This window comes from Bos indicus, chromosome 8 (assembly GCF_029378745.1).
Source record: "Bos indicus isolate NIAB-ARS_2022 breed Sahiwal x Tharparkar chromosome 8, NIAB-ARS_B.indTharparkar_mat_pri_1.0, whole genome shotgun sequence".
Classification (NCBI taxonomy): Eukaryota; Metazoa; Chordata; class Mammalia; order Artiodactyla; family Bovidae; genus Bos; species Bos indicus.
This window is the reverse complement of record NC_091767.1, coordinates 60,670,302-60,814,480: the sequence shown is the minus strand read 5'-3', so window position 1 is coordinate 60,814,480 and position 144,179 is coordinate 60,670,302. Positions and strand designations below refer to the sequence as shown.

The 144,179-nt window shown below is 41.0% G+C and overlaps 1 protein-coding gene across 4 annotated transcripts; it reads right to left on the bottom strand.

Annotated features, from left to right (window-relative positions):
• Positions 1 to 53,856: 53,856 nt before the first annotated feature.
• MELK (maternal embryonic leucine zipper kinase) lies at positions 53,857 to 138,743 on the bottom strand. Of its 4 annotated transcripts, XM_070794761.1 has the most exons (19): positions 138,582 to 138,742; positions 138,008 to 138,475; positions 122,246 to 122,341; positions 120,597 to 120,682; positions 118,619 to 118,735; positions 117,623 to 117,766; positions 116,644 to 116,712; positions 114,705 to 114,797; positions 109,254 to 109,352; positions 90,522 to 90,590; positions 88,881 to 88,979; positions 83,173 to 83,259; positions 75,498 to 75,626; positions 71,236 to 71,358; positions 64,680 to 64,911; positions 61,681 to 61,777; positions 60,353 to 60,521; positions 57,108 to 57,211; positions 53,857 to 54,385 (listed from the first exon to the last, which is right to left on the bottom strand). In XM_070794761.1, exons 3-19 carry the CDS (start codon positions 122,301 to 122,303, stop codon positions 54,208 to 54,210), a joined length of 1,953 nt encoding a protein of 650 aa, XP_070650862.1. In that variant the 5' UTR covers positions 122,304 to 122,341; positions 138,008 to 138,475; positions 138,582 to 138,742; the 3' UTR covers positions 53,857 to 54,207. The 4 variants fall into 4 exon arrangements, with proteins under 4 accessions (XP_070650862.1, XP_070650865.1, XP_019821771.2 ...); XM_070794764.1 differs by lacking the exon at positions 120,597 to 120,682 and having other exon boundaries at positions 138,582 to 138,743; XM_019966212.2 differs by lacking the exons at positions 138,008 to 138,475; positions 138,582 to 138,742 and adding an exon at positions 126,850 to 126,999.
• Between the last annotated feature and the right edge of the window lie 5,436 nt (positions 138,744 to 144,179).

Here is a 144,179-nt window from a genome sequence, read left to right as displayed (position 1 = left end):
CTACCTTGAAATGTGTAAATTTCTTCCCACAGAACACATGCACACTCCCATCAGGCTAGAAGACCTGGCCTGAAATGCAAAATGCTATTAACAACACCCGGGGTGGTGGAGTGCCCAATTGTCTTGATGTTCTTCAGTGATTTTTTCTGAATTGCTGAGACCCCCTCAGTAGCTTCCCTGGAAATCTACAGGGTGTGATGTCAGGAGAGACTGGCCTGGTTGTCCAATCCCAGGCCCCAGGAGCAGGTGTGGTCACCCCCAAGGTCAACTCCCAGGAATGAGTTTTCCAGAAACGTTGTCTAGGCTTAACCTCTCTCTGAGCAATACCATCTCTCCTAGCACCCACCTGCCACCCCAATAATTCACATCTTATAGTAAGCGATGGGAGATATTAGCAGGGGAAGCTGGAGGAGTAAACCTACAAATGTGACCTTCATCCCTGATTCAGAGATGTTGGCTTCCAGGATCTTGGCTGGTGACCTTATGTGATCACATATCACCTCATTCCATCATGGTCAGAGGGCTTCATCAGGATCATTCTCAAAGCCCAACCTTAGGAGAGAAGTCAAATACCAGCACTGTGTAAAATATGCATGTGTGAAAGGTGAGGAATCCCAGCTCTGATCATTTTTATTCTCCCTCTGTCTCAAAAGTAGGCCACAGTGGTTCCTAAGATGAAGAGAATGCACAATAAGAGTAAAGCTCTTATGCTGAGAACTTGGACTCAGCTCTGTGCCAACAACCCATGAATAGCTACCCCTCTTACCACGAAGTGCCTGTACATCAAGTGCCTGTCCTGGTATTCCAGGACAGCCCTGGTTTACACCTGTGTCCCAGTCCAGATGACCTCAACAGTCTCCCTAATTATTATCTCCCGTTTTACAGATGAAGGTAGAGAGGCTCAGAGAAGTGAGCTAACTTCTCTCAGGTCACACAGCTAGAACACAGTGGGGCTGAGAGTTGGGCCCTGTCTATCTGACTCTGGAGGGTGCAAGTTGTTAGTGAGCTAGAGAAGAACATGGTCGGGAGAAACAGGCAGAGAAAGGACGACCAGACAGATGGGAAAGACAGGTGAAATTGCCCCCCTTTCTGCTTTATTTTTCCAACACTTCAAAATAGATATATATCCCTTTTACAAACCTCCCCATAAAAACCAAAGCCTACACCATTTCTGATGAGGATATTCCTGCAGAAAAGAAGAGTGCTCGTTAGAAGGACACTGCCTCCCTCTGCCCTGCTCGGGGAGGGTCTGGGCAGGAGCCCTGGAGGCCTGTGCATCTGGGCAGCCCCTTCTGCACCTGCTGTTTGAGGTGGGGTGGACAGAGATGTAGGAGAAGGCCCCACAGGTCAGCTTCTGGTCCCCTCCATTATCCCTTTCTGAGCCACATTTCTCATCTGTAAAATGGGTATGATAATCCAGGTCCTATCTTCCCAGAGTTCTGCCAAGTGAATCTGAGGGGACAAGCTGGGGCCCTGGGCACAGAGGCCAGACAGGCTGTCAGCATCCATCCACCCAGTGAACATTGCCCAACTCCTGTGATGTGGTCATGGGGCTCCAGGCCGAGAGCAGGCTCAGCCCACAGCTGAGGGGTCCTGTTTGGATGGAAATTCCCCGCCCCATCCTGTACTTTTCATCCCCTCATAGGACTTTCAAGTAAACTGAGCTGTAGTCCTCACCTTGGAAGAGAAGAAAACTGCAGCACTCAGCCCAGGGTGTACTGACCAGGGACCCCAGACTGAGCATGGAAAGTGGAAATGGAGCTGAAAGGAAGCCACTGACAAGGAACCCCATGGTGTAGAGATGGGGGTCAGGGTGATCCCACTTGCAGACCCTCCACAGAGCCTGGCCAAGGGTTGGGGCAGTACACACACAAGCAGACAAATCTTCTCCAGGCAACAGAACCTTTCACAGCGGGTGCCTTCCCCGCTTCTTTTTGCCCCCAAAGAAGAAGCCTGACAACTCCTGAGGAACCCTTGCACTGAAATGGTGGCGGGACAAAGAGGGGGCTCAGGGTCTCTGCTGGGGGAGGACCACATGGGACTGCTTGTCCCACAATTTCTGTAAACAGCAGGCAAGGCTGGGTAATGGACAGAGCATTGGGTTATCCAAAGACCCAACACTAGAACCCAGAAGTTGCATAACCTCTGAGCCTCAGTTTCCTCATCCAAGAAATGGAACTGTTAAAGCATGCTTTCTATCCCGGAATGTGGAGGGTTCGATGACCCACTAAGAGGTAGGGAAACTAAGGCCCATAGGAAGGGATTGACTGATTCATCTACTCACTGGCCCAGCACCTTCTCCTATATCTCTCCTCTTTCCATGCTTTTAAAAGAGATATTCTGTTACTTTATCCCCAGAACACTATTCCAGTCATATCTGACTCTAGATATTCAAATTAATTCACACAGAAAGTCTTGGGAGCCATTTTTTGTTCCCAAAGACGGATGCTTAGTTCCTGTCCTCTCTACTCACAGATCCCTCACAGCCATTCAAGCACCAGTCTACCCTGGATCTCTCTTTCTCATCTGAGTGACCTGAGGTCAGACTTCGCAGATTCCAGAGCCACTGCAAGGGAGTGGCTCAGAAGCATCCTGGGGCTCTTCCCCACCTAGCTTCTCAAAGGTGCATCTTTCTCCCCGCAAAGAAGCCAGGAGAACAAGGGGACGCCTCCAAGGGGACGCCATTTACAGACAACCCTGAACAGCGACAAGAGCAGGGCAATGACCTTCATAGGAATCCCTCGTAGTAACATTTCAGCCCTGGCCTGCGACAGGCTCCACTGACTCCTGGACATAAATTACTTGTTCATTATCAGGCCCCGACATGGGGAAGGATGTCGGCAGCTTGATTGTGTTTGCGTCCTGTGGCAGGCGGTTGCAATCTGGGCTGCCACTGTTCATGGTGCTGTTTTACATGGGCTGGTGCTGCTGCCTTCATTTCCAGGCAGGCTCAGGCCTCAGGCTACCCACCAGCTTTGTGCTTCAGGGAGGGAACCCTAGATTCCGGGCTGGGTGGCAGAGAGAGTGCACAAGTCCTCATGACAAGACGGCCAGGTGTAAATGTAGATGGAAATTCCGCACCGAGGTCAAGCTGCACAGAGCCTAACTGAATTCTGAGAGCTACCACTTACCGAGCCCTTGCTATAAGCCAGGTGCTGCACTACATATATTAATAAGAATTAGAATCCTTTGGTTGCAAGTGGCAGAAACCCAGTTCCAAACAGCTTAACCCAAAAGGGAAATATGGGCATTCACTCAAAAAGTGAGACCAAAATAAAGACGCCCGACTAAGAGATTGTTGGAGCCAAGGATTCAAGTGCAATCAGGGCTCTCTCTCTCCAAGTAGGCTTTTTCTGATGAGTCAGCTGTTCCCCCAAGGCCAGAACCACAACTGCAGGGAACTTCTAGCTTACATATTATGTCTTTACAACAGAAAGGAAAGAGGTCTTCTTTCAACTAGAGTATAAAATCCCAAGGACAGACTCTGATTAGCTCCACTAGTCTGAGCTGAGCTGCCCATGCTGGGTGTTTGCTCCCAGATCTAGGAAGGTGACCCTCTAAAGTGAAGAGCCCCCACATCCTGGCTTCAGAGCAGATCTGATGCACAGAAGCCCACAGATGCCTGGGAGGCACAGAGGCTGGGACACTAAAGCCATGGCTGTGCCCGTCATCATTCTGCAAGGTGAACGCCTCCACCCAGCAACCACCAGGGGCAGTGAGGCTAGAGGACTGCCTGATCCAATCTTGGATAAATCTGTGAGCTCCTCATCTTGAGGACCACACCTAATTCCTGGGGCCAAGCCCAGCACCTGGCACACAGGAAGAGCTCCATCACATTTGCAGAATGAATAAAGAAATACACCAAAGGACAACAGAATCAGTGAGGGAGAAAAGCAACATCAGTTGAACAGCTTGGACAAGCTGATGCTCCTTGTAGATTACCTCACTTAACCCCCAGCCAGCCAAGCCCCAAACAAGATGATCCAACAGACAAAGTTCGAGTGAAGCTTCATAGCCAGTGACAGGTGGGGCTGTCTGGTCCCAGGCCTCCCCTCACCCAGAGTCTCCATGGAGAGTGCTGTGAGGAAGGTCTGACTCTCTAGTCTGGCTCGAGGGAGATGCCCAGCTGGCTCGTGGGGTGTCCCCTGGTGCTGTAGCCACCTTAGTGTCCCCTGGTCAGCAGCTGGGGGAGACTGAAGCAGGCAAGGCCCAGGTGGAGACCAGGCCAGGACGCCTCAGAGGCTGAGCCCCTCCCCACTCCCCGCATTGGCCCTCCTAGGAGAGATGCCCACCCCGCGTTGCTAGCAGAAGGCTTCAGCAGACAGAGTCCCTGGGCCAAGCAAACCCCGAGGTCCCCAAACTTTCCACTTCCATAAAGTGCTCTGATCTTGTCAAATTGCTACCAGAGGAGTCATAGCTGAGTGAGCACTTGCGAGGTTCCCGCAGCTCTCCCGAGAGCTGTCACTGTCCTCATCCATCATAATTGAAGCAGTCCACCTGCTCCGGGCCCATCTTTCAACTGCAATGATGGCTGAGATGCGATAGATGTGTCTTGTCATCACCTTGACTCTTTTTTTGGAGAACGCAAAGGTCAGAAAGGGTCCTGGGGCGGGTGAAGCCTTGATCTCAAGGTAGAGAGCTGACCGCCTCTCCCACGGAAAGCCAGTCCTCACCATGGCCATCTGCTACAGCCTTCCGGCTGCCTCCCCACATCAGGTCGAGAGGAGAGCTGGAGATTCTCTTCACCCCAAGACCCCCATTTGCTGCATCTGCCTGCCATCTCTAGTTCTGCAAAGAGACAGACTCCAGCAGGCCCACAGAGTTTGGCACTGCCTTCCATGATCCCTAGACCCAAGATGACCCTAAGATTCCAACTTTTGCCTGTGCCTCCACTCAGTCCATATCCATGACCACTGGCCTTGGACCTGTTTGTCTGGTAAGAGAAATGGTTATCACTGGTTATCTGCCCTCAAGTCTGCTAATGAGCGCAGTGGGTATGAGTAGGTGCAGAGAGACTGACAGCACATTGCCCTGCCTCGGCCCCAGCCCAGCCAGAGTCTTCTTTCTGAAGCAAAGTTCTGCATTCACCGTCCTCTTGACTTGGAGGCCTCCAGGGATTCCTCTGCCTGGGGAATAAAAACCACACCCCTAGGCCTGGCACTCAAGGTACCAAAGAAGCAGACAGTTTGAGGATCAGTAGGGGCCCCTAAAAGAATCAGTACCCACTTATTTTAAGATTTCATTAAAAAGGAATTCATTTTTTTCAGTCAGAGATATTCTAAGACACAAAGCAATGTCAAGGGAAGAATGAGCTCTCTGTCTCTAGAAGCATTCTAGTCCAGCCAAGTGGTCAGAAGTAGGTCCCGCAGCTCCCAGGTCCTTAGGCCTCACCACCTCTCATCTGGACATGGCAGTAACTTGCTGCCCACCTCCTGCCTCCCCTCCAGCCCTTGCTCCACACACAGCCTGCCCTCTTCCCAAAGTTCCAGACTGCCCCTGATCTTGTCATTTCCCTACTGAGAACCCTTGCACATGGGCTGCACTCATTGACCACAGGGCCAGGCATATCTGGCTCCCACCAGCTTTCCCACATCATCTGCACCCCTCTCTACCACACGACCACCTTCCTGTCCCTAGGCTGTTACCTTGCTATCCCCTGTGTCACCCTTCCCCAGCTATTCCAGTCCCCTGCCTCCTGAAGCCCAGCTGGTCCCCAAGGCTGGGGTGGGGGCTGCTTCGTTCCTTTCTCCTAGCACGTTAGTCACACCTTTGTCCAGCACTGACTTCCTCTGGCCTGGGGCCTTAGCCAGTGTCACCACATCTGTGCCCCCCACAGCCCCCCGCAAGCCTGTGAACCCAGCCTGAGGCTTAGCCACCTCTACTTCCCCAGCACCTAGCATTGAGGGCAATCAATATTTTAGGAAAAATCTCATGGTAGTAATTCCACCTTAATCTTGTATAGTACTGTACTTGTAAAAGTATGTTCTATCAATTACTTCATTTTACCCTTAAATTTCTCCTCCGGTGATGGAAGACTAAATAATATTCCCATTTGATGGATGAGGAAACTGAAGTTCAGCGAGGTTAAATATTCCCCCTGAGGTCACATGACTAATCAGTATCAGGGCCTGACTCAGCCACAGGTGCTCTGAACCCCATTCTGCTGATATGTTCTGCCTTGCCAGCATTTTCTAGGCATGGTTAGAAATCCCTGAAAAACACCAAGGCATAGGAATGTTGCCTGATGACTGTGGCTTGGAAAACGTTATTCTGGTTTTTTGAAAGAGAAATAAGGAAGATGGCCCAAATCAGAAACCAGTGACCTTGACATTGACCTAGGCAAGATTGGTGGGTTGTGAGCAGCCAGAAAGCACAGGCATCAGTAGCGGGTGAGGGGTTGGGTGAGACCTCAGCATCCACATTTACCAAAGTGAAGTGCTCAAAGTCAATTACAATCAACCACAAAAATCTACAATTCTACTAGGAAGCAGAATTTGATATATTTCCTGGCCAACAACCTTTTGTCTGTACAAGTTCCCTGAGTTCTTTTCCCAACTGCTTGCTGAATGTTCAGTGCTTGTCTTAGCTGATTTCTTTTAGTCACATCTGTGTGTGTGTGTGTGTGTGTGTGTGTGTGTGTGTGTGTAAAATCCTCTAAATTACCTAGTACCAGCAGCCCCATCCAGGGACTCAGGTCCTGTTTCTTAATGATGATTGATGGCTTTGAAGATGCAGTGGATCAATAGGGTCTGAATTCCTAAACTCTTGACAAGTGCTGGAGAGAACACACATCTCAATGCCTACCACACAAAGCAGAAGGGGGCCCTGTCCTTCACCCTCTTCCTCCTTCCATGGTCAGATCAACAAGAAATGGAGCCTCATGGGGTCACTCAGAGAGATGGCACATCATACTATGTCCACACTGTGGCAGCAGTTCCTTCCTTCACTCAAGTACTTAACCATCTTATCTGTAAAAGATTGTACTGAGCTCTGCTCTGTGCCAGGCATCACTCCCAGCTCTTGAATGTATCCTCTCATTTTTGTCCTCGTGGCAACCCAATGAGGAACTTACAGTTATCATCTTGTTTTATAGAAGGGGGAAGCCAGGTAAGGTCTCTTGCCCAAAGTCCAAGCTAGGAAGTGTTGGAGGCATGATCCCAGGCTAGAGTCCACATCCTGGCACAGACAAAGTTTCACAGGAGGGAGAGATGACCTGGCCGTGGAAGAAGGGATGTAATGAGGGAAGATGAGGTTTGTGAGCCAGAACTCCAAGGACAAATTGGATTAAAAAAAAAAAAAAGAGCATTCTAGCCAGACCCCAAACTGGAGCAAGGGCAGGGACAGCAGGCAGGAGTGCATTCCAGGAATTGAGGCAAGTAGCTGGGTTTGCAAAGAGCAGAGACTCCAAGGAGAGGGACCAAAGCAGGATGGTGCTAGGAAGGTGGATCAGGGTCAAATGAGGCAAGACTCAGGAGCGGTATTTTCCTGAGTACGGAATAGGGAGCCACAGAAGGCAAGTTTTCCACGCAGGAGAGGGTCACCATCAGGACTGTGAATCCTGAAAAGCAACCTGGAGGTGAACGCCACACCAAGACAGACTCAGAGAGCGGACCGGGCGGGCCAAGGAGAAGAAGGAGAGACTGGCACGCCTGTCGCCTGAGCCCAGGCCCGGGCATGGGCAGCGCGCGGTAGGGGTCCCTGCCCCGGGGCCGGCCGCAGCACCCAGCTCTGGAGCAGGCAGGTAGCAGGGATCCCGCGGGCAGCGGGGGAGGCCGGTGCGGGGCGGCGGGCGGGAGGCTCCCCTTCGACAGGTAAGTGATTGGATTAAGAGGCCGGTCTGACAGGATGTCCGTTCAGCCGCGGAGGCTAATCAACTTCCCCATCCTGTCTGCTAATAAATCCTGCTCCGGGGACCACTCTGCCTGATGATCTCTCCTCGGGGACCGCCGCAGACTTCTCCCGGAGAACGCTCGCGCAGTCTATTAAAGGGCCGCCTCGCGCCTGTCAGGCCCGCCGTCCCGGGGAGTCTCGGGAGGTGCCCATCACCCAGGTGCGCCCGCTCCGAGACGGCCGCCGGGACCGCGCGGCCCGCGGCCATACGAGCCATTGTTCCGCCGCCGCGGGGCTGACAGCCCGTCCGGGGCCGTGGGGGCCTCCGCTCCTTCCCGAGGGCGGCGGCCGGGACCCGCGCTCTGCCTCTGCGAGCCGCGCGTGCTTCTGGAGGGGTCCGCGTGCATAAATTAGGAGGCGGCAATTGTCGGATCTGTAATATCTATAGAGAAGACGTATAAATAAATTAAAGCTTTAATTATTTTCTTGGATTCGCCGCAGCTCAAGAGGGCTAACAGAAAGCTGTCGGGGAAGGCCTGGCTCTTTCCAGAAGCTGCTCTAGTTTTGCTTAGCTGCAGTCATTTCTTTTTTCCTTTCTTTCCCCTACCCGCCAGAAGGTACCAGGGGGGCTCAGAAACAATTTCCTTTGTTACTCAAGATAAAAAATCCAAGCCTTTGGACTTGTAGACCCAGCTGCTTCCAAAATAGGATGGGTCCCCATCCCCAACACACACACACACACACACACACCCTACCACTAGCTTTTTTTTTCTGTGAATAGTGTCAATGGGCAGAGTTCAATTCCACATTTTCATCAGATCTGGAAGAACCTCTAAGGGCGTTATTAGATATGTGAAATACGCCAGAAATATTCACGCAATCCCCATCTGGCCCTGGGAGGAAAGAAGGGACTGGGAAAGTAATAAAGTGTGTTTATTTTTTAATATAGATGACATATTTTACATCATTAAAAAGGACAATTATTTTAAAAATTCAGCCTGCGTGCTTCAATGGTTCAGGAGGCCTGCCACCATGAAATCCATCAGAACCTCCCTCCACAACCAGGCCTGGGTCCATCCTCCAGGCCAAGTCCCATTCTTAAACACTCAAAACCACAGAGGCAACTGAGAGTCATGTAAAAAGCCCTCATCTCTGAGGCACCTTTCCAGGGGACGGGGGTCTCTGATCTCACATTTCAGAGGATCCTAAGCTCAGGCAAAGGAATTTCAAGGATGACAGAGGACAGACAGGGTTCAGAATGCCCAAACCACCATTATCTTTGCAACAAAGCAGCAGTTGCCCCATTAAGGAAGCCCTGCTGCAGGCCTTCCAGATTACATCTGACCTCTGCTGTTACTGGTCCAGGGTCACATCCTAGTGAGGGATGCAGCTGGGACTTCTACCCTCTCATCTGGGGCCAAGCCCAGGCTTCTCTCCAGGACACCCAACAGCCAGCTCCAGAAATTCTCCCTCAGCCCTTTCCCTTGGGTTCTTGTTCTACATCAAACATAGGCCAGAGGTCAGTATATTAAAGTGCATTAGTCACTCAGTTGTGTTCGACTCTGTGACACCACAGACTGTAGCCCACCAGGCTCCTCCGTTCATGGGATTTCCCAGTCAAGAATACTGGAGTGACTTCCCATTTCCTTCTCCAGGAGATCTTCTTGACCTAGGGATTGAATTTGAGTCTCTTGCATTGCAGGCAGATTCTTTACCGAATGAGGCACCAGGGAATCCCTTAAAAGCATGCATCTCTTTTGACTCAGCAAATGGATTATTCTAAGAATGTCTAGAAACACAAGCAAGTCGCCAAAAAAATTATGTGAAGATCAGTCTTAACGACGCTCATCATGGTGTTATTTATGTTTGGTTAAACCCTATGAAACTGCCATCTCTTAGGTCAAGAATAGCCAAATGTCAGAAATTTCATATTGTTTACTTTAATAATGTAACAAAATTAGAAACACTTAAATGCCCATTAATAGAGATGGTTGGCTGCATTTCAAGGCCCACTGGAAAACTACTTAGCTGTCTGAAATGGTATCACAGAACTATACTTGGTAGAACAGAAAGATTTCAGAATTATTTTTGATAAAAAATAGTTCCCTATTGTCTGATTCCTCTTCCATAAAAATGAAAAAAATAATAATGCAGAGATAAGGATAGACTGCAAGATGTTAAGGAGGGTTATCCCTTGATATTGGGATTGTACATGATTTTTATTTTCTTCTTTTTGCTTATCCATATTTTCTGATTTTTATAACAAATGTGCATTGCTTATATAATAATAATAATAATAAAGAGAAACAAACGGTTTAACACACTCACACATACACACAATAATAAAATAAATTGTGTGTCTCAGATTTGAATCTGAGATGCTGACCAAAGCTGAAGCCAAAGACCCAGGTCTGGCTATGGAGGGAGGTTCTGCCCTGCCACAAATGGGACCTGAGGGTGGGCCTCTGCTCTTGTTGCAGGCTGGAGGCAGGCAGAGGAGGCCGAACAGGGTGTTGGAGAAGGGGCAGTGGATAGGGGTGGTGCCTATTGCGCTCTTAGGTCAAATGATCTGGACAGCTGCCAGCACCATGGGCACTCCCTGGCTGTCTCGGGCCTGGCCTTAGGGCAGAAGAGGAGTAGGAAACAAATGTTCAAGGATGTGTTCTACTTGAACAAAAACTGAATTTCTAGTATCTGAGCTTGGCTCCAAGAAAGGCAGAGTGGACAAAGCCAGGTGCATCCTAGATTCACCAAGTGCTCTGTCTCAATGAGGCCAGATAACATTCTGGCCATTTGCTGGGGTGTTTGCTTCCATATTTCCTAGTAACATTTGTTTTTGCCTTGCTCACATTACAGAAGAGGCAGAGGTGATTTCAGTAGAAGCAGAGAGCAATTAAACAGAACAAGGTGAGAATAAGGTGGGGACTTCCCTGGTGGTCCAGTGGCTAAGACTCCATGCTCCCAATGCAGAGGGCCTGGGTTCAATCGCTAGTCAGAGAACTAGATCCCACATGCTGCAACTAAAGATCCTGCCATGCTGCAATGCTCCCACTAAGATCTGATGCAGCCAAATAAATAAATATTGGGCGGGAGGGGGGAGGAGCAAGGGGGAAATGTTTAAAACAAAAGGACTGGGACTGATGTCTTATTTGTCAGTCATTTTTTTCTACTCCAAAAGACATTAAAAACTCCCTGGACTGAAAGAGAAGAAGATCAAAGATTAGATACTGGAGGGGTCCTTGAGAAGGGCCCAGAAGTCTGCCTCTCCCCTGGCTGAGCCCATGGTTACAGAGATAACAGAAATCTCAGGTGAGTTTGGAGAGATCTGAAAGTTGGGGAGACCTGGGCCTCTTCCCCGGAGAAGGCCAGACAGGCACAAACCTGGGCGAGAACCCATGTTCATGTGTGGGCAGGAGGGACAGAGAGAGAAAGCTGTGGGTGGTGTGCCTGAGCAGAGAGGGTCTTAGGGAGTGTCGAGGAGCTCCCTATCATGGGAGAGAACAGCGGGATTTTCCCATGTCCCTTAGCAGCCTCTCATGTAGCTGAGATTGCAATACTCCTGGAAAGGTCTGAATTGGGAGGGAGGGATGGTGGAATCAAAGGCTGAGGGCATCAGCCACAAGGGCTGGCAGCACTGATTGTCTCAAGGGTTGACAGCTACAGTGGGTGTCTCCCAGAGCACAGACAGCCCCAGGATCATTTTGCAAAGACCCTAAGTGAACTCCCACCCAAAATTTAGACAGTTCAGCAGCTAAAGAGTAGGGAGAGAAACCCCAAACTAATGAGATCACTTGGAATTCACTGAGACTACCTTCTTGCTTTGCAGCTGAATGACAGCTCAAAAGGGAAAGCATGCCCTGTGAAGAAAGACAAAGTCTCCTTTCTTGAAAACCCAAGCCTGTGGCCTGAGACTGGTGAGAGGATAATAAGGTCCCACTGAGCATCATGTCCTATGGATCTGCACTTTCTCGGGTGTTCAGGTGGCCAGCAGAAAAGGCCAGGGTGGACAGGAGTGGAGAGATGGAGAGAGTAGGCTAACCAAGACTCAGAAAGGCCGTTGGCTGGAGAGGGACAAAGTGAAGCAAGGGGCTTCTGAAGGCACCAAATAAGCTCATGGCAGAGCCAGGTTTGGGACTCAGCTCTTTCTAACCCCAGGCTTTGCAAGTGGCCACAAGACGAACAGAGCAGAACAGGGTGGATAGATGGGAACTGTAGAGCCATCCTGGGGGACATGGCTGGGTGGGCAGACAGTCTCCCAGTCCAGGCAACTCTCAGAAGACAGCCTGTGACTGGGGTTTCTAGGACCTCAGGTGCATGCTGAGCCAGCTGTCTCCAGCCATGGTGTCCTGTTAATAACTGTGCTAACTGTTCTCACACACGTCAGTGCTAATATCCCACATAGCCTTCCAGGACCTGATTTATCAGGATGGAGGGCACGCTCTTAAAGGGTCATAGCCCACTGCGGATCTCCACTCCTTTAGCGGTAAGTGGTGGAACATATTTTCTCTGCTAACACGACTGTGTTAGAGGATAGATTATTTTAAGAATCAAGACTAAATTGAAAAAAGGCAGGCCTGATTTTCTTCCCCCAGAACCATAGGAGAGGGTCATCTATCAGCGTGACATAGTGGGCACAGTACTAAAGAGTGACTGCTAAGCTCAGGGTGGAGGACTCCGTTCCAGCACTGATTTGCCAAAGTGACCTTGGGCAAGTCACTTACCCTCACTGAACCTCAGCTTCCTCATCATCAAAGTGAGGAACCCTATTGATGATGGGGAACCATTTTATCCTGGTGCATAAAATGGTCTTACAAATATATCAGGGAAACACAAACTGGACATTTTACCAGGAAGTACATGTACACATATACATGGCTGGTAAACACTGAAGAAATGTCCAAAATTTCTAATCAACTTAGAAATATAGATTAAATCAGCTAGAGGACATTTTTGATTATCATATTTACAAATATTAAAATGTGATAAGAGCCAGCATCAGTGACCGTGGAGAGATACAGGCACTTTCAAACACTGTTGCTGAGAATATAAATCAGAACAACCTTTGTGGAGGGCAAACTTGGCTGTTAAAATGAGCTTACCCTCTGACACTGTAACTTCAAACCCAGGCATTTCTCTGGAGGAAATAATAACTATGTGAACAAAGATGTAAGAACTTTAGGAATTTTATCCCTATAATTTTATCCCAATTATAGGAATCTGCTTATAATAGTGGGGGTTGGGGACAAATTATCTAAATATCTGATCTTTAGGGATTGGGTAAAGGATGTTCCAACCATCTGATGGAACATTATGTATCCAATTTAGCTGTCAAAACAATTAGTGACATAAAATTATTCCTTGTTAAGGTATTTTTTTTTTTTAAGCAGGCTATAAGACAGAATCTAGAGTAAAATCTATGGAAGAAAAAATACTAGAAGAAAATACACCAAAATATGGACAATGGCGAGTCACTGGCAATGGGCTTCTAAGAGATTTTTATTTTCTTCCCTTTGTTTATTTGCATTGCCTACATATTCTTCAGTGGCCTTTACACTCTTAATTTTACAGCAATAAAAGTTATTTAGTAACTATCCTTACTGTGTCTCCCAAGGGATGGAATGAGGATCAAGCTGGCGATACTAAGGAACTAGGACCACATAGAGGCTCAGGATTCCACTGCCCTTCATGAAACCCCTGCACTGGGTCAGAGTTGGTCATGCTCTTCTCGGGCCTCCACTCACTTATTTGTGTTCTTCTCTTGGTACTGACCACATGCTGTCTTCTCTTAGATTATGTACACACCCATTTCTCCTTGTGATCTGAGAGGTCACTGGTGCAGAAGCCACCGTGTTTTGAGTTTGTCACCTGGTCAGGGCTTGTCCTAGAATTACTACCCAGTGAATGTCTGTTGAGATAAATAAAATGGCCATCAGCGAGAGCTAGGTCACCTTGGACGCACATCCTGCTTGCTGCCTTCCAGAGGGGCCAGTTGCCCTTGCCTGTGCCAGCCCCAGGAAAGCCGTATGCAGCACCTTCCATCTCACCAACCTTCTTCCTGGAAGACTGTTTACAGCTTGCTGATCCAGTGAAACCTTACCTATAGCACCTCCTCTGTGGGCAGCAGGGGTACCAGGCCATCCCAGACACGATTTCCTTGGGACCTCATAACAACTCAGGAGGGAGATCAAGGGCTCTCAATCCCAAGCACAGGCTCTGAGAATTAGAATGAGTTGCTCATAGAACTATTTAGAAGAGGAGCCTATGCTTCCAGACTCGAATCCAGTGCTGCAGGCCTGTGCTCAGGGTAACAGAAACCCAGACCCCAGTGGGTATTCCTAAAGTCTTCACATAGTAACAGATTCAGATCCAACACTACCCTTCACTATCTGTGTAGCTTTAGGCAGGGCCCTTTGCCTCTCAGAGCCTGTTTTCTCATTTGTAAAGTGGTGCTAATAATCTCTGTCTCAGAGGGTTATTGGGGGGTTTACATCAGAGAGGGAAGCGCCTCACACAGGATCTAGCTCAGTGTATACAAGTTGCCTCCCTGGTCAGGTGAGCCTTTGACAGAGGGCTGCCTTCAGACATGGCTGCCCAGGTGGGCTTTCTTTTGTGCTTCTCCATGGTAATGACTTTGTTCTTCATGTGCCCTGAGATCAGAAGGCACTGCCCAGGAAACTGATGGCAATGTCTCCTCCTCTACCTCTCACCCAAAAAAGGGCTCCAAATTCCTTCTACAGCTTCTTTACTGGGCATAGGTAGGGGGTGGCAATAATTAGAAAAAGAGAGTGGGAGACTGAAAGAATACATTTCTGCCACTGACTCATTGTGAACATATCACTTCTGGAGTAGAATGAGTCATATCCCTCCTAAAATATCAGATCCTAATGCCAGGTAAATCTTACCTTACATGGCAAAGTAGACTTCGTAGACATGATTGAATTACAGACCTTGAGATGGACAGATTACCCTCAATAATCTGAGTGGGTCCTAAATGCAGTCACAGAGATCCTTATATGAGAGAGGCAGAGGAAATTTAACACAGATGATAAGGCAATGTGAACACGGAGGCAGAGATTGGAGTCATGTGACCACGAGCCGAGGAGTGCAAGCAGCCACCAGGAGCTGGAAGAGGCAAATGATGGATTCTCCCTTTAGAGTAGGGAGTGTGGCCTTGTGGACACCTTGATTTTGGCCCCGTGAAACTGATTTTGGACTTCTAGTTTCAAGAACTGTGAGAGAATACATTTTTGTTTGAGGCCATCAAGTTTGTGGTTAATTTGTTACAACAGACATGAAAAAACAAATGCACTTACTTGAAAAGTTCTGTGATGACAGTATAAATAAACTCCCAGGGTTTATTAGGTCAGGTCAAACAAAGCTTTCAGTTAAATAATGAAGAAAGTGACTCATTTCTGGGTGGTGGTCTGCAATAATCTGATGTCAAATGTCACCCTTTTCAATGCCAGAGGCCAGTGCAGGACTGAGTACAACCTGACACTCTAGAGTGGGTCAGGAGTTCTCAGAAGCGCTCCACGCAGCCCCAAGATCCTGCAACTGGCCAAGTTATAAACTGTGTACTCTTCTATGTAAAGGGCATTATGGTTACTTTTGTTTGAGAGAAAAAGTTCTGTTTCTCAAAGAAAGAAAAAAGAAAAGAAAAAAATCTTGGCATAGTCTCTAAGAATGTAGTTTTAGGAAGTGAAACAGCAGAAGAATGAATTATTAAAACCACCAGTCTAGTCCAATCCTTCCTATACAGACCAAGAAACCCAATGCCCAGAGAGGAGACAGGGTCTCACCCAGGGTCATGCCAGCAAGCTAGGAGAGGTGGAGAAGTGGCTGTTGTTTCATTTCTAGAATTACATTATTTAGTCTGTGCCTCTAGCACAGTCGGCAGCTGGACTAGGGGTACAGCTCACTCCTTCCGGCTTCCCACACTTACACACACTCATAACACTCACACACTACTAGATTCCTAGCACTCCATGGTGTGCCAACTTCCGTCCTCAGGAAGTCACCATTGCACTAGTTTCCTGGGCTTGCTATAACACATCACCAAAAACTGGGAGGCCTAACACAACAGAATGCATTCTTTCTTGGTTCCGGAGGCCAAAAGCCCAGAACCAAGGTGCCGGCAGGGTCATGCTCTCTCTGAAGGCTCTAGGCTTTCAGCTTCTTCTGACAATCCCTGGCACTCCTCGACTTGTGGCTGCATCACTCCATCTCTGCCTTTATCATCACAGGGCCCTCTCCCCTCTACATCTCTGTGTCTGTTTCCTTTTCTTGTGAGGACATCAGTCATTGGATTAGGGTCCACCTGTGTGATGCCATTTTGACCTGACTACATCCCCAAGGGCCCTCTACCCCATGACAGGTCTAGGCAGACATGAATCTTAGAGGGACACTATTCAACCCAGCACAGCCATTTGGGCTCTTTATCCAAACAAATGAATAGCAGAGGGTTGAGAGCCTAGCCTTAGCCAAATTCTTAAACATCTGAAGGATTTTCTGTATACCTCTCTTTCTGCTCTGTATGGGAGTAAAAGGAGGCCCATTCTACTCTTTCTAGATTGTGCATTCAAGGGTGAAAAACGAGTTCCCAGTCCCCTCACAGAGCCCTGGCACAAAGGAGGAAGCTGGGAACATTTGTTGCGCAAATGAACAAGAAATCGAGGACACAGCCTGAAGAGTGCCATTCCTGGAGATGGAGCACTAGCCACTTCTTCTTGCTTGCTGGTGTCACAGCAGGCAGCTGAGTTGCTGAGAGTCCCCAAGATTCAGGGTTTCTGCCTGAAAGAGGCAAGAACAAGACTGGCATCTTGCAACCAGCCAGCAGGGGTCAGAGTGGTCTTATGGCTGCAGCTTCTGAGGATTGAGTTTGGCTCCACTCATCCAGCAGACTCTCAGAATCAGAACATTTCTGATTGCAAGGGCTGAGGAAATATCTAGTCCAACTCTTCTTTGTGTAGATGGAGCAACTAACACCCAGATAGGAAGGGCCTTGCCCAAGCTCACACACAGTTGGGATCCAGGTCTCCAGACTCCACTCTTTGGGTCAGTCTAGTGCTGCCTGCCTTATTGGTCTGCCTGGAATCAATCCTTAACAAGTTAATTCAACAATGAACTTTTAAAGGGATCCCTTCTTCATTGAATTTGATGTTCACAATGTATATCCTCTTTGACCTAATGATAGCTCTTCCAGAAATGGACCTCAGATATGCATAAGGATGTTCACTGTGGTGTTGTTTATAAGAGGGAAAAATACATTTCAACAGTATAGGTCTCAGAGGAGCCTGGTGGGCTACAGTCCAAAGGGTTGCAAAGAATCAGACATGACTGAGTGACTAAGCACACTCAGTTTAATCACTGATGGCATATTTGGTTTTTGAATATTCTGAAATCATTAATGGAGAAGGCAATGACACCCCACTCCAGTACTCTTGCCTGGAAAATCCCATGGATGGAGGAGCCTGGTAGGCTGTGGTCCATGAGGTCACTAAGAGTCGGACATGACTGAGTGACTTCACTTTGACTTTTCACTTTCATGCACTGGAGAAGTAAACGGCAACCCACTCCAGTATTCTTGCCTGGAGAATCCCAGGGACGGGGGAGCCTGGTGGGCTGCCGTCTGTGGGGTCGCACAGAGTCGGACACAACTGAAGCGACTTAGCAGCAGCAGCAGCAGCAATCATTGAAAATAAATTTTAAGAAGACACAAAGAGAATGTTTATGATATATAAAACTGGGGAAATAATACCTATAGTTTGTTCCTGCTGCTGCTGCTGCTGCTGCTAAGTCGCTTCAGTCATGTCCGACTCTGTGTGACCCCATAGACGGCAGCCCACCAGGCTCCCCCATACATGGGATTTTCCAGGCAAGAGTACTGGAGTGGGGTGCCATTGCCTTCTCCGAGTTTGTTCCTAATATTCCAAAATTATCCTGATACCTAACCAAAAATGGTCCTTGTTTAGGGTCACAATTTAGGGCATTCTACACTCTACATTTCATAAACACACTCACACGTGAATAGATATTCCAGAAGACACGGGCATTTCTGTTGCCTGGGATCTGGTGCTTGGTGCTACAAAGCGTAACCTTAAACACCGACTTGCAATTAACATCATTTAAGCCCTAGGAACTACGTCTCCATCTCCCGCCCTCCATTTTTAAAACAAAAAGGGACTGAATCCCAGTGCCACAATACTGCATGGGGTGAGTTGCTGCTGGCATCAGAGACAGACACTGCCTCAAAGTGGAGGCAAGATTTGAGCAGTGGATGTGCTTAAAGAAAAGACAAATTAATTTGTCAAATACTTCCTCTCAGATAGCATGAAATGCAATCTTTTCTTGCATAACAAAGTATCATCTCCCAGTAGTGCCAAGTGTCCATTTCCTTGCTCTTCTTCTTGTAATTCGTGGTTCCAGGAGTACTCACTAATTAACACATTTGCAACAGCTGCACATAACAGCTGAGGAATGTTCTACAATAGCAAATAATTCATTTTACTCTTAAATTTGTATGCATGTAGGTCTAGATATAATATGCATGAAGCATGATGCCAATTCTTTATATTGACAACTAGATGGACCTTGGCCATTAAAAATAGCATCAAGTTTTACTATTTTGAATATTTAATTTACTCAAACATCTGAAAATTAATTAAAGTTTTCTGCTTTATTGGAATAATTTTATCTAAATTTTCAATATTTACTAATTATAATTTGAAGTTCGCCTTCTCATCTTAATAATTTTGAATATTTTAGAAGAAAACTCCTTTAGGAACATGGTTTAAACATGTGGTATATGGGACTCCAATAGTATGCTTGCCCTTGTCCCTCAAGTGTACAGATTAGGCCTGTGTTTAGAAAAAGACCTTGAGGAAAAATATTCCAGAATTTTAAAGGAGGTTGAATATAGATTGCAAGACTGCCATGATTTTTATTTTGTTCTTTTATCTTTTATTTGTATTTTCCCAAATTTTCCACAATGAAAAAATTTTACTTGTCAAGTCAGAAAAGGGGCTTCCCTGGTGGCTCAGCAGTAAAGAATCCACCTGCCAATGCAGGAGATGTGGGTTCGATCCCTGGGTTGGGAAGATCCCCTGGAAAACAAAATGGCAACCTATTCCAGTATTCTTGCCTGTGAAATCCCATGGACAGAGGAGCTTGGCATGCTACAATTCATGGGGGTCACAAAAGTGTTGAACATGACTTAGCAACTAAACAACAACAAAGTTGGAAAAAACACAGTATATTTTCAAGTGATGCGTATTTACCAGACCAGCTCTCCAACTCCACCTCAACATGGAATTTCCACCCTCAACCAGGATCCTGGGAAAGGTTTCTAATTGTACCCCTCTACTCCCATGACCACCCCGGACTTCCAGCAGGAGGGACCCCAGGGTAGCTCTACTTCAGACCACTCAGCGTTTTCCCCCTCAGCCAACATTGGAGTCAGATAATGAGACACATAAAGGAGCTCCTGAATGCCCCGTGGACCACACTCCTGGCACAGCATTCTCAGCCCAAGGTTTCTCCAGAGCAGTTAACGCAGTGCGACTTCTGGGCCCTGAGTAGAAACCAGCACCCTCCCCAGAGTTTGCAGTGACCACACCTCCCCCCTAACAGGGCTAAAACCCCCACACCTGACCTTACAGAATTCTCCTCTGACCTTACAAGATTATCCCTGGAAGATGATCAAATGATCAAGCATACAAGGGGTGAGGGGAGATGCTATGATGGTCCTATTCTCAATTCCCCAACAGATGGAATTTCCCCATATAGGAAATTAACAATAACAGGGGAAACACGTTTCTTCAGAGAAAACAGCAATGGGATGCTCTCCCTGGTTCCCATCCAATCCCACTCTCTGGCACCTGCAATTTCCCTTGCCCACTCCCGGGCACCCTCACCACCACCCCACCACACCCCACCCCCACTCCCAGTGAACTTAAGTGAGGCTATGTTCCCTTGTCAGGCCACCTAACTTTGAGGAAATGCTTCCCAGAATTGGAAGAGGAAGCATTTACACCTTAGGGTCCAAAGGGCAAAGCTTAGAGGACCTCAGAGCTGAATCAACCCCTCTTTGCATACATGAGGCTCAAATTTCCACCAAACACTGGCCCTAAGTCGCAAAGCAATCAAGTCCCAAGGGGAACCCACGAAGTTTCTCTTCTGGCACACTGGACAGCCTAAAACTTGCCTTCACATTGTGATGTTTGAACCCTGGAGACTTCCCTGGCCACCCAGTGGTTAAGACTCTGTGAGTTCAATCCCTGATTGGGGAATTAAGACCTCGCACGCCACACAGCATGGCCAAGTAAATAAATAAATAGAATACCTGCCACATTCTTCAAGAAGATGTGTTTACATTTCAGGGTGTTTGAGAAAATTATCTCAGGATGCTTGCCCTGAGCTACAAATTGAGCAAAGGCAGAGACTACAGTGCCTAATTCACCACAGTGGCCTCAGGGGTTTCCAGCATGCTACCTGGTTCGCTGAATCTAGATGGACCTTTCCTCATATTTTCACATCTCTGAAAGGGGGTTACAACTTGCAATCAACCAACCACAGGTCAAAAGTTTAATTGGCAGCATTTTTTTTTTCCTTAATAGATCCATCATTGTGCACCAGACAACTGATGCATCTTCGATTCAAACAAATATGGTAAATATGACAATTGTGGCCAAAACATATTTGTCAAATGAATAAATGTACCAAGCACTATGCTAAGGGTCTACACATATTTCATTCACTTTTGCTCAAAAATCCTCCTATGAAGGAAGCAATATTATTCTCAGTTGACAGGTCAGAAAACTAAAACCTAGCACAGTTAAGACACTTGCCCAAGATCACACAGTAATGGTGGGCCTGCAATCACCCCAGAAGAATGCAATTCCCTTGTCGACAAGTGGGGTGACCAAGCAGCTGGGTTGGCCCTGGTCTGAGGGGTTGCTTGGAACATGAGGATTTCAGAGCTAAAAACTAGCAAAGTCTTTGACAAACCAGGATGCTTGATCACCTTGCCACCAAGTCCAAGAGTCCTCCACCCCTCTTCCTCCATCTCCTCCAGGGCCTGACCCTAAATAGGTCCCTAGAGCCAGCAGGATTCCCACAGCTGAGTCCCCTCTGAATCAGTGGCCCCTCCATTCTTTGGTACTAGGGAAGCCACCTATGTCTCCCCTTCCCTTAGTGTCTGCTGTCAACAGGCAGAAGATCCAGATGTTCACTGGACTGCCTGGGCCGTTCCCACAGCTGATGACGGCACATCTGACTCGGTTCTTGAAGCTTCACTGAAATCAATTACCAGGCTCAGTTCAGTTCAGTTCAGTTCAGTCACTCAGTCATGTCCAACTCTTTGCGACCCCATGAATCACAGCACGCCAGGCCTCCCTGTCCATCACCAACTCCTGGAGTTCACCCAGACTCACGTCCATCGAGTCAGTGATGCCATCCAGCCATCTCATCCTCTGTCATCCCCTTCTCCTCCTGCCCCCAATCCCTCCCAGCATCAGAGTCTTTTCCAATAAGTCAACTCTTCGCATGAGGTGGCCAAAGTACTGGAGTTTCAGCTTCAGCATCAATCCTTCCAATGAATATCCAGGACTGATTTCCTTTAGGATGAACTGGTTGGATCTCCTTGCTGTCCAAGGGACTCTCAAGAGTCTTCTCCAACACCACAGTTCAAAAGCATCAATTCTTCGGTGCTCAGCCTATTGTCTCCTTAATTCCCACTTCATGCTGCTATATGAATTTTGACAAGAAGCTCAGTGTTTTCAGGTTCTGAGAAGGTGATAATATTAGCACATTCAGACCCAAGAAAAAGGATCCATTCCTTTGAAAAGCCTCCTAGCCTTGCTGACCAAGGTTGCTGGAATCCATGTAAGGCCCAAGTTTGTTTAGAAGGTCAAGTTGCCCATGGGCAGAACTTCTCATTGGTGGGGGGACCCCAACCTGAGGCACTTATTATTGGATTGGCCAAAGAGTTTGTTCGGGGTTTTCCATACACTCTTAGAAAAAAACCAAAATGAACTTTTGGGCCAACCCAATACAATGCAGACTCCAGGCCTTGGCCCAGACTTGATAAATCAGCCTCCAGGGATGGAGGCCAGATATCTACATCTGAAATAAACTCCCCTGGTGGTTCTGATATATGCCAAAGTTTATGAACCACACTAGAAGATAGTATCGGAAAATCTTGTGACCTCATGTCACCTTACTCAGATTCTCATGAAGTTGGGCCCCCATTCAGGTGGGTCCAGACACTGGTGCCCCAACCACAGGGACCCTTGACCCGACCCTTGACCCTAGATCCTTCCTTCTAGGTCTGTCACTGCTGTCCCCACAGCTGGACTGGAGGTATTAAACAGCTCTGTTCCCCCTCAGGGGGTGACGGCTACAGGACCTGGGAAGACTGCAGTCACAGATCAAGTACTCATGGGCACAGCTGCCCAGAGCCGAGTGCTTCTTTGGCATCTTTGGTGCCTTCTCCCAACCAGCTTCACAGGGAACCGGACTCCCCCTCCTCTCTGCCCCAGCCACCCCTGCCTCTGCTCACCACTGTTTCCCCCTCTCCTGACCTGCTGACTCCCAGGGCTCCCCAGTGCACTTCAGGGACTCTGTTGTGGTACTGGTGGATTTTACATGAGAAATGAATATATCAATCTAGATCATCCCACCCTGACCACAACTCCAGCCATGGAGCCACTGGGTCTGGGCTTTGCCCTCAGCTATATCCTTGGGGCTCAGCCTGGCACATTGTAGGAACCAGTAAATAACTGAATAAATGGACTATGAATAAATCCCCACATGGCCCTGTGAAGCAAGAACTATTTTTATCCCCACTTTCACAACTAAGGAACTGAGGCAGAGGTGAAGAGATGTACTGCCCAATGACTTTCTGGCAGAACAGAGCCAAAACCCATTCTTTGGGTCCCAGATCCCCAAGTTCTACCTCCACTTCTGAGAGGGTTCAGGAGTAGACAGACCTGGGCTAGTTTGGCAACGGGTTTGCTGTCTGTCCTGAAACCTGGCAATGTCATTTAAAAATCTCCCCTCTTCTTTCTCCTAGATTTCAGTTTCTGCTTCTCTTTCTCCCCTCTCTCCCTTCTCAGACCTCACCTGCCCACTGTGTTCTCAGCCTAATAGAGTCACAAAGACCCAGTGATCTCTTAATGAGGGACTTCTCTTTTTTTCACATTTCTTTATTTATTTGGCTACTCTGGGTCTTAGTTGTGACATTTGGGATCTTTTTTAGTTGTGGCACATGGGACCCCCGACCAGGGATTGAACCCAGGCCCCCTGCATTGGGAGCGCAAAGTCTTACCCGCTGGACCACCAGGGAAATCCCTCTTAATGGGGAACTTCTCAAAATGAAGTCAGAGTCATGCTGAATACTGAGAAAGCCCATAATCAGGCTCAGGTGATTCACTAGCCACAGTGAGTTGGAGAAACAGAGGTAAATAAATGTTGAAAAGAACTAGTGCTTTTAAGTCTGTCCTCAATATGAAAGAAAAATAAATTTTAAAGAAACAGCTCCTGAAGATGACGAAAAAGAGTATTTGGAAAACTTAGAGAAACAGATATAATAATGATAATTGGAAACTGGCTTCCACTCTTTAAAACAAATCCTGATGAGATGCATCCTGAAGTGTAAACAGATTTGAACAATAAACTTATTGAACCATATACAATTATTTCTGGAGAGAAATGGATGAGCGGTTGGTTAGACAAATGGAAGAGGTGTGAATGATTCTTAACACTCTGATCTGGCAAAATGGTCCTTGGAAATTAATGGAACAAAAAATTATACCGGGGAAGAGAAGCATCATCAGGAGAAGGCACTAAACATAGGAACCATGAAATGAAAACGCGTTCTTATGAATAAGAGAATTAATGAAATGAATTTAAGAAAAGGTCAAGTCAGGGAGAATATCGGATGGGCTGCAGTTCCACAAAGCCCCTAAATTTACTGTGGCATTTGAAGCACAGGACTTTGGAAGTTCAAAGTCCCAGAGAAAATCATCCATTCCATGCTTTTTCTTTATACGAGGACCTCAGGTCCAGAGAGGTTAATGACTTGTCCAAAGCCACACAGCAATGAGGGTACCAGTCCTTTATGCTACACTGATGCTACATGTGGATCAAGGAAAGTCATGCTTCCATTTACTCTACACTGCAATTTAGCAACTGAAACTACACTTCAGAAGGTGCTGACAGGCATGAGACAGGCCTAGATGAGCCGGCTCAACAGTCTCCATGCAGAGAACACGCTCTCTAGAGTCAGAGAAACCTGGGTTCAAATCCTGACTTTACTACCCAACAGTTATGACCTTGCAAGTCACTCTACCTTTCCAAACCTCACTCTTCCCGTCAGTAAAATGGGGCCAACACTGCCTACTTTGCAGAATGAAATGAAATATCCCAGGAAAAGCACCTAGTACTTGGTAGGAACTCAAGAAACAGTGCTGATGTTATAGACATGACCAGAATTCATTGTCTTGAGATTCAAAAGTTCACCAAAAAGGTTGGGGGGGAACCTTTTAATGGCAATAGAAGGAAAGTAAAGCATCATGACAGATTGTCTGATTTCCGCACCCCCCCCAAAAAATGAGAAATGGACTGTGTCTCAAAAGCTTGCTAACTTTCCTCAGAGAAACCAAATGGCCAAGGATTGCAGAAAAAAATACACTCAGTCAGTGTGCACCACCTGGGGAAATGCTAGCATCTCTTTATAGTTTGGTTCTTGAGATACTCTTGAGGATTTGGACTGCCCTACCCCAGCTCATACCCTGAGGGTCCCTCTGCAGAACAATGCCCCTATGACTAGTGGTGCCCACTCTGCAGGAGAGTAGGGTCATTTGTCAGGCCCTCCACCCCCATCACTGGGTGCGGCTCAGGGAAAAAGGCCAAGATGGGCCCTGAGAAGAGACTCCACTTACTATCACAGGAGAACACCAGGGAGGCACTATCCTCCCAGAGCTGTCTCAGGAGCAGTCAGGAAGGGGCTATCTGTCTAGGCCACAGGATTTTGCAGAAGTCAACTTTGAAAAATACCCACAGAGCTCCTGAGGTCTGCAGAGTCTATAGGGGACTCCACTCAGCAGCCCTATTTGCAAGGGAAATATGTGCCTGGCTAAGAACTAACTCCTGATCTATTCCTATGAGAAACCAAGGTGTATTTAGCTAGAATTATTTTCACAAAATGCTACTATAATGAGTTTAACAGCTTATTGCCCAGTCAACTATCATGCTTTAGCTCTGTACAGATGTGAACTAAGAACTTGCAATCCGCAGGACAGACAGACTCAGGCACTCCAAGCTAAGACCATATGGCCATAGTTCTCTAGATCCTTCAGAATAAGCTGCCTGTTGTGACTGAATTAACTCAACAGCAATGACATCCAGTTCAAATTCCACCATATTCATAAAGCTTCCTAGATCCCCCATCAGAATCAGTTTCTTCCTCTAGATCCCGGGGCTCTGTGTTGACCACTGTCTTTCTGGAATTTAAGAAGACATGTCAAATGACAGCAACTGAAGTCAGGAACCATCTTTTCCTTCATCCCCAATGCCTTTAGCAGCATCTAGGTGGGTACCTGGCACATGGTCAGGCCTAAGAAGCATTCTAAGAATTAAATGAAATGAAATAATTGTGGAAAATGTAAGGCTGGGCCAAAAGGACTCAGAAGCCAAATTTTCCAATGGTGAATTAATTGTTTTTATTTCCCTTATTCTTGGTAGGGAAATTCAAGGTAGTTTATACCAAGGGACTTATAGTAAAAGGTAATGGACTCTATGTTCAGTTATGGCTGGAGAGTTGACATCCTAGCTCAGTAAGCTGCCTAAGGGAGGGCAGATAAGACTGTTCTTTGACCCAGGGTCAAACTCTGACTCTACTGCTTACTAGCTTGGGCTTCATTTTCCTTATCTGTAACTAAAAGATAACAGTGTTTGCCTTGTATGATGTAGTGAGACTTAAATGTGATAATGTGAAAAGCTCTTAGCTCACAGGAGGCCATAAGCACTATAGTCCCCTTCTCTGTTCGTGTTTTAAAGACACATGGTGGGATAGAAAAGGGTGCAGTCTTCAGAGCTTCACTGCCCTGGACTAGGTTTGAAACTTCCGTTCCCCACATGTACTTGTGTGATTTTTGAGCAAGTTATTTACCTTATGCAAGCCTCTGTTTTCTCATATGAGAAACACAGTATGTATTTTATGGGTTTGAGGGAAGGTTAAATGAGATTACTTAAATGCTGAGACTAATGCCTGGAACTTATTCAGGCCTAAACAAGTGGGTGCTGTTATGTTCTTAGGCTGCTTCAATGCATTTATCAGGCCCACAGTCAGAGCTGGACTTTGTGGTGGGCTCTGTGGATTTGATGGTCCTGGCTGAAAGGGCCCGCCGAAAGGCAAAGGAGCTAGCGAGTGGCAGAAAACCTCCAATCCGGTCAGGACCACGGACAGCTCCACAGGCGCTGCAGGCTGGACAGTGGCAGTACCCCAGAGCTTCACAGTTCCTGACGGTATGTCTTTCCAGGGGATAACTTTAAGGGAATCTATTTCCTGGTCCTCAGCTTCCATAGGAAACATTTCCTAAAACTGATCTGCCTGTGGTGGAAGCATCATGCCAGTTTTCATTTTCCATCTTCCTTTTTCTATAAAACCCCTTCTACTGTACAGACTCATGCATCTTTTCACCCTGAATCTTATTATGATGCACTGTCCATTGAGTCCCAGCTTCTGAGACATCAAATACAGGGATAAGCCAACAAATGGTGTTCTCAATGTCACCTTTAATCAAGGCTCTACAAATATCCCTCACCAGGCCCACCATACATAGTTGTGCAGGTTGTCCACTGCATAATTTCTGGAGTTGCCATCTACATCATAGTCTATGTAAATGGAGACACAGATTGAGTGGCTGTATGAGGTGGTCTTCCCCGATCCATCTCATTAAAAGAAACATTTTCAGTAAAATTTAACTGTTTAATAATTATCAAAATTTGCAGTATATTCATGTTATTTTTATTGTTTGTATTACTAATACTTGAAGTAATAGTTCAGAAGAATTTTTTAATTCTTAGAAGCTTATGGTCACAAAAAATAAAAGAATTCAATTTATATACATCTTTTTGCTGCAGAGAAGTATGATAGGAAAATCAATAAAAGACTTTCAAGCATAAAAGTACATTACATTAGAATAAAATTCTGTGGAGGAAGTGGATTGGAAATATAATTTCCTACTGTTAAATAAGAGCTCATTCGTGTATTTTTTAAAAGGATGGTCATGGGTCTCAAATTGCTATGATATTTGTATTTTATTGGATACATTCAAAATTGCAATGTGAGAGTTTTATCTTACAATGTCTATATTTAAAGTATATCACACATTACATCTTTTGTAATTATTTTTAATTGTTTATTTTAAAGTATTTAAAATTGCTTCAGATATTCTAGATGTCAACTTTTAAATGCTCAAGAAAGGATATAGATTTTAAAAATTATTTTAGGGAGTATTGAGGAAAAAGTTGCTAATTCCATTGATGTTAACCCTACTTTAGACACTGGCCTGTCCCAGCAAGTGGATGCCTCCTCTGCACAGAGAACAGGTATCCCACATTGGAAGCACTAGCTCTTTGCTTTTCTTTAGGCCAAGCTCTGGTTCAGGGCCTGGGACATTACTATGTGAAAAGGATGGTCTTTGGCTACCAGACCAGGTTTACCTGGGTATCTGCTATCATTTCTTTCCTCACCACAGAACTTGGGTTTTCTTCTGTGATTCTGGGCAAGTGTTCACCTTCCTTTGGGTTCCAGCAATCTGGCTGTCAGGAAGGGGTTGATCAGACTCTCAGATTCATTGGTTTGGGACTCTGGGTTCTCTTCCACCAACGCTCCCTCACTGAGTGCCTGATACCATACCTGGTACATGGTAGGCTTACAGTTAATATGTCTACCCATGTGACAGCCTCAAATATGGAGAGATCTGCCTTTTCCCAGTAGAAAATTCCAAAACAAAGCTTTTATTAAAAATTAAAAAAAAAACAACTTCCTATTTCGTACTGGGGTATAGCCAATTAACAATGTTGTGATAGTTTCAGGTGGACAGCAGAGGGACTTCAGCCATATTTATACATATGTATTAATCCATTCACCCCCAAACTGCCCTCCCATTCAAGGCTGCCCCATAACATTGAGCAGAGTTCCACGTGCTATACAGTAGGTCCTTGTGGGTATCCATTTTAAATATAACAGTGTGTACATGGCCATCCCAAACTCCCTTACTATCCCTTCCCTGCATCCATCCCCCTACCCCAACCCACACCAACACCCCCACCACAACCATAAGTTCATTCTCTAAGTCTGTAAGTCTGTGAGTCTCTTTCTGCCAAAACAAAGCTTTTGACCTATTTGTATGTATAAACTTTTAGGAATATAGATGAGCTAGAATGTTACTTATTTAATAAATTTTAAAACAATTTCACATACATGTAAAGTAACTTACACAAGACATATTACTATACCAATATATTAACCATAAATTAATATGTTAATTTAAAATTAGCACATTAATATAAAGCCTTAGAAGTTACAAATATATTTAGAAATATTGTTTTTCCATGTTTACATTTAATTCATGAAACAATTATATTCATTTTCTTCACATACATCTTTGACATTGGTATCTTTGTCACCACTAGAACCACTTCCCAAGTCATCTGACACAGCTTTCCAGAGAACATCATCTTCACTTCCATTCAAGTCATTTCGGATTCAGGCCAGTTTGCATCTTAGGATGATGCTTCACTGGAAAGTATACTCCTAAGCCCAAGTACCCATTCTCTATTCATGAGCTCTGCAAAGTAACCACTTAGAGTATATTGTCTTTTAAAGCAATCTTTAAAGGGCTTGTTTACAACATTCAACACTTACAATTATAAGGAAAAAGGACTAAATCTACACTTAGTGTTTTTGTCTCCATTTCTGCCCGAGTGACCTTCCTAAGCATTTGGAGCACAGCACTGGTTGAAGTTATCAGGAGCTAATATGTCATCCCCAAATAGTGCTTTGTGGGTTAAAATTAAGTGTTTGAGAGAGAGCCCTGTAACAAAAGAGACTTAGTAAGGACTTGAATAGAAGGTAAATCTCTCTTTTCTGAGAGGTAATGGGTGAGTGACTGAGTGGTGGATGAATAACTGGGTGTTGGAGTCTTTGGCTAAATTCAGTACCCTCTCTCCCAGGTTTGGGCTTCATAGGGGCTGCCCCCCCCCCCCAGGTCCCTAGAGTTCTTAATTGGACTCTTGCCCAAGACTGACCCACCAGTACAATGGGTTCCAGTTTAGGCAGAGAGGCTGACAACAGCCTCATTTTAATCCAGACCCAAGCCCAAGAAAGGAAGCTATGTTTATCACATGATTCTTTGGTATAAACTGCACCTTGGAGCCTTCTCCTCTGCTACCCTGTTCAGTCTCCCAGCCAGGCTGAGAGGTGGCTGTTTAGCCATGAGGACACTGAAGCTCTAGCCTTTTTAAACTACATGTATAAAGACATGAAAACTTGGCCAATAATTAATCTCCCAAGTGGTTACAAACTTAGCCCAGTGGCTCAGAGTTAGACATCCCAGATTTAAATCCTGTTCTTCCACTCCAGAGACATATGACCAGTAATGAAATACTTAATCCTTCAAGGCTTTGCTTTTCTTACCTATAAAATGGGGATAATAATATCTACCTCAAAGGGCTGTCATAAGAATTAAAATAATGGTACCTAGCCCAGAACCTTGTACATCTGTAAGAACCTCAAGCTTCAAGATGCAAGCTCTGAGGGCAGATAACATAATATAAAAAGAACCAGATGCTCCTTGGGACAACACAAGTTTTCCCTGGGCAACAAGTGGCCACACTGCTTACCTTTGCATGTATGAAATGCAAAAAAGAAGATAGCAAACTGGCCACCCACCCAGACACACAGCGATTCTAGCAGGGGACTTGGTGTGTGACAACTATGTTAAAAATCATGTTTGCAACTTGGTTTTCTTATTACAAAAATGATACAGTTCATTATATAATTATACAGAGGAACAAAAAGAAAATTACAGTCACCTCTAATTTCCAGAGATAACATTAGTTACTATTTTGGTATCCTTCCAATTCTTTTTTGTTTGTTGGTGGTTTTTTGTTTGCTTGCTTGCTTTTCCTCTCTGAATTGCAAACAGTACATCATACCCTCCATATTATTTTGTAACTTACTTTTCTCACTTAACACCCGGTGAACAGCTTCCTATAGGTGGCGCTAGTGGTAACGAACCTGTCTGTCAATGCAGGGGACGCTAGAGACACAGGGTGGATCTCTGGTTTGGGAAGATCCCCTAAAGGAGGGCATGATATCCCACTTCAGTATTATTGTTTGGAGAATCCCATGGACAGAAGAGCCTGGCAGACTATACTCCATAGGGTCGCACAGAGTCGGATGCAACAACAGGCATGCACATCATTTTAATGATACATAACCTACTAACTGACATGCTCTAAAAAAGAACAAAAAATTTTTTGGAGACTTTTGAGTTGTTTGTAATTTTTCCCATCACTAAGAAGTCCTCTTAGAATTTTACAATGCATAAAGCACTTACTCCCATCACTTTAAATCTTCTCATTAACTCGAAAAGAAAACAATGTGATCATAATTCTCTCCACTTGACAGGTGAGAAAACTGAAACTCACAACGAAAAAAAAATGGCTTGCCCAAGGTCACTCAATAACTGATAAAGCAGCGGCCAGCCTGGGTCTTCTGGATCTCCAGCCTGGCCAAACTCCTGACCCTCCTCCCCACCACTCCTCCCAGCGCAGAGTAATGAATCCTCCAAAAGATATGCATCTTCTGCCTCCTCCTTTCCAGGAGCAGTGGGTTTAGGGGCACCGCTTCACCCAGACCAGAAACCTTGACCCCCTAATCCAAAGGAGCTCCTCAAATACTCTCCAGCCTCTCACCCAGCTTTTTTTTTTTTTTTTTTTTTTCATTTGTCTGTCCTGAGTCTTAGTTGCAGCATGTGGATCTACTTCCCTGACCACAGATCAAACCCAGGTTCCCTGCACTGGGAGCATGGCGTCTTAGGCACTGGACCACCAGGGAAGTGCTTTACCCAGTTTTATTTTGATCGTTGTATTTATCACTAGTCATTATTTTCTTGTTTATTTACTTGTCTTTTATGTAGTTCAGCGATTTTCAATAGGGCAGAGCTAACCCTCAGTGTGTGTGAAACAAGGCATGGGTTGTCTCACACCGTTATAGCATCTGAACTTCAACCAGACATCCGAGTGAGTCAAAAACCACTCAGAATTATCTAAATCTAGACTCAGGCTCCCTCTTACACCCAAAGGCTCGTATGCTTGGTTTAACTGATGCTGACTTTTCCCATGGAAAGCAAGAGATTACTTGCCTTTCTTCAACTTGGAGTCTCCTCAGTTCAGAAAATCATGTCATCAGTGGCATTCATGGTATTTGAGTCACTGTTACTATACATGTATCAGTTTGTATTTGTAGCTGTCATATTCAAAGCAATTCTAAGTATATTTACCAGTATCTTTTTTTAGTCCTTATTTCAAATTGTCAAAGAGAAAATGTCAACACTCAGTTAGACATTATCCCTTTTTTTATTCTTAAATTCAAACATTCATTATAAGTAAGTGAGCTTCATGGTGCTTTCTGGTATATCCTTATGATCAAACATTTAAATATTGAAATACATATTAGTTTGCTTCCCTAGTGGCTCAGATGGTAAAGAATCTGCCTGCACTTCAGGAGACCTAGTTTTGATCCCTGCATTGGGAAGATCCCCTGGAGAAGATTAGAAATGGCAATCCACTCCAGTATTCTTGCCTAGAGAATCCCATGGACAGAGGAGCCTGGCGGGCTACAGTCCATGGGGTCACAAAGAGTTGGACACGACTGAGCGACTAACACTTTCACTTTCACGTTAGTTTGATTAAAATTCCTTTCCTTTTATTTCTCTATTACATTATAGTGAAGTGCTATATTGATTTTTTAAATTATGTGAATAAGTAGAATGTGTTATCTGTGAATTTAATTTCAGAAGGATAAAGGAGTCATTCAAGAGATTTGAGTTCCAAAGAAGTCTTTAGGTCTGATTGTGTTGAGAACCACTGGTGTGGTCTGTCTCCCCTACTAGAAAATCAGCTGCATGAAGGCAGGACCTGGTCTGACTGAATCCCCACACTGACTCCCGGCATCCAGAAGAGAAGAGTACTCAATAAAGACCAGCTGAATGAACAATGGAAACATTCCAGGCATTATAAAAATTTGGGGTGGGGAAGATATTTATGGGCACAGGTCAGCCTGTGACAAGTTGATTTGGTAACATTTCTGAAATTCTTTTTCCCCAAGAACCAATCAGGGTAGGAACCCTAATCTGCCTGGATGTTGAGAAGATTCAAAGAGATCATGGATTTGCAGCCTCCTGGCACAGGGAAGGACTGAGTAATTGATTGCTGGTGTTGTTTTTGTTGTTAGATTTCCCAAACAGTAAACCGTAATTCTCTATTCTCAGCTACCTGGCATCCTTCTCTGTTCAAAATCTGGTAGTTGTTATTAATATATTTTCCTAAGAACCTCCTCTTCCTATTCATTCCCTCCCACCTCCCCCACTGCAGGCCTGCACTACCTTCAATAATTTCGCTCTAATTGGAAATTGGGGCTGTCAGGATGCCCTTCCTCTCCCCTCCCCAGTTCCCACCTTGCTCACAGATGCAAAGGTCCCCGTGGCTCCAAGCAAAAGCCATAGACCAGGAGGACGAGGAGAGAGCCAGACTCCCCGTGGGCGCCATGGCGGGACAGACCCGGCGCCCCAGACTTCAGCTGCCATGCCGGGCCTGGACCTGCTCCCTCTGCCGACTCTCGGTGATGAAATGCCGCCGCCCCCCCGGGAGCCGTCTCCAGCCTTCCACAGTGGCTCGGCGGCAGGTTTATCACACTCGCTGAGAGAAGACATAATCAATTCCCCAGCTGGCACTTTGCGCTGAATACCCACTTTTTCAGCTTGATAGCAGGACTAAATTAGTTATTTAGCAACTAGGCCCTAATTTAGAGCGAGCGAGAGCCTTGACAAGGATCATTGTTCAAGGCCATCCCCCCTTTCCCTTCAGATAGGAGGCCCACAAATCCCCAGAAGGTGATAAATAGACAATTAGAAAATAGATATATTTGGTTAGATCTACAAGGCTCCCCGGTGCTGTCAGGCTCACAATGAAGGGGGCCGGGGTAAATTGGTGGCCAATGAACGCCAGCTGCACGGCCATCCGTCCTGCAGACACTCAGCCATATGTGGCCATTTACAGGCCGTCCTGAAGAATAGATCGGACCAATAAGACCAGAGGGAACTAAAAATACTTGACAAAGTTGGCTGCTCTTCATTTAACAAGAATAAAATATCTAATGGGGTGTAATGGAGGCCATCAATCACCTACTGCCAGACCCTGCTGTAATACCACACTTTTAACTATTAATGCTACTTTTTTTTTTTTCCTCTAATAAGTGGGACAGGCACAACCACTTTGTATACAGGGTGGATGTTTGGGGAGTGGAGATGAATGGAAGATGCTGGAGAGCTGTGGCAGAGGATGAATTTCGGCTGAAAAACAGAAAGAATGGTGGGACTGGAAAGTGGTGCAGCCATTGTTGAAAACAGTAGGATCGTTCCTCGGAAACTTAAACGTAGAATTACCACATGATCCAGCAATTCCACTCCTAGGTTTATACCCAAAAGAAGTGAAAGCAGGGACTCTAACATCTACTTGCACACCAATGCTCACAGCACCATATTTACAATAGCCCAAAGGTGAAAGCAACCAAGGGTCCAACGAGGGATGGATGGATAAATAAAATGTAGTGTATACACACAATGGAATATTATTCAGCCTTAAAAAGGACGGAAATCCTAACACCTGCTCCAACTTGGATAAACCTTGAAGACATTATGATAAATGAAGAAAACAAGACATGAAAGGGCAAATACTGTATGATTTCTTTTATATCAAGTACCTAGAATAAGCAAATTTGCAGAGATAGAAGGCAAACTGGTGGCTGCCAGGGGCCAGAGAGAGCAGGGAATGGGTAGTTGTTGATTAATGTACAGAGCTTCAGTGAGCTAGGACCAAAAAGCTTATGAACTGGATAGAGGTGATCATTGTATTAATACAACATTGAATGTACTTAATGTCATGAATTTTACACCAAAATGGTTAAAATAATAAATTTTATGTGATATATATTTTACCACAATTTTTTCTAATTTCAAATAGGAAAGGCAGAGCAGGAGAAACATTCTAATTTGCTTTAAGAACAGAAAAATCTTGTGAATTCAATTAACCTAGGAGTATCTTTTAAAGTCACCCTAAAAGATTGGTCTTCTCTTGGCAAATCGTGTTTTCTTGTTGGGCGGGGGGTCTCAGTATCCTTGTCAACAGATAATAGATAACAACCCTTGACCCCTCTACTTCCCAGAGCTATGGTGACATCCAAATGAGATAAATGAGACATGAGCATTCTTTGTAAACTGTTAAGTGCTGTTGTCTAATTTGTCACCAGTACAGCTAAGAAACACTTCAGGAAACCTACTAAGGGTACTTCATCCACATGGACTGATCCATCAGTCTGAAAAATCCCATGGATGAGAAAGTCAGATCCCCACAGATGGAGACCAAACCCTGTCCTCAACCCACCATCCACTTGGGGAGGCTCCCCCTTGCCCACTGCTGGTTTCATGCATTATTCAGTCACCAGAGTCACCCTACGGTGGCCCTGATGGTGTCCTTCACAAAGTCTGAGAGTGTCTCCAGGCAGGGCAGACAAGTAACAAAAAGCAGAATGACTTTGAACACACCTGCAGAGAGCAGACGAGCCAGGTGCTGTGGCAGCGTGGGGCTGAGTGCTCTTTGCAGGGAAGCAGGAGAGGTCTGGGCATTAGAGGGGATGGTGACGGCTGCAGAACGACGGCCATCAGGTATCATGGAGACGCTTGTGGTTTGGGGTTTCCGTTCTCTTTTTGCCACCTTCTATCACCAGAATGCATATTTTGGTTTTATTGAAAAGATTCCTTCTATGTCACTTTTAAAGCACCTTTATACCTTTTAACTCATCTGATCCTTGAAACCACTGTGTGCATAAATAGATTGAATATTTCTTTCTCCTGAATCTGAGCATGCTCTGCTTGTGTCCTAGTTCACCAAGTCTGAATTCAACTCAATCCCTCTGCTCACTGTTTTATATACACTCATGAACCCAGAAGCCCTATATCCCCTTTCTTTTTACATCTGACCCATGTTCAATAATTATTAATAATTCATTTAGCAAATTATACTATTAATGTTTAGGATTCACAAGAAGCAGAAAATCAACTCAAATGAACTTAAACAAGGAAGAGGAAGTTAGTGTAAGGATTAAAGAGATTCTCATGAAGCCTAGGAATAGGAATGTGCCTAGGATCCAGGAAAAAAACCCAGAAGTTCAGTCTTGGTCATCATACTTTTCATCTCCCTTCTCTGGTTGGTTATCTATGATTTTCTCTCTCTCTCAATTTCCATAGCAGTTTTCTATAATTCTCAGGTTCAAAGAGAAGGAAATATGGTTACCAACAGTTCCTGACCTTCACCTTTTCTGTGTTTAACCACTAGAAGGAAGAAATCTGGCCCTTCTTCCATCCCAAAGTGTAAAAGCCCCAGGAGGAGGCTTACTGGCTTAGGCACCCGCTCCTTGACCAACTGTCAGCAGGAACTACTATATGAATAGCATAAGGGGCAGGGAGCAATCCTAGAAGAAAAGGCTGGGGGATTAGTGCTAGGAAACAAAACACAAGGTTTCCATTACCAAAGACTTCTATAGTCCACCATGTGGGAAGCATTCATTCATCCAAAAATAAGTACTAAGTGTCTGATATGTGCTAGCCACTGTGGTAGGCACTGGAGACAGAGCACTGAACAAGAAACTACCCCTGTTCTCAGGGAGCTTACAGGCTATTTGGTAAGGTTGATCATACATAATCATACCTGATAATTTATTGCAACTAGGGGGTATAAAGGAAGAGGACAGGATATATTCATATAGGACATATACCAAAGTAGATTAGGAAATATAGATAGATAAAATTTTATATATGTATATATCTATACGTGTGTGTGTATGTATGTATATATATATATATATATATATATATATATATATATATATCTTCCAACCTAGTTTGATGGATGAGACATCTTCCCTGAGGAAGTGAGACTGAAGCTATGAAGGATGAATGGCAGTTGTCTGGACAGACTACTAAGTACTCTGGGAAATTTAAAGATGAAGATCCTATCTTCAAGAAACTTCAGTCTAGCAGGGGAATGTTTCCTGAAAAGCCCCACAGAATACTGGTTGCATATTAACAACTGTCTGATTTAAAAGAAAAGGTTCTATGGTCAAATATATTTTGGAAATGCTGGGTTGGACAGTTAAACTGTTGTCTTTAGTGCAGAACTTGTTAGAGATTTTTATATGCCAAGATACCCTGAGAATCTCCAAAGAGATTCTCTTTCCCAATTAAGACAAACCTTTATGAGTAACATCTTCAAATTCAAGCAAAAGTGCTCTTTCAGAAAACTCTGTCAATTTACGGAGGGTAAGAGACCTGCCCAAGGACACACAGCTCATTAATGGTAGAATTGGATTCTACTGACCTTCCCACTGGGCCTTCCTCTCCCCTATCTTCCTTGCATGATAGAGGCTGCAAATGCAAGATAACCACTTCCTCAGCCTTCTTTTTAGCTGTGGATGGCCACATAACCCATTTAAGCTAATAAGATGATAGAAGAATTCTGCTTGAAGGCTTGTGAGAAAGATTTTGCTCCTGATGTAAGAGAAACTTAACAGGATGAGTCCTCTCACGGGCTTCCCTTCCTAATCTTGTATTCTGTTGGTAGAAGACATGGACCTCTGAGCTGCTGCAGCCCTCTTGTGATGTTGAGGGGAGCTATCACCAATGCCATGAGAGCAGAAAAGTGTAAAGCAGGTGGGAATAGCCATGGCCCTTGATCACAATAAGTTGCTATGACCATCCACCACTCCACTTCTTGCCATGAATACCTACTTTAATGGGGGAGAATGTTATGTTACTTGCTGCCAAAAAAAAAAAAATTCTTATCAATTTAATTCTCATCCCTGCTCATCCAACTTGGACTTTTAAAATATACAATGTCTCGTTGTCTAACATTATTCTGGTAGAACGCCTCTTCAAATAAAAATACCCAAATTTCATAAAACATTCATATCTTTCAATATATTTCAGTCAGTATTCATAAAGGAAAAAATTTAATTAAAAATTAATCACAAAAATTCATCATGACATTATTAACAAAAGGATAAATGAGAAGTCTCCAGTTGTTTTTTTTTTTTAATATAATTGGTAGATCATCAGAATGCCATACAAAATTTTAAAAAGAAGATCAGGAGACAACAAAAAGGAGGTGTGTCTCAGATGGAGTGGCCCTAATAGACGCCTTGTCACTCTGCACAACCATATCATATAATGTTGTAAGCATTTTTACATCCTAATATAATCATTTGTAACTTAAATTTAAACAGGCAGTTGACTCTGTTTTACTTATGTTTTAGTAAAATTTGGTTGAGAGGTTTGGGTTGCATATGACACACTGAATTTTTTTCCCACTGAAAATGATGGAAAATTAAATCCCAGTTGGTGTTTGTGTGTAAAATGTCTGATTTTCGGGAATGAATTCCTGAAAGCACAGATGTGGTAAGAAAACTGAATTTGAATTGCTTTATAAATGATTTCACTGAATTACAAATCAATACCCCTCTTGTATTAAAAATCAATATGATAATTGGTTGTATTAAGTGTTTCTGCATCTTCTGCCGAACAGTGATTACTCATTTGTTCTCCTTAAGTTTCTGCACCAGAGAGCCCCAGGCCTAGCTGTGCCTTAGACACACCTGGGGATCTTCTAAAAAATATAGGTGCACGTGTCCCACCCCAGTTGGATTAAACAGAATCTCTAGAGGCAGGGTTCATGCATCAGTATTTTTTTTTAACATCCCGGATCATTATTAAGTATACTCAGTTTGAGAACCACTGCTCTAAATAACAAATTCTTCCAAGAACTTAGGAATAGGAAAACACTGATATAACAAGACTTATAAAACCTACTAGGGTCCTTTTTGTCTTGGCTACCAGGAAGCTCAAACAAATAGTAACTCTCTTGTCCCTGTTCTTACTTCAGTTAATTCTCTCCTTCCTTCAGATGTTCAGAGGCTGATTCTTTTAAGTCACTTGTATTACAATAAAATCCAAAATCTTCTGTGCTGTATCATCAGAACCCACCCACTGTAACCAATCATTCTAGCATATGACCACACAGGAACACACACACATAGCAGGGCTTAGCCTACTCCAGGAAGCCACACCTCTTGCTTTTGACTTAATCTTTTTTCCCTCTTTAGAAGTTAGATTGCCTTAAACATGTTCTACAGTGGTTAAAACCTTGACTAATCCAATTTTCTATGAATCAGTTATCAAATATTAATATCAACCTACTTTCTGTGGCTTAAAAAATATTTTACTTTGGGAACAAAATATATGGCCTCATTTATGCCTGAGTTCATCAACCAGTTAAAATTTTTTGTGTTGTTCTTTTCATCAGCTCTGACAAAATGATATGGAATTAGACACCCTGTGAACTGTTTCTTTGCTCTAATGTGTGAGCTGCGCTTCACTAGAGGGAATAAAATAATCCACTGTCATTTCTGTTTTTATCATATTCATTTTTTTGGCATAGAATTTATTCACTCTTCACTATATAGTTATTTATGTGCTACAATCTCGCATTTTTGCATTCCCCAGAGAATGCACCATTAAAACTCTTAATGTGACACCTCATATTTTTAGTAGACTAGAAAATAGTTACAATTTTAATTTAAATTGAAATGACTATGTAATAGCTGGACAAATCAGTTTGAGATCCCCAGAGCTCTTAATTGTAATTCTCCATTGTTTTCTATGCATAAATTTCTTTTCCAAAGTGTTCATTTTGAAATACTCACTCATTTTTTTTCAGCTGTTCCATGCTCATTCCAAACTCACTTATTTAATAATTTTCTATGGTTAACAACTTCACGATTAAACTTTAATGTTAAATATAAATGGTTGAAATAATAAGCTTATTAGAGTGTTTAGAAAAGAGAGAGGATTGGACATTTAAGGATTGATGAATTGAAGTACAAAGTGTAAGAATAGGAGAGAAATTCAGTCTGGCCAAGAACAAAGCAGAGACAGATTTTTTGCGGGGGGGTGTATGTATACATATATACATCATACCAAATATATATGCTGCTGCTGCTAAATCACTTCAGTCGTGTCTGACTCTTAGCGACCCCATGGACTGCAGCCCATCAGGGTCCTCCATCCATGGGATTTTCCAGGCAAGAGTACTGGAGTGGGGTGCCATTGCCTTCTCCGACAAATATATATACATCTCATATATATATATGACTCTTGAGACCCAATGGACTATAGCCTGCAGGCTCCTCCGTCCATGGGATTCTCCAGGCAAGAATACTGGAGTGGGTTGCCATTCCCTTCTCTAGAGGATCTTCTTGACCCAGGGATTGAACCTGGGTCTCTTGCATTGCAGGCAGATTCTTTACCATCCTAGCCACTAGGGAAGGGTATATATATATATATATATATATATATATATATATATATATATATGATATGAATGTCCAAGTCTGCTCCAAGGATTGGACAGAGGAGTCTTCTCTGATGGAATTCAGAGCTAGAAGCAGCTATGAGAGTATATAGCCTAACCTACTCATTTTGCATAAGAGGAACACAAAGTTGCGAAAAGAGAATGATTTTTTTTTTTCAAAATCAAATGATGTCTTAGCAAGACCAGGGTAAGAGAAGAATCAGAAGTGAACTAAAAAAGAGGGTAAGAATTCTACTAAAGGCAGTCAGATAACCTCTTTTCTAGAATCCCCACATCCACCAACACAAAAGTCAGAGCAGTAAAGGATATCACAGCCTCCCACTTGCTGTGCTGAGGATATTTCACAGCATCTGATTCTCAGTTTAAAAACACGAACAAAAGACACCACCTGTGCTCCTGTCAGATCAGATTTTATTTTCACTTGGTCTGGCAATGTTAAGAAGGTAAAAATGTCTCCAACAGAAAACCGGTGTAATGCCTCTCAAATAAGCCTTGAAAGGTCTGCTCAGCTGTTCTGAACATTATTGGAAGTAAGAACATCTATACTTGTCCCTCCATGCGTGCATCTGTGCTTAGCTGTTTCAGTCGTGTCCGACTCTTTGCAACCCCATGGGCTGTACGTTGCCCACCAGGCTCCTCTGTCCACAGGATTCTCCAGGCAAGAATACTAGAGTGGGTTACCATGCCCTCCTCCAGGAGATCTTCCCCACTCAGGAATCAAAGCTGTGTTTCCTGCATCTCCTATATTGCAGGCAGATTTTTTGCCACTGAGCCACCAGAGAAGCCCTTGCCCCTCCATGCCACACCCCAAAGCCCTAGAATACACACAGAGGACCTAATGAAGGTTGATTGCTAAGTTGTCCCTCTATTTAGTGAAGAAAATTTAAACAACCTAGACAAGAGCCTTAGATAAATTCTGACAGATATGGAATCTAACACTGACCCTGCTACTAATTGGCCATGTGACTTTGGTCAAGTTTATTGACCACACTGGGCCTCAATTTACTTATATAAAATGAGAAGACAAGTCTAAAGGCCTATCCGTTCAACTCTGATATTCTATGGTTCCAATTCTATCCCTTAATTTCATCTTCATGGTCTTTCTGTGTTTAGTCACTCAGTCATGTCTAACTCTCTGTGACTCCGTGGCCTGTAACCCGTCAGGCTCCTATGTCCCTGGAATTTTCCAGGAAAGAATACTGGAGAAGGTTGCCATTTCCTACCTACTCCAGGGGATCTTTCCAACCCAGGGGTCAAACCCAAGTCTCCTGCATCTCCTGCATTGGCAGGCACATTCTTTACCAGTAGCACAACCTGGGAAGCCCTCATGGTCTTCACTTGACATTTATTGAGTGTGTTCTATAGGCTAGACTCTCATTTGACACTGGGAATATCAAAGTGAAAAAGACACCATCTCCATTCTCCAGAGTCTCAGTCTACTGGAATGAGATGAACAATAATGTGTAAATTAATATTATCTAATAATTAATGTTATTAAATATTATTAATATGCTGGGGCAACAGATTTAAACTGAGACTATCCCAGGCAACTTGGGATGTATGGTCACTCTAAAGACGGGGGTTATAGGAGAAAATAGAGTTTGTGGAGATAATAAGTTTAGGTCTAGAAATGTTTCCTTTTAAGTGCCTATGGGACATCCAAATGGAGGACAATGGAAAGTTGGACACAGAGGCTGGGAGCTGAGGAAAGAGGACTGGGCCAGAGATTTAGATGTGGGAAGCATCATGAGCCACAGGACAGATGAGAACATCTAGAAACGTGTGAAAAGCAGAAAGAGAAATGGCCAAGCCAGAAGCCTAGAACTAACATCTAACATCTAAGGGACAGACAGAGGAAGAGGCTGGAAAGAAGATTGAGGAGTGGTAGGAAAACCAGAAGAGAATATAATCAAAAGCAGGAGGGGGTTCCAGATGGAGGAAGTGGTCAACAGCGTCAGGGAGCAGGAATAAGGTAGTCATTGAATTCAGCAGTGGTGTTCAGTGGTGGTGTGCTTGGGGACTCTACCTCTGGGCAGTTTCCTCCATAGCCACACTCTAATATCCCCTTCTGACCATAGCATTTCTCTTTAAACTCATCCCATCTGCTTGGAGTCTATTTGTGGGTATGAAAAAATGGAGATGATATCCGAAGACTGTAGAATACTATTACTTAAAAGATAGAATTGCATCAAGAATTGCTATTTGTAAAGCACTTTGCAAACCAGAAATATCATACTGAAATTCTCTTTTTCTCCTACCCAACATCCTTTCTGCCTCCAAGATTCACTACTTGTCCTCATCTTCATCCTCCTTCCCTTGTGCCTTCAATCTTCATCTTCATAGGTCTTACCTGTCTAGGCTCCATCCAATTGTTGCCATCAAATCCATGAGCATGTGGTCTGGATTTCTTGCCTCTACTTCTCATCAGTGTTCCTGTGGCCCTGAGGTCAAGCTTCTGCCCCACCACACTCTTGAAGCTGCCCCTGGTTCCTCCTTGACAAATCTAACGCCCTCTTTTCATTCCTTAGCATCCTTGTCCTCTCTGTAGCATCAGGCACCACTGTTTATCCCTCTTTCAAAGGTCTTCTCTCTTGACTTGAATGGCTTATTGTTTCTTCTCCCATAGAGAAGTAGTGACAGTGGCTAGATCCAGCTGCAGTTTGCCTGGGGTGAGACAGTATCACCCTGAGGCCTGGGGATATGCTGGGCCATTGAAAGAGCCATTTCTTCCTTCCTAAAGCCAGATCCTAGACTTGAACTCTCTACCAAGAAAGCCCTGGGGCTCCCATTCTGCAACATAAAAATCAGATCCTAGATTCTCCTGTCAAGAACCACATAGAATTATTGCTTCTCAGGGTTACAAGGGATTCTCAAATGATTTAGTTCAAAAGTCACCAAATGTTTATGAGCCTTCCTCCACAGTCCCAGCTGAGGGCTCAGTGGGTAAAGAAGCTGCCTGCAATGCAGGAGATGCTGGAGAGATATGGGTTCGATTCCTGGGTTGGGAAGATCCCCTGGAGGAGGGCACAACCCACTCCAGTATTCTTGCCTGCAAAGAGTCAGACACGACTGAAGCAACTGAGCACAGCACATCGTTCCAGCTGAGGGACTGTCTTGTTTCTCCTGGAGCACTCCAGGGATAGGGAACTGGCCATTTCTAGGCAAGCATCTTTCCTTCCCAAATAGTGAAGGAGAAAGGCCTCCCTCATAGCAAACCTATAAGGATTCCCCTGTAGTTCAGTTGGTAAGGAATCTGCCTGCAATGCAGAAGACCCAGGTTCGATTCCTGGATCAGGAAGATACCCCTGGAGAAGGAAATGGCAACACTCTAGTATTCTTGCCTGGGAAATCCCATGGATGGAGAAGCCTGTTGGTCTACAGTCCATGGGGTTGCAAAGAGTCGGACATGCCTGAGCAACTAAGCACAAACCTGTGCATTTGGTAGTATTCTTCTTTATACCCAATGGGTCCATCCATAAAAGTTCAAATCTCTCTTCCATAAACCTTCAGATTTCTGAAGATACCTGTTACATCTCATTCCTGTCTCCATGAAGCCTGGCCATTCCTTCCCCCATTCCTCACATCACATAGCTTCAATTCCCCTCATGACCCTGACCCACTTATCTGAAAGTAACCATTTCCAATAGTAAAGTGTGCATGTGTGTGTGTGTGTGTAAGTGAATAAAAGGAATTTTTTTTAGTTTTCCTTTAAGTAGTTCATTTTTGCAAACATCAGGGAACAATTTCCGAGAGGCAGCATGACATATGATGACATAGGAACAAGGTTACCCAGAGCCCAGCACATCAGACAGTCTGGAAAACCCTTAAGTGAAGAACGCTTGTCTCCATGAAACCTTGATAATTTAAAAGGGACAATGACTATCTGAAGCAGTCAAGGTCTCCATTAAATTCTGCAAAGCTAGACGACTGGAAGGGGGGGCTTCTCACGCAAGGGGACCCTTTGGTCTTTAGCGACATCATTATCTGTGGGTTATTACCATTACTACAAATACTAATACACTTTTATTAAGCACTGGCAATGACCCAGGGCAAGTGAGTTTAAGTTCATATTATATCCATTTTCATTATCGAGAGAAAAGAGGAGAATGAACAAAGGACTGTAATGTGAAATTCTAAAGTAGGAAAAATGAAAAAAGGTTAATTAAAAAAAAAACCCACAGAGTAAAGAGAAAGGCGCCAACTGTTCGTGGTCAGGAGTCATGATGGATGGTGGATCTTGTCACCCTGGACTTGTCCCCTATGATTTCTTTCCATCTCTCTCTCTAAAGAGAGCCTCCTCTCAGCTAAGGGCATGGCAGGGACAGGGCAAGGGTGGGGAGAAGGCAGTAGACTTACCTCAAGGGTCCCTGAAATTCTACAAATCAGTGTTTCCTGATTCTAATGTCTAGCCCAAAACAGAATCAAATTTAACATTTAAAATACAGTAAAACATAAAAATAAAATGAAAAGATTAAATCCTGAGGGACACTCCCTTGCCTTTTTTTTTGCACCCTTGACTCAAAGAATTCCACTCTCAGCTCTGAATATTCCACTCTCACCCTGGCCTTCTAAATGATTTACATTTCTTAGGAAACATATCAGGAATTTCCCACTGGACTTCCCTGGAAGTCCAGTGATTAAGACTCCAGGCTTCCACTGCAGGGGGTTCCCTGGTCAGGGAACTAAGATCCCAAATGCTGTGTGACACAGCCCAAAAAAAAGGAAATTTCCCATTAACCACCAAACTTTTCTCAGTCTCCTATGGAATTACACCTTTCTGCTCTATAACTCTGTGTTTGGTAATTCAAAATATTTTTCTGTGGAAGATATTTCTCTCCATCAAGCAAATGCCTGAGGCTTTTTAGAGTGTATAAGCCAGAATGGGAATTCAGAAAAATAAGCAGATCAGCAGAATGGACATCTAAATACAGAGTCAGCATGTTGTCTGGGTCGGAGCATCCTTATGTTTACGTCACATGTTGAGGTTTTTGTAGCCACTCTGTCAGAGCTACTTTTCTTGGCTAAATTTTAATCCATCATTCCAAATTACACATCAAACCTTGGTGTCAGCTAAGAGGGACTCTGAAAGAGGTCTGTACATCTTTGTAGTCTGTATTTCCATGTACATGTCATGTTTATAGAACCAAACCTGGAGACAGCCAGTGACTTACCCAAGGTCACACCACTGTGCCAGGTCTGCTGAGTTCTCCCAGTGCCTGAGTCCTGGCATCCAGTGCTCTTCCTGCTAAAGTGCACAGTCTCATAGACAGTGGTACAAATGCCACAGCTGGGCTCAGAGAAGTCTTCACAATGCCTCAGATTTTGAATAAGAGGTCATAGCCAGGCCCTTCCATAAGAGGAACAGGTGCCTCCTGTAACACTGACTTAGATGAGGACTGGGCAGGAAGGAGATACCAAAAAGCCATTGTGAACTTCTATGCATCTGGGTGCTGCCCAGTGTAGTTTTCACTGAGACCCTTAGCACCTTGATGGCAGGATAATACATGTATTCTTTCCCACATCCCACCTAGTACCAAGTTCAAATTCAATAAATGTTGACTGAGTAGCTGAACCAAATGAAGTTAAAAGTGAGTCAATATAGGGGGACACATGTACACCACTGGCAGATTCATGCTGATGTATGACAAAAACCATCACAATATTGTAAAGCAATTATCCTCCAATTAAAATAAATTAATTCAGTTCAGTTCAGTTCAGTTGCTCAGTCATGTCTGTTGACTCAATGGACTGCAGCAAGCCAGACCACCCTGTCCAGCACCAACTCCCGGAGTTTACCCAAACTCATGTTCATTGAGTCAGTGATGCCATCCAACCATCTCATCCTGTCGTCCCCTTCTCCTCCTGCTCTCAATCTTTCCCAGCATCAGGGTCTTTTCAAATGAGTCAGCTCTTCGCATCAGGTGGCCAAAGTATTGGAGTTTCAGCTTCACCATCAGTCCTTCCAATGAACACCCAGGGCAGATCAAAAATTTCTTAAAGTGAATCAATAATGAATATTCAACAAATGGCATGAGGTTAACTGGCTAATCATTTGGGGGTGTTAAATTTGGTAGAGGAAGGACTAGGGCTGGCCGTGTGTATCAGATCTGTTTTGGCAAGGCCACTCCACAGATTCCAGTGAGGAGGACATCGTAAAGCTTGTCTGTGGACCTTTTCGGGGGACCCTGTGCTGAGTTGTACACATAGTTTAACAATTCTTGCAATCCCTCTTCATGGAGGGCATTATTTCTTCTGTTTTACAATTGAGTACCAGAATCTCTTAGAGGCCAAGCAATCGCTCAGTCTCCCAGCTAGGCCATTAACAGAGCTTTTATAATAATAGCCATTTTAAACATCTTAAATATTTTAAAATTGCCAACAACTCTAACGCTTCCACTTAATGACACATCCTTATCAATGTGGGTGTTACTGTTGTCGTTAGCACTTCCCCACTTTCTGGCAGTAAGAGATGATCCAGACTCATCTTCCATATTTCCAGCCCCAGTCCTAGAATCAGCCAGTTCTCCAAGGAGCCCTGGTTCCTTTTATTAGAGAATAATATTAGGAGCTAAGATCTGAGCCTTAAGTCTGCTTGCTGCTACCAGGTGTCTTTGAAACTTTCTCAGCTGAAAGAAGAAATATACATACAAATATGAACTTGTGTATTTATATATAGGTTTATATATTTCTATATGTAACCATCTGTATCTATATTAAGGTAAACACTGCATAGATTATTCTAGTTTCCTTCCCTTGTTTATCTGTAAATTCTTACTCCAATGGTGAGTAATCTGGCTTCCACCACCCAAAATCCATTTACTTCAGTTCCAATATCAGAAGTATCAGAATATCACAAGTATCGAAAGTGTTAACCTGTGTTCCCATGAGAAACAACTTTATCATTGAGAGTAGAGTGCTTATGTGTGGTTCCTTTTGCACTGAATCTTACACACTTCCCTCATTTCCAAAGTTACTTAGGTCAGCACCTTTTCCTCCACTCCCTTTAAAGAGATTGTTTCACACATCTGTAATACAGTTAGACCCTCTTGTCACAGTGTACTTTTCTTCCTGGGTTATCTCACCTTCTAAACGATTTTTTAAAAATTCATATTACAGTCATGCTATAGAATGAAGGCTTGTGTCTGTCCCTTACTCCCCAATTCATATGTTGAAACCTAATCCCCAATGCGATGCTATGTGGGGGTGGGACCTTTAGAAGGTGATTATGTCATGAGGATGGGGCCCTTGTGAATGGAATTAATGCCTTTACAAAAGTCCCCAGAGAACTCACTCACTCCTTCCTTCATGTGAGGTCACGAGAAGACATTCATCTCTGAACTAGGAAGCAAGCATCTACCAGCACCTTGATCTTGGACTTTCCAGCCTCCAGAACTGTGAGAAATAAATGTTTAAGCCAGCCAGTCTATGGTTCATGGCTACAGCAGCCTGAATAGATTTCAACAAATATTTACTCACTGTGCTGAAAGTTCGATAGATTTTGACAAATGCATATTATGTACCCACCATTAAAGTATCATACAGTAGCTTTACCACCCTAAAAACTCCCTGTGCTTCGCCTATTCGACACTCCTTCCCATCACATTGATCTTTTTAATGTCTCCAGTTTAGCCTTTTCCAGAACAACTGCAACCACATAGTAGATAGTCTCTTCAGATTGATTTCTCTCACATAGCAATCTATGTTTAATGTTCTTCCATGTCTTTTCATGGCTTGATAGCTCATTTCTTTTTATTGCTGGATAATTTTCCACTGTATGGGTGTACCACAGTTTGTTTATCCAGTCAAATATTCAAGGACATTTTTGTGGCTTCCAATTTTGGAAGCCACAAGTTATTATAAACATTTATATAATAAAGTTATTATAAACATTCACATGCAGATCTTTTTGTGAACCTAAGTTTTCAAATCAATTGGGTAAAGACTTAAGAGCACAATTACTGGGTTATATAATGAGATTATGTTTAGCTTTGTAAGAAACTATCAAAATGTCTTCCTGAGTGCATGTACCATTTTGCATTTCTACCAGCATTGAATAAGAGTTACTGTGGCTCCACATCTTTGTCAGTATTTGAAATTATCAGTTTCTGGATTTCAGCCATGCCAATAGTATCTCACTTTAATTAGAAATTCCCCAGTGACAAATGATGTTAAGCACCTTGTCATATATTTATTAGCCATTTGTTTATCTTTGATGAAGCATCTATTCAGATATTTCATTCATTTTTAAGTTATTTTTTTATGGTTGACTTATAAGGATTCTTTTATTTTTGGGGTACAAGTCTTCTACCAGAAAAGTGTTTAGCAAATGTTTTCTCCCATTCTGTAGGTCATCCTTTCATTTTGTTGATGGTGTCCCTTGAAGGAAGATTTTAATTTTGACAAAGTATCAACTTTTTCTCTTGTTGCTTGTGTATTTCATGTCATATCTAAGTAACCATTGCCTAATCCAAGATTGAAAGCAAAAGAAGAAAGGGTCAGCAGAGGATGAGATAGTTAGAAATTAATAGCATCCCCAGCTCAATGGACATGAATTGGAACAAACTCTGGGAGATGGTGGAAGACAGAGGAGCCTGACACGCTATAGTCCATGGGGTCACAAAGAGGACACAACAGAACAACTGAACAGCAACAAAACAAATCCAAGGTCATATTTAATCCTGTATTTTAAAGCATTTTTATCATTTTAGCTTTCACATTTAAGTCACTGATACACTTTATTTCTTATAGTGTGAGGTAGGAGTCCAACTTCATCTTTACATGTGGATATCAAGTTATCTGAGCACCATTTGTTGAAAATGCTGTCCTTTCCTCATCAAATTGTCCTGACTTCTTTGTCAAAAATCAGTTGACCATTGTGATAGGCAGAATGCCCTCCAATCAAAGACATTGCAATCTAATTTCTAGAATATATGAAGATGATAATATTACATGTCAAAGGAGAATAAAGCTTCCAGATAAAGTTGCCAAACAGCTGGCCCTATAATGGGAAAATAATACTGCATTGTCTGGGTAGGCCCAATGCAATCATCTTTGTTTGAAGATGGAGGATGATGGCCACAAACTGAGAATTGCAAGCAGCCTCTAGAAACTGGAAAGGGAAAGGAAGTGGATCCTACTTTTAAGAAAGGCTTTTAAATATATAATTCTACAGGCCTGTGTTACACAATAGTCATAATTATAAAAATAAGCTCTTTAAAAATGCATGGAATCACTGTGGAATCCAGAAGCTGAAAGTCATTCAATTCTTATTCCCTTAGTAGACTGTATTCTCCTTACTCGGGAAGACTTTGAACTTGTTACTTTTACTAAAGAGAATCACGTAACACACTCAACTGTAATACTTATTACACTGTAATGAAGTCTGAAATAGTGATGTTTTCCTATGTCTTAACCATTTTGGGTAAAATTGCTGCTATAAGAAAGCAATATTTTAATACATAGCCTATATATGCTTTATATTATATTTATATTTATAATATAATCATGCTTTCCTACATGGCACAATTTCAGGAGAGAGGTATTACCTCTATACTTTGGAGCCTGTCATGCCTGGTTCAAATCCAACACACTTTTAAGCTTTATACAACCTGAAGAGAGTTGTTAATTTGCCTTTCTGAGACTCAGTGTTCCCCTCTGTGAAAAGGGATACCACCTCCGTTGCAGAGTTAGTGTAAAGCTAAATGAGTTAATGTGTGTAATACATGTTACGATGATTTGAAAACACTGATCTAAATCAGGGGTCAGCAAACTTTTTCTGTAAATACTTTATGATAGTGAATACTTTCTGTTTTCTTGGTCAGACATTATAAAAACCAATCAACCCTGCCACTGAGAAACAAAATAGACAATATGAGCTATTTTATATTGGCCATGCTGCCATAAAACTTTGCCAAAAAAGACTGCAGGGTGGCCCACAAGCCTGTTTGCTGACCCCTGATACAAATCATCCAGCATAGTATCTGGCACACAGTGGGCACTCAATACCCAACAGCCGTATAATCTTCACTTTGTTTCTCCCTATCACAGTCAACAGACACAATCTTTTATTGCTCCTGAGATTCAGTCACCATTCTATCATTTCTAACTTCCAAAATATTCAAAACTACCTATAATGATGCTGCAAAAGCTTCTGGGGGGGTCTCTGCTGCCAACATCCAAACAACTGATTATCTTCCATGATGTTACTGGACTGCAGATGCTAAGGTAGACAGGAACTTCAGGACTGTTGGTTCAGCTCATACTTAAATCCCTTCTATGACCCATCTCACAAATAGCTGTCCAGCATGTCTGAATACTTCCAATGAAAGGGCAATAGTCTAAGTGTCTTTTCTCTTGTCTGGTAGCTTGGAGTTTTTCTGAAAGCTCTTTATTGTGAGTTTAAGTTCAATATGGTTCAGGGACTTCCCTGGTGGTCCAGTGGTGAAGACTCCACACTTCCACCGCACAGAGAATGGGTTCAAGCTTTGGTCCAGGAACTAAGATCCCACATGCCACGCAGTGTGGCCAAAAAAAGGAGTTCAATGTGGTTAAACTTGATAAACATATATTGAGTCCCTACTATATTCCAGAGACTACTACATGCTGGAGACACAAAGATGAATAAAATATAACCTCTACCTACAACTCTTCACTGGACTTTCTTTGCCTGTTATTCTCACTAAAACAAGACACATATCCTCTCCCCTTGTGAGTCCTCCAGTTTTCAAACTCCCAATTCCTTCAACAATCCTTTACAAATTCCCTCATCCTCCTTTACACTGCCTTCCTCTGGACATAAAATCACACAGGCCTTACAAGAAGCCCAGCTATGGCTGGATGATGGAGAACAAAGCCAACCTACAACTATGTAGATTTGGTTTAGTGTCAACAATCTAAACCTTATTTGCCTCTTGAGAACTAACCCAGCCTCATTTACTTAACTACACCTATATCCCTTTAATTCTCCAAATGGTTCTATAGAATTAGAGCTAAGTGACAGATTTTTAGATGATATGGCAACTATTAACATTTTTTCTTAAAGAAAAGGAAGATTTTAGCCTAAATAGCAATCAGGGAACCTATTTTAACTTGATCCAGTCTGATGGGTAGCAGAACTAATAATAGCATTTCTAGACTAAATTGATCCCCAAAAAAAGATTTTTAATTTAAAAAAAATTTTAAAGGTAAATATACTAAAAACTCCAATTTAAGGATTGCAATTGTTAGACCAGATGTTTAAAAAAGAAAATAAAATATAAAATATTATTTCTTATATTAAGGTTAAGCAGTGTTTTTAAAATGTGTTTATGTGATGGATCCTAAAGCAAAATGTGCTTCTTACTATGGTTCAAGGTCAGAAGTTTTTGAGAATCACTGTTCTAGACCATGCCATCTGCTGTAGAAACAGAAGAGTAATCCTTCTGTCTTACAAAAATATAGAAATTGGGTTTTAGAAAATTAAAACTTCCGTTCTTCAAAAGACACCATCAAGAAGTACAAAGACAACCTACACAAAAATAAAAAAATTACAAATCATGTATTTGAAAAGGGACTTCTATCTAGAACTATAGAATTCTTACAACTCAACAGTAAAAAGAATGGCAATGAAACATGTAAAATATCATGTAGGAAACGAGTTGCCAGTCCAGGTTTGATGCATGATGCTGGATGCTTGGGGCTGGTGCACTGAGACGGCCCAGGGGGATGGTATGGGGAGGGAGGAGGGAGGAGGGTTCGGGATGGGGAACACATGTATACCTGTGGCGGATTCATTTTGATATTTGGCAAAACTAATACAATTATGTAAAGTTTAAAAATAAAATAAAATTAGAGAGAAAAAAAAAAAAAGACAAAAAAAAAAAAAAAAGAAATATTCACATCCTTAAAAAAAAAAAAAAAAAGAAAAACAGCCCAATTAAAAATGGGCAAAGGATCTAAATAGATATTTCTCAAAAAAAAGATGTATAAATGGCCAACAGGCACATGAAAAAAATGCTCAATATCATTAGTCATTAGGGAAAAGCAAATGAAAACCACACTAGATACCACTTCATATCTCTTTGCAGGGCTAAAATAAAAAAGACAATAAGAAATGCTAGAATATAAATGTGAAAAAATTAGAACCCTCATACATTGCTGGTGGAATCATAAAATGATTAGCAATTTGTCAGTTTTACAAAATGTTAGATGACTCAGCAATTCCAATTCTAGGTATACACACAAGAGAATTGAACACCTATGTCCACACACAAACTTGTACACAAATACCCAGAGCAGCATTATTTATAATAGCTATGAAGCAGAAACAACCCAAATATCCATCAACTGATAAATGGATAAATATAATGTGATATATCCATACAATGGAATATTTTTCAGCAGTAAAACAGAAAGAAGTCCTAAAATATGCTACAACATGATGAATCTTAAAAATACTATGATGGTAAGCTGAAGGAAGCTAGACCCCAGAGGCCACATATAAGATTTCATTTATATCAAATGTCCACAGTAGTCAAGTCCATAGAGGCAGAAAGTAGATTAGCGGTTGCCAGGGGCTGTGGGGGGTGCGGGACGGGGGCAGGGGGGGTTCGGGAATTGGGAGTTACCACTAATGGTTACAAGGGTTCTCTTTCAAGTGGTGAAAAAGTTCTAAAATTAGATTGTGGTGATGGTTGCACAAATAGGAATATACTAAGAACCACTGAACTGTAGACTTTAAAGGGGTAATTTTATAGGATGTGAATTGTATTTCAGTAAAGCTGCTATAAAAAATTTTTAAACTCCTTGATAGCACTCCTTTATCAAAACAGTTTAGTGGAGGCTTCAAGTTCCTTCAAGTTTTCATCACTTATTTCCAGCTAAACTTATGAATCCTTATCCCCTGCTATCCTCCCTGTAGCACCTTCCGCCTGTACCCTAAACACACAAGCCATTTTATCATTCCATGCCTTTGTACATACTATTCATGCTGCCAAGAATGTCATACTGTTTTCTCTTTCTATTGAACTCATGTATCTTTTAAGACCAAATAGTTTCCTTTAAGAAGGAAGGAAAGTTTCCTTACTCCTCCAGACAAAGTTGATCATGCCCTCTATACTATAAGTACTGGTAGATTTAAGTACTGGTTGATTTATATGCATCTGCCCTTTTAACTGGAGAAGGCAATAGCACCCCACTCCAGTACTCTTGTCTGGAAGATCCCATGGACGGAGGAGCCTGGTAGGCTGCAGTCCACAGGGTCACTAGGAGTTGGACACGACTGAGCGACTTCACTTTCACTTTTCACTTTCATGCATTGGAGAAGGAAATGGCAACCCACTCCAGCATTCTTGCCTGGAGAATCCCAGGGGCAGGGGAGCCTTGTGGGCTGCCGTCTATGGGGTCCCACAGAGTCGGACACAACAGAAGTGACTTAGCAGCAGCAGCCCTTTTAATGGGCTTCCCAGGTGGCCCTAGTGGTAAAGAACCCACCTGCCAATGCAGCGACGTAAGAGATGGGGGTTCGGTCCCTGGGTCAGAAAGATCCCCTGGATCAGGGAAGGGCAACCCACTCTAGTATTCTTGCCTAGAGAATTCCATGGACAGAGAAACCTGCCGAGTTATAGTCCACAGGGTCACAAAGAGATGGACATGACTGAAGTGACTTACACATACACAACCTGCTAAGAGATGAACTTGAGTTTATTAGACAGTTTGATATTCAGTCCTAGAACCTAATGCTTATAAGCACTTAGTAAATGTTTACTGAACAAATGAATGATAAAACATTTCCTCACTATTGACTAGAAACACTATTTTTTTCTCCAACTAGTTTAACTCGTAAAATCCATACAAATATAACTTTAGTGCTGACCTTTAGAGACCAGTAAAATGAAATAAAAAGACAAATTTGAGGCCAACCTTGAGACTTATGGAAAATTACTATAAAGTAACATTTTATAGGGGTTCATAGTTCAGATACTTATCATTGTTGACTGAAAACACTTACTGAAGTCAACACTCTTTTATTCAACATATTAAATGTGTTGTTTAACTCTGGTAACCACAGCTGTGACTTAGTTAACGATCTCAATAAATCCTACTTAAATCGGAGACAGGAAAAAATTATGCAAATGAATTCTTATCTGTTTTTCTGCCCAAGGCATATTTGATAACAGATAAAACATACTCCAAATAGTCTCTACTTAACAGTCAAGAAACCATTTGAGGTTTTATTTGGATCAAAATCAAATACAAAGAAGAGGAGAAGCCTGCTATGTTCACAAATGATTTTATTTCAGAAAGAAATTACACATTAAAAAGAAGACATAGTTAAGAGCTTACAATCATGTATGGAAGTGACTCCAAGAAAGTAAACAGTTATTAAATATATAAAGCGCATGATTTAAAAAGACAGTAATAGATAATGACAGATGGGCTTGCCTTAGGTTCACCCACAAAATAGTATCTTTTGTCTAAAAACAAACAGATATTGGTCTTTGAGACAGCTCTTTAGACATGAGTTTGTACTTCCAGTGGACTTGAAAAATCAAACCAATCACACCAGGTTCCACATAGGCTGTATCACACCCATACTCATCAAGCAGGATGGAAACCATCCATCAATTAAACCTTGCAGCTAGATAGGATGTCTTCCACTAATCTCTTGTAAACCCAGGCATCACCCTTAAGCCGCTGCCTCCTGATACCCACCACATCGGGTTTTTGAAGCTGGCACACTTCTAGTTCAAACTGCATTGTCACTTTGCCAAAATCTGACTGTGTCTGACACTTCAGTGTATAGCTGTGAAAAACAAGATAAGAAGCCAGTTAGTAGGAGAATCATGAATATTCTGTATAATACAAGAGATTTCTAAGCCTCTAGGAGGCCAGTGGGGAAAATGAACCATGATTTCATATTAAGCAATGCAGTACTGCTTATAGTTTCCAGATGACCTAGCTATGCATTAGTGATGGAGTATGACTAGTGTTTTCCCAAAAGCTGAACCAGAATCTTTAAAAAAAAAAAAGCTGAAAAGGCTTTATCAGAATTCTCCCTTGCTCCAAAGAAAAGTGCTTTATTCATAGCTATACAAGCCATTCATGCTTAAGAAATCTTTTGGCATCCTTTATGCAACTCTTTCAATGGTATAACCTGTGAACATCAGGCCATTTCCACAATGTTCACAACAAAAGAAAGCAGAGGGAAGATGAAGAATATTTTATTTTGTGCACTTCATCAGAACTTCTGTCTTTCATATAAATTAAGCTGAAGCCACCAACCTGTTAGTAAGAAACACGTTTTTGAGGTTTTTCTAATAGTGAATGTGAAAGTCGTTCAGTTGTGTCCAACTCTTTGCAACCCCATGGACTATATAGTCCATGGAATTCTCTAGGCCAGAATACTGGAGTGGGTAGCCTTTCCCTTCTCCAGTGGGTCGAACCCAGGTCTCCCACTTTGCAGGCAGATTCTTTACCAGCTGAGCCACAAGGGAAGCCCTATTTTCTAATAGTAATAAGAGGTTATGATCATTATAACACTTTAGGGCAGAGTTATAAAATATATCGCTCTTTTTCTTACTTGTGTCCTCTGGGGCTTGATCTATTAAAAATAAGCAGTAGATACCAGAAATGCCATAAGGTATACCCTGTAGTTAAGGTTCCTGATGGGAAGATGAAGCACAGAGCAATGCAGTCACATCAAAGATAAAACGTTGATTCTTCCTCATTGGACAAAGATAGCAATGGAATATGACAGAGATTAGTGACACCATTCCACTGAAAATTCGTTACTCTGCTTTGTCACAAAGAAAGTAAAAACAGGTAAGATAAAAAGAAAAATAAGGGATCAAGGCAGACCTTTGGGTGGATTAAGGAAGTTCAAGGAACAGATTATTAGTTAATAGCCAGTTAGTGATCCGGCAGATTATATGCTAAAGGAAAAATAATTGAAAGCTTTCTCATATAGATTTGGTGAGAGGTTCTGCAACTGTGAATAAACCCCAAGCATGAAGAGCAAGTCAGGGTTAGATGTGTTCTAATGACATTTGAAGAAGAAAGCCAGGATTCACATAAGTAGTGCTTGCCAACACTTAGAGATAATGAAAAGTAAAATTACTGTTGCAAAAGATTCTTTCTTAAAATCTTCTCTCTGTTGACTGTTCCATTTAAATATTTTTGCTAATTTATTAGTGGCTCTTCTTCGTCATTGTTCAGTCACTAAGTCATGTCCAACTCTTTGCGACCTCATGGACTACAGCACACCAGGCTTCCCTGTCCGTCACTATCTTCCAGAGTTTGCTAAAATTCATGTCCATTGAGTCAGTGATGCTATCCAACTATCTCATCATCTGTTGCCCCCTTCTCCTTTTGCCTTCAATCTTTCCCAGCATTGGAGCCTTTTCCAATAGGTCAGCTCTTTGCATCAGGTAGCCGAAGTATTGGAGCTTCAGCATCAGTTCTTCCAATGAATATTCAGGGTTGATTTCCTTTAGGATTGACTGGTTTGATCTCCTTGCAGTCCAAGGGACTCTCAAGAGTCTTCTCTAGCACCACAATTCGAATACATCAATTATTTGGCACTCAGCCTTCTTTAGGGTCCAACTATCACATCTGTACATGACTACTGGAAAAACCATAGCTCTGACTATGCAGACCTCTGTTGGCAAAGTGATATCTCTGCTTTTTAATACGCTGTCTAGGTTTATCATAGCTTTCCTTCCAAGGAGCAAAGAGTCTTTTAATTTCATGGCTGCAGTCATGTCCACAGTGATTCTGGAGCTCAGGAAAATAAAATCTGTCAGTTTGCATTTTTTTTCCCCTTCTATTTGCCATGAAGTGATGGGGACTGGATGCCATGATTTTAGTATTTTGAATGCTGAGTTTTAAGTCAGTTTTTTCATTCTTCTAGTTTAGTGCTTCCATTCTTCTATTAGTGCTTTAATAATGAAATTTTAGAGAGACATAACTAAGTGGAAATGCTTAGAAATATGAACATCTTAAGTAACCAGAAGAGTTCTGGCTGTCCAAACCATGAGATCATGACCCAGGAGGTTTTGATGGCAGTTCTTTCAACAGTGGGAAAGAGATAAAGTGACATACTTTCTAAAGTACTGAAAACCAATCCTATCACATAGACATCATAAAGAGGAGTATGTGTGTATATATATATCTATATATATCTCCCTGATTTGAGGTATCTCATAAATTTAGATTAGAACTTAGAAATATTATTGTTAAGCAGAACATTAAAGAAAAATAGAAAAAGCAAAAGAAAACTGGAAGAAATTTAGATTTTTCTATTTTGAAAAGTCTAACTTTGAAAGTGGTGACAATATGGTCACTTAAAAAACTTCTAAAGCCCATATAAAACAAAAAGAATAAATTATAAACAGACACTATCATAAAAGCTTTTTTGGAAAAAATGAGATGGAAGAAATACATATTTTTAATAAGAGAAGGGACTCAACCTATATTTTCTCAAAGTTCAAAAGACATCAAGTAATGGATGAAAACATGCTTCTTACCCCTTCTGTACAAAGTCAACGTGCTTCTTTGGAAGAACAGACATTATTTCATTCAAGAGTTGATCTGGATTCACTAATCTGGTTGTAGTCACATTATAGTGAGGCTTAAAAAAGAAAAAGGAGGGGTGAGAAGTAAATCCTTACATCAATACAAAGACCATCCTACCTGATTTAGAGATCCCCAACTCCTCAATATAGTACCATTTCAAGTGGAAATATTTCAAGACAAACAGAATTTATAATCAACTCTTAGTAAGCTGGACTGAGATGGTACTGGGAGAGCCTACAGAAATCATGTTTATTAGTAATCACCTCCATATCATCATTTTTATACTTGCATCTTCCTCTCCTACCAGCTTTTTAAATAAGTAAATAAATATGAAATAATGTCTATCTCTCTGAGCTCTACCTATTTCCCTCTTCTTCCATTGTGATAAAGATTCCTGCAGTGAAAACTGTGAGAAAACAAATGCCCTAGAAAATTTCACTTGTATATAGTTGGATGTGTTTCCTTAATTCTTTCTTGATTACTTAAGGAATTTTATAGAATCCCAGGAGCTGATTCTATGACAATTCTATGAAGGAATGAATATAACAGGTTTTTCTCATTCACTCACAGCATACTTCTCAGAAATAATTTCATTCCTAATTGGTAACTATCTATCCATTCATCCAACAACTATTTATTGAAGGCTTACTAGGTCCCAGGCACTGTTTTAATAGGTCCCAGAGACAGACAAGAATCCCTGCCTTCCTAGTACTATCTATATTGTCAAACAAAATTATACTTTCTGTGTCTTTAACATTTCAGTTCTTTTTATAAATAACAAAATGCTGAGGTTGGAAACGACCCCACTACCTTACTTTTCAAATGAAGAACCTATGACCCAAAGAAGAAATACAAGTTTCTTAAGATGGGGTTTCCCAAAATGTGATAAAAAATTATAATTGGACTTATAACCTAAGTGGCACATGTATACTTTTTTGGGGGTCACACTGCATAGCATGCAGGATCTTAGTTCCCTGACAAGAGTTCAAGACTGTACCCAGTGCAGCAGAAGTATGGAGTCTGAACCACTAGACCACCAGGGAAGTCCCAGATAAATATTTTTATGTATTTGTTCCAATCTGTTTAGAAAATATAATTAGCAAAAACTAATAATATATGGTTTCCTTTTAAATAAACACAAGCTTTTAAAAAGTTAGTCATCTTGATTGTGGTGGTTTCACAAGTACATTATGCATGCCAAAGTATATGAATTGTACATTTTTAATATATGCAGATTATTGCATGTCAATTATACCTCTAAATCTATTTTAATTCTGCATCACATAATGCTCACTTTGGCAGCACATATACTACAATGCATCATATAAAGAAAGTATCAGAAAAATAACAGTGTAGATTATACACTGATATGCCGATATAAAGGTGACTGTCAAATGACTGGAGTTTAGGAACCTCAGTTTCAGGTTATAAAAGGAACAAGAGGCACAGCTGTGACAAGCTCCTCTGTCTCTTGGCTTCCAACTCAGGACTTTTTTCAACAAATTGGTCTTTTCAAGATAATAACAAACTACACACTCAAATCACAATTCAAGTGATTCCTTTTGTAAAATAAAAAAGTGATCTTATTTTATCTATTTAAAATTAAGATTTTTAAAGACTGCTTCCTAAAAGAGGGCTTAACTACATACGATTTGCTGTCTTAAAAAACTAAGGTGTTCTTCGTACCATCTTTCATCTTTGTTTTGCCCCATCTCACAGCTTGTGGGATCTTAGATCCCCAAGGGATCAAACCTACGTTCCCTGCAGTGGCAGCACTGGAGCACCAGGAAAATCCCTTTGTACCATCCTTTTAATTTTCTGTAAGTTTATAATTTTTAACTTAACAACCGGGTGGAAACATGAGGCTAATCTCCGAAAGCAAGTCCTTCAGTTATGAAAAACTTTAAACATTAGAAAGGGTTAAAGATCCAAAGTTAGATAAAGTTTCAGATGCTCGGATGTGCTAATTAGAACTGTGGTTCTGCTACACTGGGGTTAAAATGCTCAACACTGACGAAAATAATACTTGACACTGGAACACCTTATATCAATAAAGCATTTCATATGCAATGTAGCATTTCATACAGTCTTGTTTACATATCCCTACTCTGTGAAGCTGCCAGAGACATTCTCTCCAGTTTTTACAAATAAAGACATTGAGAAAGTCAGAGATAAAATGTCTTAGCCAAGCTACACTGTATGCAGCTGAGGCTACAACCCAGGCTTCTCATTCCCATCTTGTCAGTTCTCTCCTACATTCTAGAAGCACTGGGAAATACCTAGAAAGCCAATATCACAGCAGTTCCTACTGAAAAATGCATTCGAGTTCCAAACAATTTACATAGGCGAACATTTCAAGGATGTTATCCATTAGTATTTGATAACTGCTTAGCATCTCAATAATGTATATAATTGGACAAGTTTCCTTAATCTTCTTTATTTACTATTCTCCTAGAAATGACATATGATTTTCATAATCCCAGTGTCAGGGTTTGAAATACCTCACAACTGTCTCCAACTAGAGAAATCTCAGAATAAAAGGATAAAATATGCCTAATAAACAGTCATATGAAACATAAAACTCCAGTGAATTACATAAGTTCTACAAGGCAACAGACACTAACGGAGAAGTCCTATCTTCTCTCACTTTAAGATAGACCATAAATGGGATATCAGAACATTTCTCCCCCGAAGCGCCCAGCCTCCCTTCTGGGCCTGTTGCTATTCTCCTCACATTCACCACACTCAAAGTTCAAATTAACTTGCTCTGCATTCAAATATTTTGTGAGGGCCTACAAATGCACCCCTGTGTCAGGGACTCTTCTGTGTACCAGAAACAGGACAACTGAGCACAAGTTCCCACCCTTAAGACAGTTCCTCAAACATGCCCCACGCTTCCTCATCTCCATGTTGCCTCTGAGATTAATCCCCCTACCTGAACTTGAATATTTAAATTTTAGTTATTTGTCCCCCCAAAAGATAAACTATGTAATTTACCTCTGCATTAAGCCTACTGCATAGTAACATGTATACTTTAGGTGCTCAAAAAATATGTACATATTAGCTAAACAGATGAATAAGTAAATTAAAAATACTGATCAATTCATGCATTCAGTACTTTTCTTTGGAAAAAAAGAAATAGTACAATCAGCAGTCAACTTCTAAAATCCATGTTAAAGAACTTCAGTCCACCTACCTTTAGTCTTCTTGGCCCATCTTTGACAGAGCCTTTCCTTTTGCTCCTGGTAAGCACTGTGATAACCTTATCCAACCCCTTCTCAAGGCTCCCAAACACTTTGGTTCCTTTTCTTTTTGGAGTTTCCTCTACATGTACTTGGTTGAGATTGAGTTCTACTGAGCGACACCTGAGGGAAAAAAAGAGAAAAACCTCATGAGTAGGAGCTGGACTTCCACCTGTTGGCTCCTCACAGAGATGCTTTTGTCCTGCCTGATAGGTGCCAGGTATGCCCAGGCCAGGCCATCTTATTCTTCTTCAGGGAACATGAAAGCCATCTCCCACCCAAAGCAGCCATCACCTGTCCACTGAGCCAAATGCCAAAATTATTTTTTCCCCTACCTTTTTTAATGTCAAATCTGTAGAAGAGTTGAGCAAAATATATAACAACCACCCACATATCCTTCTAGATTAATACTATATTAATATTTTGTCGCATTTGCTTTATGTATATATAATAAATATATTAAAAATAAGCCATCAAAGTAACCCATCTGAAGACATCACAACCCTTTATTCTAAAACACTTCAGTACACATCAATATATCAATATTTTCCTACATAACCACAATCTCATTATGATATCAAGAAAATGAAATAATGCCATGCGTGCATGATCAATCATGTCTGACTCTTTGCTTCTGTTAGTAGACATCTGTACTCCATTGGCAGAAGTGTAGGGAAAGATGGGCCTCAGCACAGGAACCCTGGGCCTAGCCTCCCAGCCGGCTGTATTTTTTTATTTATTTATTTTCGGCCATGCTGGGTCCGCACTGCGACACGGGCTTTTCTCTGGTTGTGGCGAGCAGGGGCAACTCTCCAGTTGCAGTGCATGGTCTCCTCACTGAGGTGGCTTCTCTTGTGGGGAGCACAGGCTCTAGGACACACAGGCTTCAGTACTTGCAGTTCCCAGGATGTGGAGCACAAGTTCAATGGTTGTGGTTCACAGGCTTAGCTGCTTTGCAGCTTGTGGGATCATCCCAGATCAGGGATCAAATCCATGTCCCTTGCACCAGCAGGGGGATGCTTTACCACTGAGTCACCAAAGAAGCCCCTGCTGTATTTTAAGTTAAGGTGTCAATGCTCCTGCTGAGGAGTCCCACAACTGCCCCCTGAGGAAGTGTCAACATCTTCAGTAATGACCACAGACTATGTTTATACAGACATTCCTACAGTCCCTGACAGAATTCACACGCTGGTTTAACTTAATTGGGTTTATCATATATGAAAAAAGGAAATCTGGTTACATATACTGAAGAACAAACGAGTCTTAAAAACTGAACACTTACCGCCTCTCAGGGCTAATGACTCCTGTTAGTAACTTCTCTGTTCCTGTTGAATTTACCGGCATTTTAATTGGGGTTTCTTTCAGGAACTGGTTTCCAGCTATTAGAAAAACAACAAATACAAACCATATGTAGCTTACATGCTATAGTTTCAAAATTTTTATCAATAATGCATGTATCACCTCATTCACTGGCTCAGAAATATTGTAATCACTTGCCCAGTGATGTTAACGCTCTAATTCTTTAAAGAAATGTTTCCATGTGACTTATAATAAAAACAAAATCATTTTGCTTTACAAGTGTGACTCTGCTTTTTCTTCACTGTAAAACTGAGGCCATGCTTAAGATTTTGTTATAAATACCACATGACAAATCTAAATAGAACATATAAATAATACTTCATGATTAAGGATTCTCCTTTCTATAAATAAAAGTCAGTGTGTATTTATACCTTTAATTGATACATTACTGAGAGATGTTAATTCATAGCCCTTTCAACTCCTGTCAGGCAAAGAGAACAGTTCCCTGTGAAAGCTGACAAAAGTTATTAAAGAGGTTGTGAGCTTTAGTTATTTTTATAGTCCATATTCCAGAATTTGGGGTTTTATTCTAGCAGTGTATTTGTAACTGATAATAGTTTGTGACAAATCTGTGTTAACAATCTGGTTACTGCTAATTAACTTTTTGTTCATGATCTAAAAGTTGTATATTGCTTAGAAATATAAGATATCAAGGTTTTAAAAATAGATCAGAGGTTTTGTTTTATTTATGACTATATAGCATTACTCTCACTGGTCCCCCAGGAACAATAAAATAAGATTAATCAACAATACCTATGAAAACAGTTTTCATCTTTATGTACTGAGGGTATCTACTACCATATATAGTTACCCTTCAACAAACTCTCATTAAATGGATTAGACAGGATTCAGAAAAATAAAACTAATTCTTAGGTCAAAAAATGACTCAGAGGGACTGCCCTTTTGATCCAGTCACTAAGACTCCATGCTTCCAAAGCAGGTGGCTCCAGTTTGATCCCTGGTCAGGGAATTAGATCCCACATGCTGCAATGAGGACCCAGAGCAGCAAAATAATAAAAAATAAATATTAAAAATATGATTCAGAGCAAAAGTAAAATGCAAAGTGCTAATGGAGGCTATCAACTGGGGCTTCAGCCACTGCTTCTCTTGGCAGCCCTTATGTTTAAAGAAAAATGGCCAAAATGAGCTTCTGACCAATGTAATCTCTCACAGGGACAAGATATGTAAATTAATGACACTTTAAGATTATAAACTCCAAACTACCGATATTTTCAAAACTTTCAGAATTACATAAATTTTTTATTGAAAGTCAATAATAGAAGGGACTATTTTTAAAAAATAATTAAAAAAAAAAAAAAAAAAAAAGCCCTGAATGGGTTGAGTTAAAGGTCCATTCTAGTTCCCTGCCCAACTCACAACTCACAAAGGACCTTGCAGGTATATTAAGAGAAATAAGAGAAGAGAAAGAGATACGATACAACAGCAGCAATTACTGAGATCCTACTATATGCAAATATTATCTCATTAACACTCATAAATAACCACAGGCTTTCACACATCACACCAAACTAGCCTCATGATTTTAGGGACAGTGTTGATTCAACTGGATAATGCTATCAACAGAACTTCCAGCAAATATTCTCACCAAGTGTTTCATAATATCTTTATGTATAAGAAGTAGACTCTAGAACTGGCTATCAGTTAGTCAGTTAGCAAACTGGAAACACAATGGCAGGATGTGGGCAGCCATTCACAAGGCAATGCTTCACAGTGTAGGTTCATTAAGATTTTAACATAACACACGAGTAGGTCACCATTGCTGGAAAGAAAACTAATAAAGTTTAGGTGTCATTTCTTTAAAGTGACAAAGACTAGATCACAGTAAATAAAATCCCTTCAGGCTCTCTCTAATTTATGCATTTCTTCATTCAACAGAAATGGCTCCCATTATATACCAGGCACTAGGCTTCCCAGGTGGCACTAATGGTAAAGAACCCGCCTGCCAATGCGGAGACATCGAAGACACAGGTTTGATCCCTGGGTCGGGAAGATCCCCTGGAGGAGGGCATGGCAACCAACTCCAGTATTCTTGCCTGGAGAATCCCATAGACAGAGGAGCCTGGAGGGCCACGGACCATGGGGTTGCAAAGAGTCAGGCAGACCGAAGCAACATGGCATGCATGCAGGCACCTAGTAGGCACAAGATACCAAGTATGGCTCCAGCTAGGTACTATGCCATGTCACAGTAAAGTAAGACAGCCTACGCTCATGACACTGTCTCATCCTGGTGAGACCTAGTACTGGAAAACTGGATTCAGTTCTAGGCACTATGTTTTAAACAGAGTGACAAAATAGAATGTGCCCAGATAAGATCAGCTATGAAAACACTGAGACATCACCCAATGAAGAGGAAATCAAGGTAAATGAGAGAGCTGTAATATAGACACAGCTCTAGGTATCCGGAAGGGCATCAGTAGTAGAACAGGCAGAACAGGATCAGACACCAGAACTGGAGCTCCAGACCAGTAAGAAGGGCTCAGCAAAGACTTGAACGGAGTCATTCTATGTGGGGGCAGAGGGGCAAGCAAGGTCTCAGGCTACATGTACAACCTTGGGCAGATCCCTTCACTCCGAGTCTCAGGTTCCTCCGTTGTGAAAACGGTAAGGGGATTAAATCAGCTATAACTTGCCTTTCACCTTTGATATTCTATGATGCTATGATTCAACTCTATAAATGTGGGAAAGAGAAAAACGTAATAACATTTGAGAAAAATCTGAAGTTGATTAATATGCTTTCATTCCAACTAATGCAAATAACATATGCTTAAAAAACAGCCTGGCTTCTCCTATAATTCCTGAGGGCAATGCTACCCATTTCTGATCTGCTATATGTTTATTTAGCACGGTAAGAAGAAGGAATTTCGAGATATTTTGCTACTGTTTAATCTAAACAGCAAATACCTTTTGAGGGTGTACTGTAATGATTTGGTGTAGTGAGTATTTCTCTTTTATACTGGTTCTTATTAACTGGAGTCTTTGGCTCAGGAAATACAAAGCACTCTTCATTCTTTACAGCAGACTTAGGAGTATATACATTTTCTTTGTTCTTTAATTTATTGGCAGATGCCCTGCATAATACTGGAGTTAATGATGTAGATTCCAGGTCATTTGATTCTGTCCAATGCTTGGCAAACTGGAAAAAAAAAAGTTACTGGATAAAGCACACTGAAGAAGAAAAGTCAATTTCTTTACAACATGCCTTAATCATTTGCAAATTACCTTGCACCATTTTTATTAAAATGAAACACTATCAAGAGGATATTATGGGTGATACCAGGAAATTTGAAAATGTATATTCAGTTCTCTTTAGTTAGTACATGTAGATCACTTTAGGCTGTTCTATTGACAGGTCATTTTCAACATGTTTCAAGCTGTATTTAATCAAACACACCCAGATTCTAGGCAATTGAGGTTGGCCACAAATAAATCCCTAAGAATTGCTTCCCATATCTAGACTGCCAGTTTGCTTCTAATATGTACCAAGAAATAAAGTTTAGTCAATGACCAGCACAAAAAAACTATGTTAAAATGTTCTAACAGAAATGTTGCATAGAAAATATGTCTTAATCCTTTTAAATTTATGGTTGAGCTTGCAAAAAAGATAGGAAAATCCTCAGAGGTCAAACGAAAAACAGGAGCATGAATGCAGAAATGTAATCAAGGCTGAAACTGTCTGCTGCCCTAAGGGCATCTACCCACTCTCTTGCATAATCTACAGCAGGAGATGAGACCTATGCAAGGTGCTAAGTTAGAGCCAAAGCTTCCAGGTAAAGCCAGGAGGGGCCAAAACGAAAATGAAAGGGTGAATAAATTTAAACCTGCCCTGTAAAGGAGTTGGCAAAAAAACCTGTCTGTCCTGGTTATGGCTCTGAAGAAGAAAAGAGAGTTTCCTTTAACAATTATTAAGTACCCACAGGACAGTCTTCACACAGGTTTGGAGCTCAAATTCATATCCCAGAAATTTCAGCCTTAGAATTTGATTTAAAATAGTTCTAGTCCTAAATGGTTGTATTCCAGGAACATGACAAAAGGAAACACAACTCCTATCTGAAAGAAAAGCTTCAATCCAGCACAACCCAAGACCTCAACCCTTAATCCAAGCCTCAAAGCATTCCCAAAGAGTTCCAAGAAAAATGAGCCTATTAAAAAAAAATCACAAATGATACAAACACCATGAGCAAAAGTCAGGAGTAAAAATAAACAAAAGGAACAGACTCAAAAAGATGTAAGATATTAAAATTATCAAGTACAGAACATAAATATGTTCATATGTTCAAAATAATAAAAAATTTAAAACATGAAAAGAAAAAAGGTAAAGCAATTTTGAAAAAGAATAAAAATCCCTAGAAATAATGCAATGATAAAAATGAAAAATTCAATGGACATGTCAAACAGAAGATAGAAATGAAAAAAGAACGTGAATGTGAAATAAGTCTGAAACGATCTAGAATATAGCTTAGAGAGAGAGATATGGGATACATGAGAGTTTAAAATAAATGGAAGACAAAGCTCTATGGTCTGCTGCTGCTAAGTCGCTTCAGTAGTGTCCAACTCTGTACGACCCCTTAGACGGCAGCCCACCAGGCTCCTCCATCCCTGGGATTCTCCAGGCAAGAATACTGGAGTGGGTTGCCATTTCCTTCTATGGTCTAACATATATCTATTACACGTTTCAGAGATAGAGACAATGAAAAAGCAGTAATTACTCAAGGTATTTTCTAAAATTAATTAAAGATACAAATCCTCAAATACAGGCAACACAATGAATCACAAACAAAAAGAAATCCATATCTATATTTACCAGGTTGTACAACTCTAGAAGACACTACTCACCCAGACAGTATACCTAACAACGAGACTGCAGAACGCCAAAAGCAAAGAGAAAATCCTGAAAAAAGACAGGGAAAAGACTAACTAGAAAGCAACCTAACTGACACGGATTCAGTTCAGTAGCTCAGTCGTGTCCGACTCTTTGTGACCCCACGGATTACAGTACGCCAGGCCTCCCTGTCCCTTACCAACTCCCAGAGTTTACACAAACTCATGTGATGCCATATGATGGCATGCCAGTCAGTGATGCCATCCAACCACCTCATCCTCTGTCATCCCCTTCTCCCGCTTTCAATCTCTCCTAGCATCAGGGCCTTTTCCAATGAGTCAGTTCTTCGCATCAGGTGACCAAAGTATTGGAGTTTCAGCTTCAGCATCAGTCCTTCCAATGAATATTCAGGACTGATTTCCTTTAGGATGGACTGGTTGGATCTCCTTGCAGTCCAAGGGACTCTCAAGAGACTTCTCCAACACCACAGTTCAAAAGCATCAATTCTTCGGTGCTCAGCTTTCTTTATAGTCCAACTCTCACATCCATCCATGACTACTGGAAAACCATAGCTTTGACTAGACGGACCTTTGTTGGCAAAGTAATGTCTCTGCTTTTTAATATGCTATCTAGGTTGGTCATAGCTTTTCTTCCAAGGAGCAAGCGTCTTTTAATTTCATGGCTGCAGTCACAATCTGCAGTGATTTTGGAGTCCCCAAAAATAAAGTCTGTCATTGTTTCCATTGTTTCCCCATCTATCTGCCATGAAGTGATGGGACCAGATGTCATGATCTCAGTTTTCTGAATGTTGAGTTGTAAGTCAACGTTTTCGCTCTCCTCTTTCACTTTCATCAAGAGGCTCTTTAGTTCTTCACTTTCTGCCATAAAGGTGGTGTCGTCTGCATATCTGAGGTTACTGATATTTCTCCTGGCAATCTTGATTCCAGCTTGTGCTTCATCCAGTCCAGCATTTCTCATGATGTACTCTGCATATAAGTTAAATAAGCAGGGTGACAATATACAGCCTTGACATACTCCTTTCCCTATTTGAACCAGTCTGTTGTTCCATGTCCAGTTCTAACTGTTGCTTCTTGACCTGCATACAGATTTCTCAAGAGGCAGATCAGGTGGTCTGGTATTCCAATCTCTTGAAGAATTTTCCAGTTTGTTGTGATCCACACAGTCAAAGGCTTTGGCACAGTCAATAAAGCAGAAGTAGGTGTTTTTCTGGAACTCTCTTGCTTTTTCAATGATCCAACGGATGTTAGCAATTTGATCTCTGGTTCCTCTGCCTTTTCTAAATCCAGCTTGAACATCTGGAAGTTCATGGTTCTCCAAGCCTGGCTTGGAGAATCTTGAGCATTACTTTGCTAGCGTGTGAGATGAGTGCAATTGTGCGGTAGTTTGAGTATTCTTTGTCATTGCTCTTCTTTGGAATTGGAATGAAACTGACCTTTTCCAGTTCTGTGGCCACTGCTGAGTTTTCCAAATTTGCTGGCAAATTTGCTGACATCGATTACTCAATGGTAACCACAGAAGCAAGAAGACAGTGGAGGAGAAGGAAATAGCAACCCACTCCAATATTCTTGCCTGGGAAATCCCATGGACAGAGGAGCCTGGTGGGTGACAGTTCATGGGGTTGGACATGACTTAGCAATTAAACAATTCTTCATTAATTAAAAAAAAAAAAAACTATCTCTAGGAGAACAGAGGGGGAAAAAAAAAGAGAGTGGAATAATATGTTCAAAATGAAGAGTGTAAAATAACTGATAAACTAGAAATCAATATACAGAGAAACTACATTCCAAAAATGAAAGTGAAAAAAGACAATTTTAGCTAATTTAGAAAGAGTGCCATAAATTGTGACTTCCACTAAAGGAAATTTTAAAGGATACACATCAGGAAGAAAAAAAATAATTTTAGAATGAAGGATTTGAGAGATAAGAAGGATAAGTAAATGAAGGGAAATGTGAGTCAATCAAAATAAATATCAATAGCATTACATTCTAAAAATGTAATTTATGAAGTTGAAAATGTATGGAGCCAAAAAAAATTGTACTACAGTTATGCAAAATTAACTACTGGAGGAAAATGAGTGAAAAGTCCATGGGACCATAGTATCCATTGATTTTATGCCAAAACATTTTAAAACTTAAATGAAAGGGACACGAGAAAAACAACATTCACCAAGCTGACAGGAAGAAATTGAAATACTGTGTAGTCCTATAAACACAAAAGAAATTGAATCAGTAGTTGACTAGCTTCTCACAGAAAAATTCCAGGCCCAGACAGTTACATAAGCTCCATCGTACACTCAAGGAAAATATAATTAATAGCTCTTAAATACCATTTCAGGGAATAAAAAAGGCTATGTTCAAATCATTTTAAAAGACAAATTATAATCTTAATATCAATCAGATATGATTAATATAAGATGGGATGGGATGCAAGAACAGGAGAAGAAAGCCTTTCAATCTTTATTCAACATAGTTCCATAATGTTTGAATTTTTTTACAAGATGAATATACCCATGTATTACTTATGCATAACAAAACTAAAATTTTCAAAAGAAAAAAAAAGTCATTTAAGAAAGAATTGGCCAATCTCACTTAAGAACATAGAAGCAAAAATTCTAAATGAAAATTATTAGTAAACTAAACCCAGCAACATGTAAAAAAGACAGCAATACATCATGACAAACTGGGCTTATCTAAAGGATGCAAAATTGTTTTAAAATAAAATCTATTAATATAACATATACTATATTAACAAATGGAAAGAACAAAGCCAGATGATTATCTCAACAGATGAATTCTATCTAATCTTTTTTTCTGCAACTGAGATTCATAATTTTTAAGCAAACCAAGATAGATGAGAAAATTTTCTTAGTCTGAAAAATATGGGGTGGGAGGCACAGAGAAGAGAGAGGGAAAAGGGGGATAACAAGAAAAGGGAAAGAAGAACAGAGAAAGGGAGGATGAAGAGGAATGAAAAAGAAAAAACAAGCACCATATTTAACAGTAAAATATTAGAAGCATCATTCTACAGTTGGGAAGAACACAGAATGTCTGCTATATTGTCAGGACTACTAAGTACAGTAATAAAATGACACTAAAGGCATGAGAATTGGAAAGGAAGTAACAAAACTATCACTCACAGCTGATTTTTTATAATATGTGAAAGAATATATAAAGTATAAGAATTTAAGAGTTTATGAAAGCTGTTGAATTTAAGATCAATACACAAAAATCAATTTCATATCTATGGACCAGTATTAGACAGTTAGAAAATGTGACTTTAAAACGCCTAACATTCCCAATAGCAATAAAAAATAAAAGTACTCAGGAATAAATCTAGTAAAAGATATATAAGATCTTTTGGGAGAAATTTATAAAATTTTATCAAAAGCAATTAACTAAAACCTAATAAATATAGCAAGGTACATTATGTCTACAGATGAGGGGTTTCGGAGTACAGACCTCAATTTTTTCCCAAATTGAATCTTAGAACCAATGTAATTTCAGTTTTTAAGTGTATGTAAAGTTATCAATTTATCAAAAATTTATCAAAATGACTCTAAAATGTACATGGAAACGCAAAGGAACAAGAAATAGCCAAGATATCCCTATAGACGCCTAAGATGGGAGGAAACTGGCCATCCAGATAAAAGAAATATTATAAAACGGAAGAGGTAAGACAGATGGTATTGGTGCAAATAAACCAATGAAACAAAACATTTCTCAGAAGCAGACACACATATAACAACTTGATATCTGACACAAGTGCCACTGTAGATCAGACTGGACTTTATAATGGTGCTGGCACAACTGGGTATAAGAGGAAGAGTTGATTCCCTACCTCACACCATACAAGAGAATTAATTCTCCATAGAATAAAGACTTAAATGTGAAAGAAAGAGCTTTAAAACTTGAGAAGCAATATGTGTGAATGCATTTATAACTTTTGGAGAATGATTTCTTTTAAAAGATACAAAAGTTACCAGCCATAAAGAAAAATACTGGCACCTCATTAAAATTAATGACTCCTGCCATCAAAGCAAAAAGACAAGTGACAAACTCAGATAATATACCTGTACACCTGCAATACACAACCAACAAAGGGTTAGAATTAAACTTAGAATTTCCTCAATACCACAAGAGAAAAGAAACAATCCAATAGAAAAATAGGCAAAAGACACAAAAAGACATTTCATAAAACAGGAAAAAACACTGGCTGATCAACATATGAAAAGATACAAATCTAATCAAAAAAAGTACAAATTAAAACCACACTGAGATATCACTTCACATTCATCAGATTAGAAAATATTAAACACAAAAAGTAACAAGTATTGATAAGTCTGTGGAACAGGGACATTTAAATTATACCTCATTTTGTAAACAGGAGGGGAGGGGAGGAAAGGGAAAAAAAAGAGCAGTAAAGTGCTCCAAAATGAAAAGAATTCAACTTGGAAATAATTGGCTTCCTTTCATTTATATCCCAACAATCTGTTAATATTTTCAATGGTTTAGGAATTCATGAAATTTGCAAGCACAAATTAGATCTCATGTTATATAATCTAGACATTTTTTATAATTGAGATAACATATTTTACTTTAAATAATAAAAATAACCAACCTGTGGTGTTTGTGGAGTAGCCACACCTCTTGATGAAATGTCTTCACACCATTCATAGTTCATTAATCCAGTCACATAATTTTCATCACTTGTGATCATATCTTCTAGACTCAGATTCTTCGACTATTCAAAAACAGAAGAACTCAGAAAACAATGCCACCATGATTCAGTTTTTAAGGGTATATTACAGGCACAGGGCAAGGCCCTGGAAGCAGAAACAAATGAGAGACAGTATATAGAAGGAGCTCACATCCAAAACTGAAAACAAGAAGTCAAAAGTCTTTAATTCAAATTATTAGATAGGAGAATCTCTGACTCTCAAACAAGATGCCTTGGAATGTTCTTATGTTATACGGCTAAGTAGCTTATCATTATCAGATAATGACTACAACACCAGACTCCTTTGCAAATCCACAAATAAGCTCTCTGACAAAGCAGAAAATGGAAGGGACTCTGAAATAGGGGTTTCTTGGTTGGAAGAACATACTGAGTAGTTAGCAATTTCTACTAGGAATAAATTCGCCTTATGAAACATCTCCTGGAGACAAGATATTTGGGATCCTATGCTAATAATACCAACAGAGTCGCTTATTTTCCTTCATTCTTCCTCCTCAATAAACTGTCTGTGCTCAGTTGCTCAGGCATGTCTGACTCTTTGGAACCCCATGGACTGTAGCCTGCCCGGTTCCTCTGTCCATGGCATTCCCCAGGCAAGAATAGTAAAGTGGGGATCGAACCTGCATCTTCTGCAGTGGTAGGCAGATTCTTTACCACTGAGCCATCTGGGAAGCTAAATAAACTAGGAATACACTAGATATAACCTAAATTCTAAGACTATGCAGTATAGCTGGATTTTTTATTTCCTTCAACATCTATTTAGCCTGGTCAGGCAACTGTACTTGAATTTCTTACACCCCAAAAATCCCTTCTTTTCTAATTTTCTAATTCAAGGACAAATCTTCTCATATCTAAACTATTCAGGCAGACAACACAATCCCCACCACTAGTCTTTCCACCCTCTCAACCAGGGATGACAGAGTTTTCCAGGGTGGTCAATTACCATCAACTAGAACTAGTTACATGGAGTGCTAGGCTGAGAAAAATACTAAGTCTAGGCTCAGTGGGGAGAAGCACAGTATTGTATGAATGAGGGCTACAGTAGGGAGTAAAAGCACATACATATCCCTGATTGAATAATCCTATATACAAATGGATGAATTCTGAAAATCAGTCAAGTTGGTGATTTGTCATTGTCATGGCTTGCTCAAAAATCCAGTTTCCCATTACCTATAGCATAAAGTCTAACCCTCTGATCTGGCATTTCAAGGTTCTCTACAATCTAGCTTTCAGCTACCCTTCCAGATCACCCATTCTCTCTCCCTCTCTTACTCTTCCCCCTTGAACTCTATTTTAACCAAACAAATCTAATCATTGTCAAATGAATACATCAAGCACATTTAGGAGACTGAGTTTTTGCTAATTCCATTCATCTTGCCCTAAATTCTGTGCTCCTTCTTTTCCACTTTCCTAAACTTAACAATGGATCCAGTTTGAATCACCCATAGTGATCACTCCCATGCTCCATAAAGCCCCTGCCACGCATCTCTAGTGCTTACCTGGCACCCACCATCTACTATGATGTTGTGTTATTTATACGTGTCTTGCCTTATCTTATCTGTTAGACAGCAAGCATTCTCCTTCATACAGACTGTTTTCTAAGAGCTAGCACAGGGCCTGAAAATGCTAATGATGTTGAAAATATGTGGTCTTTTTGTGGTTCTCAGATCAGATTGTATTATCATTTCACTGAAAGTGTCATCCATTGATTAATAGTTCAGAATTACTTACTTTTTTATAAAGAACACTCTAGAGAAAAAAAGAGTGATTCTATCAAGGAGGAGAATAGCAGAAAGACTATATAGCTTGCTTCAAGCCTTAGTGAGTTGCATAAAGATCAGGGAGAAAAAAAAAATTTGATTTCTACTTCATTTCTTGTCATTAAAAACTCTCTTTATTGGCTATAAAAATTGACTCAATAATATAAATGCCCAAATAATTAAATTATTGGGTAAATGCTCATTAGATGGAAGATTAAATACCTTCCCAGATCATTTTTACTTAGATACTCGACTCATATAAGCACATCAATTGAGACCAGGCCAATCCAGATATAAGAAAATCTAATGGCTCAGGAAAATGTCTAAGAGCTTTTAACTAGGCTATCATAAACTCAAAAACTTAGGGAGTTCCCAGGCAGTCCAGTGTGGTTAGGATTCTGTACTTTCACTGCTGAGGGCCTGGGTTCAATCCCTGGTCAGGGAGCTAGGATCCCACATGCCACACAGTATAGCCAAAAAATTAAAAATAAATAAAATTAAGCTGAGGTTTATTCTAAGTATGGAGGTATCTAACATCTCTCTGAAATTACTTTGATCAGAACCAAAGTTTATGTTTTTGCATCCTCCTGAACCCAAAGGTACCAACTTGAGTATCAGACCTTAAAGAGTTTGCTCTGTGAGCAGGATGAGGGATGGGATGATTCATGGAGTCAGCAGGTAAAAGATCTGCCTGGGCATGGGATATTCACCAACCCAGTATAACTCTGAGAACAGACTAGAAAAACAGCTCACCCTTTGCTGTCCACCTGAAACTGTCACAACACTGTAAATAGCCTATACTCCAATACAAAACTAAAAATTCTTTAAAAAGAAAAACAGCCCAGCAGTAAGATTATCTCACTTCAGAGATTTCTTCACACAACAGCCCCTTATACTAACACTTTCAGTTTTTAATTTGCTCAAAAGACCAACTAGGGAGAGAAGGGAGACAAGTTAGGCCTCTCAGGGACAAAAGAACCACTATACGTACAGTACATGATTGACAAGTGCCAAAAAAGAGGTCTACATGAATTGTTAAAGGAATTGCCGGGGGTGGGGATATGGGTGGATTCAACAAAAGATTATGAAAGGGGTAGCATTTGAAGATTTTTAAAACACAGCTTTGAGACCTAAAGAAAAAAATATCTGGGACGTAGGAGGGAGATTCAAGAGGGAGGGGACATAGGTATACTTACGGCTGACTCACATTGTTGTATGGCAGAAACCAACACAACATTGTAAGGCAATTATCATCCAATTAAAAAAAAAAAATCACTGCACTCACATAATCATTTGGGCTATACTGGATTCCAGGCTTCCCAGGTGGCACAGTGGTAAAGAATTCGCCTGCCAATGCAGGAGATGCAAGAGATGCAGGTTCAATCCCGGGGAGAAGAAGATCCCCTGGAAGAGGCAATGGCAACCCACTCCAGTATTCTCGCCCGGGAAATCCCATGGACAAAGGAGCCTGGCGGGCTACAGTCTATAGGGTCTCAAAGACTCAAACGCAACTGAGAGGCTGAGCAAACATCCTGGATTCCACAAAGAGGGCACACTCCCTCTCTCTGAGAATAACAAAAGTACAGTTTTCTAGTGCTAAAATCATTTAAACTGCAACCTGAACTAATGGAAGGAAGATCATATTACAAAGCTCCACTTTCCATTCAGCAAAGTATTTGGAAGGCAGAATTTTAAGCCATGGGAAATACAGAGAATCACATAGAAAACAGAGACTGATGTGAGCACTTAGGAATGACACAGTGCTTCCAAATAGGTAAGGCTTCTCCACCATTCTACACATTCATGACGAAGGAAAATGAGACAAAGACTACAAAATAGAAAAAAATAGTTACAAGTCATACAAGAAATTTGAGTTGCATGAGCTATATCTACTATTCAAAACATCCTAAACCCCTAACATAAATGAGTATCAAAATATTCACTGAAACACTTCATTTAAACAAAGCATATATTATTTGTCCTATAATTTACATAAGATATAAACAAGCACACTAAAAAAGACTGGAAAGACAGTAAAATATAAACTATTTTATCTATAGATGGTAGTAGCTTTATAGATAAATTATATTCTCCTTTAGCTTATCTGCGGCTTAAAATTATTCTACAACAATCAGGAGTTACTTTCATGGGAAAAAAGGAGGAAGGGAGAAATTTTTCTTTTAATGCCAGCCAGATATTCAAAATTTTAGCATTCAAGCTCAGACTTTCTCATTTCCCTTAACAAAAATATTTAAATCATAAAATGCCTTGCCTCCGGGTCCTTGACATCAGCAAAGTTAACCTTCCTGGTGTGTATTCACTCATGAACAGAGTAAGCACATGGCAAGAGTGGATGGCACTCACACAAGAGGTTCTAACATTCACCTTTATGTTTGTGACTGGCGTTGAGCTGGCCTGTCCATAGGAAGAAAGAAGCCTTAAACGAACCGGTCTCCCCCGAGCCTTCTTGGCTAGGAGCAGAAGGTAAGTAGCTGTGAGGTGATCATACTGCCACTGGAGAAAAGAAAATCAAGTTGTTTAGAAGACTAAACTTGCTTTTGACATCATCTTTATTTTAAATGAATATTTTTCCCCAATGTCATGACATTCAGAGTTTAGAATTTTTTTTTTAAGCTTTACAAAGCATACAATGAAAAACAGCAATCCCCTACACCATACCCCCACACAATTTCCACTCCCTAAAAGGTAGCACGTTTTAACACTTTCAGTTATTTCCTCTGTATTTCTAAATCAATTGATTATACAGCTTTAAATTGTGGTTTAGTGTCAGATATTGTCTCTAGCTTTCTTAATATGGAAAAAAGAAATTAGCTCTATTTCAATTCCTTCCTTTTACCCCAACACATCTCCTTCCTGTATCCTACTATAATTTTATCACAATTTTTAGTTAAATCACATTTATGTTATTATAATCACGTAAATAGTCCTTACAACTAAATAAAGGTAATGTCCAAAATATTTAACTGGTACCCTGACATCAATCGGAACAGAGGCCAAAAGGTGAGTAGAGTCCTGGGGAACCCCTGCCATGCCAATTATTAAACTTTTTAATTATTGGATGAATGGGAGGTAAATTTTTTGAGATTTTGCATGTCTGGTAAATGACTATGCTGTTCACACACTTGATTCTGGTTTGGCTGAGTATGGAATTCTAGGTTGACAATAATTTTTACAGCTTTGAAGGCACTGTCCCATAGTCTTCTCACTTTTAGTACAGTTATCAGAAAATTAAGTCTTTCTGATTCCCAAACCTTTGTGTATGACCTTTTGCTTCCTGTCTCTAGAAAATCTGGACCTCCTTTTTCACCCCTAGTTTTCTGGAAGTTTACTAAATTAGGCTTTTGTGCAGATTTATTTTCATCCATTTTGCCAAGCCCTAGTTGCTTATACTTTCACTTCTGGAATATTTTTCCTCATACTGTTTCTTTGATGGTTCCTTCCCCTCCTGTTTTTTATTTTCCTGCAGCTTCTATTATGTGTATGTTGGACCTTTCTTACCTTCTCTTCTCTTCGTGCATATATTTGTCTTTAGGTTCTACCTTTGAAAGATTTCACATTAACTTCATTTTGAAATATGTCTACTGAGCTTTTCATTTCTCTGGTCATATTTTAAATCTTCAAGAGCTATCTCTTAAAATGTTCTTGTTAAGTCATCTTATTCCTATTTCGAAAAAGAAATAGCTTCTCTTATCTCAAAGAATAGTAATTATTGTTTCTTAGCCATTTTCTCCCACTCCCTGCATTATCTGATTTTTTCTGAGTATCTACACTTTTGCTTCACTCTCTCCCCGACCCCATTGTTTTGATCTTTGACTTTCATGTTGGAGGCTGTCCTCAAAGGTCTGGTGATCTCTGGCTGATATGTCTCTATTTAGAAGCAAAGAGCATACTACACAGCTAAAAGACTCTATGTGTAGTTTGGGGCAGTTCATTACCTTGGGGGCTTCTCTCTAACACAGCAGTCCCCAACCCTTCTCACCCCAGGGACTGGTTTTGCGGAAGGCAATTTTTCCCCAGATGGGGGGGTGAGGGGAGGATGGTTTCTGGATGATTCAAGGACATCACATTTATTGTGCACTTTATTTCTACTATTATTACATTGTGATACATAATGAAATAATTATACAACGCACCATAATGCAGAATCAGATTATCAGGTATTAGATTCTAATAGGTATGCAACCTAGATTCCTCACATATGCAGTTCACAGTAGACTTCACACTCCCATGAGAATCTAATGCTGCTGCTGATCTGACAGGAGGAGCTCGGGCGGTAATGCAAGCGATGGGGAGCAGCTGTAAATACAGATAAAGCTTCACTTGCTTACTCTCCAGCCCGCTGCTCACCTCCTGCTGTGTGGGCTGGTTGCTAAAAGGCTGTGGACCATACCAGTCTGTGGCCCAGGGGTTGGGAAGCCCTGCTTTAAGGTTAACAGGCAGGAAGTTGAACTCCCAACCATTGGTTTAATAGGTCTCTTCTCTTGGCTTTTCCCTAGAGATGAGTCTCCCAGTATTTTCCCCAACCCCACTGCAGTTAGGATAAAATCCTGATCCCAGCATTCTCAGAGTTGAATAGGGAAGGGAGTTAGAGATGGTGGTTCACTGTTCAGGAAGGGGATTGTGTGTGTCAATGCATCCATTTCAGAACGGCTCATCACCCCCACCTGAGCTGCATCTGGTACAAGAGCATGTCTGGTTCAGTGTCTCTCCAGTATTCTGCTGGAGTGGGGGAAAGGTTATCATGCAGCACAAGGTAAAGAAAGGGACCTAGCAGTCTAACTGCTCCTAACAGAGACTTCCAACCAATCTTCCTGGTTGCCAGCCTGCTCACTTCCCTGACTCCAGAGGTTCCTAGGACCTCTGGTTCCTGAGCCTTTCTGGAGGTCCAGGGACCTAACAATTTGCTTACTGCCTTTTCCCACTCCATGCACTTTGCTTTCAGTTTTCTCCAAAATGCTAGGTCAGCTGCCACTTAGCTATTTAATAATTTCTAAAATTTTATTGACATGCCTTTTATCTCCTCTTTCATTCTTTTCATTGTGAAATGTTTGCCTTTTTAGTCCTTTATTATTATTTTAGTGAGGTTTTAGGAGGTGTTGAATATAAACATGTCTGTTCAACCCTCATGAAAAACTAAAAGTTTCCAAATAATGTACTCAAGACTATGAGACTCTCTGTCCTGTAAAAGTGTTAAAATTTAAAACTAAATAGTATTTTATGCTATGTATCTCTCACAAAGGGGTCATGTCTCACATGTCATCTCTCACATGACCCAAAGAGGTCTACTATCACCTCTGATTTTATTAATAAGTTTTATCTGTTAACATTTTAGATAGCCACAATTGTAGTATATACTTGGAAACTGACATAATGGACATATCAATCTAGTGGAAGAAGTGTAACACTGTGATAAATTATCATGGAATGTTGCCTTTCATTCAGATAAGTTGGGGAGAAGAAGGATGGGAAAGGTTTCATGGAGAAGGTACTTGGAAACTGGGTGAAACTAACTCTCTACTCTCCAAAAGTTATGTTCAAGATTTTATTTATTTAACTGTTTATTCATTTATTTATTTGGCCGTGCGGCATAGCTTGTAGGATCTTAGTTCCCTGACCAGGTACTGAATTCTACACCCCAGGAATGAAGTACCAAGTCATAATCACTGGATCGCCAGATAATTCCCATGTTAAAGGTTTTTTTTTTGCACTGTGATAAATGCCTTTTTGAAAGGGATGCCATAAACTGATTAGAGACAAGGTTTCAGAAATAAGTTGCCACTTGCTTGTCAAGGATGGCATAACCCAGGCATTGTAAACAACACTGGGAAAATGCTGAGTTTTAGGTGGAGTTTTCTAAACATACCTCAGAGCTTAATAATCATCCTGGAAACTCTCTATTTCCCTAGGCAAAAAAAGCATCCTTTTAATAACTTTTTTGCCACAGCTACTGCATACTATTTATTATGATAATATGCACAGAGGAGTTCTGTGTTTAATAACAGATAAATCAATGCATTAGTTATGCTTTCCAGGTGATGTCAATCCTGAAGTCTAACACAACCAATGTCTCTCTTATCTTTTAAGCAGCTCCCTCTTTAGAAAGTCAAATGTCTGAGAGTAAAGCAAAAGGTTTACCTGTTATAAAGAAGGTTCTACTTCCAGGAAATGAAAAACATTTTAAAATCCCCAATTATTGTTCACGCAAACCAAATGTTAAAGGACTGCTTGGGCTGAGGACAGGCAGCTACTGGATCACAGGGTTGATAAACTGAGGAGCGGCCCAGTCTCCTTTCCCTGACCTTGCTCCTGGGGTATAGCAGTGTCGTCCTGAATTAATTCTCACAACCACACAGGATTATGAGAGACAGTGCAGGGAGAGCTCACGAAAGAGCAACTGTCCGAGAAAATCCTGAGTGCATATTTATTGAGTCTCCTTCTTGGACAAGGAAGTCATGTAGTAAGGCTTTGAAGATAAGGAAGTCTGTTCTACGTGCAGAACAACACCTGCTGAGGCTGACGTGTCAGCCAAGACATCTGTCTTAAGGGCGTGAGAAAGAGCATGTAAGGAAAGGGTAAGACAGAACAGTGTCCAGAAAACAGGGTCTTGAGAATGAACAACATTTATATTCCCGCAATGGGGCCCTCAATCTTGAAACCTCCATCACCAGAATACATGAGAGTTTACACCACAGGGGTGAGGGGAAAGGATCTGTCTTGGTCTGGAGGTCCTTGTGTGCACATGGGACCTTCAGTGAAGTTCCCCAAACAGATAACTGGCTGCTCCACAATCCAGAGCCCCTCACAGCTGGAAGACGAGGGGGAAAGTGAGGAAAGCAATGAAGAGGAAGCTCTACCACCACTGGAGGAAATCTCAAGAGGGTTAAAACAAGATGGCTCAAAATCATGACACATGAGAGATTCTCACTTCCAATACAAAAAGCAGTTTAAGAATGCTCAGGTATATAATATATAAGTGGTAGTTCCAAAAGTTGAATGTTTGTGAATAATATTGTTTCTCTCTCTTTACACCAAGATCAGCAGCTCCATACCCAGCATGGATCACATTAAACTGATCTCTGTCCTGTCTAGCCAGCCTGAAATGCAACAGCAGAGTGCCCAAGACACCAGGAAAAAAAAAATGTTAACAAACCATGGCTGATCTCAAACCTAGTTTTCCCAAGGCTCTTTAAACTGGAAAGTACCTAGAATCAATGTGAATTCTCTGAGACTTCCCGGACCAGGATTTCTCAACTTCAACACTATTGATAATTGACCTGGGTAATTTGTGGCCAGGGCCTATTTTGTGTACTATAGGATATTTAGCAACATCCCTGGCCTCTACCCACCAAGTAATATTGGCATATACACACACCCTAGTTGTGACAACCAAAAATGTCCCTGGAAGGGCAAAATCACTCCCAGTTGAGAACCACTGACTCAGACCAATCCTTCACGATGAATCACTTGGGTTCTACTAAGATGCAGATTCTGATTCATTCAGTAGGTCTGAGGTACACAAAGTGATGCTGCTGGTCATAGATCACACTTTGAAGAGCAAGAACCTAGAGTAGTACCTCCCAACCCCTGTCTACATACTGCAATCATTTGGGAAGCCTTTAAAAATTCTGATGCTTAGGCCACACCCCAGATCAATGAAATAATAATCTCTGGGGTTGGGATTTAGGCATCAGGATCAAAGTTCCTAGGTGATTCCAATGTTCAGCCAAGGTTTTGAAGATGTTGTCTACTCATCCCTAGGACTAGAAAATAAGTACAAACAGGTATTTAAGAATGAAGGGAAAGTACTCAAGAAGAAAACTATTACTCTCCTCACACATTCTTGATGTTTGTCATGCCCAGCTTTCAAGACAACTGAGATATTTAGAGAGATGTAATACCAGAAAACCATCTCTATCATGCTTCATTATATTGTTTCATAATTCCTATTTCCATTTCAGTTTCAAGTTTGAAAATTATATGTATACACCACATAAAGGACACTATTTTAAAGACTTTTTACCCAAAGATTATTGAAGTTTTGAGTGTGTTACTTTTCAGATTCAGGTTTTAAAGTTTGTGAATCTCCTGCCAAAGTTTTTCTGCATAAAACAACAGGATACATAGGATTTGCTTTGAAATGTCTTAGCTAAAAAGGACAGATGGAGGACAGTGCTGGGATACAGATAAAACTGGCAAAATGGTTCATCACAGCACTGTTTATAATAGCCAGGACATGGAAGCAACCAAGATGCCCACCAGCAGATGAATGGATAAGAAAGCTGTGGTACATATACACAATGGAGTATTACTCAGCCATTAAAAAGAATACATTTGAATCAGTTCTAATCAGGTGGATGAAACTGGAGCCTATTATACAGAGTGAAGTAAGCCAGAAAGAAAAACACCAATACAGTATACTAACGCATATATATGGAATTTAGAAAGATGGTAACAATAACCCTGTGTACGAGACAGCAAAAGAGACACTGATGTATAGATCAGTCTTATGGACTCTGTGGGAGAGGGAGAGGGTGGGGAGATTTGGGAGAATGGCATTGAAACATGTATAATATCATGTATGAAACGAGTCACCAGTCCAGGTTCGATGCACGATACTGGATGCTTGGGGCTGGTGCACTGGGACAACCCAGAGGGAGGGTGTGGGGAGGGAGGAGGGAGGGGGGTTCAGGATGGGGAGCACAGGTATACCTGTGGCGGATTCATTTTGATGTTTGGCAAAACTAATACAATATTGTAAAGTTTAAAAATAAAATAAAATTAAAAAAAAAAAAACAAACTGGCAAAATGTTAATACCTGTTAATTAAAGCTAGAAGATGAGTACATGGAAAATCATTGTTATTATACTAGTCCCTCTATAGATATTTGAAAATTTCTATAATAACAATTGAAAAAGCAATTTCTTGAATCCAAAATATGGCTTTCTATTAAAGATCATCCCAAAGAAAAAGTCATGATTATATGAAACTCGTCTATGTGAAAACTTCAAATTTTCACTGTAAAAGACGAAGGCCCTGGGACTTCCCTGGTGGTCCAGTGGCTAGGACTCCTGCTCCTAATGCAGGGGCCTGGGTTCAATCCCTGGTCAGGGAACTGGATCCCACATGCACAACTAAGAGTCCACATGCTGCAACTAAGACCTGGTGTAGCCAAATAAATACTTAAAAAAAAAAGAAGGAACTGACATATCCAGCAGCAGTTCCCAATTCTTGCCATTTCCTTTCATTCCATTGAAAAAGTAAATTATCACTGTTTTCCAGATATGTTCCATTTGTCTGAAATTGTCTTTCAAAAGACTTACTGTGTCATTCAAAAGAATTCTTTTGTATCTACTCACTGAAAAAACTTGTGGCTTAGCAAAGCTTTGGTTAGTTCTTTAAAAAAAAAAATCTGCTTAAGGCCTTTACCTTTCAAGTTAGAAAAGAGGAAAAAGCAAACACAACTCATAGGTGATGAAAGACACGGTAGTGAACCAGGAGGTAAGCTGGGTGCAATCCCTGCCCATCATGTCAGACTGTACTCAGAGACAGCCTCTGTTTCCAGGAGAAACTACATATAGGATCTAGTGATTAGGCATCTAAAATGGCTAAAAATGACCCAACACCAGGAATCACATGCATCTGGTTCATGGGGGTGATGTCATGCTAAATGGGATGCTTTCAGGTGAAATGAAAACCGCTTTGTGTTCACCTCATTGCTACAGCAGAATCACACTTCTGTGTTACAGAATTTAAAGGTGTCAGAATTGGAACTCTGAAAATTCTCTGGATTCGTCTGATCTGTTTCTTAATTTTTTTTCCCATCGTAATTCTCTTTGTTCAACCTCATTTCTAAAGAGGATATCTAGCAGATGTCAGAAAAGAGTTGAAAATATACACAAACATAAACTAAGTGCAATACAGTATTTTCACCCAGGATAAAATCTTAGGCCTGAAAAACGCTATACTATTTTTAATGTACTGATAAAAAAAAAAGATGAAACAAAAGATAATACTTTCAAATTCATGCTGTATTTCTTACCAGTGAAATTAAATCCTCCATAGTTTGCCTGTTATTTCTGTGATGCACAGAAAGTTCTGTTACACAATCTTCATCAAGGTGAATAAGCTAGAAAACAAATTTTATCGATTTTATTAACATTAATAAAATATATATGGTTTTGAAACCTTTAAATTATCATAATTACGTTATAAAATCAAACGCCAACATGTAAAAACAACATGAGTTTGTCAAACTCTTAGTTAAGAATAAACATCCTCCACAATTTTTAGAGATATAAGCAGATAACAATAAGCAGTTCAAGAAGGTGATGAGCTCTCTTTCCTAGCTTTTCACGTCCCCATCATCATCTGATTGACTGCTACAATTCTGCTGTGCAGCCCAGGGACTCTATTCTCCTCCCCTACTGCAAGACAGGGATCGACATTTGCATCAAAGAGCAGCCACCTAGGCATCGAAAACTAGGGGCTGCACAAGAGACTGGGTAAAGAGTGGGTCAGACTTGTAGCATATAGTCTCCCAGGTTATGTTTGGGTTCAGCACAATCCAAGGAGCCCTTCTGATGGTGCCACAGATGCTGCACAATCATCATTATGATGAAGGCACTGGCAAAGCACAATTGTTAAAAGGAAGAAGTAATACTGCCTCCAAACATTATTTTGATTAAGGACAGAAATGATCCAAGTAGCCTGACCCCTGCAGAATGAGACCTCACCAGAGATGGGACCAGAAATAGGTTCTCAGAACCAAACAAGGATCACTGAGAATGAAAAGGCAGGTAGGGTCTGGCCTGTCCCTGCAACAGGAGTTCAGAAAATCACACAGGAAGAGAATTATAAGGAATGTAATTATAAAGTCACATTTCCAATGTAAGAGTTCACTTCACAACAGTCCCAGTAAGTGAGGTTTCACTTTCTACTTAGTCTTCATCTCTAGAACAGCTGGGATGGTTAGCTTCTTCCTCCTCGCCTAAGATTTGTCTCCTTCTGATTCCTACCCACTGTGAATTGCTACAATCCAACAGCTGACAGGCTTTAGAAGTAGATGACCTTGGTTTTAATCATTATATCACAAAAGAACTATGTGATCTTGAGCATGTCATTACACCACCCTTAGTCTCAGTTTCATCACCTGTAAAATAGAGATGGCACCTGCCATGTAACACATGCAAGCTATGTGGAATACTACACGAAGAGGCCCTCAAAAAATGGTTAACTGTTTTTACTAACAGTCTTAATTTTATTTCCTCTTTGGTATAAAAGTCTTTCATAAATTTGAATATTCCTATTATCAACAACCTTTCTTCTCCAAGCATTCTCTTTTCCAGTCCCCTTAACAACTGTTTCAATGATTAACTCCTCCCAACCATTTTGGTCCTTTCTTTTGATCACATAGTTCATGCTGTCACTGACCCTTAAGATCCAAGAGAGGTTTGCCCAGCAGAAGGCAGAGCACTATCATGACCTTCCCTTGTTCTGGACACCATAGTTGTCACAACAGACTCAAGGGAAAATCATGCTGCCACCATGAAACTACAGGGACAGTACAAACAATGACCTGTATGACTGGCTGGTACCTCACGGGCCATGGAGAATGCAGAGACCACAAAGGTTTATACTGATGGTTCTAGAAAAGTCAACCACAAAGGTTTATACTGATGGTTCTAGGAAAGTCAACCACAAAGGTTTATACTGATGGTTCTAGGAAAGTCAACAATGCCATAAGTAAGTTTTCCTTGTGATGCTTTGACCTTAGCAGTTCCCCTAACTGTAGATTCCCACTTCAGGAAGAACTCAGACTCAGAAGCCGGGACACTTTACAACTCAGCTGGGTATCTTCTTGTTGATACCACTGCTCAAGCATGAAAGACAAGATTTCTGGGGTTCCCACCATGATCTTAAGTTACTCTCATAAAAACAAAAACCTCTCCCCCATAGCCTCTTGCTCTGTACTTTTACCACAGGGTACGTGGAGGAAAGGAAGGAAGAGTAGGAAGGAGATGCGATCTTCTTTGCTGGGCTCTTGAACTGGAAAGAATGAAAAGAGTGGGACAAGACACCAAAGTCTGAAAAATATGGTTTCTCAAGCTGGGTTTTTCAAAAAGGTTCACTACTTTAAGTACTCTGAATTCTCAGCCACACACACTCCAGTTAAACTAAGTACAAAAATGTGTACCAAAAGCCAGCCAATTATTTTGGATTATCCGTGCCTACTACATTTCCTGTTCAGTAGGGCAGAAAATGGAACTGAATATAACTTCTATTTGATACAATACTTGAGTACTACAGCTACATGTGAAAATGATAGGGGAACATGCATACAGTTAGAGAACAGCATCTCTACCTTAAATATCCAAGTAAATCTGAATTATTTTTTATAGCTCACCCTTGATGAAAGACAATATTGAGGCAGACAAGCGAATACTTCAAAAAGCAATAATCCCTTATGGCTCTCCTGTATATAACTCATTTGATCCCTGCAATAGCTCAGTAAGGCAGATGTAACAGATGAATGACATTACTTTTAAAGCTCTCTATAAATGACAAAACATAATCCAAACATACAGAAGAAGCTGACATTAGAATACCCACATTAGAGGTGAGAAAATGCAGACTCAGAAAAATTTATGCCATTTGCCCAAGATGGGCATTTTTCACCCTAGCTTAGGGTTCTTCCTACCACACCACAATGCCACCTTTCTGAGACTCTGTTCCAATAGCTATTCCAACAGAAACCAGACAAGTAACGCTCATCACAGAGGCTACCGCTACACAGAATACAGGACCTGAGTTTCAACTGTTGACCTGTCAGATCCATTATGTTCTGGAGCCCTTCTGTTTGGGTTAAGATCCTGGTTCTACATTACTAGTTATTTGACCTTGGGCAAGTTATCTCATGATTCTGTGTTCAACTGCTTCATTTGCAAATGGGGACAATAACAGTACCCACTTCAGAGGGTTTGTATGAGGGTTAAATGAATTAAAAGAGTTAAAAACATAAAGCCCTTAAGGGTAGTATCCTAAGGGCTCTATTATTATACTATAGTACTATAACAGCACACTTTTCTATTACAGTAAGTATTCAATATATATGAGCAATTATTATACTAATATGTAAGGGAAATCATATACATTTTCAGAACACTCAAAACCTCAAAACTATGTATCTTACTTTATACAATGCCCCAATTTAAAATAATCTTCGTGCTGTTGAAATCAGAGATTTTCTTCATTTTGGCATCTATTCTATTGCAAACAGTAGCATATCCTCCCCTGTTAAGGATCACTGCCGAGAAGACATGCAGAGCCCTCCCACACATGGAGAAATGATGACCCCCAATGGCTGAACACAGGCATTGGCACCACACATGGTCACCATCCCACAAGGGGCACAGCATAGCTCCCCGGCCCTGCTGCCACACTGCTAGGAGAGCATACGTTCTGCTGTTTGTAGGCTCTCAGTTATTAGCATTAAGCTGCTGCTCTAATTGTGTTTGCTCAGTAGATACTAAAGATGTCTTAAAGGGTGAAAGGAAAGAGGGAGAAGAGACATTTCAGAGACTGACAATTACAGGAGAATCAGGAGGGATTTCAGATCAGGCTGTGTGGTCCTAATAGGGGACAGACTAGTGAGAAGGGGTTAAAAACAAACAGCCTATTTTTCCAAGTATTTATATTTATTGGTGTGATTCTTCCAGAAAGCAAATACCCTACAGCTGTATCAGGTCTACAATGTGGCGTGTCTCCAAACTACTCTGTTGATCCATGCACAAACTCCACATCACTGTAGACATTTCAGATTACCAAAAACATCCCCAATTATCTGACAAGGCTATTAAAACACTTCTCCTTTAAAGCATTAAAGTGTTTTTCTAACTATACACCTGTGTGAGGCTACCTTTTCTTCATATGCTTTAACCAAAACAATGTTATCAAAACAGAGTGTAGATGCAGATGAATACCCAAGTGTCTTCTATTAAGCTAGACTTTAAAGAAATTTTCAAAGACATAAAGCAGTGCCACTCTTCTCACTATATTTATTTCTTAAATAGTTATGTTTAACTTATTGATTTCCTTGTCTATGAAAAGGGGATAAGAATTGTACCAATTTTGATGCCTACGCCTTCCATACTGGCTCTGGGTTTTGCCTTGTGGCTTGCTTTGGCCAGACAGTAAGTACAATGAAAGCAGAGGCTTGAAAAATGCTTGAGTGTTAGGGCTTGCCCACTTTCTTGCTTCTTTTGGAATCCAGCCACCATATCAAGAAGCCCAGAGTAGCCTGTGGACACAATGTGACCCAACAAATACCCAGCATAAACAGATGGGGGGTTTTTTTGGCCATGCTATGTCACATGTGGCATCTTAGTTCCTTGACCAGGGATCAAAACCATGCTTCCTGCAATAGAAGCATAGAGTCTTAACCACTGAAGCACCAGGGGAGTCCCAACAGCTGGTCTTTTGAGTGAATCTTACACAATCCAGCCATGTTAGAGTCACCAGTTGACTGCAGCCACACGAGTGACCTCAGGTAAGACCCACACAAGAACAGCCCAGCTGAGCCCCAAATTACTGATCCACAGAAAATGTAAATTATTATGGTTTTAAATCACTAAATTTGTTTTTTTTAATGTAGCAATAGTTTATTAATATACAAAATGTGGCTACCTCTTACATAAAATAAACTGTAAAGATTTACTAAGTAATACAGGGAACTATCAGTCAATATCTTATAATAGTCTATAATGGAAAATAATTTGAAATATATATATATGCATAACTGAATCACTTTGCTATATATCTAAAACTAACAATATTTTAAATTAACTATAATTTTTTCAATTACACATATTCTTTAGTAAAGCTCACATTTTTATCAAGTTCAAACTTCCATTTGTTAAAAAATATTTTTAAAACAGTAATGTAGGAATGTTTGTTAATATAATTGCTTAAACTTGCATAGCACTCTGTGTTAAAGCTTCTTCCTATATATATATTAAACCAGTTCTCAGGGTGTGGTGTGGTCTACAGACCCTGGAGGATCTCCAATCAAAACAACATAACAAAACAGACAATGCAGAAGCAGGTGAGATCCAAGTGCCTTCATTTAAGCTAAACTTTAAAGAAACTTGCAAAGATGTAAAACAATGCTATTCTTCCCACCACATTTATTTTTCAAATAGTCTTTTTTCATAAAAATATTTATTTGTGATAAACTGTAACAGGTATAGTACTGTTACTTTTAAGTGAATCAAATAAATATTTTAATACATTAATATTAAGAGCATAAAGGGGGCCTCAGACTTAAAAGTATGAGAACCACTGCAACCTCGTAACTACTCTGGGAATTAGACAAAGAATAGGTTTAACCTACTTTTTACAGACGAATATACAGGTTTGGAAAAGTTAAGTAACCCGCCCAAGATTCTCAGAGCACTGTTCACAATCCTGACTATGTGAGAGACACCTGGGAGTTTTTTTAAATATCTACTAATCGTTGTGGGAGGGGGCACAGGCACTTTTTAAGGTCCTTGTGATTCTCATGTGCTGGCCTGGTTAGGCATCACTGTCCAAGAGATTAACAGGTGAATGTATAGTTCAGTTACAGTCTCCCAAACAGCAATCTGACGAATAAGTCTACAAAATATATTTTCTTTTATACTTAGAACACATCACTGTACATCCTAAATCCACACAAAGTTTTTTATTTGTTTGTTTTTTAATTCTACTTACAGGAGCATTGCTTTGCCACTCAACAGGACAGTTGTAATCGTGCATGATCCAGGGGTGGTTCAAGAGATTTCTCATAGCAATCCGTTTCTTTGGGTCCACCTAGTGGCCATTGAGAGGTAGCTGGAGATTAACATTTCAAATAGAGAGCATAGAACACCTTTTTCTCCTGAGAACTGAAAATTCATCAGAACAGATGTAAACTTTTATCATCACAAAAATGCTGTCAAAGACCTTAAAATGGCCTTGGAATAAATTCTTTTAAAAAGGGAATAGAAGCAAGAGAACTATAGCAACCAACACGGCTTAGAAGATAAATGTTTAACAAACATGAACTTCATTGGTATGGACATTATTCATGAAGTTCAGTCAATCTATTGTATGATGTAATAGTCTTTTGCTGGAAAACCTATTCACAGGAAATATTCACCAATTTAATATTCAAGCAGCCACAATGCAGGGCATTCACACTGAATATGCAATCTCTACCTCCGGTGAGCTTACAATCACATAGAACAAGTTGAAAAGCATACCTTTCTTTTCCGTTTGTAATTTTCAAATGTGAGGAAAGGAAAATTAATCAACACAGATTAAGTTTTGGGGAGTTTAGAAGAAAGGATGAGGTGTTTTCAATCTCATTATGGAGATTTGGTGGTCTGGCCTACTTAATCAAGGTGGGTGAGCTTGAAGTAAATTTTGAATAAAAAGTAGAGATGGCTTAATAGATGGAAAACTGAAATACATAATAATGAAAAACATACTGCACTAATAAGGTACTCATATTTTCAAAGTGTTTCCTATTAATCTCATTTTATCCACATAACACTATGTAGCCGTGAGGCCAAGCTCAGAATCCCCATTTTCAGGTCAGAACCAGGTTAGGTGGCATGCCTACTGATCGGGAGGGAGGATAACTAGCCTTCAGCACTCCTATCTTTCACCTTCTGAGGTCATTACACCAAATCAGTGATTCTTAAATGTGGCCCCCCAGACCAGCAGCATCAGTGTCATCTGGGAGCTTGTTAGAAATGCAAACTCTTAGTCCTACCCCAGATCTATAGAATCAGACACTTTCCATTTAAAGCCCAGTAATCTGGGTTTTAATAAGCCCATCTGGCAATTCTGGTACATGCTAAAGTTTGTGAACCACAGCACTAAATCAAGGGCCCACTCAGTTGTACATCAGCTCATTCAAGCATTTATTCCATATCCACTATATATCTAGCATACAAAGAATGGGAGCAAGAACTCAGAAAACAGTGGAGCAAGAGCTGATTAAACTGACAATTCTCAAGAAAAGGGAAGAAAAACCAAATCACCAAAGACATATATTAGCTGTCTTTAAAAAAAAAATACAGGTCTTCCCTGGAGGTGCAGAGGTTAAAACTCCACACTTCTACTACAGGGGATGGGGGTTCGATCCCTAATCAGGGAAGATCCCACATGCCACGTGGTATGGCCAAAAAAAAAAAAAAAAAAAAAATTGCATTTGCAAAGAAAGCACTAGTAGAGAATATCTGCAGAATAGATATAATGAATAGAATTTTTTAAAGGTGATGTATAAATGTAGTAGCACCACAGACATCTTAAAATCAAATAGCTGCAATAGACTTCTATTATTTAAAAATAAATAACAAAGATTACCTGTAGCATTTGCTGAAGAAGTAGAACGCTACTGGGAGACAGCCACTTTGGAACGTCATATTGCCCTTTCTACAAAAAAACAAGAAAAGCATTAAAGAGACTTAGGTTCAATCAGCCTTAACAAAAATTTCTACAGTTAACAACATGCTAGAGATTTACTTCCAAGCTTGAAGACTTCACCCAACTTTAAGACATGGCAAACATATATCTTACAGGCCTTTGGAATCTACAGTATTATTAGTGGCCAGAAGTATACACTGTAGTCAATGTTCATATTGCTAAAGCAAATTTTAGTTTATAATCCCAGAAGAATTGTCAGTTGACAAAATTAGGTCACAGAAAAGCATATTTGGTAATTGGACACAGGCTGTGGCTACAAACAGGTCACATATCATCTACGAGGCAGAATTCACTATCACTGAAGAACTGCCACTGCATAAAGCCACCCCTTTAAGGAATGGAAGAGACTCAGGAGGCAAATGTTTATAACCTGTTAGACATTACAGTCACTAAGTCATCAACCAAAACAAGACTGGGGCTTGCTAAAGACTAACACATGTAGAACAGGACCTCTTCACACAGTCTGTCACACACGCCCCCTTTCCCAATTCAAAGGAAATGACAGAATCATCTCTCTTAGCAGAGAACAAACTGTTTAATGATGCTAGGACAACAGGTTAATTGCATGAGAAAATTAAGATTGAACTGTAATTCACAATATACATCAAAATTAATTCCACCCAGATTAAAGAGTTAAATGCAAATACAAAACCATGAGAATACTGAAAGCATCGGTGATTCGTTTTTACAACCTGTCTAGACATGACAGCAATACCAAAAACTATAAAGATTAACAGATGACAAAATTAAAAGCTGACATTTCTGTACAGCAAAACACAACTAACAAAGTTAATTAACAACAAATTGAGTAGGGGAAAAGCCTTTCCACCTAAATGACAAAAGACTAATCTACTTTATCATGTAAAGAGCTCTCACAGATCACCACCAATCCTCTTCTTCCAACATTTCCCCTTCACAGCAAATGGCAACTCCTCAGGTCAGAAACCTTGGATCATGGGCTTCCTTGGGGGTCCAGTGGCTAAGACTTCACACTCCCAATGCAAGAGGCCTGGGTTCAATCCCCATCAGGGAACTAGATCCCACAGGCTGCAATTAAGAGTTTGCACGCCACTACTAAAGATCCTGCTGGCTGCAACTAAAGAACTTCAATGCCACAGTGAAGATCAAAGATCCTGAGTGTGGCAGCTAAGACCCAGCACAGCCAAATAAATAAACAAATATTTTACAAAAACAAGAAGAAACCTTGGACCATCTTTAACACCTCTTTCCTTCACACTTCACATCCAAACCATCAGCAAATCTACCGGTTCTCTGTTTATCCAGAAACCCCTGACTACCTGCCCCACACCTCCAGGCTCTTTCATCTGATATACTGCAAGAGGCTCCCAGCTAGTATTCCAGAGCCCTTCACTGCTCCCCACAGTCTAGTTTCTACTTATCAGCACCAATGTTCTTTCAAAACATTTGGTCAGGTCATGTCACTTCACTATCCAAAACTCTTCAAAGGCTCTCTATCTCACTCAGAATGAAATCCAAATTCCTTACTCTGGCTCCAGGCCCAACTCCTTGCTACCTCTCAAATTCACCTCCTCACTCTCTCCCTCACTCACCAAACTATGATCATGCCACAGGTCAAACACAGGCCTGCCTTAGGTCCTTTGCACACTTTGTTCCCGCCACTATTATGCTTTCCTCAATATCAGCAGAGCTTGTACCTTAACCTTCTTCAGGTCTCCCCTTAAATACCAGTGTTACCAACGAGGTCTCCCCAAACCACCCTTATAAATAGCATCCTCATGCACCATCATCTCCACCACCCTTTCAAGGCACCTTCTGTACAGTCCTTATCTCCACTTGTCATACTACATATTTGTTTATTTTCTACATATTTATTTGTTTATATGTCATACTACATATTTATTTATTTTGTGTGCACACACACACCCAGCATATTCATTGTTTAAATATGTCATACTACATGTTTGTTTATAAACACACATTTATTTGTTTATAAATATGTCATACTACATATTTGTTTATACATTAGAAAATATTCTAATGTATTCTATTTACATTAGAATATAAACTCTTTAAAAAATCACAGGGATTTTGTCTGTACTGTTTACCTAGAACATTGTCTGGCCCTAACATAAAAGGTACTCAATTAATATTTGTTGAATAAATGAAGAAATAGGATAAAAGCATATATTCCAAAAGAAAATGGACAAAGAATATTCATAATTCCAAAAACAAGAGTTTTTAAATGGTCAATAAACACGATAACATGTTCAACTAATCTAGTAATAAAAAAGTAATTAATTTAAACAAAAATATGATCTAAATGGATAAACTTCAAAAAAAATTATCCAATGTTAGAGTTCAGGGGCAAGAGCACTTATATATACAATGAGTATAAACATTTCTGAAGAGTACTGTGGAAATATGTATAAAAAGCATTCAAGATCAAATATCTTTGATCCAGCAATTACACTCCTAGCAATTTATCCTAAGCAAATAATTTGGCATAAACAAGTTATTACTGTTATGAATAGTAATATTCATCACACAATTGTTTGTGATAACTATGGGGACTAAGGAACATGGTCTGAGAGAATCCAGAGGGTCCCCAAAACTAACCAAAGACAAAATTACCTGAATAAGGATCCTGAATTAGAAATCTATTACAGGTCCAGGGAGATGAGGGTGTTAGGTAGTTAGAATAGGAAAAAGTAGTCCAGAATGGTGGTGGCTAAAGGACAAAGGGAAAAGCCCGGGAAAATAGAACAAAGGAAGGTCCAAGGACGGGAGAAACAAACAGCCCTCCAGGCTAGCCCAATTTACACAGGGCAGGCTCAGGGGGAGGAGAAAAAACATTGAAAAAGAGGAGCCAAAATTGAGCCGTGCTGGCCTCTCTTCTCTTCGCATCTTTTGGGTCGGCCCACCCTCATGCCTGGAAAATCCCATGGATGGAGGAGCCTGGTGGGCTGCAGTCCATGGGGTCGCTGAGAGTCGAACACGACTGAACGACTTCACTTTCACTTTTCACTTTCATGCATTGGAGAAGGCAATGGCAACCCACTCCAGTGTTCTTGCCTGGAGAATCCCAAGGACGGGGGAGCCTGGTGGGCTGCCGTCTATGGGGTCGCACAAAGTGGGACACGACTGAAGCAACTTAGCAGCAGCAGCAGCCCTCATGCCTCGAGGATGTATTTTCCTTTGCTTGCCAAATAAAACTGAGCTGTAACACTGGTCCCTCCGTTGCTTCAAATTTTTGCTGCGGTGAGACAGAACCAAGGAAATTACAAACTCCCCGGACAAGGGCAAGCGCACACACGCGTATGCATGTACGTACATGCACATGCGCGCACACACACACCCAGCAATAACTGAACCAAGCTGGAACCGTAGAGGCAGGCAGGTGGAGAAGCCATCAACTAGCAGCAGCACTGCATTCTCTGTCACAGGAACCAGTCCAGCTTAAAGGTGAGGGGAGAAATGGACAGTACAGATCACTCAGAATCTGAGACCTACATGACAGGCCGGACTTTGATTATGTTAAAGAAACAGTCAAAGTTTCAAAGAAATGTTATCAAGCAATTTATTTAAAAAGAAAAGGTGCTAATGTTAAAGCAACTCAACCTCTTACTCAGCCTCTCTGATGAGAGCAGACAGGTTGACCTACAAAGTGTTTCCTAGGAAGGGCATGAGCTTTCATTTTACAAATGACATTTAATGTTATTAAATTTTTCATTCTCCTTTATCTAAAGCACTCACTACTACCCGGAGATCCCATGCCTATTATGCCTTGCCAGGGCACCTAAACACATGCCAATGTCAGTGCTGACAGTTTGTTTCTGAACTGTAATGAGAAGCCTCTAATTCATTTTTCCTTACCACCCTTCATTCACCAAGCACTGAAGGCTCAGTGCTGCCTAGGCTCGGGCTTATCCCTGGGAAGGGGGGATTTTTAGATGCTTCAACCACCTTGCTGGGACTCAGCATCAAGTCACAAGCAGGACAGGCCGTGACTTGGCTGGCCCCACTCTCTTATCTCAGCTTTTCCTTATTCCTGCATCCAGATGTCTCTCATGATCCAAACCCTGGGTACCTGACACATTCTCTTTCTTGGCAAACTGATCGTTTGCCTGGTAGCTTAAATACCATAGCTTGCTCTTACCAGGGTCCCATAGAAAACAGAGACAGCCTGGGGTTAGGACTCTACCATCTACTTACACTGATCAGAGTCATGATCTGAGTCTCCAATCACAACCTGCACAGCCTCAAGCGTCCTTTGTCTTGCTCACAGGTCAGAACCTCCATGTACTCCAGAGGGTCTCTGCTCATGCTGACTGGATGCAGAGCCATCTACTGCTTACTCTCTGGATACCAACTGCACAGGGTTGAACAGTGTCCCCCCAAAACTTAGGTCCACCTGAAACCTGTGAACGCACCCTTATTTGGAAAGAGGGGCTTTTGCACAAGTAATCAAGTTAAGATGTACTGGGTTAGGCTGGGCCCTAAATCCAAAATAACTGGGGGGTATTCTTATAAGAAGGGGGCACTTACATGCAGAGACACAAACACACAGGAGAGAAGGCCGCATGAAAACAGAGGCAGAGACTGGAGTGACACGCCTGTAAACCAAGGACTGCCAAGGATTGCAGGCAAACACAAGAAGCCAGCGAGAGGCAAAAGAGGAGTTTCTCCAGATCCTTCAGAGAGACCGTGGCCTGCTGACACCTTGGTTTTAGACTTCTAGTCTCCAGAACTGAAAGAATAAATATCTGCCATTTTAAGCCACCATCTTGTAGTACTTTGTGACAACTGTAGAAAACTAACAGACCATCTCTAAGGGTTTAACTTACTTGCATTACCTCTCTCCTATCATCACCTACCCACCCAAGGACAATTCTGGTTCCAGATTCCAGCACTTTCTGGCCTGTTCCAACACACAAATAACAGTTCCTAACCAGAACTATAAATGTTATGCCATTTAATCCCAAAACTACCATCCAAAACACAAGTACTCTTAACTAAAAATAGCAGAATTCTACAGAAATCAGATATAAAAATTAATTTTCAGACCAAAGAACTGAATAACAAGAGCCACCAGGCTGATTCCAAGTTTCCCTTTGCCTCTTATTTCTCATCCCTTTGATCAACCTAACTTGAATTCATGAAGTCTCTTTTAATAGATCCCCTGTGCTGTGCTATAAGCTAGTACTTATAGAAGCAATACTACCCACAGGTAGGCAGGGAGGACAAGTGAATGAGATGTATGGTGCTTGGTGCACTGGAAACAGGCAGAGCCTGCAGTCATACTCTGTATTTGAATCCCAGTCTGCGTCTTATCTGCTCCTTGAACCTGTACAAGTTATGTCATTTTTCTGACCCTGTTTCCTAAGAGTAAGCTCTGGAGACAAACTGTCTATATCCAAATGTAGGACCTACCACTTACTAGCTGTGTGGATGGGCTATGTAACCTCGCTGTGCCTCAGTTTCCTCATCTGGAAAAGAAATACAATAATAGTATCAACTCCATAAACTGCTGCTAGCAGTCAATGATTTAATACATAAAAAGCACTTAGCACAGAGTTAGGCACAGAATTAAGAACTCAGTATCTGCTGCTGCTGCTGCTAAGTTGCTTCAGTCATGTCCCACTCTGTGCGACCCCATAGACAGAAGCCCACCAGACTCCCCTGTCCCTGGGATTCTCCAGGCAAGAACACTGGAGTGGGTTGCCATTTCCTTCTCCAATGCATGAAAGTGAAAAGTGAAAGTGAAGTCTCTCAGCCATGTCCGACTCTTAGCAACCCCATGGACTGCAGCCTACCAGGCTCCTCCGTCCATGGGATTTTCCAGGCAAGAGTACTGGAGTGGGTTGCCATTGCCTTCTAGTTTGTACTATTAAGGCTGCCTTCACTACTATTACTACTGTTACTGTCTGTGAAACAAGTACAGTGATGCTACTTACAGGGCATTACTGTATGTGGGATTATTCCACTAAAAGGAATAAAAGAGGATGTATGGGAAAGCACTTGGCAAAGTGGCTTGCACAAGAGGCAATAAATGTTTATTCAATCTGAAATAAAAATAAGTGGGAGATAGGGCTACAAAGTGCCGAGAGATAGGGCAGACCAAAGATGGCATGGCGGCCAAAGCCATATGTGCCAGGGTGCTAAATATTCAGTACAGTAAAAACGGCTAGAGTCATTCTGAGGATGCACTTGCCCTCTCAGTAGTGCTTTGCCCCATCACAGCTGCCTCAGGATCTCAGGATTACTTGGTAAGAACAAATCAGCTAGTCAAGTCCTGCTCACATCACCCACCCACTTTCCTTATTTGGACAGAACAGCTCTGTAGAGCACCATCAACAAAGGAAGCACGAAGCCGGTGCCCCAGCACCGTGACCTAACATTCCCAGCTTCATCCTCTAACTGAAATAGAGTCCAGAGCTGAGTTCTGCTGCCAGGCTTACCCCAACCACTCATTTGTACACAGGACTCAAAAACACACGAAGCACTTGTATACATATTTTACCCCGTGCGGTGGGCAGGGATTACCAACCACATCACACAGGTGAGGAAACTGTGTCTCAGCCAGGGAAATCAAATACTTATTCAATGTTATAAGGCACTGGTTCTCAACCGAGGGTGATTTTGTCCCCCAGGGGACATCTGGCAGTGTCAGGAGACATTTTTGATTGTCATGATTTGGAGGCCGCTCCTGGCATCTAGTGGGTAAAGGCCAGGGATACTGCTAAACACCCCACAATGCACAGGACAGTCCCCCACTACAAAGAATTATACAGTTCAAAATGTCAGTGGTGCCAAAGTTGAGAAACACTGTGACAGAGCAATAAAGGGGCAGAGATAGTAAAGAAAGATTTAATACTCATTGTACAGTACTGTGCTGGAAAGTCTAAGGATACCTAGAAGTAGGGAGAAAGGTTCCATCTTTAAGTACTGAAAGTATGTATCTATAAATGGTCAAACAGCAAAGGCCTTAAAGGAACAATTTCGCCAGGGAAGAGCACCTCCACAAAAGGCCCTGTGTCAACCAAGCCTGTGCCCCTTAACCTTGGTTTATATCCAGTCTTTGGAGAATTCTTGTTTACTAAAGAGCTGACCTTGCAAATGAGAGCAAGAAACAGGTAATAGAGGGTGAAACCAATTGGGAGGAAGGAAAAAAGATCTGTGTGCTAGTAAGCAAGATAATCCTGGGAATATCGGTGAGCTTGGAATCGTTCATTTTCCATACAGTACTAAGAAAGGCAGGTGATCTCTCCAACACATAATAGTCCTGGAGTCAGCTCTGTAATTCTAAAGTATTATCTCATAAAGAGATAACTTGCTCATTTCCTAAAATTATAAACCATACTTGTTAGAAAGCAATTTTACTTTCAAGCTACTCAACTTTCATTTACTAAATTAGTTATATTTCCTTAATGTTTGTGTACCCAGACCTGGAGTACAGTCATGCTTGTCTTTGAATGCAGTGATAGGGAATGAACAGAGATGACATTAATAAGATTAACACTCAGTCTATTAGTAACCATGCTGGAAACTGCAGTTTAGCATTTTGGTTAAAATAGTCAAAAAACACAAAAGCTAAACAAAGTCTGCCTTTTAAACAAGAGTTACATACAGTGTGTCAAATACTGCTGGGTTTTCAATCAAACCAAGGACTGAGGGAAGTGCTATTCCCAACTGAGGAATTTTAGAACATTCTAGGCAAAGATACATACTGCATGCAAGTGATACGACACCTTAATTAGATTCAACCAGCAGACTGTATTACACTGTGACTCGGAACAATAGTTCTGAGCCAAGATTACAATAAATTTCAAAATCTATAATGTGTGAAATTAAATTCCACAATAATGCATAAAAGTCCTAATTTGAATCAATTTTCAACTTGCAAATACATGAAAAACTAAAAAATGAAATTCAGAGTAAGAGAAACAAAGAATATACAGTATTAGTAAATAATATTAATTTAAATATTAGTATTAGTATTAATTTAAATATTAATTTAATATTAGTAAATAATATTAATTAGGAAGGCTAAATCTCTATTGAACAAGAATTAGATATTTTCTACTCATTGCATGGCAGAAATATTTGATTTACCCCAAATATCAAAACTTGGATCTAACATCTACTATTAGGATATAACACTTTTATGTTATCTTAAAGTAAGCCCTCTCTCCCAAAGGATTCACCCAGAATCCACTAGTGCATTCAATAAATAAATAAAAGTAGAGAACATTGAAATTTGTATGTTAGTACTAAATTTGTAGGTGTTAGATCCAAGTTTTGACTGTGTGGATCACAAAAAACTATTGAAAATTCTTAAAGAGATGGGAATATCAGACCACCTGACCTGCCTCCTGTAAAACCTGTACGCAGGTCAAGAAGCAACAGTTAGAACTGGATATGGAACAACAGACTGGTTCAAAATTGGGAAAGGAGTATGTAAAGGCTGTATATTGTCACTTTATTTATTTAACTTATATGCAGACTACATCATGTGAAACGCCAGGCTGGATGAAGCACAAGTTGGAATCAAGACTGCAGGGAGATATTTCAATAACCTCAGATATGCAGATGACACACTTATGACAGAAAGCAAAGAGGAACTGAAGAGCCTCTTGATGAAGGTGAAAGAGGAGAGCAAAAACACTGGCTTAAAATAAAACTCAACCTTCAAAAAAACTAAGACCATGGCATCTGGTCCCATCACTTCATGGCAAATAGATGGGGAAACGATGGAAACAGTGATGGACTTTTATTTTCTTGGGCTCCACAATCACTGTAGATGGGGACTGCACCTATGAAATTAAAAACAGCCTGCTCCTTGGAAGAAAAGCAACGACAAACCTAGACAGAGTATTAAAAAACAGAGACATTACTTCGCCAACAAAGGTCTGTATAGTCAAAGCTATGGTTTTTCCAGTAGTCATGTACGGATGTGAGAGCTGGACAACAAAAAAGGCTTAGCACCAAAGAGTTGATACCTTCGAACTGTGGTGCTGGAGAAGACTCTTAAGAGTCCCTTGGACTGAAGGAGATTAAACCAGTCAATCCTAAAGGAAATCAACCCTGAATATTCATTGGAAGGACTGATGTTGAAGCTGAAACTGCAGTACTCTGGCCACCTGATGCAAAGAGCTGACTCACTGGAAAAGACCCTGATGCTGGGAAAGATTGAGGGCAGGAGGAGAAGGGGATGACAGAGGATGAGATGGTTGGATGGCATCACCGACTTCAACGGACATGAGTTTGAGCAAACTTTGGGAGTTGGTAAAGGACAGAGAAGCCTGGCATGCTGTAGTCCATGGGGTCACAAAAGAGTGAGACATGACTGAGCAACTGAACAACAACTGACCCCTAACTCTAAGGAATTTTCTTATAGATATATGCACAATGTACAAAATGACTACTTAGAAACTACTTAAATATCCATTAATCTAGGATTGTTTAGATAAATTAAGGTATATAATTTATCTTTAAAATTTTTTTAATTTATATTTCAGATAAATTAATGTACATAATTTAAATTAAGGTACATAAATTAAGGCTGGTTTAGATAAAGTACAATACACTGAAATTCTATGAAGTGAATTCTATGAATATATGGAATTTAGAAATATGGTAATGATGACCCTATATGAGAGACAGCAAAAGAGACACAGATGTAAAGAACATAATTTTGGACTCTGTGGGAGAAAGCGAGGGTGGGATGATTTGAGAGAATAGCATTGAAACATGTATATTATCATATGTGAAATAGATCGCCAGCCCAGGTTCAATGCATGAGACAGGGTGCTCAGGGCTGGTGCACTGGGATGACTCTGAGAGATGGGATGGGGAGGGAGGTGGGAGGGTGGGTCAGGATGGGAAACACATGTACACCCATGGCTGATTCATGTGAATGTATGGCAAAAACCACCACAATATTGTAAAGTAATTAGCCTCCAATTAAAATTATTTTTAAAAAGAAAAAAAAATTCTATGAAAAGTTCTGACTGGGTATGAAATGGTATGATTTCCAACACATACCATTAGAAGATAAGACAGAGAACAGTGTTTGTGGTATGCTACCATCTGTACGACAAAACTGGGAAAGGGGTAGCATAAAGAGATAAAATAAAAGACTCCTTATATAGTATAATCTATAAAAAATACATAAAAATCTGATATACACTTTGTAAGGGGTTAAATAAACAACATTATGCCAATAAACTAAAAAATTTAGACAAAATAGACACATTCGTTATGCTCAAAACTGAACTCCTTATCATCCGTGCTCTACCAGGAATCTTCTCCATCTCAGTTGATGGCAATTCCAACTTTCTAGTTGCTCAGGTTACTCCCCTCATCCCATCCATCAGCAAATTACACTAGCAATACCTTCAAAAGACAACAGATTAGTCTAAACATATATCCTGACTATGGAGGTGGCTACATGAATCTCTCTGTGTTAAAATCTGTAGAATTGTTACACACAAAATTTTTGTTTTACTCTGTGTTCATTTAAAAATAACTAAAAAAAAAAAAAGACACCTAGAATCCAACCACTTCTCACTACCTCAATGGCTACCATCTTGTCTGAAAATCACTACCACATTCCCCTCACTCATCTCCCTGGCTCTCCTCTTTGCTCCTTATAGCCTATCTCCACACAGTAGCCACTGTGGTCTTGATAAAATCTGAACAAGACCATGTCTGTTTTCTGCTCAGAACCCTCTGGTGGTTCCCTATCTCACTTAAGAGAAAAAGCCAGAATCTTTGAAAGCTACAGAGCCCAAGGCAGTTGGAGCTCCGAGCCTCTGAGACTTCGTTTCTGTGGCTCTCCTACTTTACTCCACTCAGGTGGCACGGGCCCTCTGCTCTCCCTTGACTCCCCAGGCATCCTTCTACCTACTAGCCTTTGCTCTGCTTTCTCGACTGAAATATTCTCTGCCTGATGACCACCTGACTAACATTCTCACCTCCTTCTAACCAAACCTTGATTAAATCTCACCTCTGACTACCTTATTTAATATTTAATAATGCAACCAGGATCATGGCATCTGGTCCCATCACTTTATGGCAAATAGATGGGGAAACAATGGAAACAGTGGCTGACTTTATTTTTGGGGGTTACAAAATCACTGCAGATGGTAATTGCAGCCATGAAATTAAAAGACGCTTACTCTTTGGAAGGAAAGTTCTGACCAACCTAGACAGCATATTAAAAACCAGAGACTACTTTGTCATCAAAGGTCTGTGTAGTCAGATCAGATCAGATCAGATCAGTCGCTCAGTCGTGTCTGACTCTTTGCGACACCATGAATTGCAGCATGCCAGGCCTCCCTGTCCATCACCAACTCCCGGAGTTCACCCAGACTCACGTCCATCGAGTCAGTGATGCCACCCAGCCATCTCATCCTCTGTCGTCCCCTTTCCCTCTTGCCCCCAATCCCTCCCAGCATCAGAGTCTTTTCCAATGAGTCAACTCTTCGCATGAGGTGGCCAAAGTACTGGAGTTTCAGTTTTAGCATCATTCCTTCCAAAGAAATCCCAGGGCTGATCTCCTTCAGAATGGACTGGTTGGATCTCCTTGCAGTCCAAGGGACTCTCAAGAGTCTTCTCCAACACCACAGTTCAAAAGCATCAATTCTTTGGCGCTCAGCCTTCTTCACAGTCCAACTCTCACATCCATACATGACCAAAGGAAAAACCATAGCCTTGACTAGATGGACCTTTGTTGGCAAAGTAATGTCTCTGCTTTTGAATATGCTATCTAGGTTGGTCATTGACTTTCCTTCCAAGGAGTAAGCATCTTTTAATTTCATGGCTGCAGCCACCATCTGCAGTGTTTTGGAGCCCAGAAAAATAAAGTCTGACACTGTTTCCACTGTTTCCCCATCTATTTCCCATGAAGTGATGGGACCGGATGCCATGATCTTCGTTTTCTGAATGTTGAGCTTTAAGCCAACTTTTTCACTCTCCACTTTCACTTTCATCAAGAGGCTTTTGAGTTCCTCTTCACTTTCTGCCATAAGGGTGGTGTCATGTGCATATCTGAAGTTATTGAGATTTCTCTCGGCAATCTTGATTCTAGCTTGTGTTTCTTCCAGTCCAGCATTTCTCATGATGTACTCTGCATATAAGTTAAATAAACAGGGTGACAATATACAGCCTTGACGTACTCCTTTTCCTATTTGGAACCAGTCTGTTGTTCCATGTCCAGTTCTAACTCTTGCTTCCTGACCTGCATACAAATTTCTCAAGAGGCAGGTCAGGTGGTCTGGTATTCCCATCTCTTTCAGAATTTTCCACAGTTTATTGTGATCCACACAGTCAAAGGCTTTGGCATAGTCAACAAAGCAGAAATAGATGTTTTTCTGGAACTCTCTTGCTTTTTCCATGATCCAGCAGATGTTGGCAATCTGATGTCTGGTTCCTCTGCCTTTTCTAAAACCAGCTTGAACATCAGGAAGTTCATGGTTCACATATTGCTGAAGCCTGGCTTGGAGAATTTTGAGCATTACTTGACTAGCGTGTGAGATGAGTGCAATTGTGCAGTAGTTTGAGCATTCTTTGGCATTGCCTTTCTTTGGGATTGGAATGAAAACTGACCTTTTCCAGTCCTGTGGCCACTGCTGAGTCTTCCAAATTTGCTGGCATATTGAGTGCAGCACTTTCACAGCATCATCTTTCAGGATTTGGAATAGCTCAACTGGAATTCCATCACCTCCACTAGCTTTGTTTGTAGTGATGCTTTCTAAGGCCCACTTGACTTCACATTCCAGGATGTCTGGCTCTAGGTGAGTGATCACACCATCGTGATTATCTGGGTCGTGAAGATCTTTTTTGTACAGTTCTTCTGTGTATTCTTGCCATCTCTTCTTAATATCTTCTGCTTCTGTTAGGTCCATACCATTTCTGTCCTTTATCGAGCCCATCTTTGCATGAAATGTTCCCTTGGTATCTCTGATTTTCTTGAAGATATCTCTAGTCTTTCCCATTCTGTTGTTTTCCTCTATTTCTTTGCATTGATCGCTGAAGAAGGCTTTCTTATCTCCTCTTGCTATTCTTTGGAACTCTGCATTCAGATGTTTATATCTTTCTTTTTCTCCTTTGCTTTTCACTTCTCTTCTTTTCACAGCTATTTGTAAGGCCTCCCCAGACAGCCATTTTGCTTTTTTGCATTTCTTTTCCATGGGGATGGTCTTGATCCCTGTCTCCTGTACAATGTCACGAACCTCATTCCATAGTTCATCAGGCACTCTATCTATCAGATCTAGGCCCTTAAATCTATTTCTCACTTCCACTGTATAATCATAAGGGATTTGATTTAGGTCATACCTGAATAGTCTAGTGGTTTTCCCTACTTTCTTCAATTTAAGTCTGAATTTGGCAATAAGGAGTTCATGGTCTGAGCCACAGTCAGCTTCTGGTCTTGTTTTTGCTGACTGTATAGAGCTTTTCCATCTTTGGCTGCAAAGAATATAATCAATCTGATTTTGGTGTTGACCATCTGGTGATGTCCAGGTATAGAGTCTTCTCTTGTGTTGTTGAAAGAGGGTGTTTGTTATGACCAGTGCGTCTAGTCAAGGCTATGGTTTTTCCAGTAGTCATGGATGGATGTAAGAGTTGGACTACAAAGAAAGGTGAGTGCAGAAGAATTGATTCTTTTGAACTGTGGTGTTAGAGAAGACTCTTGAGAGTCCCTGGGACTGCAAGGAGATCCAACCAGTCCATCCTAAAGGAGATCAGTCCTGGGTGTTCATTGGAAGGACTGATGTTGAAGCTGAAACTCCAATACTTTGGCCACCTGATGCAAAGAGCTGACTCATTTGAAAAGACCCTGATGCTGGGAAAGATTGAGGGCAGGAGGAGAAGGGGATGACAGAGGATGAGATGGTTGGACAGCATCACCAACTCAATGGATATGGGTTTGGGTAGACTCTGGCAGTTGGTGATGGACAGGGAGGCCTGGCGTGCTGCGGTTCATGGGGTCACAAAGAGTTGGACACGACTGAGCAGCTGAACTGAACTGAATGCAACCAGCCCTTCTTTTTCCCTTCACACCTCTCCATCTATTCTCCTGATTCCTCTTTACCCTGCTCAATTTTTTCTTCTTTCTAAAGCACATGAAAGGGAAAGTGAAGTGGCTCATTCGTGTCCGACTCTTTGTGACTCCATGGACTGTAGCCTACCAGGCTTCTCCATCCATGGAATTTTCCAGGCAAGAGTACTGGAGTGGGTTGCTATTTCCTTCTCCAGGGGATCGTCTCGCTCCAGGGATTGAACCTGGGTCTCCCACATTGTAGGCAGATGCTTTTACTGTCTGAGCCACCAGGGAACTTGATCATCTTTTAATATAATTTATTTATTATACCTATTATCTCTTTCTACCACTATCAGTATTTTTTTCCCTGCCACTGTAATATAAACTCCATGGGGGCAGGGACCTTCCATCTGTTTTACTCACATATAATGATATATCGAAGGCTGAGCGCCGAAGAATTGATGCTTTTGAACTGTGGTGTTGGAGAAGACTCTTGAGAGTCCCTTGGACTGCAAGGAGATCCAACCAGTCCATTCTGAAGGAGATCAGCCCTGGGATTTCTTTGGAAGGAATGATGCTAAAGCTGAAACTCCAGTACTTTGGCCACCTCATGCGAAGAGTTGATTCATTGGAAAAGACTCTGATGCTGGGAGGGATTGGGGGCAAGAGGGAAAGGGGACGACAGAGGATGAGATGGCTGGGTGGCATCACTGACTCGATGGACGTGAGTCTGGGTGAACTCCGGGAGTTGGTGATGGACAGGGAGGCCTGGCGTGCTGCGATTCACGGGGTCGCAAAGAGTCAGACATGACTGAGCGACTGAACCGAACCGAATGACATATCCCAAGCATCTAGAAAAGTGCCTGGCACAGACAGGTGTTCAGAAACTGTTTAAGATTTAAGAATTTCATCCTAATGAGTAAGCAGTGAGGACGCTGAGATAATGGAAAGCAAGTTCACCTAGGATGATGCCTACAGCTTACACTCTGGCTTGAGTAAAACGGGAAAGAAGCCACTGGAGAGCTTTCAGTAAAGTAAAGGGATCTAACTATTTTTAAATCTTCCCATAAAGAAGTCACTGTTGGACACGGATTTTCAAGCATATTCCATAACACCCAAAAATTCCAAGCTTAAACTGCCTCTCCACACTCACACACACACACACAAACAGTAAAAGGAAGAATAGTCCCCAATTAACTTTATGTGGCTAGTAAAATCTTGAAGCCAAAAAAACCCAAAAGAGTTCTAGAAAGGAAAACTACCTATTCATCCCTGAACAAATTTTAAGTCCTAGACAAAATATTGGCAAACCAAATTTAGAAATGTATGTCAGTCATAATAGCTAACATTTATTGAGCATTACACTAAATGAACTAACACATTTAATCCTGACAACCCTGTGCTGTGAATACTATCCCCTATTTTACAGATGAAGAAGCTGACATACAGAGAGGCTGAGTAATTTGCCGAAGTCCACAGGCAGAAAGTAGAGATCCTAGATTTTTAAAATATCAATAGGATTCTGATTTAACTTCTCTGGGGGTTGGACCTGATGTTTTTTAAAGCACCCCAAGTGATGCTGTTGTGCTACCAGGGTTGTAAACCAGTGCACTAAGTCCACAGCTAAGGCTTCCCCCACCCTGAGAGTGATTACATGGACACAGCCAGGGAGAGAGATGTTTTAGTGAAAATTTAAATATGAAACAAGAAAATATTGCTGTTATTTTTGGTGAAGAAAATCAATTTTGTATAGTTTATTTCAACCTAAATAAAATGTGAATTTTGGGTAAAATAAATAAATAAATATGAAACAAGAAGCAGAGAGGAGAACTCTAGGACCCTGTGTCCCCACACTGGCTTTCTAAAATTCTAGAAGGTTTAAGATTTCATGCTATTAACACCTAACAGATCCATTTTTCTTCATGTTTGGAGAAATTTGTCTGTCAGTTTATTTCTTTAGCATGGAGTACCCCCAACCCCTAAAAAGAGTATGGTAAAACATATTAGCAGCTTATAATACTAAAGTTATTTTCGGAACAAAAAACAGAGTGCTACTTTAAAGAAAAAGTAGCAAAAAATGGGAATAACTCAAGAGGTCAACCAAATATTTTTCAAAAGTATAACTGGGAAATTGTCCGTGAGCTGCCCAAAGACCAAGCCTTCCCACGTGTGTTAACTAAAGCCGAAGCTACAAAGGGATCTCAACACTGTTCTCCTTGTATCCTGCTGTTAACCAGGGCGCTGTGGCTCTGTGAGGCCAGGGACTGCTGTCCCAGGCAGCATTGCGAGTAGAGACAAGGCAGTAACTGCTACCCTGCAAAGTTTAGAGGAGGCTTCGTGAGAAGGGATGGCGAGAAACACGTGCTGTCTTGGCTACCCTGGCAGGCTCCAGCCCACTGCCCCATCCATCCCCCTCTCCAGGGAGAAGCACACGTGCTCACAGTTTCCCAAAACATGAGCAGCAGCTACTGCTAACACCACTTCTCTTTAACCCTGCAGAATCAGAGCTCCTTAGCCTTCAAGAAACCGGAACTACTACAACTCCATCACTTCCCAAAACTACTCTTGTAGCTTTGGCACTGATTTTTAAAGCGTTTTCCAGGGTGGGATACAGGAAAAACTATTAAGCCAAATAAATAACTCTGTGACTGGACTCTGTGCCCTTAGCCTCGGTTGTTCTATAGAGCAGGCAATGAGCCAACTGCCTCTGCCACTTGCAACCCTGTGTGCTACTTCCCAGAAACAGGAGCTGATGTAGGCAGCCCCTCTACAAAAGGGAGTTACAGACCTAACGGTTCAGACACAGAAAACTTGTGATCATTTCTGCCCATGCCACTCCCATTATGCCTTTGCTGATACTGTCCACCAGACACGCTCTCTCCCACATGCCTTTCTCAAGTGCTTCTTACCTTTCAAAGCCCAGCTCAAACCTCACTTCCTATAAGATGTTCTCCCAAATCCCACATCCACTCCTGCATTAACTTCACTTATACCTGTTATAAAATGGCATCCCTCACCCTTTCCCCTTTTTATTTTCACTTTATTCTTTTGAGTGTTTTATTTTGCATTGGGGTATAGCCGATTAACAATGTTGTGACAGTTTCAGGTGAACGGTGAAGGGACTCAGCCACATATACACGTTAAGGAGTTTGGGATGGTCATGTACACCCTGCTATATTTAAAATGGATAACCAACAAGGACCTACTGTACAGCACAGGGAATTCTGCTCAGTGTTATATGGCAGCCTGGATGGAAGGGGTTTGAAGGGAAAATGGATACATGTATATGTATGCTTTTCCCCTTTTCAGATAGCCATATATCTGTCTCCAGCAAGAAATCTGGCCCTGGGGGAAAATGACCAAGTTTCATAGATCTTTGTTCATGCTTTTCAGTATCTCAAAGAAGACCATCAGGAAATATTTGTTAAACAGAACGGAATTCCAGCTGCACTGAGAAGCTGCTCTGCTGGTCTGACCTTGGTTTGCTATGGACACAATGTGGTGCTCTTCCTCTTTACCTGTCTTCTTTTGTTAGCGTGCTTTGAATATAACTCATTAAAAAAGAATTCTACTACTTTCCTTCCCATGTGATTTCTTATTTTTTAAATTGAATATAGTTCATATAACATAAAATTCACTTTTAAAGTATACACTTCAGTGGTCCTTCATAATTCACCAAGTTGTGTAATCATCACCACTTCTATAATGTTTTCATCAACCCAAAAAGAAACCCTTTACCCTTAAGTAGTCACCCTCCACTGCCCCATAATCTCAGATCTACTATCTCTAACATATACGATTTTAACAAAACTTACAACACTCTTCATTGTGGTTGTATTATACCTTAAAGCCAATTTTACCTTCAAAAAAAAGGCTTCTCTCGGTTTAACATAACTCAAAAGAAAAATGTGATTTAACACAGCAACTTACTAAGGCATCATTTCAGGATACAAAATAAAAATTCTTACCAGGAAAATCAGCTTACATGTTTACTTTCCCATTTGTTTTTGTTTTGTTAAGCTTCTTATTGAAGAAGTATAATATACATATAGAAAAGGACATCTATCATAGGGTATATCTTGATAAGTTTTCAAAAACTGAATACATAAGTATAATCAGCATTCAGATCAAAAACCAAACATGTCTCTCGGTCACTGCTGCTGCTGATGCTGCTGCTAAGTCACTTCAGTCGTGCCCGATTCTGTGCGATCCCATAGACGGCAGCCCACCAGGCTCCTCCATCCCTGGGATTCTCCAGGCAAGAACACTGGAGTGGGTTGCCATTTCCTTCTCCAATAAATGAAAGTGAAAAGTGAAAGTGAAGTCGCTCAGTCGTGTCCGACTCGTAGCGACCCCATAGACGGCAGCCCACCAGGCTCCTCCGTCCATGGGATTTTCCAGGCAAGAGTACTGGAGTAGGGTGCCATTGCCTCCTCCGTCACTATCCACCTCCAAAGAGTAACCACTATCCTTACTTCTAACAGCATAGATTACTTCTGCCTGTTTCTGTACTTTTATAAATAGAAGCATATAGTTTGCAGTATAATAAACTCTCACAATGAAATTCTATGCCTTGTAATACTCACCATAATCTTTTTGTACAAAGCCATGACATTATCGTCATCAAATGGTAGAAAGCCACACATAAGTACATATAAGAGTATGCCCATGCTCCAAACATCTGCCTGAGGAGAAAAAAATCAAAAGACAAAAAATCAGAACACATTTCAAAATAGCAGTACACAGAATCTTTACAGAGCTGGAAAAGAACTCAGAGATCATCCAGTTCAACCAGCTCATTCTATAGTGTGAAGCCCAGAAAAGGAAGGCTCATCCAAAGTCACCCAGCCAACGGCAGGCCACCCAGGCAGGTCTCTTGACTTCCAGTTCAGTGCACTCCCCGCCAATGCTTAATAGAAAATCTTTTCCAGTTGGCTGGATTGGGCATGATAAGGAAGAAGATGAGGCTAAGTCTCTGATTCTGAAAGAGAAAACTATAGTGCTACTGAGGGTTTATTACATATGAGGATTATGTAAACATGCATGAGAAAATCAAAACAAGTTTTAAAATTTACTACTGATAACCTGCAAATGTGACTAAGCTGCACTGTAAAGTCCTCTCTATGTAGAGAAACCTTAGTAAAGTTCAACAAATGACTTTTCAAGGATCAAGGCTAGAAATTAGCCTGCCAGTACAAATAGCCCTACAAATCTCAAAATCCCAGAAATGAGTTAACCTTTACGTAAGATAGCCATTCGACCACTGGCTGAGAAGTCACAGTTCCCACCCTCATTTGAGCCTTGGAAAAACTTCAATTTTTATACTAAATAACACCAATCTCACACCTAGTCCTGCCTACCAAATCACATCATATTATTAGGACTCAACAAGGAAACCCTGGGTGAACAGTGTACTTTCAAGTGAACAACTGATTCTTCTTCCAAGTTGTAGGAGGTCAAAAATTAACCATTTATGCCTGAAAGACGTCAAATGCTTCATCTATAAATTGAGTCTTGGTGGCATGGCATACCTGACTGGGATGTTAAAATTAAGGTAAAGAGGCTATGCAGGAGAGGCACAGGTGGGAAAACTGTATTAGGTACCATACTATGAGCAGAAGTGGAGAAAGCGCTGAAGCTCTATTGGGTGGGGGAGCGGGAGAGAGACAGCTGTTCTGCCGGGTGGTAACAGTGCTAAGGAGAAAAATCAAGCAAGCTAAGAGGACAGGAAAGAAGATTCTTTCCTGTGGCAGAGGGAGCAACAGGCATAGAGGTGGAACAGCAGAGGCCAGTGGGGCTGGAGCAGAGTGACCAGGAAGAAAGAAAAAGGAAAGGAAGAGATCAAGCCCTGAGCCTTTGGAGTGGAAGCACTGACCCCAAGACCCTAGACTACCAGAGAACTAACCCTTGGGAGTATCAAATAGTGAGAACTCACACAAAGGAAACCACTTGAATATAAGAATACAAAACTTGGCATCACCCAACCGCCAGTAGCACATCTAAACAACAAACAAAACAAAAATACAAACCCAGTCATCAGCAGACAGGATTACCACCTCACTCAGCCTTGCCCATCAGAGAAAAAACAAACGAAAAAACTCAGCACAAATCTCACCCTATACGAGGCTAAACAAACCAGTGGACCAACCTTAGGAGGGCAGAAACCAAAAGGAAGAAAGAATTCAACCTCGAAGCCTGGGAAAAAGAGACCTCAAACACAGTAGGTTCAAATAAATAATGAAAAGGCAGAGAAATACTATACAAATGAAGGAACAAACCAGAAACATGTAAGTCCAAATAAATGAAGAGGAACTAGGCAAATTCCCTGAAAAAGAATTCAGAATGATAGTAAAGACGATCAAAAACCTTGAAAACAAAATGGAGAAAATGCAAGACTCAATCAACCAAGACCTAGAAGAATTAAAGAAAAAACATAGAGAGACAAACAACACAATTACTATAATTAAAAATACTCTAGAAGGAATCAATAGCAGAATATCTGAAGCATAAGAATGAATCAGTGAACTGGAAGACAAAATGGTGGAAATAACTTCTGAAGAGCAGAATAAAGTAAAAAGAATGAAAAGAACTGAGGATAGTCTCAGAGACCTCTATGACAATATCAAACGCACCAACATTTGAATTATAGGGGTCCCAGAAGAAGAAGAGAAAAAGAAAGGGTATGAGAAATTTTTTGAACAGATTATAGTTGAACATTTCCCCAGCATGGAAAAGGAAATAGTCAATCAAGTCCAAGAGGTGCAAAGAGTCCCATACACGATAAACCCAAGGAGAAACACACCAAGACATATACTAATCTAACAAAGACTAAACACAAAGAAAGAGGCTACACAGGAAAGAGTGGGATAATATGGCCTCCTCAAATGCCATAAGAAGAGGTCAACAGAGAGACTTCCTCTAAGAAATTACAAAAGGAATTAGAGATGTTTATCATGGAATATTCCATAAAGCATGATCTGAACTATGAGCAACAGAATAATCTAAATTACTTATTTAAGAAAGAAGATTCCTAAACCCCTACCTTAGAAAACAAAACTAAAATCTCTAAATATACTGCCCTGAGTTCTGCATATTTTAACAAGTGCCCCCAGACAATGCCTTGGTACACTGTCCTTAAGAAATTATCCTGCTGCTGCTGCTGCTGCTAAGTCGCTTCAGTCGTGTCAGACTCTGTGCGACCCCATACATGGCAGCCCACCAGGCTCCGCCATCCCTGGGATTCTCCAGGCAAGAACACTGGAGTGGGTTGCCTTTTCCTTCTCCAATGCATGAAAGAGAAAAGTGAAAGTGAAGTCGCTCAGTTGTGTCCAACTCTAGAAACCCCATGGACTGCAGCCTACCAGGCTCCTCCATCCATGGGATTTTCTAGGCAAGAGTACTGGAGTGGGGTGCCATTGCCTTCTCCGAGAAATTATCCTAGAAGGATGGAAAACTGAACTAAAATGGATAAGAAAACAAGATCCTATGGGAAAACCTTGATGCATTCAAACCAGCAGAGCCTCATCACCAGACCTCTAGGAATCTTGTGAGCGTCAGGCATGTGATTACCACTCCTTCTAGGAGACTAGAAAAAGTACAGGTGTGAGGTAAAGCCTCACTCAGTTCAAATCTTGACCCACAGTTGCTAGTTGTGATCCTGCAAAGGCACTTAATTTCTGAGCCCCAGTATCTTCATCATCTTTATCTTTTGAAACAGAGTAACAGTATTCACTCCAAAGGATTTTTGTGCAGATTAAATGAAAATTATAAAAAGGATCTACCATGTGGAATCTTTGTGCATTATTACAGGAATGTAAAATGCTGCTGCCACTATGGAAAATGGTATGGCAGTTCCTCAAAAAATTAAAAATAGAACTACCATATGATCTAGCAAGTCCACATTAGGGTATATATCTGAAAGAACTGAAAGCAAGGTCTCAAAGAGATATTTGTGTCTACCAGCATTATTCACAATAACCACAAGATAAAAGTAATCCTAGTGTCTATGGATAAATGCATAAATAAAATATGGTGTATACATGCAATGGTATATTACTCAGACTTAAAAAGGACGGAAATTCTGATACATGCTCCACAATATGGATGAACCTTGAAGATATTACACTAATAAAATAAAGCAGTCACGCAAAAAAACAAATATTGTATGAGTCCATAATACAAGGTACGTAGCCTAGTCAAACTCACACAGAAAGTAAAAGGATAGCTGCCAGGGGAGCAGGGAGTGGGGAATGGAGTTACTATTTAATAGGTATAGTCTTCGTTTTGCAAGATTAAAAGAGCTCTGGAGATTGACTGCACAATAATATGAATGTACCTAACACTACTGAACTGCACATTGAAAAATAGTTCAAATAGGAACTGTATCCTTATAAATGGTTAAGATGGCAAATATTATGTCATGTGTATTTTACCACAATTGAAAGAAAAAAAAAAAAAGATCTAGCATGATTCCAGGACTACGATAAATATTCAGTAACAGTCTGTCCATTTCCTTATGATGCCCTGAGAAGGCCACAATATCACCTCTGTGGTATTTCTGCCAAAAATGCATAACCCAAATCTAATCAAACAAATTCAACTTGATGGCCATTTTATAAAATAACCGGCTTCCCCCAAAATTTCAAGGTCATGAAGATGAAGAAAGCCTAAGGAAGTCTTCCAGATTAAAGAACCAAGAAATGCAGCAGTGCAACGCATGATCCTGAATGGAATCCCGGACTGGAGGGAAAATATAGCTGTAAAAGACATGACTGGTACAATCAACACCATCTGAACATGAATCGTGGGTTAAATAAATTGTACCAATGTTAAACTCTCTGATTTTGATAACTAAGGTGAATTTATTTTGATAACTAAAAGAGGGACACCTTGGGAATTTCCCAGCAGTCCAGAGGTTAGGATTCAGCGCTTTCACTTCTGCAGCCCAGGTTCAATCAATCCCTGGTGAGTGAACTAAGATCATCCCACAAGCCACGCAGCATGGCCAAAAAAATAATAAATAAATAAAAGAGCCCTCGCTTTTAGGAAATATATACATAGCATTTAATGATAAAGGGGTATGATGTCTCCAACTTACTCTCAATTGGTTCAAAACATAATTCACATGTATATAAACACAGAGAATACTAAAATAGGGAAAAATGTAAACAGTTGTAAACTTGACAAAATATATATGGAAGTTTCTCATTCCATATTTGTAACTATTCTGTAAGTTTGAGAATATATCCAAATAAAAGGTCACCAAAAACAAGTTAGTCCTCATCTTCTCATGTTACAAATTAAGTAAACTGGCATATCTCAAAGTTTCTCCCACATAACACCAGTTCCAAAAGATGCTCCACATAAAAAGTGGATTCTGTAGGCGCATAAAACGGAGACCAGCTGCTCTCTGTGATGGTCTCTTCCCAGAGGACATTGTGCAGGAACATATTAAGATTCAGAAACATCCTGAACTAAAGAAAACTGTCTAACCCAGTATTTCCAGAGCTTTTGACAACTAAACCTTTTCCATTTTACGACAATATCAGCAAAATCAGTACTCCAAAGAGTGTAAGGGGCTAACTAGCATGCGGTAGCCAGTAGTTAAGCGGCTATGCCCAGGGCTTTCTGAGCCTGGGCCTCTTACACAGGACTGCAGGCCTCAGATAGCTGGCTGTGGATAAAGTACAGCCAGCTATCCGAGGTCTTCTCTGTGCTAAACACCATCTCTGCAAACTAAGCCTATAATCCTGGCCTCATACTCTACCTGGCTGGACTAATCAGTCTAAATTATGGCACTATTAAACACAAAACACCAGAAATACATCTTTGTTTCACAAGAATACTATGTATTATATTTATTGCAAGCTGTTCATTTCCCTTATTACTGTACATATCTCACTCTCTGACTAGACAACTCTTTGATTAACAAGTTTATTTCTTACCTCGTTACATCCTCAGCACACAGTGCCTGACTCACTACACATCACCAGTAAACATATATTGACCATATATTGAATTAATCACTGAATAATTACCTCTGATCCCAGATATGATTTGCCTTGAATTAATTCAGGTGCTGCATAAGCAAGACTCCCACAGCAGGTCTGCAGGTGATAATCCTTGTTACCCTGCCAATAAGATAAAAATGAAACACTTATTAACTACAGCCCTTAAGAGAATTAAAACCCTGATAAACATTCTTCCAATATAAGCAAAGAGATGCTAGATAAGAGTTACCCCAAATGATAAGAGACATTCTGCCGCCAACTCAATACTCTGCTCACGTGCGTGTGTGCACGTGTGGCTTCCTCTTCTCTGGATTTCCAACACCACCAAGACCTGGCATGAAAAAAATCCTTCTCCCCTTAGCTCAGTCAAGTCAAGTTCACACTTCCCTAGGCATCCAGAATAATCAGTTTAGCATACATCCAAGCACTCAAGTCCTCCCACTCCCAAATACTCAAGAAAAAAGGATTATTTCTCTATAGAACCCTGTTTCCAATAGCAAATCTTTACAAATACATAAGTTTCTTTTCCCCAAGATGGAAGACAGCAAACACTACACAAAACAAACCCTTGGGACTTTGGTTTATAGTTATAGTTTATAGTCTATATGGTTTATAGTCTATATAGTTTATAGTCTATATGGTTTATAGTCTATATAGTTTATAGTCTATATGGTTTATAGTCTATAGTTATAGACTTGGTTATAACACAGATCATGACCTCAGCCTCCAGATCTGTTCAAATAAGGATCCTCTGGTCTCCCACAGAAATATGGAGACATAATGCAAATGATATCACCGCCTAACACTTCTACAGAGTTCCACAAATGGCAAATGACTTATGAAATTGTAAGATTTCATTTACAACTGTAACAGCACACCCAGAGGTTAGCTCCTCAGCAGAAAGCTGAGGCCACCTTCTCCCAGTCAAGTTTTGCTTTGTGAGATGGAGTCTGTGTGGGTTGAATCCGTGGCAGCCATAAATAAAGGCTGCCAGAGTCTGTCACAAACATTCTCCACTGCCTCCTGTAATGAACATGACTTAAACCAGCTTAAGGGCTCAAAGTAAGCTTTATCTTTATTGCTTGTCGATCAGAAAAATGCCTTCTTGCATTTGGTTCCCAGACACAAGACTCGACTGACAATCTCTGAAGAGCCAAGGGAAGGACAGGAAAATCAGAAAGAATCAGACATTCAGCCAAAGGGGCAAAATCTGCCTCCCTTTGCACCCAGGTAATTCTGATTGGGGCAGGAAATAATCATGGGACTCCAAGGGGCTGAGACAAGTCTGAAATTTCAACATTCTTAATGAGGGTAGACAGTTCATTTTAGAGACTGTAAGTACCATCATTAGAGGACTCAAGAGGAAGCCTCCAACAGCAGCCACACAGGAGAAAGTTCAAAGTCACCTCAAAGAGAAGGAATGCTGGAGAACACCAGTACTTAACTATGGAGTGCAAATTAAGGAAATAATTCACGGTATAAATTTTAAAGTACATATGGACTTTTTCCTTCTTCTTTTTATAAGGAAAGGGGACTGTCTCTCAAAATGTAACTAATTGTTACTTATATAACCATTTGGATAATAAAGAAGAGATTTTCACTAGATTTCCTGAAATGCATATCTAAACAAAGAAAGGCATCATCTAACAGGAACATACTCCAACTGCAAACACGTGGTCAATTCAGCATTCATACTGTGATGGCTTCCCGACACTCCAGTCCTGCAAATTCCCTCACAGCATACCCATGGGGTTTTCAGCAGGACCAACCCTGGACCTAGAGCAGTGGTTTTCAACCTTGACTACATATTAATTTCATCAAGAGAACTTATAAAAAGCGTGAAATTTACCATTCTTCTCAATGGATGCAACCAGGCTCACTAAATACTAAATGGAAGTTAGTGTAAGATAACAGGCAAGAGGTGCACTGGCAAAGGAAATAAACTCATTTTTATCTCTGCACTTACCTTGGGTTTTGCACAGAGACCAAAGTCAATCAGCTTTAATTTATGATATTCATCAAACAACAAATTTTCCTGAAAAAAAAAAAAAAAAAAAAGACATTTTCATAACTATATACAGTCTTCCTTATATTACATCCCACCTCTAGCTATTCCTAAAAGCACTTTAAGGTTGGGTACAGGGTAAAAAAATCAATTGAGAAAAAAAAAGAATGAAGTGACAAGAATAGAAGGAAAGAGAAGAGGAGAGAATGTTGATAACTATCCTGCTTCCCCTCAAGTCACATTAGCATAAACCAATTTCTCCTTGGTACTCTGAGGTTCAACTACAAGCACTTTGATATGTGCCAAAGGCAAGTCTGAACAGAAAGAGTGAACGCGAATCAAAGAGTTGGATAAAAACAAAGGGAAAAGGACAGAAACCTCCATATCTTGTTAGGGAAATTCTAGATCTCAAACCCTAGTACCAAATTACATTGAAATTCATGTTCACCAGCATGCATATTAGCCAAAGCCTACACACTTAAGAGTATCAAATTTTTATTCTGCCCTTGAAAAGCAGAGTCTGCCCATTTCATTGAACTGTTCACTTCTGAAGCATAATGGAATTAAAATTAAAGGAAGATGATGTCAGGAAAAGAGTATCAAGAGGAAGATACTCAAAGACAATATTCTCAAAGAAAACACTCAAAACTCTTCTTTCCTAGGAATAAAACCTGAGGTTTATATTCTGCATCTGATTACAAAGACATTTATAATGTCACACAAAATTGACAAAGAAATAGAATGCCAATAATAAGTCCATCCAAAAGAGCCCAGCAGGAGTCAAAAGTCAAAAAGGAAAAAGAAAGATACATTAGGAATGGAACAAAAAAATAAGCAAAAGCCCAGATAAATTCTAAACAGAAAGAACATTTGGAAACTGACTGATGACAGGTAAGTGATGTCAAGTTCTCAGGTGAGCACCCGTAATGCAGTCACTTACTGGTTTGAGGTCCCTGTGAGCGTAGCCCTGGCTGTGCACATAAGCAACTGCAGACACTATCTGACGGAAGACAATGCGGGTCTCCTCCTCTGACAGGCGATCGTGGGAAATTATGTAGTCAAACAGCTCTCCTCCAGGGCAATACTGCAAGAGCAGCAGAGTCACATAAATATCATTATTACTTGCAAAAATCAGAGGAGTTTAAAATAAAAAATCATACTTATAAGCAAAGGAATGAACTAATTTAGGTATATTCAAAAATACACTCTCAGTATTTCAGCTTTTGGGATACTTTTGGTCTTGAACTATTTTTTTTTAATTTATTTATTTATTATTTTTTAGTTGCAGTGGGTCTTTGTTGCTTCACGCAGGTTTTCTCCAGGAACAAATTCTAACCTATTCTGTCCACTAAAGCACACCATCGCAGGAGGAGGGTATTACAAAGGATATATTTACAACGTGTCTCCAGTTTATTATACATGTCTTCTTGGTCTACATTGTTACAGATCGAACTTAAACAGGTAAGCCACTTAGCATTTAATCTTGCAAGTGAAATGAACTTAATACCTCTCTCATAACTATCATAAAATGAAAGAGAATGGCCTGAATAAACGTTTGTGTCCCCCCAAAAATTTCTACGTGGAAACTCTAAGCCCTGAAGATGGTGATTTTAGAAGGTGGAACCTTTGGGAGGTGATTAGGACATGAGGGCAGAGTCCTCGTGAATGAAATCAGTCCTCTCATAAAAGAGGCTAGAGAGATCCCTAGCCTTTTCCATCATGTAAGCACATAGCAATAAGGTATCAGCTATGAACCAGAAAAAGGACCCTCACCCGACCATGCTGGTGCCTTGATCTTGGGATTCCCAGCCTCCAGAACTGTGAGAAGTAAGTTGCTGTTGTTCATAAGCTACTCAGTCTGTGATACTTTTTATAGCAGCCCAAACAGACTAAGACAGTGACAAATAACTTTAGGTCTCTGGAACTTACTACTGACCTCGAGAACCATGAATATTTTGTTGGCTGTCTCTATCACATGGTAGAGTTGACATATATGTTGATGTCTCAGGTTCTTCAAGGCATCAATTTCTGTTTTGACCCGAGGCAAATCACTCTGTGACAAAACATTTTATTAAATGAGCAATAAACTTATTTGGAAAATATTCCAAGCCCCAATATCAACAACTCTAATACTAAGTAGCAAAAGCAGTCAATGGCCTCAAAACAATTTGCTCAACAATACAGAAATAGAGAACAGAAACTTATTTCTGTGTACATTTTCAAAAGGCCCTGAGGATTTTACAAAAGAAAAGTCCAATCTGAGGCAAGAGTACAACATCCAGAAAAAATAAAATAATCTCACTCCCTTTAGAAGGTTAGCATTCCAAACAAGGAAACTGACAGGAACACTATCCAGCATGCATGTCTAGGCTACCACTTCAGTCTCTACAATGTCCATTAAGAAGCATGATGAAACCTATGGCTGATCCATGTTAATGTTTGATAGAAACCAATGCAATACTGTAAAGCAATTATCCTTCAATCAAAAATTAATTTTTTAAAAAAGCCTGCTGAGCTAAAAATTGGTGAATGTAGTAAAAGGTATTCACTATCTCAGTCTTCCAACTTTTCAAGGAGCTTGAAATTTTTCAAAATAAGAAGTTGGCTGGGAGGTGGATAGACAAGTTGAAAAAATTTTAAAGTTCACAGTAAAGATAAAAATCCAGATATCCATGTAGTAAACAAGTAATATTTTATTATAAAAAGGGACTCAGTCTAATGATCAGTGGTTTAAGATCCAATTAACTTAATATCAGGCCATGCAACCTGATATTAGATCTTAACCAAGAAGTTGTAACTTTAACTATGCTGATATGATGATCTTTTTTTCTTCTTTTTTGGGTGGATGTGGGAATCTGATGATTAAAACCCTGAAAGTAATCAAAATAATTTTAAAGTCCTAGGAAGTAACTAAAATAAGCATAATAACAATAGGAAATACAAAAACCAGTTTAGAATTAATGAATTAATATCATCATATTGATGCTTTAGAATAAGTTTTGAGTACTAGTATGTTATATCTTAATAATAACAATTCACATTTTATCTGCTATTAAGGTATTTGCTGGGTCAAGTAAATAAGGTACACTAAAGTTATAACTGAAGTTTAAATTGCTTAAGGGAATTAAATTAATCAATTTTGTAACCAATGTTTAAATGATCAGGAAAAATCATTCTTAATATCTTTTTATTAGTTTAATAAACATAATATTGAGCACTGAAAACAAAAATACTGAGGGAGAGCTGAATTATCAGTTGACAGGTTATTTAAAATAATTCTGATACAGATCACTTTGTGATTTTGGCATATATTTCAGAAGGAGTTCAGAGAATTGAGTGATACTGCTGCTGCTGCTGCTGCTGCTGCTAAATCGCTTCAGTCGTGTCCAACTCTGTGTGACCTCTGAGACGGCAGCCCACCAGGCTCCCCCGTCCCTGGGATTCTCTAGGCAAGAACACTGGAGTAGATTGCCATTTCCTTCTCCAACTGTAACACAACATTCTCTTCAACTTATTTATATATGTTAATCAGCACTTACATCCTTAAAAATAAAGTAACAAGTCATATTAAACTCTGCCAGTCTCCTCTATCCATGGAATTTTTCAGGCAAGAGTACTGGAGTGGGTTGCCATTTCCTTCTCCAGGGGATCTTCCCAACCCAGGGATCGAACTTGCATCTCCTGGGTCTCCTGCATTGGCAGGCAGATTATCTGCCTGCCAATAGTCTTTATCTGAGACATTCTTTATCTCAGTGGAGCCACCAGGGAAGCCCTTTTAAAACTACAGATTTATACATAACTGGCTGTGGAAATGTTATTTTAATAAAAGAGCAATAACTAGAACATTAGAAAAAATTCAGGTTATAATTCACAAAACTGATCTATAAATATTTTTAAAATAATGTTAAACTTACCCCTAGTGCATTTTTATCCATGATTTTTATAGCTACCATTTCTCCAGTGAGGATATGGCAGGCAAGTTTGACCTTTGCAAAGCCACCTAAGTATAGGAAAATGTATTATAAAGAGACAAGCAAACTAACTTAAATATCATCAGGAGAGCAAACTGAGAACTCAAGCACAAATACCTTTCCAAGTACTTTATAAAGCTCTCTTGAGCTATATTTTCCTGAAATTTGTGGCCCTTTTTTTCATATTGCTTCCAAAGCATTAGCCATGATCCCAACCTCTCCTTATCCAATGACTGGCTAAAGATTCCCTTTTGCCATTATAGGATATCTTTAATTTTGCAATTAGGAAGAAGTAGAAATTTATTTTATAATTCTTTAGAAATTTGTTTTATAATTAACATTGCAATTAAACCTTTTAATTAACATTGTCAAAAGACAATATAAAGTTGCAGAGACAAAAGACAAATAATATGAAACTTCCATTCAGTTTTAAAACTGAAAAAATAAGCAATTATATTTCAAAATTGGCTCAAAACCTGGGTAAATATCTACATTCAGGTATCTGAAAGAAACAAACATAGTACCTCTAAAAAGAAGTTCCCAGAAGTCCCTCTCATGGTGCTCCCCATCTCAGTAAATGGCAAACTCATCTTCCCAGATCAGGCCAAAAGCCTGGAAGCCATCTTTAGCCCTTCCCTTTTGTCTCACACCCCATACCCAACCCATCAACACAGCCCACTGGCTTCATCTTCAAAAATTTTATTAAAGTTTATCTTAGGGGAAAGGAGGCAGGCACTGAATGGAAACGTTCTATGTCCTGATTTGAACATATGCGCATATGTGAGCCAAAACGCCACCAAATGTATTACACTTTGCTTATTTTACTATGTATTATGCCTCAATAAATTATACTTATATGTACATATATGTGTGTCTGTATATAGAAGCCCACCGCTTTCTATACACAGAATCCCACTACCTTCAATCCTATCACCATCCATGTCACCATCATCTCCGGGATCACTCACCTAAATTACTGCAGTAACTTCCTAACATCTATCTGCTTCTGCCTTTGCCCTCTCCCAGCCATTTTTTTCACAATCAAGTAGCCAGAGTGATCCTTAAAACCAAAAGGTCGGATCACTCCTTGGCTCAGAACTCTCTAGTGACTTTTATTCTTAATAAAATAAACTATAAGACCTTTCCTACAACTCACCTCTCTCTTGCTCCACTTTTTCTTACTAAAATCCATTCAAAAATTTTCAAACTATATAAGTTAGGCTAAAAAGCTCATGGTTTGGCAGAAACCAACACAATATTGTAAAGCAATTATCCTTCAACCAAAAATAAGTAAATTTTTTTTCATTTTTAGAGTCTTTACTGAATTTTTTATAATATATTGCTTCTGTTTTATTTTTTATTGAAGGATAATTGTTTTACAGAATTTTGCTGTTTGCTGGAGAGGGTGTGGAGAAAAAGGAACACTCTTGCACTGTTGGTAGGAATGTAAATTGATATAGCCATTACGGAAGATGGTATGGAGATTCCTTAAAAATAAGTAAATTCCAAAAAAAGAAGAATAGCTCATGGCTGCCCCATTTCACTCTACTCTCAAATGGATGACCTATTTGCTTAAAGAAAAAATTAATTACCTGTCCCAATAGTTTCATATAATTCATAGTATTTGAGAAGTTCATCATAATCTTTCATAGTCCTCCTGGAAGTTTACTCAAAACTATAAAAAGAACCTGTAAGACAAAGAACAGTACACCATCAAAAAGGGAACTACTAAGAGATTATCTCCTTCACTCTTTTAACTACAAATATAAATAAGTCTCAGGCATATAAATCATATTGAGAAAACTGATTAGCCATAGGAAAAAACAAGACAAGACAAAACTAGCTTCCTCTCACTCCATACATAAAAATCAATTCCAGAGCAAATAAAGACAAATCTTTATTTGAAAGATTTGAAAGGTAAATCTTTAAAAACTTAGAATACTGTTATCATTTCAGGATAGAGAAGGGTCCTTTAAATAGACAAAGAAACCATTAATCATAAAAATAATCAGACTGGGATGTTCTCATCAAAACTGGAACAATGTTTCCCACGGGGCCTGTCCATAACCATGTAAGGAATGTTTCTATGTGAAGCAGTTAAAATTATTTTCTTTTAACATTAATTTTTATTTATTTATTTGGCTGCTCTGGGTCTTAGTTGCTTGCAGGATCTTTAGTTGTTGCAGCATGCCAATTCTTAGTTGCAGCATGTGGGATCTAGTTTCCTGACCAGGGATCAAACCCAGGCCCCCTGCATTGGTAGCACAGTCTTAACCACTGGACCACCAGCGAAGTCCCTGAAGCAGTTAAAATGATAATGTTCTTTTATTTGATAGACTGCTGCTTTCTCATCAATGACACCCTTAGTACTACCTCATTGCTCCCACTTTCTTCTTCCTCAGATAGACAAAAGCTGAAATGCTCCTGCTCTTTGATAGAACCCATTCCAAAAGTGGTCGTTTCCCGAGCACAAAGCCCAAACCATATAAGCCCCTTTCAACTCACTCTTATTGAGATGCCCAAGACCCTAGGGAGCAGGGTTCCTCTTGCTGCAGCAAGCTAAAGACACCTAATGTTTTTAAATTACAGATGTGTTCCTAATGGTTTGTGGTTCAAAAAGTTAGTTGGTTAAGTAGCTCAGTCATGTCCGACTCTTTGCGACCCTGTGGACTGTAGCCTACCAGGCTCCTCCATCCATGGGATTCTCCAGGCAAGAATACTGGAGTGGGTTGCCATTTCCTTCTCCAAGGGATCTTTCTGACCCAGGGATTGAACCCAGGTCTCCCACATTGCAGGCAGACGCTTTAACCTCTGAGCCACCGGGGAAGCCTACTTCTACCCATTTCCCTTGTTTTCTACAGAACTGGTCTAATTGTAAACAGTATTATACTTAAGAAACCCTCCAACCGGCCACCGTTCGCCATCTTCCAATGGATACCATGGCCATGCAGTATCACATAGGAAGACCATGTGTGTATTCTTTAAGCCCTGGGGATCAAATCTATCCCAGTTTTTCAGGATATAGTTCAAAGGAGTGAGGCTGAAATTGTCAGCTCCCATCTTGTCCTGAAGAATCCCGGACAAGCCCCCAAGATGAAAGGTTGTTGCTGAACCATGCAAAGACGCCGGGATTCCTGGCCTCCAGAGGAGAAGAATTCAATCAGGGGCCAGAGACAAGGCTTGATCGCTCAGAGCTTCTGTGTAATAAAGTTTTATTAAAGTATAAAGGAGATAGAGAAAGCTTCTGACATAGACATCACAAGGGGGTAGAAAGAGTACCATGAGTCATTTTACTTGGAGATAAAAGGTAGGTTATTTAGCAAGTAAAAAGCCTTCAAAAATTTGGTCAGTGAAATGAACCCTAGAGTGGAAGTTTTGGAGGGAAAAATATCAAAACTCAAGAAAACAATCAGCCTAAAAAATGGTTTTAGTAGCAATGTCAAAGTTGAAATAGCAAGAAAGATAAAGATAATGGAAAAAAGACCAAGATCCAATAAACAATATTAGTCATTTTCTAGGAAGAACTGGCATTGGACCAACTTAATAAGCAGGCTGAACTTTTAATCTAGCTGAATCTGCACAAATAGCGTAGGCAAACAAAAGAAGGAAAGTCAGGTCCTGATGCTAATAGAAAGCTGGTGAGATAAAATGAAATATTTCCGCTTCCACTTGAGTGGCAAAAGTTGTTCTAGGCAAGGAGACAGTACAGAGGACATATTTATTCTTCCTGGGCACCTGAGATACAGGATGAGAAATATCCTTAACAGCAGTACTAATTTAGAAACCTTTTAAAGGGCATTTGTCACAGGAACAAACTGGGAATAAAGTGGAACCACACCCCCAAAGACAGGAATTACGGGACTAAGAATTTTTAAAACAGGTTAAAATAGCAGTAAAATATAGAGGTCAATACAAGGCTAAGAAATCCTTGGGATCCTAATGAGGGAGAAGAGAGTGAGAAGGATATTGGAAATGGAGGGATGTCAGGCTATAAATCTGTTTAGAAAGTTGTCTGATATAAAAGTAGGCTATCACATGCCTTACAGAGCAGAGCCCCAACTAATGGAATATTGGGGTATTCAGAACTCAGGGGTTAAAGAGGAAACACAAACAGATATTACAAAGTTTAAAAACCATGAAATGGAAAAAGTTCCCCAGTGGCCTAGTGGTAAGGATTCCAGCCTTCCACTGCTGTGGACCAGGTTCAATCTCTGATGGGCAACTGAGATTCTGCAAGCCAAGTGGCCCAGCCAAAAAACAGACTAACAAAAGACCATGTGATGAAAATAGACAAAGGAAAAGAAACAGGTCTTAGGAAATATAAGACTGTAATTGCCACCATGCACATGCCTAAATCCCATACCAAAGACTGGGCTATTTTAAATTGCCACACTCAGAAAAAGAAAGCAATTGGTATGATGTTGGAATTGATTTTCCCAGATAAGGGATGTAAGAGCATCTTAATCAATGTCTTGATGGATTTTTCCCCAATGAGTTTTGAACTTTCAGGTTATGGCCTCCAGTCAACTAGCAGAGACCTGCATCAGTGTAAGACTGAATCACATACCTCCCCTTTTTTTCTTCCTTCCATTTTCTTATCTACTCCCTTCCCTCTAAACATACCATGTCTTCAGAGAAGTAAAACTAATGTGGGCCTAAATTATATCTATTTAATTCAGGTAACATTATTTTTGCTACTGTATAAGAAAACTAGTATTTATACTGCAAACTGCTATAATGATAGCAGATTTTACTTGGCTTGTGGAAGTAGAATTGGTTCTAAATATTCTTAAGTCTCCTGTTTATCCTCTAGAGTTGGGAAATATAGAATAAGGACATGTGACTGGAGTTATCCAGCTGCTGCTAAAAGAGGTATATGATTAGTTAAATGTGGAAGGGAACCTCCCATCTGTGGATAAAGAAGGAAACTAGACCCCAATCAGACACCTGATTGTCCTTCTGAATGTGACTAAATAGAACTGGAGCTATATCAAACTGTGGTCCTGAACTTTTCTGAGGAAACAAGGAATTGCCTAGATAGTGGGAGGAAGTTTATCAGTAAATTTTATAGGATAGCAACAAATTGGGGGCATTGTCTTACCAGCATAGTCTTCTTTGGGCAATGCTACTTCCTGCTGTGTAGTACATTTACATTATCTAGTGAGCTTGGTAAGACACTGATGCTGAGGATATTTCAAATGAGAAGCAGCATACAGAATGTCTTACAATGTGACCTTGTAATACATTTAATTAACATCCAGTTCTGCTCCCTTGCAGAGGCTTCTGGGAGCACCAACAGAGACATTCATTCCCAAAGGCAGTAAGAGATTGATCTGATCATCTCCTTGGTCCACAGCAGATATACTGAAAGAATAGATCCACTGGTGAGACAAGCCCATGAAGGTGCAGTGAGGGCGTTTCTGATTTATCCCACACAGCACAGAAATAGAAACCAAAATATGAACAAAAAAGTGAGGAACACTAGTCTTAGCAAAACTCCAGGCACCTGTGATGCTGCCCTACCTTCCCCCTTTCCCTTTCCATTACCAAAGAGAAACAGCGATGGTGAAGCTCAATAGTTACTCATCCTAGGAATGAGAGAGGCCGGATCACTCCCCTGGGACGCCCTCCGTTGAAGTCTCCCTTTCCCTACTGGTCTTTCGGTGAGGGCCACTTCTTTTACTGCTAGAGCATTCGGTGTATACTCTCCTTTTAGTGTAAGTCTCTTAAGCCACTACTTTGAGAAGGTGAAGGAAGAGGAAGCCTTTGGACTCTGAAAGAGGGGTGATAAGACATAACACATTTCCTTTTTCACTGAACTGCCCCAGTAAATTGAGTTGTACGAACAGAAACAACTTGAAATTCTTCTTTGAATGTGTTTCTCGGAGACGGCCAAGGTCGTGCAAACGTGGAATGGGAATTCACATCTATCCCTGCCTCCTAGGTGGCAAGCGCTTCCACTGCACACGTCATCGATAACCCGGAGGCGGGTACGATCACTATCCCCACTTACAGCGGAGAAAAACGCGGGTCGGAAAGGTTAATTATCTCATCCAGGGAGCCGAACTCGTAAGACGGGGGCTCCAGGAAGTTCCGCAAAACTCCGGTGAGCCAGCAGCACACTGGGCCCAAGCCGCTGTCCCCCGCACTGCGCACTGCCGGGACCTCGGCCCTCACCCACGCGGGACAGACTGACCTGAGGGCGGAGGGCTGGGAGGGACTGAACCAGGCAGAAAGACAGACGCACTGGACTGCAATCCCGAAGAAAGCGACGAGTGCAGAAAGTTCCTAAGAATCTTTGGGATGGTCAGGTTCTGGCCGTTTCCGCCCGCCAAGGGAATCAAACCTCGCGCGCCGGAAGGGGCGGGGGTGCGGCGGGGGCGGGGCTCATCGGGGACGGTGCGGTCCCTGCGAGGCGGGGCGGGGTCGCTCGCCGGCCGACAGGGGACTTCAAGTCTCGGTAGTCAACCTGGAGTGTGACTGAGGGCACGGGAAGATTTGCCTGGTGGTGTGGACGTACAGAGTTTCCACATATTTAAACTTTCTTAAGTTCTCTTTCCTAAAATTAATCTGCAGAGAAGTCACTAGTAGTGAAGGTTCTCATTTTCGTCCTCCTCTTGCCTCATGGCCCTCCTGTCATCCAGCGAAAAACAAGTATACCTCTGCCCTCTCCACATCTTACTATAAACTGTGTTGTCACGAAGAATGAAATCCCCAGGAGCCATTAGATAACTCAAGGTACCAGAGACACCAACCTAGCATCACTGTAAAGTCTTTCTAATACATTTTACCGTTTGGTCATTATTTATGTGACTTTCACCCGATATATGAATTACAATTGTAATGATAACTCGATCCTGACATTAAAAAAAAATTATAGCAAGAGGAAAGAAAAAGTATTAAGTGTAAATTTACACACATGTTTTTAGGGGTTTCCCTGGTGGCTCAGACGGTAAAGAATCCGTCTGCAATGCGGGAGACCTGGGTTCGATCCCTGGGTTGGAAAGATCCCCTGGAGCAGGGTATGGCAACCCACTCCAGTATTCTTGCTTGCCAAATCCCATGGACAGAGGAGCCTGGGGGGCTGCAGTCCACAGGGTCACAAAGAGTCGGACACGGAGCGACTAACAGCACAGCATATTACAGTAAAGGATTTTCAAGCAAAAAAAAAAAAATAATACACTAAGATAACACGTGTGGAACTGAAATATGAGTTAAAGGGAAAAGAGGGAAAATAAGCAAGTTAAAAAAGAAACCATATATTTTGTTTATTTTTTTAAATAATAGTATGTATCAAATAATCTGGTATTTCCAATCTTGGATATCTTCAAAGGAGTTACTGCTTCACTTTCTGAGGTTTATAGTGAACAGTTGTTCTAAAATACATAAATACAATTAATCCAAAAATTAAAATTTCTGTGGACTATGCAAAATCATGAGGAGAGCATGCGCTTTTCGGTGTTTACAGCCTCACCCCAGCCATTATGACAATACAGTTGAAACCTAAAGGGCTAGGTTTTAAAGATGACACAGCTCTAAAAAGTTTGGAAGCCTTGTAAAGGCAGCTTTATGCAACTTTCACCAGGAATTAGGGTTAGCAAGATCGCAGCGATTCAGCGCTGCTAAGAGGGCACGGAGGGTCCTGGTCATCCAGCCAAGAGCCAGAACAGACATTTCTATGGTCCAGCAAACATAGAGCGGTTCCTCTCTTCCCCACCTGCGCATGAGCAGTAGTCGCAGACTTGGGAAGATGGCGGAGGAGGAGCTAAGAGAGAAGATCCCTTTGGTTCTAGAAAACCTCCTGAAAAAGTGAAAGTTTTATCAGGTCCTCGGAGCCATCCAGGCAAAGCTTTTGCAAAAGAAGGAACAGAGGAATGGGAAAGAGGTCAAATTTTAGCGACTAAAATGGTTCCTGCATGATTCCTAGCCGAAAACTGTGTGACAGGGTGCACCGACCACAGACAACTGAAAGTGAAACCTCTTGGCCTGAAAGTGCCAGGTAAACATTCTTTGGCCTTTGTTGTAGTCATCTAGAGGATTAATGGGGTGAGCTTACTGGTGCGGTGGACCATTGAAAGACAGCCTGAGTAAGATTTTCAGTGATGTCTTTGTGAAAGTATAAAACCATAAAAACACTTCCTATTGTGGAACCTCATGTGGCCTGGGGATTTCTAAATCTGAAGTCTGTTCGGAAACTCATCTATGGAAGTGAACACATCAGTCAGCTGAACCAGCAGCTGAACTAAACCCAGAATATCTGAAAGCACAGTGCATTTGGAAGCATGTGTTTTTGTTTTCTGAAATTGTTACCCAGTATCTTCAGAGTTTATTTTCTCCTCTATCTTCAGAATCTGGAAGGGGAAAGTTCAGGGAAAAGATGGTGATATTGGCACCACAGTTCCAAGGAAAAATTCCTGTGTGTTTTCTGAGTTGGTCACTTTCCACCTCTGAGACCAGCCAAAGACTCATGCCATGGAGGAGGGATGCTTTGTCACATCTTCTGTCCTGGGGTTAATGAATGAATACCTAAGCATGAATACAAGACAGCAGTGGACCAACCCCAGGGGGCGTACTTGAACCTATAAGAATGCCATGGTAGATTACTGAGTCCCTGTGCCATCTATGACTCAGGAAAATGCCCACCATTTCGTTCTGCTGGGCTTCAAGATGGAATTTTCTGGTTTTCCTGATGGTTTCTTAAAACCCAAGTCAGGAAAGAGTGAGTCATTTTCTTGGTTTGGCATGGATGAAATTAGCACCAGTTGGTCTTTCAGGCCCCAGACAAGCAGCACAACTGGACCCTTTTCTTGTATATTCTAGAATCCAGAAGTATTGCCCTCTACCCTGCAGGTCGACCAACACTCGTAGAGATGTTAGACCTAAAAAGGGGGTCTGATCGTGCTTGTGTTTGTCATTGGTGTCCATCCCTAAACGGGCCTTGCCTCTGTTCCTGTCACTCAGTTGCTTCAACTTGCCATCTAAGTAGGTGGCGAGGGTGTGCCAGGCCAAGCTTAAGAGCTGAAAACATGCTTAACTACTGTGTCCCCTGGTCCTTTAAGATTAGCTCTGCTGCAGTTTGGGTTCATGGAGCCCTCAAACGTTTTAGTACAAAGTCATACTGCTAGCTACCTGACAGGTCAATAAATGGAGAGATGAGTTGCTGGGACAAGGAATGGGGACTTTATTCAGAAAGCCAATAAACCAAGAAGATGGTGAGCTTGTACCCCCCAAAAATTGTCTTGCCTGAGTTAGAATTCAGGTTTCTTTTATACTGATAGGCAAGGCAGTAAAGTCAAGTATTTCTGGGTTCCCATCAGCCTCCAGAGGGGCTGTGTTAGTTGTTCACAGGTGGGCCTGGTCAGCAAACAAAGGTTGGAGGTATTAACAGTGCCCTAAAATGTGTCTGATTATAAGGTAATTATGTTGGTTGCCCAAGAGTTAACCTGCCAGGATTACATGTTATAGATGTTACTCTTATACTGTGAAGCATTGTGAAATCAGGTTACTTTAAAAATGATGTATCAAAAAGTCATGGGAAAAGAGCAATTGCAAGCATGAAAGTCCAGGGTTTATATCCTGGATCTTACACTAAATATGAGAATATTCCCATTCTTAACTGTAAAATGGGGTTAATATAGTCTAACCTGTCTGCGTCATATGGTTACGAGTACTAAGGAAAATAACCATTTTTAACTTAAATTTCTACATAAGTAAAGGAGGTTATAATTAAAAGTATGGTGTGAAAAATTAGATATCTACTTAAAAGTTTTTCAAAATCATATTGAGTGTGCATATTCAAAAGCATTTTAGTGTTGCTGAATTAAGGAGAGTAATTATGCTGCAAGAGGAAAGGGTTCGGTGCAGGGAGGCAGGGCCTGAGCTGTGGGACCTGGCCTGAAAGAAGTGTCTGCCCCTCTGTCAACCTGTTTCCTCAAATGGACAGTAAGGAGATTGGATATGATTTTGCTGCTCCTTGTTTCTTGAGCCACTAAACGGGTGGGTCAGGCTATTTGGAGTATAACATCTCTACCAATAATAATACCATTAGCAGCAATAATAAAACCCTCTACAATTTTTTGAATGATTAATATGCATGTATATGCATCATCTCTATAACCAAATGCCTGTCCCTCCCACATGGGGTAATTCATGCTGTTCATTCTATAATCAGTCACCAGAGTCTGCCCTATGCCTCACCCTGTTCAGGGCAATGCCTGAGGAAAGAAGAAAAGACAGATGGCTTCTGCACAAGGAAGCTCAAACACAGAATTGCCAGATTCATAGAGCAACCACCTCTAACAAAGGACCAGATAGAAACACTAACTATTAATACAAGTGCACTCATTCATGCTGGTTCAAACTCAAAATGGGGAGCAATTATTTCTAACCAAGGGACTGAAATATTTTGTACTGGAGTTAGGTCTTGGGGGAAAAAATAGAAAACTTTGAGGAGGGAAGAGTATTCCCCAGGTGGGGAATTCTGTGTGCAGAAGCACAGAGGCAAGAAAACACAAGTCTCCTAGAAGAAAGTTATGTTGGATGGAGTACAGGAAACGGGTGTGGCAGGAGAGGAAGAGCCAGTAATCAGGGAACTCTTGGTGAAGGGCTGGCCTTGTGTGCCGTGCTTGAGTCTGGAGGGGTGCTAACCAGGAAAGAGAGATGAGCAGTTGTACATTTCAGAGAAAGCCCAGGCAGCCACTCTGCCCACATTAGAGTATCCGTGCCTGGAGGCACGGCAAGAGCTGTGCTTCCCTGGTGGTGGAATGAATGCCTGATTCTCAGCACCATTTGTGGCTGAGTCATCAGTGGGGACTTCAATGGAAGCAAGGTCCATTCATTACAGTGCTGTTTCTCTTCTGAAGTAGTTGAGGTTAGCACACCTCAGGCTACAAATCATGCCTTGATTCTTATATCCAATCCAAGAGAAAATGGAAAACCACACAAAATTCAGTTTGGGGCCATCGTTCTGCTGGAAGAGGAGATAGCTCCAAAAAACCTATTAAAAATACTTCAGGAATTTGAATGTGAAAACTACTTTGGGAGTTTGTTAAATTTCCTAATTTTGATAAATTGTGGGTGTATATGAGAATGTCTTTGTTCATAGGAAAGCATGGTGGGAAGATGATGGTGGTGACAGGACAAAATGTAGAATTAGTGAATCTGGGGAAAGGGTATATGGGAATTCCTTGCTCTGTTCTATTCTTGCAACTTTCTAATAACTTTGAAATTATTTCAAAATTATAAGTGACCCCAAAATGTCAACAGTGCTTCTTTTTTTTCTTATTATATATTTATTTATTTGGCTGCACCAGGTCCTAGTTGCAGCACTCCAGATCTTCAATCTTCATCTGCAACATGCAGGATTTTTTTTTTTCCATGCAGGATCTTTTAGTTGGCATGCAGGATCTTTAGTCACAGCATGCAAACTCTTAGTTGCAGCGTATAGGATCTAGTTTCCTGACCAAGGATCAAACCTGAGCCCCCCCTGCATTGGCAGCACAGGGTCTTAGCACTGGACCACCAGGGAAATCCCAGGAATATGTTTCTTAATTCTGTTTATCCCTTAGCACTTACCACAGGGTCTTAAAATTACTGTAATTAAAAATGTTTTATCACGTTCTTTTAATATTAAAAAAAGATTTAATGTACATACTTATTGATTGATTTGGCTGCATTGGGTCTCCATTGCTGCACATAGGCTTTCTCTAGTTGCGGCAAGTGGGAGTTACTCTTCTTTGTGGTGCTCCAGCTTCTCAATGGGGTGGCTTCTCTTGTAGAACCCGAGCTCTAGAGCACAGGCTTTAGTAGCTGTGGTGCATGGGCTTAGTTGCTTTGTGGCATGTGGGATCTTCCTGGACCGGGGATCGAACTTGTGTCCCCTGCATTGGCAGGCGAATTCTTAACCACTGGACTACCAAGGAAGTCCCTACAATTTTTTTAGCTCTTGAATTCCATTCTCTGCTAGACAGTGTACTATAGGTTGTATATACATTAGTTCTAATCCTGCAGAATGAAGTGAAGTTACGAAGTGAAGTTGCTCAGTTGTGTCCGACTCTTTGCAACCCCATGGACTGTAGCCTACCAGGCTTCTCAGACCATGGGATTTTCCAGGCAAGAGTACCAGAGTGGGTTGCCATTTCCTTCTCCAGGGGATCTTCCTGACCTAGGGATCGAACCTGGGTGTCCCACATTATAGGCAGGTGCTTTACCCTCTGAGCCACCAGGGAAGCCCAATCCTACAGAATAGGTATTCTTATTCCCATTTTACAAATGAGGACACTAAGGTTCAAGAAGTTTAGATATCTGATAGGAAAGAGTCAGGAATCCAAAGCCCAGGATTTTTCGGCTATAATTCTCAGTTAATTTTTGCTGAATGAAATTTGAGAGAAGTTTGAACGTCAGGTGCCATACAAATACAAGAGACTTTATGAATTACTGAGAATGATAATGAACACTCTGACCTAAAGAGCACCTTCGTCAATAGGCAAAGTATTGGTGGGATACTACGTAACCAGTTTTTCAAAAGAATTCGTTAAGTATATTGCCATTAGGGTCACTAGATAAAATTGCAACATACTGGAGACATATTTACACTTTAAAAAATCCATTATTTATCCAGAATTCAAATTTAACTGAGCATTTTGTATTTTTATTTGCTCTATCTGGCAACCCTAAGTGCCATGAAATGATGTCTGTTTTTTAAGTAAACAAAATAAGCTGCTTACTTAAACAAATTGTACAGTGCCATTTGTATTTAGAGAAATGTGTAAGTATAGAAAAATGTCTGGAAAGTTATACGTTATAGTGTTAATGTTCTCTCCAAAAAATGGAATTAGGGTAAGGTATGGAAAACAGACTTAGATTTTACTTTCCATACTACTCTATTGAGGCTTGCTGTATTGCATGTATTTTAATTGAAATCTTTATTGAGATAACTGTAGATTCCTACGCAGTAGTAAGAAATAATGCAGAGTTCTCTTGTATGCTTTGCTCCATTTCTCTCTAAATTGGAAAAAAAAAATCCCTCTTTTTTTCTAGACTGCTACTTATTCTGAACACTTGACACCTATTGATTATCTACAATTCAATTCCATTCTGACACTCTCTACGTGAAATTAGAATTAGCATAAGAGCTTAGTCCCATAAAACTGGTCCCACTTCAGATGCCAGTCCGGAGTTGAGGCCTTCTGTATTTCTGACCAAACAGTTGTAAAGGAGGGGTTCCCATGACCCCCTTCTTGAGTTGGATAATCTGATAAAGCAGCTCGCAGAACTCAGAAAATACTTTATCTACTACATTACTGACTTATTATTAAAGGATACAACTCAGGAACAGCCAGACAGAAGAGATACATGGAGCACAATCTGTGGGAAGAGACACGGAGCTTCCATGGCCCCTCCAGGACCATCAGCCTCCTGGCACCTTGATGTGTTCAGCAGCTTCTGTGAATGCTTCAGCTAGGGTTTTTGATAGAGGCTTTTCTATGTAGATATGATTGATTAAATTATTGACCACTAATGATTAGCCCAACCTCCAGCTTCTTGTCCCTTCCCTGGGTGTTAGGAGAGTGGGGTTCAAACCCAACCCTCTTATCACATGGTTGATTTTCCAAGAGGAAACCAGTCCCCCATCCTTAAGAGCTTTTTAGGTGCCTCCAGCCACAAGTCATCTCATTAACATACAAAAATACACTTACCACTTCAGAGATTACAAGGCTATTAAGAGCTGTGTGCCAGGAAAAGAGGAAGTGAGGAAAGCAGACACCGAATATATATTTCTTATTATGTCACACACATTGCCACACACACTGGTAACGCACAGTGGTATGTCACACACAGTGGTAACATTTTGCAAAACAAATTCATCCAAGCTGTCACATGTATCAGTGGTACATTCCTTTTTATTGCCAGGTAGCATTCCATGATTGGATGTGCCACAATCTATTTAACCATTCACCTGTTGAAGGACATCTGGGATGATCACAGTTTGGGGCTATTAGCTCCCTGGTGGCTCGGTGGTAAAGAGTAGCTCCCTGGTGGCTCAGTGGTAAAGACTAGCTCCCTGGTAGCTCAGTGGTAAAGAATCTGCCTACCAGTGTAGGAGATACAGGTTTGATCCTTGGTCCAGGAAGATCCCACATGCCACAGTACAACTAAGCCCATGCACCACAACTGTTGAAGCCTGTGCACCTAGAGCCCATGATCTGCAACAAGAGAAGCCACTGCAATGAGAAGTCTGTGCACTGCACAGTAACCCCCGATGACCACAACTAGAGAAAAGCCTGAGAAGCAACAAGACCCAGCACAGCCAAAAATAAAATTATTTTTTAAATAATTTTATTAAAAAAAGAATTATAGGGGCTTCCCAGGTGGTGCTAATGATAAAGAACCTGTATGCCAGGGCAGGAGACGTAAGAGACATGGTTCAGTCCCTAGGTCAGGAAGATCCCTTGGAGGAGGGCATGGCAACGCACTCCAGTATTCTTGCCTAGAGAATCCCACGGACAGAGGAGCCTGGTGGGCTACAGTCCATAGGGTCATGACTGAAGCGACTTAGTACATGTTTAAAAAAAAATTTTTTTAATGTTTATGAATAATCTTCTGTATGAAATAACAGAAAAATCCCTGTATGTGAACAGTGGTTTCAGAGCTAGATTATCCTCTCTGAATAGTCTGCACTCCCAGAACCTGGGAACCTGGGCAGGAACTCTTGCTCTGATTGGAATGAATAGGATTTATGAAAATCACCAAAATTTAGAAATCTTGCCCACTCAAGGCATTAAATTGTGTGTGTTGCCAACAAAATAAAGATAATTTCCTCAAATCTTTACCAGGAGAACAGAAACCAGCCAACTAAGACGGTCACAATGATCAGAGAAACACTAATCCAGGAAATGTAAGTAGTCAGTGACAAAAGTGGGAGAGGAGAAACAAAAGTAAAAATAAATGAATGAGACTTAATTAAAATCTTTGCACAGCAAAAAAAAAAAAAAAAAATCTATCAACAAAGCAAAAAGACAGCTTACTGAATGGGGGAAAATATTTGTAAATGATATGATCAATAAAGGGTTAAGATCCAAAATATATAAATTACTCATACAACTCAGTATCAAAAAAACAACCTGATTAAAAACATAGGCAGAACACTTGAATAGACATTTTTTTCAAAGAAGACATACAGATGGTCAATAAGCACGTGAAAAAATGTTCAACATTGGTAATCATCAGAGAAATGCAAATCAAAACCACAGTGAGATATCACCTCACACCTGTCGGAATGGCTATCTGCCAAAAAACCCACAAATAGCAAATGTTGGTGAGGATGCAGAGAAAAGGAAACCCTTGTATACTGTTGGTGGGAATGTAACTTGGTGCAGCCATTGTGGAAAACAGTATGGAGACTCCTCAAAAACTCAAAGTAGAACTACATATGATCTAGCATTTCCACTCCTGGGTATATATCCAAAGAAAATTAAAACATTACTTCAAAAAGATACATGAACCCCAGTGTTCATAGCAGCATTATTTACCATAGCCAATATATGGAAGCAACCTAGATGTCCATCAACAGATGAATGGATAAAGATGTGATATATATAATATATATATGGTAGAATATTACTGAGCCATAAAAAAGAATGAAAAGTTGCCATTTGCAACAACATAATGGACCTAGAGAGTATTATACTTAGTGAAATAAGTCAGACAGAGAAGGGCAAATACTGTATGACATCGCTTGTATATGGAATCTAAAAAATAAAATCAGTGAATATAACAAGAAGCAAACTCATAGATAAAAAGAGCAAACTAGTGGTTACCAGTGAAGAGATGGAAGATAGGGGTAGGGGATTAAGAGGTATTGGCTACAAGGGTATATTGTATAGCAACATGGAATATAGCTAATATTTTCTAATAACTTTAAGTTTTGAATTTAAATCTCCATTCTGCCAAAGTAGCAGAAACATAGTCTTTTAGAATCCACCCTTCAGTTTCTCCCCATCCCATCAAGATGATGGAGGTGAGCATTTGACCTTTGGTCACTATGACAGCCATGACAGCCTTGGTCATCATAGTGACAGCCATGCCAAGTGACTTTCACTACTGTTCTCCTTCCTGAGAGCCAGGACCTTCACCCCAGAAGCTCTTTTCCCTTTTGTGCCATCTAACAGTACGGGAATCAGGCTGCTCCCTCCTCCCAGGCTTCAGCTTTGCCTCTTGGGGCTCTGTCCAGAAGGCAGGTCTTGTCTCTTGGAATGCCACCAAGATCTGAGTCATCAGGACTTCCCCTTTGTCTTTTCTTTCTTCCAGCCTTAGGGAAACCTCTTCTCTGTTTGAGGGAGAGGTTTGCAAAGCCTTGCTGTCTCCTGCAGAGGTTTTATCAATTCTTGAAGTCTTCTTTATGGAAAGGCACACATTTTTGGACACAAAAGCAAGAGACTCCTTTGATTTTTCTTTCATATCTATCACATTCCTTCCCTAGAGACATAAACAACAAAAAAGGGCAGCACTTTGAGTGAAGGAGGGTGTTGGGGGGATGAGTTGAGGGGAGAATAGTAAACCACATGGAGAAAGGAATATTGTTAAACATCACAAAAACGTTCAGTTCAGTTGCTCAGTTGTGTCCGACTCTTTGCAACCCCATGGACTTCAGCATTCCAGGCTTCCCTGTCTATCACCAGCTCCCAGAGCTTACTCAAACTCACGTCCATCGCATCGGTGATGCCATCCAACCATCTCATCCTCTGTCACCCCCTTCTCTTCCCACCTCTGATCTTTCCCAGCATCAGGGTCTTTTCAATGAGTAGGTTCTTTGCATCAGGTAGCCAAAGTATTGGAGTTTCAGCTTCAGCATCAGTCCTTCCAGTGAATATTCAGGACTGATTTCCTGTAGGATTGACTGGTTGGATCTCCTTGCTGTCCAAGGAACTCTCAAGAGTCTTCTCCAACACCACAGTTCAAAAGCATCAATTCTTCAGCGCTACAACTCTCACATCCACACATGACTACTGGAAAAACCATAGGTTTGACCAGATGGACCTTTATTGGTAAAGTAATGTCTCTGCTTTTTAATATGCTGTCTAGGTTGGCCATAGCTTTTCTTCCAAGGAGCAGGAATCTTTTAATTTCATGGCTGTAGTCACCATCTGCAGAGTTGGCTCGTAACAATTCAATACATAAATCATAATGGAAGAGAATATAAAAAGAATATATATACATGTGTATATCTGAAGTCACTTTGCTGTACAATAGAAATTAACATTGTAAAACAACTGTACTTCAATTTTTAAAATAATTTTTTGAAAAACCTCAGTGCATTTTAAATGACATGTAAATGAATGAACATCTACACCTACCAAGGAAAGAGTGATCTTGCATTGTCTCCCAACTCCAGTTCAGCTGCAGCACTATGTGTGCCTGCGATCCTGGCCATCAGAAGAACAGATCATCCGGAGGGTCATCTTCAGTAACCAGAGCCCACAGAGCAGCCTTCTCAAAATAGCTTTAACTCTCCACTCAGAAACTATTCATGCCAGCCAAGATTCCCAGAATCCCTGAAACTGGGCTGTAGTATGGAAAGCCCAACCTGTTCATTCTGAGGAATATTTCCAGGTTCAGGTGAGGCAGCAGATCCAAGGGCAGAAAGATTTGGGTCAGTACACTGGGACCAGATGGGCTGCAGCTGAGGCACTTTGGCCTGTCTTCTTGGCCTCTATTGTGCACTCAGTCCTCTGCAACAGTCATTGTGGACCCCTCCTTGTCATGAGCTCATCACAGCAGAGCTTCCTTCACTCTGCCTCCTCTGGGATGTATGTAGATCTGAACTGAAGGACAGAGAGAAGGGCTGTGACTAAGAAACGTCCATGGCTGCAGTAAGAAGGCTCATTGACAGTCTTTCTAAACCTCCAATCCCGTAGTCATGATACTCACCCTGCCTTTGAGAAGGCCATGCAGAGCCGTCAGGGGATCCTAGTGAGCTCGCATACCATCAACCTCCAAGTCCAGAAGGGGCTGCACCAGGCCTGGAGCCTTCCGAATCAGGGCCTGGACTCTAAGATTCTGCAGTAGGCCAGGCATGTGCCGAGTGCTTGCTGTGTACAGAGACGGGGGTGAAAGTGAAACTGCTCACTCATTAACACACTCAACAAATACTGCAGAGAACACATAAATGATTTCATTTCAGATTGTGACATTTGCTGACTAAGAAGACTAAGTAGGGAGAGGGAATAGAAAGTGATGCAAAGAGAGAATTGCTCTTTTGTTTTTATTGAGATATAGTTGATTTACAATGTTAGTTTCAGGTGTTCAACATAGTGATTTAGTATTTTCACAGATTATACTCCATTAAAAGTTATTATAAGATAACGGCTATAATTCCCTGTGCTATACAGAATATCCTTGTTGCTCATCTGTTTTGTACATAGTAGTTTGTGTCTCTTCATCTCACATCCCTATCTTGCCCCTCCCTCCTTCCTGCTCTCCACTGGTAGTCACTGGTTTATTTTCTATATCTTGAGCCTGTTTCTGTTTTGCCATATACAGCAGCACTGTTTGCTATAGCCAAGGAATGGAAGCAACCCAAGCGTCCATCAACAGACAAATGGATAAAGAAGATATGGTGGGGACTTACCTGGTGGTCTAGTGGTTAAGATTCCTAGCTTCCAGTACTAGGGGTGCAGGTGTGATCCGTGGTCAGGAAACTAAGATCCTACATGCCTCACAGTGTGGCCGAAAAAAAAAGATGTGCTATATGCATATACAATTGAATATTAGCTGTAAAGTAATAATGAAATTCTGCCATTTGCAGCAGTGTGGATAGACCTAGAGAATATTATACTTAGTGAAATAAGTCAGAGAAACACTGTGTGGTATCACATGTGGAATCTAAAAAATAAAAGAGACAAATGTGTGTAGCAAAACAGAGAGCTGCTGCTTTTGATAAGGCCATCCAGAAAGTCCCCTCTAAGGAGATGACAAGAGAGTGGAGGTGAGAAGGGGAAGAAATAGAGCCATATGAAGATGGGAAAGAACATTCCACACAGGGGGAACAACAGAGACAGGCTCCGAGCAGGACCACGCTCAGCATGTTCAAAGGCCCGTGTGGCTAGAGAGAACAAGAGCAGAGAGGCTGGCAGTTAGGTAGTGAGGTGGGGCCACCAGATTGCATAAGGCCCTGAAGTCCAGTGAAGTACTTCAGACTTCACTGCAAGTGTGATGTAAAGTCATGCTTGGAGAGTGATATGACCTGATTTACAATTTTTAAAAATCAGAAGGCAGCTGTGCAGGCAATCAACTGGATATATTTTGAATATATCCAGTGTCCCAAAAGCTTTTCACCATCCATTACTGTTGCTCAGATCCAAGCCACTATCATCCACTTGGACAGCAGTAGTGGTCTTTCTTGATAGGTCTTACTGCTTAAACTCTTACCCCTTCCAGTTGATCGCCTGCACAGCTGCCTTCTGATTTTGGGACGCTGGCTATATTTTGAAGGACTTCCCTGGTGGCTCAGACAATAAAGTGTCTGCCTACAATTCGGGAGACCCGGGTTCAGTCCCTGGGTTGGGAAGATCTCCTGGAGAAGGAAATGGCAACCCACTCCAGTATTCCTGGAAAATCCTATGGACAGAGGACCCTGGTAGGCTATAGTCCATGGGATCGAAAAGAGTCTGACACGACTGAGTGACTTCACTTTCACTTTCTATATTTTGAAAGAGGAAACTTTTTGAAGAATGAGGAAACAAGAAGAATCAAGGATAACTCCAAGGTTTTTGAGCTGAGCAACTGGGTGAATCGTGATACCATCAACTGAGATGGTTATATATAGGGGCGGGGTGGGAGGAGGTCTGGAATCAAGAATTCTATCTGAGGCTTGTTAATTTTAGAACGACAAGTAGGCAGCTAGATATGTGATTCTGGAGCTCGGGAGATAGGTTGAGACTACACACAGGCTGGAGAGTCATTGTGCAGAGGTGGTATTTAAGCTCCAGAGCTAGATGAGATGAGTAGGAAGACAGTGGAGATGGAGAAGAGGCTTGTGGATTGTACACAAGGACATGCCACCACGATGTGGTCAGAAAGACAAGAAGTGGCTGAGAAGGTACGAGGACAAGCATATGGTGACTGGGAAGCCTGGGGAGGAAGTGCTTCAAGGAGTGCATCAAAAGCTGCTGGGAGATAAAAATAAGATGGGAATGGAGAGTTAACCTTCCTTAGGGAAGGTGGAAATGGTGGTAACCTTTCAGAGAAGCGCTAGGGAGCTTGCCTCACTGAAGGAACCGAGAAGAAAATGAAAGGTGAGGATGTCAATGAGTATGAGAGAGTCCCAGCAGGAAGCACAGGCCTGCCAGCTGGGGGGTTGTAATGAAGATGCTCTTTACTGAGGTAGGTGGAGTAAGCATATTAAAGGGGAAGCTGAGACCCAGCAAATAGAATAGTGAGAAGCTGAAGCCTAAGAGCAGGAGAAGAAGATTGTATTAGCTGTAGTTGGGTGAAAAGCCGTGGAAGAGGGGCCACGTGGTGCAGAAGTTGTAGTTGAGGGGATCAGCCCTTGGAAACCGTGAGGTGGGGGAGAAGCACAAAGTATAAATTGGGGTGAATTCAATTGGAAGCCAGCAGGAAAGGCAGCCTGGGGATAAAATCCACAGAAACCAGCTTCCTGGGGCAGGGATGGGAGGAGAGAGAATGGAGGAGAGGTTGGGAGGGGAGCTGGAAAAGAATTAGCAGAGCTGTAAGTTGGGGAAGGGAGAGGACAGCAAGTACAGGTGACTTCAGCACAAACCAAAAGAGAATGTGGCAAGGTACATAAATGTTAAAGAGAACAGTGTAGACATCAAATCCCAGCCTCACCACTGTTTTGCTACTGACACAATGATGGACTTTCCTGGCCGTTGTGAAAATTAAATGAGATCGTAGATGTAAGGTTCTTGGGTTCAATGAAGTGTAGCTATTATGACATGCTATAAACATGCTACAAAGATAAAGCATTAATATCATGTTTAAAAGTGTCATGTTTAAAAATCCCAGTGATTTAATGTAGGTTCAAAAGGAGGAAATCATGTCCTGCCTCTGGGATCTCTGCCTAAAAGTGTCTCTTGTTCTGTGGCTATGCGTGCTGCTACCGCCTGGTGGCAGCATGCCCCAATCATGGTTTCATTATTTGAAGAGCCGACTCCTTTTGAAAGGTTTGGAACAGAAGGACAGCCAGACATTATGGATCTCCTGATGAAGCTCACAGCGCCACCTCTGAAGCAGCCTTGCCAAAAAAGCAAACCTGAGTCCAAATCAGGCTCTAGATCCAACTCCCAATTCACAGAAAATACAGGAAAGAAAGAGCCATGTTAATCAACCTCATGAGGATGCAGAGCAGCAAAACCGGAGTATGTAAATATCTATGGGACAAACACCTTGGTTTCTTTAAAGGAAAAAAAAAGTGAGGAAAGAGCAAGACTGGAAGAGGAATCTTCCAATTAAAAGAGACTGAAGAGACAAACTTAACATGTCACAGTAAAGAAGCACTAAGGGAGATATGAATGCTGAGTGGATTTCGGGTGATATTAAGTAATCACTGTTAATTTTTTTTGGGGGGGAGAGTATTGATTTGGTAGTTATATTTTTTCAAAGGGAGTATTTTAGTATCTCTTTTTAGAAGATACATAATGAAATATAGGTGTAATGATAGAATGTCTGTATATACTTCAGAATAATCTGTAGAGGGCAAGGGGAAGAAGAGATGGATGAGGAAGTGAAAACAAAATTGGCCATGAGTTAATTGCTATTGAAGTTAAGCAGAATACCTGGGGGTTCATTATATCCTTGTGTTATGGGCTGTATATCTGTGTCTCCCCAATATTCTTATGTTGAAGCCCTAAGCTTTATGATGTAATAATATGATGAAGTATTAGCGGATCATGAGGATGGAGCTCCTATGATGGCATTAGTGCTCTTACAAGAACAGGAAGAAACACCAGATCTCCCTCTAGTGAGGGTACAGAAAGAAGGCAGCCGTCTGCAAACCAGGAAGAGGGCCCTCACCAGAGCCTGACGATGCTGGTGCCCTGATCTGACAGACTAGCCTCCAAAACTATGAGAAATAAGTGTCTGTTGTTTACGCCACCCAGTCTATGGTGTTTCATTAGGGCAGTGCAAACATACGGTAGTTGCGGTCAGCAACATGTCAGTCAACAGGGAAGCTTTGTAAAATGCAGAGTCTCAGGCCCCACTCCAGATCGCTGAGTCAGAATTGCAGTTTAACAAGCTCTCCAGGTGAACCATAGGGACACTTAATGCTTAAGAAGCATCAAATTACATTCTTCTTTCTACTTGTATGTGTTTGAGATTTCCAGGTAAAAATATAACAACTAAGAAATTATAAAAAGAAAATGTGTACTGTATAGCAAGTATTACATCAAAGATGCTCATTAAATATTTGTTGGGGTGAGCCAGATGCTGCTCAGATAACAAATGTTTCTAATTTTCTTATAAAAAATAAATATGTCACAATTTCAGTGTGTTATGGTTAAAAATACAGCACATATCAGTATATTTAACCTTTGCAAAAAACCTCTAAAGTAACCTTTTTGCTATAGATTTCAGCGGTGAGTTAAAATAAAATTTAGAGAGAGCAAGTGATTCATCCAAGATCTCACAGGTTCTAAGTGGGAAAAACCAGGACTTCTAACTCCAAAACCCTTTCTCTTTCTACCACTACACCATAATTCTAGGAATTGAAATGTTTTCCGGGCTTTTGTAGTTTGTTTTTATATAATTTGATTTGGGTTTTGGTCTTTTATATGTCTGTTTTTGAAGTTTTTTTCTTATAATAGGGCTTGTTGGACCACAGTTATTTTTACTCCCCCCTATGCTTGCTTTCTCCTGACACTCTGCTGGGAATATAATGCAGCTCCGGCTTTTCAATCTTTCTTTATTCAAGAGACAATTACCTCAATCCTTAAATTTATCTCATTCACAGGATCTTGAAATTTTAGGATTAAAATGACTAAGTTATGAGAATAACATCAATGTTTCATGAATTTCTCTGTGTGTTGAAATCCCCTGGGGAACTTTAAAAATTCCAGATGGAATTAGTCTCTGAGGGAAGGACCCAAGCATAAGTTCCCCAGACAATCCCAGTGGGCAGTCTAGTTTGAGAACCAGTGACCTAGCTATTCTCATTGGAAGCAGTGCTACCTAAGAAACATTTCAGAAATTTGTGGAGAAATTTTGACTGCCAAAATATTAAAAATGGCTAAAATTTAAAATAAGTGATGGTGAGGATACAGAGAAAATGGATCACTCACTCATACATTGCTGGTGAGAATGTAAAATGATGCAGCTGCTTTGAAAAATAGTTGGACAGTGTCTTTTAAAATCAAAAATGGACTTAACATGTGACCCAGCAATTTCACTCTTAGGCATTTATCTCAGAGAAACGATTATTTATTTTCACACAAAATCATGTCCATGAATGTTCAAATGTTCATAGCAGCTTTATTCACAATAGTCCTAAATTGGAAACTGCCCAAGTGT

Bases quoted from the DNA above. Each gene is read 5' to 3' on its own strand.
- MELK (XM_070794761.1), bottom strand. From the start codon at position 122,303: ATGAAAGATTATGATGAACTTCTCAAATACTATGAATTATATGAAACT. The intron at 116,713-117,622 runs GTAAGTGACTGC...TTTTTTTTTCAG, and splicing joins CTCACAGGGACCTCAAACCA to GAAAATTTGTTGTTTGATGA. The intron at 83,260-88,880 runs GTAAGTAGAATT...TTTGTTTTCTAG, and splicing joins AGTGGCAAAGCAATGCTCCT to CTTATTCACCTTGATGAAGA.